This window comes from Eriocheir sinensis, chromosome 40 (genome assembly GCF_024679095.1).
Source record: "Eriocheir sinensis breed Jianghai 21 chromosome 40, ASM2467909v1, whole genome shotgun sequence".
In the NCBI taxonomy this organism is placed as follows: Eukaryota; Metazoa; Arthropoda; class Malacostraca; order Decapoda; family Varunidae; genus Eriocheir; species Eriocheir sinensis.
In genome coordinates, this window is record NC_066548.1 from 10,827,589 (window position 1) to 10,945,358 (window position 117,770).

General features: G+C 41.7%; 1 protein-coding gene and 1 long non-coding RNA gene across 2 annotated transcripts; one reads left to right on the forward strand and one right to left on the reverse strand.

The window, feature by feature from the left end:
* Positions 1-12,638: 12,638 nt before the first annotated feature.
* Positions 12,639-81,400, reverse strand: LOC127009429 (constitutive coactivator of PPAR-gamma-like protein 1). The gene is made up of 8 exons (XM_050882524.1): positions 81,246-81,400; positions 74,810-75,128; positions 69,698-69,870; positions 69,496-69,609; positions 68,616-68,762; positions 64,115-64,282; positions 45,183-45,262; positions 12,639-12,732 (listed from the first exon to the last, which is right to left on the reverse strand). Exons 2-8 carry the CDS (start codon positions 75,015-75,017, stop codon positions 12,639-12,641), a joined length of 984 nt encoding a protein of 327 aa, XP_050738481.1. The 5' UTR covers positions 75,018-75,128; positions 81,246-81,400.
* On the forward strand, positions 21,282-43,144 carry LOC127009355 (uncharacterized). Its single transcript, XR_007761888.1, has 3 exons — positions 21,282-22,678; positions 22,852-26,411; positions 41,500-43,144. It is a non-coding gene; the product is annotated as an uncharacterized LOC127009355 (long non-coding RNA).
* Positions 81,401-117,770: the final 36,370 nt, after the last annotated feature.

Genomic DNA, 117,770 nt, shown 5'->3' on the forward strand with positions numbered 1-117,770 from the left:
TATGTGACTTCCACGGTGTCCTTCCAAATGCTATAGTTAAGTCTACATTTTTATTGCTTGTTTTTGTTTTTTGTTTTGATTGCCTGACTGGGGTGTTAGCATGGGTGCAAAATTAGACAGTTCAGTTTACTTACACAAATGGTAATATACATATCACAACGTCAAAAACTAAACTGCCCATGCCATGATGGGCTGATCATCTTTCAATGAAGACTACTGGTGGTGCACACAAAACATTAAATATTATTTGCATGTACGGGAAGCAGTTCAAGGGCACAACCTACCTTTCCCGTTAAATAATGTCTTTGCAAAGAAAAAAGCAAGTGAGCAAGAGGAGTGTCAAAATCGGTTAGTGAGGTGTCTTGATACTCTCCCCTCTTAACCCATACAGCGTTCATTGTAAGTTAAGAATAAGGAGTGTGTGTATACGCTCTATTTTTGGTGTTTAGTGCTGGAGGACCGGTCCTAGCAGCAACAAGATTACCACCCCTGTCGGTCACGTAGGGGTTAAGAGGAACTTCAGATAACAGTTTAGTGAGATAGACTGCTAACCTCTGTATCCAACCTTTTCCCAGTAACACTGAAGTAAGCAACTGAATCAAACAGGTCTTCTGGGACACAAAGTGCATACCCTAAATTGCTATCACATACCCTGATGCTTAGTAAACTTCACTTTGAAAATCACTGCAAAAAGGACTGTCATCTTTAAATAACAGTAAGTGCAAATATGGTATGTCTTACCCAAACCATAACCTCTGGACGGTTGGCACAGCCCAATTAATGGGAGTTGCTTCTACTATGTCTGCAGTTCGGTATGGATTACTTTTTGTGTATGCCCATTCTCGAATCTTAACCTCAGGTACTTCAGTTGCCAGTCCTCCTGTTGAAAATAAGTAATTGATTATTAACAGACAATAAAATTTTCAGTCACTCAATATCCTATGATAAAATTATTGACATGACATATGAATGATCACAAAACATACATATTTGAATGACTTAAAAAATGCAAGTGTTCACATTTATGAGTAATTCTTTTCTATTATTTTTGTAGGTACAAAAGTTAACCTGTATAATAAGGTAAAAAATAAAATAAAATCAGTTTCATACAATACCAAACTATGACTGTACCCCTGTATTCATGGGTTTACTATGCACGGACTCACACATTCACAGATTTACCCCCAACTACACAAAATCAGCCACAAAGAATGATTCAGCCATTCACAGTGGCCATTTTCCCTCGACCGTTGTGGCTACTGGCAACTGCGGTTGCCCCAACACCTAACTGGGAGCGAAAATGAAATGATAAGTGACAACCAATTTGGTTTTCGACAAGGAAGATCAAGTGTTACAAACTTGGTCTGTTTTTACTAAAGAGCAATTGACATAAAACAGAAGAGAGATGGATGGGCCATTTGCGTTTATGAGGCATCCGGAGGTAAAGGGGCGACATCACCAAATTTGGCATTTTAAGTTAAGTGTACCATGCAATAGGCACACGCATTTTCTATGATTTCCAAAAACAGTGTAAGGTATACTGACCCTTATAACAAGAGAACTGAGGGTGTACTAGTAACACGTGCGAACAAGAATTCCTTATTATCATGTAGTCGTTGTCAGAGGTAAAGAGATGGCATCACCAGCAGCATGAGAACCAATGAGCAGCTGGTTTTCCCACGCTACCTGCTGCTCCGCCAATCACAGGTCGCACTGCCCACTAGGCAGAGCACCTGAGTTAAAGCCCGGGAAGTAAACATTGTCCTCAGGGACTCCCCGAATTATTATTATAAAAATTCAGCATTTTGGTTTAAAATGCAATGCTTCATGCCGTAGTTTAGATGAGCACTAGATTTTGAAAATCCACATACATTATGGATGTTCCAATTATCATAACCAATTTCCAAATTAGGGTATAAAATTTAAGCAATAAAATTGATTTATTTTTCAATACAAAAGAAAAAAAATTGTTCTTATTATACAGCTAGGCCATACAATTAAAATGAATACAAACAATATCTAGCTAAACTTTGAATGAGATTTACTCAAAACTAGGTTTTGGTGATGTCGCTCCTTTACCTCCGGATGCCTCATATCTGGATTTAAAAAAAGCATTTGATAAAGTACCACATAATAGATTACAATGGAAATTGGAACATAGAGGAGGAGTGGGGGGGAAGTATAAGGAACTGGATGAGAGATTACTTGATAACCAAAGAAATAAAAACGGTGGTGAGGGATGGAAAGTCAGAGTGGAGAACAGCGACGAGTGGAGTGTCACAGGGCTCGGTGCAGGCACTAATGATGTTCTATACATACATTCTTGCCAACTGACTGAACTGTTCTGAAATCTGTGTCATTATTTTTGTCTGTGACTGTACTTGACTCCAGTACATACCGTATTTAAATACAATGTAATGTCGCAGCGTAGTTGCAAAAAGCCTGCGACAAGAGTAAACAGATCGGCCTGTTGTAGTCTGATTTGCGCATGCACAGAACCTAATGGTTACTAACAAAGTTTGTTGTTAAACAGAGGATGGGCAAAAAAGTCCGACAAGATAGCATCAACACATATTTTGGTGCCATCTTGCTGGACTATTTTGGCCATCTTCTGTTTAACACTGTAATCTAATGATCTGTAGTTGTCTGCTATGTATGTTGACAATTTAAATCTTCTGTTACTATTACTAGGGAGTGTTTTTAGTGTGATATTCACTCCCTGATGAACCCTGATTGAACAATGTTGGCATCAGTTGCTGGAGAATATAGTGGTGGTGATGGATCACTAGAACAACCTTGATAATGCTAAGAAAGTTGCTAAATAAAAGTACAATTTGGGAAGAACAAATAGTAACAAAATTCTGTGAAAAATCAACCCAGATCTCCTGACTTTGAACAAAGTGTGTATATATATATATATATATATATATATATATATATATATATATATATATATATATATATATATATATATATATATATATATATATATATATATATATATATATATATATATATATATATATATATATATATATATATATATATATATATATATATATATATATATATATATAAATATATAAATATATATATATATATATATATATATATATATATATATATATAGTGGGCGCAAAAATATAGTTTACCCTATGGTTTTGTGGGGTATAAAACACGAAAATAGTTTTATAGTTTGTTATATGTCGTGGTTATTGATACAATTAGTGCTTTGTCATGTTCCTAGTTTTGAGCACCTGTTCGATCCTCTTTGGCATAGATATTGCTAAATTTTCGGTTTATGAGACGTCCATTGTCACCCACATCTTCTTCAGGGCCTCCTTCAGGGGGACGATTGATGTGGGGCGCGACTTGGCTAGGTCGTTTTTCATCTTGTTCCAGGCGTTCTCAATGGGGTTTAAGTCAGGGGAGTTACCTGGCCAGTCCAAAACCTTGATGTTTTGCTCATCAAGGAATTTTTTGACTGCTCGAGACCTGTGTGCCGGGGTCTCGTGCATGAAAAATTCCGTACCGTGAATTTGATATGCGGGGAGCAGGTGTTCCTTCAAAACATCGATGTAATTGGCTCCCTTCATGGTTACATTCTTTGGGAGGAAGTAGAGACCTCCCCTGCCAATCTTCCCACTGAAACAGGCCCATACCATTACGCTATCTGGGTGTTTAACTGTCTTGACCGTGTAGTGGGTGTCATATCTGCTCACGGTGCTGGGCCGCCTCACCAACTTTGAGCCACCCCTGACGAGCTGAAACGTGCTCTCGTCACTCCACATCACACTTTTCCATTGCTCAGGTGTCCAGTCACGGTATTTCTTGGCAAACTGCAGTCTCTTCTTCCTCATGGTGTCTGTGAGAAGCGGCTTCTTGGCAGCACGGCGGCAGGGCAGGCCTAGGTCTTTTTGCAGGCGGTGTTGTAACGTACGGACAGCGACATCTTGGAGCAGGTCTGGGTGTTTTTTCTTCAATTCTGCTGCTGTAATGGATGGATTTTGCTTCACCTCTCTCACCAACATCTTGTCAGTCCTCTCTGAAGTCTTTCTCTTGCGCCCACATCCCAGTTTGCGAGGTGGTGCCTTCCCGGTAGGCAGGGACGCAGCAGACTTTTTAAGCTTGAAGAGGGACACTCTGCTGACATTTAATTTGGCAGCAACGTGCTTCATCGGCATTCCCTGCTCTATTAGGGCAAGGGCCCGGGCCTTTTCTTCCATTGTAAGCTTCTTCCGACCCATTGTGATGCTGTGGTAGTGTTTGGTTTGGTTTTGTGTTTGGCACGTGGACGGGAAAGTGAGGGCCCGTGGAGCAGTGCATCATAAGCATGCTCTGCTTCAGCTCTGAGAGCGCACTAACTCACTCATGTGTCAGGGAGTGGTGGGTGAGGTGGAGGTGAGCACGCCATACACGCCTCCTCCCGCCACTCACATCATGGTACTTCAAATACAAAGTGGCCTTGAATTATGCGTTAACTTTATTTTTATGCTTCAGGGTAAACTTTATTTTATATATATATATATATATATATATATATATATATATATATATATATATATATATATATATATATATACATATATATATATATATATATATATATATATATATATATATATATATATATATATATATATATACACTGGTTACTCACTTAATTTTTAGCAAATGTGTATTTTGCAAAATAATTTGGCAAAATTCAATGAGAAAAGTAAGAGAACTGTATTTCATCACAATCATTATTAAAAAGCTAAATATAACATTTATAATAAAATCATGATTTGTAATTTAAAAGAATTTTTACTAAGGGGTTAAAAACATTTTTGGCATGAAAGGAAAGCTTACTTTGTCCCTCCTCCTTGGCTTTCCGGGCCATGAATGTGTGATGGTGCAGGTTGTATAGGATGGCATATACTGACTGGCGAATGGAACGGTAGAACAAGACAGCATTCGGCAGTTCTCTGTTGTTTTCATCTTCCATGCAAACACCAAATTTCACTTCTCCCTTGAAATCAGGCATCAAATTAAATTAAAATCATATTTAATAGCTGGCTTGAAACAACACACACACACACACACACACACACACACACACACACACACACACACATTTATTAATGAAAAGATTAATCAAAAGTTATCATACAGAAATTGAAAGATGAGGGAGAAATTTATGAAGCTAAGGAAATAAGAGTTTTCAACAAAGTATTTACTAATGAAACTGAGAAACAAAGATGAGCCACTGAATTACTGACCGTGTCGCTAACTAGCTTAGTAAGAAAAGTGAAAAAGTAATTAAAAAGAACTATTTAGAGAAGGAAGGTATTATAAACAGTAGACAATTAAGGTTTAGAAAAGAAGATCTTGTGTCAGTGGTAGACATTACCCAGGAAAGAGAGGGATGGGCAGATTGTACCCACCTGGACTTAAAGAAAGCCTTTGATAAAGTTCCACAAAAAGGATTGATATGGTAATTAGAAAAGACATGTGGTATGTAGGGGAAAATAATTGACTGGATGAAAGGAAAGAAGAGAAATGAGAAAAATGGTAAGAGAAAAAAAGTTAAAGTGGAGACAAGTAACAAGAGGTGTTCTCCAAGGTTTAGTATTGGCACCCATAATATTTCTAATTTATGTTAATGATATAACGGAAGGAACTGGTAGCAATATATTTGTTTACAGATGATGGAAAATTGATGGGGAAAATAACAACTCAAGAAGACTGTTTGAAGTTATAAAATCATCTAGATAAAATTTACAGGAGCAAAAAATGGGAAATGGAATCTAATGTAAAAAAAGTGTCATGTGCTGGAAATTGGGAAGAATGAAATCAGACCCACAGGACAATAAAAATTGGTTAATAAATTATTATCATAACAGAGAAGAGAGACTTGGAAGGCTGTCATACAGGATAACCTGCCACCTGAAAGTCACAACAAAATATCTGGAGAAATATATGAGTAATTAAGAAATATAAAAGGGGTGTTCCACCACTTGGACAGGGATATGATGGGTGAAGTTAATTACTTCATTGATCAGACCAGAATCGGAATACATGGAAGTATGGCAACCACCTAAAAATAAATAAATATGGGAACTAGAAAGAATACAAAGAACAGCAACAAAAATGGTTCCATAAATAAATAAATAAATTTCACTTATGAAGACATTGTGGGAAACAAATCTGACAACTTTGGAAGAAAGAAAAGTAAAAGGAGCTCTAATTACCATATATAAATTAATGAATGGTTTTGAAGAGACAGACAGACAAGCAGACAAGATCTGCTACAGTGAAACCATTTCACTGAGTCCGTTGAGGCGTTGGCTCCCATGGGTCCTTTCCACCCCTCTGCTCTGCCACACAATCTCAACACCTATTTTTCCTTTCATATGTTACCTATAGGTAACATATGAGAGGAAGATATAGGTGTTGGGAATGTGTGGCAGAGCAGAGGGGAGGAAAGGACCCGCGTGAGTCAATGCCTCAACGTACTCGGTGAAATGGTTTCACTGTAGTGACAAGAGAGCAAGGAGCAAGACAACTAAGAGGACACAGTATGTAGTTGTTGAAAGGTGCTTAAATAATATTAAGAAATTCAGTTTCTCGTATAGAGTGATAGATGTGTGGAATGGATTAAGGGAAGATAGTGTGACAACAGTGTCCAACAGTTTAAGGAAAGACTGGTAAATTATAAATATGGGACCACATGCTATTGCTCAGGCCCCGTAAACTACAACTAGGTAAATACAAACACACACACACACACACACACAAAAATAAATAAATAAATAAATAAATATAGATTAAAATAGAAAAAAAATAAATATGAGTATTTTTTTAAAAAAAGTCCCAAGGCTCTAAGGATATTCTGAATATCTACTGAAAGTATGAAATTGGAATGGTCTACAAGCGAGAATAGTAAGAATAAATAAGTCTATAGCATAAACTAAATTGGATGAGAGCTAGAAGAACATGAACTTGCCTTATCACTTTTTATTAACTACTAACTAATTAATGGGGAGCATATGCCCGGGGACATGTTACTTCACTCACACGCCGTCCATACTCCCGCTGGTCCTCCTGAACAAGCTCCCATGCAGCTGCTCTGTCTATCTCAAGTCCATCCCGCCAGGATTGGATGACTTGCCCCAGTCATGAGTTACAAAGGCGTCACCTTGGTCTCCTTCATTCAGGGTTGTCTTGTGCAGAAACAATCCTGTGAGCAGGATAGACGTCTGGAAGGCGCGCCATGTTCCCATGTAGCCGGAGTTGAAGTTCACGGCCTAAGGTGGTAACAAGCCTCGATTCAGTTTCATGGAGTAGTCGCTGGTTCGACATGAAGTCATTCCAGCGATACCCCATGATCCTGCAAAGGCACTTGCTATCAAAGGCATCGACACACCTCTCCAAGTCACTATTCAGTGTCCATGTCTCACAGTCATACAGTAAGAGAGGCAGAACAAGTGACTTATTGATTTGATTTTTTGTCCGCCTGTATAGATATCAACAACACCACATACTCGAATTGAGCGAGTCCACAACACTGTGAGCCAGGCCAATCCATCGAGAGACTTCCTGGTGAGACCCACCATTGTTATACACTATGCTCCCAAGGTATGTGAAGCTTTTGGTGAATGACATCCTCACCACATGCATGGACAGAATGAACTGTGTCATCCAGTAAGCGTCCAAATGACTGGACTTTGGTTTTGGCCCAGGAGACCTTCAGTTCCAGAGGCTTTGCCTCCTCATGCAGCACTTTGAGAGCCATCACCAGGACCTCCAGTGATTTCGAGAGGAGTATAGCATCAAAAACAAAAACAAGATATAGCAAAAACAAGATCATTAACCTTGATATCGTCAACAAATGCTCCACAACAACTTTGATCAGCAACTCTGCCTAATAACCAGTCCATGCAAGTGTTGAAAAGTGATGGAGTAAGGATGCACCCCTGCCTCACTCACAAATTAATTAAGAAGTTGGAAACTTCTCCCCTAAACTTCACAGCACTCTCAGTCTCAGAGTAAAGGCCAGTCATCAGATCAATAATCCTTGCAGAAATCCCACAGATCTGCAGAATATCCCAGAGTGCCTCACAATGCACTGAGTCAAAAGCCTTCTTGAGATCAACATAGGCTGCGAGCAACCCGTCAAAACTCATGTCGGTGTTTGATGAGGACTTGAAGTGCTTCACCTGCTGGTTGTGAACCTAGACTGGTCAGGTCTCTGAAACTTTAGCAGATGATATCGAATTCGCATCAGCAGCAGATGAGCAAGCACTTTGTCCGGCACACTGAGCAGTGTAATAACACAGTAATTGTTGCAGTCCTGTCAGTCTTCTTTCCTTTTCCAGAAGGGACAACCAGCCATCTTTTCCAATCAAGAGGAATGGCACAAGACTGTCACACAGCAGACAGCACTGCATGCAACCCATGGATCATGGCTTCACCCCCAGCTTTCAACATCTTTGCATTGATTCATTTTATTTTTTTTACGTTTCAGCCTATAGCACCAACAGGCTTTCTTGGTGGGGCCTGATGGTCGGCCGAAGCCCATTATGGCACAGCCAGAGGGAGCTGTCCTCTTGGGGCCTCTGCCCAAAGTACTCGTTCCAATGAGCCCGGTACCCATCCGCATCCGATACTATCTGCCCATCAGCCATTCGGATAGTACTTATCTGAAATGGATTTTGAAAATGGATTTTGAGTGGAGCTTCTTCAGAGCTCAAAAGGCAAGTCTAAGGTCATTTGAATTTAGACAACTCTCAACATCCTTAGAGAGATCTCTGATGTACCTCTCCTAATCCCTCCTTAGAAGGGTTATGGTTCTTTGTGACAGAGTCCTGTAATGCTCCGAGTCTCCAGTCAGCCTGGCAGCATGACTCTCCTCTATATTCTCCAGTGTTTCCCTCGAGGCAACGCCACCCCTAGACCTTGGGCGCTCTCAAATGCACTCCTTGGCAGCTCTGAGTTCACGTTTAACCCTTTCCTTGCTAAGCGCTTGCAACGAGACAATCCCCCCAGGCGCACTCAGGCACCCCAGCGGGGAAAGGGGATCTCTTTTAACCACTGTATCTCAAAACCTATTCATCACAGCTACAAAACAAAAACACCATTGGAAAGAGGAGGCCAAGATCTTTAAGATTCGGTTATGTAAGCCTCTCCTGTGAACATACAGACACGTTCAGGGGGTGTTTTTTGCTGTGAGTGTGACTGGTGCTCGCAGCGAGCTTTTAGCACCACCAGCAAGTGATGCTAGTGCTCACTTTTTTAACCTCTGTATCTCAAAAACTATTCATCACAGCTACAAAACAGGCTCCTAAAAAAGTACCAAGCACTTCAAACCAATTTGAGACTGCCACTGCATACTCGTGAGCACACACCTGGTCCCTCAGTTTCTCAAAAGGGAACCCTGGGGGGTTGCCTCTTTAGAATATTTTGGACCTGATGCGTATCCTCAGGTTTGCAATAAGTCTGTGGTCGGTAGTAAAAAACTCAACACTCTGGAAAACCCTACAGTTCTGTAGGATCCTCCAATGATTACTAACAAGGATGTGATTGATCTCCTTTGCCAGCATTGCTATACCAAGTCCAGCTTCGGGGCTCACGTCTCTTGAACCAGGAACCAGCAATTCTCAGCTTTCTGGACTTGACAAAGTTCAGGAGTGATCCATTTACATTTCTGGTGCCAGGGCCATGGGAACCAACACATAACTCGTAGCCATCTCTTTAGAAGCCAGAAACTGCATTCAAGTTGCCCAATACAATAAGTGTGTTGTGTGGCAAGCTTGGTGTAGAATATTTCTTTCTTATGTCCGAACATCTTGGAAGGGGCATACACTGCAATAAGAGATATGAAGCCCAAGGTGTGCTTTAACCTTACCAGCATCATATGCTCATCAACTAGAGTAACTCAACAACAGAGAACTGCAGTTGGCTAGAAATGGCTATGTCTACTCCCTTGCAATGACCACCATCGCTCTGGCCTGAATAGTAGTAGGTATAACCCCCACTACTGATCTCTCCATTGCCAGGTCTCTTCGTCTCAGAGAGCTCTACTTTTTCCACTCTCAGTCTCCTGAGCTCAGCTGACAGATAGGGTAGTTGCTGATCATCCGAGAGGGTCTGAACGTTCCAGGCACCCACACGGAAAGCCCGCCGGAGATTAACCCCAGGCCTGGCTCGACAAGCTCGTGTCTTGTCTGCACCACCCTGGCGGTCTCCAAGAGATGGGGGTGGGTGTGTTCAGGGCAGGGGAGCTCTCCTGTCCCGACCACACTTCTCAAAAGTACTGGATGCCATATATTTATATTGGAAGGTTCACTTTTATTATGAGTACTAACTAGATAAAGACTTAAGGCCGAATCCCACACAACACAAATGCCCCCGATCGTCCCCCGATTGAGCATGACTTGCAAAAAAATTCAAATTTTGCGGCATTCGAGTTAACATTCCCGGCGCATTCTGGGTATTCTGGGACGCTCGGGTGGCTACTGGGGCATTCAGCAGAGTTGGCCGATGTATCGGCAAAATTTTGTGCAAGCACTAAATTTTTCCCGAATGTCGGGGGCATTCGGGGAAGAAAAACGTAAAATTTTATTTGTGCGACATTCAACCAACGTTTGGGTTATTATCGGACAATGATCGTGTGATTCAGGCAATGATCGGCCATTTTGGACTCACTCGAATGTAGCCAGAATCACACGTTGTTGCCCGATCATTGCCAAATAGTAGGTTGATATTTCGGTATGCTACTCAATCCCTGTACGGCTATAGCCCAATAACAGCCTGAATCACTCGACAAACACTCGACTTTTGGTTGAATGCTCCCCAACAAACGCCCGAAATATCGTCCGCCGAGACGAACTACAGTACTGTCTCCAGGATTGCGAGATTCAAGTTTGCAATTCACTGAGTTTGCAATAGGGACCCAAAAAATTTGCTTTTTATTGAAAACTGAAATTGCAATATGACCCGAAAGGAAAAGGCTGCTAAAACCGGATTTTTTCACACCTTGTTGTGGTCCTTGACTCCCATTCTTGCTCTTACCCACCCCCTGGGCCTTTCCATTGCCCGCAGGAAGCATGGTGCGTGGGATCCGGGCAGCCAGGCGTATATGTGTGCGAGCAGCCCCGGCCATGTGCTGGGCTTGAGCAGCTGGTGGGCAGCTGATGATGGTGATGGTGATGATGAGTGTCGGCGGTGTGGCCTTTGCATCAGCGCCACCCAAACGGTATTTTCATTGGGGCCCGCATGTGTGTGGCTGTGTTTATTGTGGGCCCAGGCTCCTCAATTTGCTAATTCTTATTTTCCACATGTTGCACAGGACTTCTTTTTTTTCTTCCATCTCTTCTTTTTCAAAAAGAAGAGATGGAAGAAAAGAAAGGGATCCCGTGCAAACATGTGGAAAACAGGAATTAGCAAATTGAGAAGCCCAAACCCATAATAATCACAGCCACACACACGCGGGCCCCGATAAAAATACCGTTCAGGTGGCGCCGATGCAAAGGCCACACCGCCGACACTCATCATCACCATCACCATTATCAGCCGCCCGTCAGCTATTCAGGCCCAGCATGCGGCCAGGCTGACTGCACACATGAACTTGGCGACCCGGATGGGTGGCCAAGCACAAGATGTCGACAGTTTTCAATTTTCCCCATAAGAATAATAGTTCAAAGTTTGCGATTTCAACGTTTGCGACCCACAACGTCGACCTATTTATCACAAACTTGGAGACAGTACTGTATCTGCCTTCTTCGGGCGATAGTTGGCCGATGATTGCCTGAGTTACTTGAACATCGTCAGACAATTGCCCGAGTCACACGATTTTGGGATGGAGACCCATTTCCAGAATAGGACGAATAACAGATAAACATCCCCCGGTCTACTCGAATGCCAGCCGTGCGCACCCAGATCGTCACAAGAATTAAGTCGAATGCGGTACAATCTGCTTGAATGATGGCCTCACAGGTTTCTGGCACAAGCTTGGAGATTGTGTTGGGCGTGACTCTAAAATTATGGGCCATACTTTTGTAGGCCTCGCCTGTGGCCAGGAAATGAAGCATAATTGCAAGTCGCAGGCCAGGCTCCAGTGGCTTCCACCAGTTTGAGTCCTGCTTGATGATACGGGGGGCGATGCATTCAAGGATCTCATTGAAGAGTGGTTCGTCCATGCCCAGGTAGTTTTTGTAGGTTTGCACATCTGTTGCCTGCAGCTTCTGGAGGAGTTGGTGGTAGTGGCCATAGGTGGGTCTCTCAGGTAACCAGTCCCTCATGAACCACCTGCGTCATCTCATTGTTCGCTTCTTCTTCTTCTTGGTCTTCTTCAATAGCAGGGTGGCGAAAAGTTGTATTTTCAGGTTGTAGATGTTAAGCATGTTCAAGTGTAGTTGCTCGGTGTAGTACTCGTCGCTACAGATACAGAGACGGGACCACACGAGCGTAAGCCCAGGCCCTGTAAAACTACAACTAGGTAAATACACACACACACACACACACACACACACACACACACACACACACACAAACATAACTATATGTATGTCAAGTGTATGAATTTTTTACCTGTGTTAGAACTTGGTATATCCATGGGCACATTAACCCTTTTTGGTGCCGCTCAGATGCAGTTCTCATGACTTCATGAGGCACTGGAGGCAAAGGGAGAGGGCTGGTGTCAATCTGGGGCCCTGCCTCTTGGTTTCCTTCAACAGGGCTACTGGATTGCTGGAAAGGAGTAAATATAAACAATCACTTAGCTGATAAAAATAAACTACAAAAATACTTGTCGATCCTTGTAGACACACATATGCAACCCTTTCCTAGAAAACACATCAGTCTTAAAAATTTCTTATTTCAGTAATTCCTCTCATATTGAAAACCTTTTTTTTTTTTAAGTTCTACATTAGTGTAATTTATGATTTATATGATGTTTTATGTAGTTATTTAAATTTACTAGTAACTGATAAGAATTCATTAACACTAAAGCCTTGGTCACATGCTTTCTGAATTACCAGTCTCACTGATCACCAATTATGATATTTATAACCTTTATATTTGATCATCTTTTGAGCAAATCATTTTTTAAACATTGCACTTAAAATAATTTTATTGTACAATTTCATGTGGGACAATGTATTCTATCAATATATATGTAGTTATGAATAGCTAATTTTTAGATTACAATAATTAAAAAAAAATATATATGTAAAGGAATGTATACTGAACAAAATCCATCCCTTTTTATAGCATCACATATCTAAAGGAAGTAAACTGAAATGCAAATGATCATAATCTATGTATGATAGACAAAATCTACTATAATGTTTTTTTGGGTAAAATTTAGAAAATAACAAAATTTTATGTATAAATTTCTATTATCATGGAGCTCTGACAAATCTTACAATGACATTACAATTTTATGTTGAGAAGTGGGATTTAAAGTATTTGACTTATGGAAATTTCAGGATAATAAAAAGTGTGAGGTTGACTGTGTTATTAGCAAGGTAAAGTTTAGCTGCATGTGGTGTCTGTGTTCATCTTTGTCTCTCGGCCCTTGAGCCTGCGGTGCTTGAAAACTTGTCACCCCGGGACACAGGGTAATTATGATATCTGCACTACCACAGGTTACCTTCCCCAGAAATATTATTTATTTATTTATTTTTTATCGGCCCCAATGGGAAAATGAACAACTGAGTGAACTGGGCACACTGATTGTCCAGACTGTGGTTGGACCAGGGCCCAAAGATTTGTAGCTAAGCTCTCTAACCTCTACATCAAACATTAACATTTTCATTATAGACTTTATGAATTTTATTGTGGTTTCTTGTATGTATTATTAAGAATACTGAAGAATAAGATTAAGCAACCATAGATGAAGCAAATGTTGAACAAATATGAGTAAAAACTTAGATTTATAGTGTGTGTGTATGCATTTACCTAGTGTGTGTGTGTGTGTACAGTGGGGCCCCATAAATAGCATTCTTCTACTAGCTATTTAAAGTCTACCATTTGGCAAAAAACAGTCCCGAGTTTCATAACTAGCACCCAAAGCTGCGGAACTAGTGAAAATATTCCCATTGGCTGGGAGAACTAAATGCGGGGCCTTCCACTGTATCCAGTACAGTAGGCACTCCTATTACGTGACTATATGGGTGCCATACGAGCTTGTGTAGTAAGTATTCACGTACTAGCAATACATGTTCTTATGGGGAAAATGGTATATGGGTGGCACTGCCCTGACTGACTGACCTTTTCTATACTGGTGTCTCCCTCACTGAGTGCCACACAGCTATACCCTTGCAGCAGGACACCAAGAGGGCTCACATAAATATTTTCACCTGTACTACATTTAATGTAAACAGGACATAATGTTGTACGAAATCTTAAAATGATTTGGCAATGAGGTACTGAGGGTGTGTGGTGCCGCTGAGGGTGGTGTCAATTGTAAAGCAAGGAAGCTATGAGGTGCGCCATGTGTTTTCCACTGTGTTGTAGTGCGGTACCATTTTTTTCTTTCCCAATGCGGTACGCAGTGTGCGGTACTGCAGTAGCAGTAGTCAAAAAATGGAAAATTGGCCAGCACCACAGATGGGTCCGGGGTTGAAATGGCCGGCACCGCGCAGGTTAAAGAAGACTCGCAGTGTAGTAGTTTAGTCTGTCTATTTAGTATCTAATTTTGAACAATAACTGAAAAGTCAAAATGATTGAATCACTGATTCTGATGACTGATACTGATTGACTGATTGAGTCCGATTCACTGTAAAAAAAACATTCTGTGAGCATGCTGCGCTGCAAATGTTGTATTCGATAGTTTTCAAAGTATCACAAGAAAGTAATGCAGGATGTTTTAGTGCGGTATTTTCAGAAATTTTGCGGTAGTGCGGTACTTTTTTTGTGATGCGGTACTACCGCACTAAGTACCGCACTTTCCCACCTCTGGTTTTACAGTTAGATTAGACTGAGGCAGCGGGCGGCGGCGGTGCTGCAGATGGGATCGGCCATTAAGGGGGTCATTCCGCTGCGAGTGCCCCTGGAAGACCTCGTAAAAAAGCGGTAATTACTCGAGATATCAACAGCCTTCACTCTCTTTCTATCTCGTTCTCGTGACTGACTGGAGTGTTGGCATGGTGTGGTGATGGTGAGGCAACATGGGCGACACCACAAAGAAAAGTAGAGGTGCACCGTGCATTCTACAGTGCCCTTCCACGTGTTATTGTGTTTATTCTACATTTTCATCACTTATTTCTGTTTTCGTGTCTTGTTTCGTTTTGTTTGACTGAATGAAATGTTGGCATGGGTGTGGAATTTGATACCTCCTTCATTCCTGCCTTCACCTTGTGAACTACAGGTTCAACTCGCACACTTTGAGTTTATGGGTTATATTTTCAGGTCCTCACGTAGTAGGTATCATGTGTTGTGTGAAAATGCGTAGTGGGCGTGCCTGCTGTACCTAAACCTAAGAGCCATAGACAAAGACCTGCGTTCAGGTGACCCGTTAAGCACACAAAGTGGCTCAACTTTGTGCAGCAAGGGTAACAAGTTGCTTCAAGATGGTGGCATTAGCCAAACATCTCTCTTATTTTCTTCTTTTGACTTATATCACTTTGTATTGCTTTGTAGGGCCTCCTCCTCATGATCCTCTTATCTACTTCTTCATAAATATTGCTTTTCAGTTGTGATACTCTACTACCTGAGGGGTCATTGCACGTGGGACTACCTAACTTACTAACATGGAACATACGCCCAGGGGTGCATCACTTTACTCACTCAGCGTTTCCACACTTGATGGTCCCCCCCTGAGCAGGCCCCCATGCAGCTACCATGTCTATCCTAAGCCCCTTCCGGCAGGATCAATCAACTTGCCCCATCCGTGAGTTAAGTGGATGTTCCCTTGGTCTTCTCTACTATGGGTTGTTTCATATATGGAGTATGGAGTATGCATCTCACATGTGGGGGGCTCCACTCACACAGCTCTCTTGGACAGAGTGGAGTCTAAGGCTCTTTGTCTCATCAGCTCTCCTCCTCTTACTGATAGTCTTCTACCTCATAAATTCCGCCGCCATGTTGCCTCTCTATCTTCTATCGATATTTTCATGCTAACTGCTCTTCTGAACTTGCTAACTGCATGCCTCCCCCCTTCCCGCGGCCCCACTGCACACGACTTTCTACTCTTGCTCATCCCCTATACTATCCAAACCCCTTATGCAAGAGTTAACCAGCATCTTCATTCCTTCATCCCTTACACTGGTAAACTCTGGAACAGCCTTCCTTCGTCTGTATTTCCTCCTGCCTATGACTTGTCCTCTTTCAAGAAGAGTGTATCAAGACACCTCTCCACCCGAAATTGACCTCTCTTTTGGCCACTCTACTATTTTCTGTTGTTGGGAGCGGCAAGTAGCGGTCTTTTTTTTATACACTGTTTTTGTTGCCCCTGAGCCGGCTCTCTTGTTGTTAAAAAAAAAGAAATACAGAAACAACCCCATAAGCAGGATCGATGTCCTGGAAGTGTACCATATGCCCAAATAGCCAAAGTTGGCATTCACAAACTAAGTTGGTAATGATCCTCGATTTAATTTCATCAAATAATTGCTGGTTCAACACAAAGTCATCCCAGCGATACCCCATGATCCTGCGAAAGCACTTGGTAGCACAGGCATTGACACACCTAAGTCATTGCTCAGTGTCCATGTCTCACAACAATACAGTAAGATGGGAGCAGAAGCAACAAAGATGTTAATCTTTGTCCACTGTATAGATATTGACAATGACATATGCTGGTGCTGAGCAAGTCCATAATACCAAGGGCCAGGTCAATCCATCAAGTGACTTGCTGGTACTACCCACCATTGTTATACACTACACTACCAAGGCATGTGAAACTTTTGGTGACCTCTACCTTCTCACCCTATGTATAAATGGACTGAACTGTGTCATCTAGGAAGCCTTAAAAAGACTAGACCTTGGTTTTGGTCAAGGAGAAATTTAGTCCCACAGGCTTTGCCTCCTCATGGAGCACTTTAAGCGTCAACACCAGGACCTCCAACAATTCTGGAAGAAGTACAGAATCATCAGCAAAAACAAGGTCAGTGACCTTGATATTGCCAAAAGATGTTCTGCAACGGGTCTGATCAGAAACTTTGCCTAATAAGTACCCAGTCCATGCAAGAGTTGAAAAGTGATGAAGCAAGGATGCACTCCTGCCTGAATCAGCAGGGAAGAGGCCAGAAACACCTCCCCCACAGTTCATAGTACTCTCACTCCCAGAGTAAAGGCCAGTCGTAATGTCAATAATTTTTGCAGGAGCCCCTGTTGAAACTTGTGTTGGCATTCCACATGGATGCGAAGTGCTAGAGAATCTAGTCAATTGTTGACTAGTTGGGCATGAACCCAGATTGCTCAGGCCTCTGAAAATTTAGCAGATGAAATAAAATTCTCATCAGCAGCAGATGAGTGAGCACTTTGCCCAGCACACAAAGCAGTGTAATAGCACGGTAACTATTGCAGTCCTGTTGGTCCCCTTTCCCTTTCCAGATAGGGACAACCAACCCCCTTTTCCAATCAGGAGGAATGGCACTGGACTACCACATGGCAAGCACCATTGTATGAAACCTATGGATCATGGCTTCCCCCCGGGCTTTCAGTATCTCTGAACTGATATTACAGATCCCAGCTGTCTTTCAAACCTCAACTTCCTCACAGCCTATCTCGCCTCCGCCAGAGAGGGTGGAGTTTCATCTATTGGTGGATCAGCAGTCGCCATCTGCAACCCAGCTTGATAGAACTGTCTGCTTGGGGGCTCTGCTGTGTACAGCTGCCCAAAGTACTTGGCCCAACAAACCCAGTACCCATCTGAATCTGATACTATCTGTTGATCAACCATTCAGATAGTACTCGTCTGAGATATGGATTTGGAAAGGAGCTTCTTCAGAGCTCGTAACACAGGTCTAAAGTTGTTTGCATTCAGACACCCCTTGACACCCTCAGCAAGACCTCTGACATACTTCTCCTTATCCCTCCTCAGAAGGGTTCTGGTCTTTTGTGACAAAGTCCCTTATTGCTCTGAGTTTCCAGCCAGCCTAGTAGCATGATTCTCAGCTATACTCTCCAGTGTTCCCTTGAGGCAACTCCACTCCTAGACCTTGGACACTCTCCAGTGCACTCCTTGGCAGCTTTGAGAGTTTTACATTTAAAGGTATCCCACAATTCTCCAGGGTCCTCCAGAGTACCAAGTACCCCGAACCAATTTAAGACTGCCACTGTATACTCCCTCAGTTTCTCAAGATGGAACCCCAGAGGATTACATCTTGAGATGTTCTTGGATCTGCTGTGTATTCTCAGTTTTGCAACAAGTCTGTGGTCAGTAGCAAAAAACTCAGCACTCTGGAAAGCCATACAGTTCTGGAGGATCCTCTGAGTACTAATAAGGATGTGATCAATCTCATTTGCAACATTGCCAGCATTGCTGTAACAAGTTGCATCTCTGGACCAAGAGACAGAAATCCTTACGGCGGAATTTTCAGTGAAGCTCTTCCCTCTTCGTCGAAGCGTCGCTTAGAGAGTGTGTTTCCGTGAAGAGATATTTTCAAACCCTAGTTTCTCTTCCCCCTTCGTAACAATCTTTCCGTGTAGTGTTGGTACTACTGCAAATCAAATAAACGTTGAAAACCGAAACATTAATGCATTTTAGGTACATTTCTATAATGGAAAATATTGTGTGGCAAGTACTTATGTAAGCAGTGCTTGATACAGTGACATACACTATATATAGCAGAAAATTTACATTGATGGGTTTAATTGGTTGGTATCTGTGGCTATGTTTGCTTCGCTCTGATATCGTCCCGTTACCTGTGGGCGGAGCTTAGGAGACCTCGTTAGAATAAACTGCTTTTATTTTCTTTATTTTCCTCCTGTTCCATGAGATCTCTTTTTCCCTTCGTTATTTCTCCCTTATAAATATATTTTTAACTAGCTTTAGAGCTCCTATCAGTGGGTGGAAAATGGTATCATCTATATTGCTGAGCTTTGCTAAGCTCCACCCACAGGTGACGTCACGAGTTTGGAGATTGGCTGTGGGAAGCCCAGCACGGAGTACCACATAGCACCACATATTCATACAGACTTGTGAAACATTCGCCCGGTGGCCGAAGCCTACCTGTCAGTCCGTCACTTTTAAATTTGTCCCAGCAATCTTCATGCTTATGGTTTGAAGTGCCCGCCCTACAAATGCTTAAAAAGGAGAACTGTTGTGAATAGTTGAGTCTGAAGGGCGGGGCATGCTGGCTTGGAGGTGCGTTCCAGTGTTGGCTTAAATTATCATGGGAACCGTGAAGTCTTGAATAAACAGAAAAAAATAATGTTTCTCGCATTGTATGACTTTTTATATAAGGCCTAGAAAATTTAAATTGTTCTTATACCCAATTAATAATACAGCAACATGGAAAAATGTTGTAATAAAGCATTAAATGTGCGAAGATATTAGCGAAGAGCGGGCCTTCACCTCCTCTTCGTCAAGAGAGGAAATTAGTTCATTTCTTTCCCGCTCGCCGCTTCGCGCGCTGCATCAAAGACACTCCTCGTCACTGAGCATACCATTTGGTCCACGAAGCCTCGTTTCCTCGCGGGAAGGGGGAAGAGAATCACTGAGAATACGGCCGATAGCCTTCTGGACTTTTTTTTTTTTTTTTTTTTTTTTTTTTTTACAATGGAGACAGCTCAAGGGCACACAAAAAAGGAAACAATAAAAAAAAAATTAAAAAAAGCCCGCTACTCGCTGCTCCTAAAAAAGAATCAAAAGAGGTGGCCGAAAGAGAGGTCAGACTTACTAAATTGAGAAAAGAACTTTCTATATCACTACACATTGCTCATAGCTAGCTCACTCTGTGCCAGTAGCTGCATTAAAGTCAATTAAAAAATAAGTGTTCCACGGGGGGAGAGCACTGGTCGACTATAGAGTTGAGCTTGGCATCGAACATCTATTTCCTCTCAAGTTCATATATCTCAGTAGGGGCGTTCACTGAAACAAGAGATATAAAGCTCAAGGTATGCTTCAACTTCACTACCATCATATGCTTATCAACTGGAGTATCCCCAACAACAGAGGACTGCAGTCATCTAGAAATGGCTAGAGCAACCCCTTTGAGAAAGGCACCCTCACTCTGGCCTGACCAGTAGTAGGTATAAGCCCCACTACTGATCTCTACAGTGCCAGGTCTCCTCGACTCAGAGAGCTTCACTATATCCACTCTCAACCTCCTGGGTTTAGCTGACAGATGGGGTAGTCGCTGATTCTCTAAGAGGCTCAAAATGATCCAGGAACCCACACAGAAAGCCCGCCAGAGGTTAACCCCAGGCCTGGCTCGTCAAGTTTGTGTCTTGTCTGCACCACCCTGGCAGTCCCCAAGAAATAAGGGTGGGTGTGGTTGGTGGTGCAATGATGCTCTCCTACATCCCCCCAAACCTATCAGAATACTGAATGCCATAAAGATATCTTAAAATTTACTCTTCTACACCCCTATCTATCACTGGAATGGCTTTGTGTTGAACCAGCAACTCTTCTGTGAGACTGAATCGAGACCTGTTGCCAGCGTAGTATGTGAATGCCAACTCCAACAACATGGGCATGTGGCGCACCTCCTGGATGTCGATCCTGTTCACAGGGTTGTTTCTGTATGAGACAACCCTGAGTGGAAGAGACCAAGGGATGGCAGCTCCTGTAAATACAAGGCAGCTCCTGTAATACAAGGCAACTCCTGTAATACAAGGCAGCTCCTGTAATACAAGGCAGCTCCTGTAAATACAAGGCAGCTCCTGTAATACATGGCAGCTCCTGTAAATACAAGGCAGCTCCTGTAATACAAGGCAGCTCCTGTAATACAAGGCAGCTCCTGTAATATAAGGCAGCTCCTGTAATACAAGGCAGCTCCTGTAAATACAAGGCAGCTCCTGTAATACAAGGCAGCTCTTGTAAATACAAGGCAGCTCCTGTTGGGTAAGCAGACACACTCTCAACTTCTTGATTCAATTCATAGCATTTAATGGCCTTTCCTTATTAGTAGTTGAATTTATATAGAAATTTATTTTTTAATTTAGAGCATGGAAAAAAAAAAAAAAGCCAACTTTCCAAAGGTACCAGTCTGCTTTTACTTTTTACTATATATAGTTTGCCCTAAAACTAGCAGTTTCAGAATTGGCAAATTTTTTTCTCTTAATAGGCTATTGTTGGACACAGGGCCCCACTGTATTTATAAATAACGTAATCCCTTCATATGCTTTTTCATGCCTGGTTTTGCTTATGCAATGTTAGCACAAAAAAGTTAATTATAAAATTACCAGAATTAAAAAAAAAAAAGACATATGTTATGTTAAGCATTTACTATTTATATTAAGCATATATTAATATATGAATAAAATCAATGAATCAAAATATCAAACAGTAATAAAATCTGGATCATAACTACAAGCAGTTGCTTAGCTGATGCTTATAAACAAAGACATTGACGACAGCGATGAAGTGTCCAACATTTTCTTTCAACTTTCCGGTTGGGTAAAAACATCATATAACTAAAAATCATATATGTACTTGACTCCAGTGTATACTGCATTTACAAGTAATGTAAGGTCACAGTATGGTCACTAAACAGTAAGAAACAACAATAAACAAATAGGTCAGGTTATGTATGCTTCAGCATGAAAAAAAAAGAAATATGAAAAAAAAATAAGACGAATACTATATCAAGCATTCATCAATATTTAAATGAAATTAATAAATGAAAATATCAAATTATAATAAAAAATTAATCATAACAATGAGCAGTTGCACAGCTGAAACATGTAAACAAAGACGGTGATGGCAATGCAGCATACGCCATTTTATTTTTACCTTTCTGGGTGGGCAAAATATTATATTACTGTGAATTATATATATACTTGACCCCAGTACATACTGTATTGTGGGGCCCCATGACTAGCATTTTTCAAACTATCAATTTTAAATCAAGCGATAGGATAGAAAGTACCAAGTTTCATAACTAACGATCAAAGACGCAGACTAACGAAACTATTCTGATGGGCTGGGAGGAGTGAGTGAGCAAGTTGCACCAAGATGGCCTGAGAAGTCATTGCATGGGGAGTTGCACAGGAAGGGTAGGCACCTACATCCTGCAGTCTGTTGACCCTTTAGCCAAGCAACCTAGAACAATGCTACATGTAGGAGCTATAAAGTTTTGTCAAGATGGCAGCGTTATGAATCATTGTTTTGGGGCGTGTGCAGGTGGATGAGTTTGTAAACTGAGCAGACATGATACTAAGTGTGGGTATTGTCACCTTTTCTGCATCTTCTTACCCTCTACAAATGTTTCATTCAACTATGCTTGCTAGTTCTGGTAAAGGGTCACCTGCAAGAGCTGCTGTGAAAATATTGTGAGGGAGATGATAGGTGGGACACCATATTGGTTGTGATTAGCTGATCTACTGTTCTGGCTGACTCATCACCTCACTCATGGATCAACTGCACGCAGGTGTGTGATGTTGCCCCTGTTGCCTGGCTCAGCCCTGTTAACCCTTCATATCATAAACTGCTGCGAAATGAGAAGCATGAGATGCTGAGGGAGGCTGCTGCGCATCTGGCTGCGCAGGAAGGTGGCAATGATATTGGCGGCAGTGCGGGCTCTCAGTAAGCATTTAATGGCAACTTTTTGTTACCTTTCCCTGTAAGTAGTTATGTTTATATATAAATGTAAGTTTAGTTGATTAAAGCGATGTTTTTTCAGTCTCTTGTTATATCTAGACATGAGGCCCCACTGTATTTACACCCAAATGTAAGGTCACACTCCATCCCCTTAACAGCGTGAAACAGCAACAGACAAATACGTCTGGCACGTACAAGGCCACCAAGGTGTTGTGGATATTGATCAGAGGATGGAATCTGATGCATGCCTGGACTTCTGTTTTGTTCATCTTGAGTAAGCAATATAATGAATTTGTGAAACACTGATTTAACAACTGTCTTGGAAATTATGACAATATTTTCATTAAAAATTAAGTGTTTGAAGAAAACAAGCACATTTTTCAGCAAAAGAAAACTAGGTAGTCCGAGTAAAAGAGGGTAAAGAAGCTCTGAGAAGTAAGCATAGAATTAATGTGAATCTTGTCATGTTACCTGAAATGCAAGGCTAAATCACAACACTTCCTGTAGTATTAACAAACTTTCCATAATTCCCAACATTATTTTACACACAGAGAATGAAACAGCACATTTTGAATAAATAGAATTAGAAATGAAACATCACTATCTACAAGTATAGAAAATAACAGCTCCATATGCTGAAACAAGACATTAGAAAGGTGGAGAATGCTTTCCACCAAATTTCCAAAATATAAAATGAACAAATCAATAAATAAATTAAAAGAAGGCAAAGTGGTGCAGGCTTTTGCTTAAAAATTTGCGTGATTCAGACAAGAGGCCTAGATGGCAAACTCAATAATGACAGACAAAATGACAGCAAGTTCTTGTGCTTAGTAATGTAAGTAATTAGTCAAGGAGAGAGAATCTAAGTTATACATTTACAGTGTCATGAATGAACATACATACGCACTCTCACGCATGGTCGAATGTGCACACACGCACACACACACACACACATGCATACACACATGCACATGCACACACACACACACACACACTCACACACACACACACACACACACACACACACACACACACACGCACACTAGTTATTGTCATAAAAGCACTGAAGGCACTCACACATCTCTTTTTGGATCACTTACCTCATCCTTAATAATAAAAAGACTTAACATAATCTGAAAAAAGAAAATTGCAAAAAAAAAAAAAAAAAAAAGAGAGAAAAGAGAAATGCAAATGAGTCACAGAGGAGTTGCCAAGATTCAAATAATATATAAAAATGCATTTAAACTACAACAGTTAAATTATCATTGAACACTAAGACTTGGAAGTGAGGCACATCAAGGAGAATTTCAATATTCAATTAAAATTAATTTGCTACACTTAGCTATGAAGTATGAAATGTCAGCAAAAATTTACGAAAAATAGAGGGATTTCTTTACTGCAGAAGTTTTGAAATAAAAAAAGATATTGCATACACTGCTAAAATAAATGTGAAAAAGTCAAAGTATAAAGACAATTTTTAAACTATACTGGCGACCATACAATCTGAGGGTCCCCTCTAATTTAACAAATAATTTCACAATCAGAAATTAAGAGAAAAGACCAATACTCACTAAAGCACTTCAGCAACACAAACCAAAGAGAAGATGCACATATATATAACATCAAACATTGAAACAAATAATTTTAATACTATCAATTTAATGGCAGTTTGAAGAAGTATGAAAAATGAATTTGACAATCAAAACAACAAAAAGTTTCTAAGCTCTATTAGAAGTGGCTTTTCTATTATGTAAAATGAGGTAGCTATTATTCCCTCATACAAGTTGAATCAAATGGTTAAATGACACAAACAAGATGTATTCTGCATGCATGTATCCTGTGATAAAAGATAACTGTGTGCTTTCATAAGTGATATCTACATTCATGTAAGTCATCTTAATGCTTCTTTAAAAAGTCAGCCAATATGAAAGTAATAACATAGGTTGGACATGACATCAGTCTCTTTTTCCTCTTTCTGCTTGACTGGAAAAGGTACAAAAGACATGATAAAAATACATTTGGTTATATCTTCTCTAAATATACATGCATATAATGTACCACTTCAACTACATAATGTCAAACTGAATCATGATGAGTGTTTGTACAGTCAATTAAATTTCATCTGTCCATCCACAAGCGTGAATTTTGATAAATAGGGCACATGTGCAGTGCTAGTTTGTGACTGAGTGAAAATCAACTGTTGAGGTAAATGTTCAAGCTATTGTTTCAATGATATATTTGAATGTTTATGTAAATAAATAAATAAAAATCTCACACTTTATATAAATCCTATACATGCCACTTTGCATCGATAATATACTACACAAGCACACAAAAGACAAACTTGCATCAAACAGCATAGTCAGATCATACTCGAAGGAACATCATATCATCATCATCTGTTTAATGTCATGTTTTCACATAATCTCTTATGAGGTTAGACAGTCAGTGACACTCCCAAATTTTAAATAGTGAATCCTCAACATTTGCAGATTTGACATCCACAGTTTTAAATACCCCCAGGGGTAACCCATGGATATTATCAAGCTAAATATTGGAGTATCTGCAGGTTTTATTGAGCATTTTTGTGCCCAGCCAAAGTGCTTGTGGCTCACTACACAAATCACCATTATCTTGTGCACTTTCACCCAGAGTCTAATGGGTGAACCAAATGTAGCTGAGACTTGTAAACAATGGAGATAACTGGCCACTCACTCCATCCTTGCTCAACTCACGAGTTAGCTAACAGGCATCTGCTAGATCTTGCAGTATGCTTGTATAGCAGACTGTAGGCCTATAAATTGATAGAGTAGCAACTACTGACAGCAACGTGAGTAGTACGACAGAGTGAGCTTTGAGGGCAACTGAGGGGAAAGTGTGGGTGGGCTGGCCAAGCCCACCCACTCTTCTCCCCTCCTGCAAGTGCATGAGGACTAAGGACAGCAGTGGGGTTGGGGTGAGAGGAGAGTGTGAGCAGTCGTAAGTCACATCACTTTATTGTGGCATGAAAATGGAAACCAAATTTTAATTGCACTTTTCTAGAAACTAGGTATAAATAAATATAAAATGCCTACACTTTTATTTTTTTCATGACATTAGTAAACCTTGGGGATTTATAAATTCAACTATTAAAGAAGAAACATCTGTGATTAGATTTTTTATAGGTCATATTTTATCAGTATCATGTAAAAAAACATTTATAACTTTGAATTAAAAAAAATTTCAACTAAATAAGAAGATACTGAAAAAGTAATCACATACGTTTGTTAGGATAATAAAAAAAGTATCTTATGTGCATGTCTGAAAGAAATCAGTGTTCAAATGATAGAGCAACAAGTCAATTTATTTTCAAAAAATGGAATTTTTTTTTGTTTGATCAGCTTTAAATTATATAATAATTATGGTACTCTTATACACAAAAAAATGCTTAATCAAGACCATAGGTGCAATTTAAGGCCATGGCATACTCTTAAGAGGTATGTACAGTACTTGTATGTACTAAACACTGAGTAGGTTAACAAGGCTGACCAGGGCAGACAGGGCAATGCTTTCAGTTGACCCGTGGGTGAGGGGATGAGCCACATGGAACAGTGGATTAGCTGATCCCAACTTATATGGCATCCCACACAACAGTTTCCTCACAGTATTTCCTCACCATCTCTTAGAAGCAACCCTTTACCGGAACAACAATCATAGTTGAATTAAACATTTGTAGAAGGTAAGGAGATGGAGAAGAGTTGACACACTTATAACTACGATATCTGTTTTAAGTGTTTTGTTTATAGTCACTGCAACCCCCCCCCCCCAGAAGGTTCTGTGGTCAGCAGGTCAACTGAGCTCAAAGAATAGGTGCCTGCCCATCCTGCACAACATCCCTTGAGCAGTCTTGAAGCAACTTTTCCACTCATTCTTCCTAGCCTATGTGAATATTATCACTAGTTCTGTGGCACTGATCACAGTAGTACATAGGAATTCATGTTCTAATGGGTATGGGCAGCACTGCCCTGATTGACTGACCTCTTTTGTACTGCTGCCTCCTTCAGCCAAGCTCTCACTGTAGGACACCAAGAAGGCACACATACATATATATACATATACTATATATGACATAAACCAGACACAATGCTGTGCAAAATCTTAGAATGACATTGGCATTCTGGTGCCAAGGGTGAGATGGTGGCAGTGAGGCGTGGAGGGAGGCAGCTCTGGTAAACAAAGGAAAGTATGAGGTGTGCCAAGTGCCTTCCACAGTGCCCTTCTACATGTTATTGTGTTTACATTTTCATTACTTGTTTGTTTTTTTGTTTTGCTTTCCCTGACTGACTGACGTGGCAGTGTGGTGGGGTGATAGCAGTGAGCCAGCAAGGGCAACAACGCTTGTAAACAAAGAAAGATAAGAGGTGTGCCATGTGCCTCTGCAGTGCCCTTCCTCATATTGTTGTGTTTATTCTTCATTTTTATTGCTTGTTAGTATTCTTGTCTTGTTTTGTTTCGTTTGACTGACTGGAGTGTCGGTCTGAGTGCAGAATTTAATAGTTTAGTGCACCAGTTTCGTCTATTTTTCGTTACTTTTCAATTTTTTCACCATCATGATGAGCATTTAGTACGAGGTGGGTGTTGCCATTCCTTGTCTCCATCTTGCATAGTATGAATTCAACTCATCCACTCTGAGTTTGCGAGTTATATTTTGAGATCCTCGCAAAGTAGGCATTTCATGTAGTGTGAAGACACGTAGAGGGCGTGCCTGCTGTACACATGTAAATGGGGTCCTTGGGTTACAATGTCCTCAACCTATGACGTTTTGAGCTTACAACGCAACCCCAATAAATTATTAAGAAACCCTTGTTTCGACTTATGACAGTTGTGTCGTAATTATGAGCTTTATGCGTGAACAAGTTCACGACTGTGGCGTAAGTGTGGTCACACACATTAGTTTCTCGGGAATTTTCCACCAAAATTATCTCCTGACAATTTTCTGCCACGAAGTTTTCTTCGAGTTTGGTCACATGGAGGACTTGCATTCTGGGAAATATCAGCTAAAAAACAAAACAAACAATGGATCCAGAAGTTGCAGCGGTTGCTTTGTGGTGTTTGTTGAAGGAAAAGAATGAAATGAAAAGAAAGCACCTGTGAACTCTTGAATGGTTGGCTCGTAGACAAAGGAAGTGTGTGTGTTACAGTTTCTACCGTTAAATGCTACGAGAACTTAGCAATGACGACCAGGACACGATGAGGCAGTGGCTACGTTAGGACAAGACTCAAGTCCAAGACCTACTCAACCTGATTACTCTAACCTCATCTAGCTTCGTGGAACTCGTTGTGGTACTGGAATAAACACACGGATAGCTACTGGCCCGATCAGCTGACACGCTCTTCTTCTTGTTGTGACCACAACTTGCCGACCTCAGCACAAAAAATCCGGAGAAACTAGCTTGTATGACCGCGCCTTTAACAATGAGAGGGATGAATATATCAATACCATCAAGAGTGGTTGGCTGAGTGGTTAGCGTGCCGGCCCCATATTTGCCGCATTGTGGATGATGCGGGTTTGAATCTGCCGCTACCACCTGGGATTTTTCAGTCACCGCCGAGTGGCCTAAGACTACCCACATGCTGTCCTAAAGACCCCCTATCAACTCAGACTCTAGAAGAAGCTGTCCAAGTGAAATCAAGAATGAGTTTCGGGGGGCAGCATGAGCCAAAAATAATGGCACCACTATAAACAACTGCCTGTGCCATGACGGGCTCGGGCTGACCATCAGACCCCTAAAGAATAGCCTACCGGCGCTATAGACTATATGTAAAAAAGAAAAAAAAAAAGTGGACAGTGGAAAAATTAGACTAAAGATACTGTGGAAAACAAATTAAAGTTACAGTGTTTCCTAATAATTTGTGGATTTGATTATTCTCAGGTTATTCAAGAAAAAATGTACATGTGAAATAATCTTAAATGTGTGGCACAAATTTGAAATTCCCAATATGCATATGGCAGAAGTGCAAACAAATACTACAGGGGGCCCACACTGCTACTGGTGCTGCCTTAGTCTTTTGTTGTGGGTCATACAAAGCAGTTATCAGTGTTGCAATATTTTCATTGTCTTTTTCATGTGCCCCAGACATAGTATTGCCACATCAATGACAAATATTAAAAGAAAAGATGGCAAAGTGTCCAAGAAGAGCAGAAAATTATAGACTGACAAAAAGTTATACTGGACAAGCTATAAACACAGTGAGATTTTGCAGTTTTGGGGGAATGTCAAGATCCTAACCCCAGCAAAAAATAGGAGAACACTGTAAACAAGAAACTGATCCACGAGGGATGTGTTATAGGAAAAGATAAAGAACAGGGAAAGGAATATGAGTAAGATATAAGCTATGGGAAATGTTAACAGAGCTTGGCAATTTTCCAATCACTTCTTCAATTTGAAAATTCCACAATTGTGGAAGTGAAATTTTTGTTTGCAAATTAGCGTTTGCAACAAATTTAGGACAAATTCGTTATTGTGCATTTGAGAGTAGATGGATTTTGATATGAAAATAATGAAAAAAGGAAGAAATGGAAAGTTGTCTAACATGTAATATATATTTCAGTATCCAATAAACAAATCCAGTGATCACCTGTTGGTAATACGTACAGCGGGCTCAACCTTAGGTAGAGGGATGGAAAGGTTAGTAAGAAACATACAAATACTCTTACAGTCAAGGAGAATAGTCATGAAGTTCAAAACAAATTCTTGAACTGACCTGATGAGGTTGAAGCTGAAGGAGATCTAGAGGAAGCAAACTAAGATTACAATGGAAGCTACAATAGAAGTTTGAGGAAAGATACCAATGAATAAAAGAAGCAACCTAACAAAAGGAAAAAATGATCTCATTCAGAAGTGTAAAGATATGAAAGTAGAACTATAAGATATGAGACAGTTGGTAGAACTGACAAATCTGTCAACAGGAAAGTCAGTGATAACCAAAAATTCAACTTGGACAAGATCAAAGAAACTCTAAAGCAGGGGTTTCCACACGTATTGAGATATAATTTCAGGGGGTGCAACAAAGAATAGCTTGTGTGGACTGATTTTACTGTTTATATATTTTTTTATGTATAAATTAGAATACTAGTCAATTAATATTTCCATTTTATGCATTGAGTTAAAAGCTTATTATTCTAATTTAACTTTTTCACCTAGAGTATTTGTGGGTAGTTCAATTTCAGATTTGAAAATTAGACCATTTTCAAATGTGACTACTTTTGTATGGGACGTGAACATTAGCCAAACATATCCTCAGGGTGTTGGCATAGAAAAGGTTTGGAAACTTCTACAGAATACAAGAATAATGAAAACAACCAGAAGACTGGGCATAGGCAGAAATCAGTTGTTTTCTCTAAAAGATGCAAATGGCCATGTCACAAAAAATATGGAGGATAGATATTTGTGGGAATATTGTAGACCAAATTGTACAAAGCCAGTGTGGACAGGAGGATGGTGGTGAAGAAGTATAAAGCACTGAACCTGGAAGTTCCCAGTGCAACCATGAATGAAGTTAAGAAAGCTTTGAAAGAAATGAGCAAGGGTAAAGCAGATGGGCAAACCATACACATAAAAAAATGCATGCAGTTTTATGCTTAGTAAACTAACTGAAGTATATACACAGTGGTTGCAATCATTGATAGGAGTCAGTTGGCCAGAGGCAGGAAGTTTGGGTCCCAAAATTAGTATATTCATTGTCAATCTTTTAATCTATCATATCAATCAATCAATCAATAAGACCTTACGTTATGGTCTGCATTGCCAACCCCACCCTATGATGCCAACACTGAGGGTCCCAAACAAGTCTTCATGCAGGCACCTTTCTCATACTAAGTACATCACAGCAGGATCCTTCAACTTGATCTAGAAATAAGCTTAGAGGACACTTCCTTAACCTCTTTCACTCAAAGCTCTTTCTATACTACCCATTGAGGTGGATCGACTTCTTGGTAGTGTGCCACATGCTCATATGGTTGGAGTTAGCATCCACGGACTATGGAGATAATAGGCCTTGATCTAGTTTCATGGGGCTATTGCATTTGAAATACAATTATTCCAATGATAAACCAATATCTGTAAAGACACATTACTATTATCTATCTATATCTCCGACGCCTTGCTCCCTCGTGGGAACTTACCTCCAGGGGGTGGCCGCAGCAGAAGTGTCTCCATCTCTCCCTGTCCTGGCACTCCTTCTCAGCACATTTAATCCTGCTACTTCCAACTCTCTCGCTCCAATACTCACTCACCCTATTGATCCACTTCACAGGTGGTCTTCCCCTGACACCCTCTCCCTCAATCCTTCCCTCATACACTCTCTTCACAGATTCGTTCTCTCCCATTCTCATCATGTGTCTAAACTGTCTCAATGCGCCACGCTTCACCCACTACTCCTCCTCCTCCACTCCTTTCCCTGTCGCACCCATACCTAACCGCTCATACACGCTTTCATTACTTTCTCCATCCCATCCTGACACACAACATGCACCTATTACATAACCCATCTCCACTGCACGTATTCTCGATTGCTGTGCTGCATTTCATGTCCACGTCTCTGATGCATATGACAGAGTTGGCAGGATAATATTATTCCTTATTCCCCTTTTTACCTCCACGCTCACACTTCTTCCTTTCATAACTCTCTCCAATGCACCCACCACCTGTCTGCCCTTCACTGCTCTTTCCCTCACCTCACCTTCCATACTGCCATGCTTACATAAAAGTCCCTAAATATTCAAACTCAGTCACCTCCTCCATTCTCTCCTCCCCTAACCTTATCCTAACACTTCATTGTACCCTCTGCTCTAACCCTGTATGGCTTTGCAAAATCAATGACCTGTTTTCTAGCCTTCTCAAATACTTACTCTTTCCAGCATTCACTCTCAGCTTTCTCCTCTTACACATCCTGTCAAACTCATCCACTATCCTCTGCAGTGTCCCCTCATTCTCTGCCAACAACACTGTATCATCTGCAAACAGGCCTGCAACCAATGACTCCTCTATACCTCTCACTTTCAGCCTTGGACCAAGCTCCCCCACTCTGGCTTTCATTTCTCTCATACAACCATTCATGTACACATTAAAAAGCCATGGTTACATCACACACCCGTGTCACTCCCACACCAACACCAAAACTCTCACTCAACTCACTCTTCACGCATACAGAGGCACTCGCATCCTTATAGAAGAATCAGATTCCCTCCAGTAAATGCCCTCCCACACCATATATCCTTAGAACATCCCACAACCCCTTCCTGTCAACCCTGTCGTATGCCATCTCCAGGTCCATGAATGCAACAAACAGCTTCCTATTCTTCTCTATGCATTTTTAAACTAACATTTTGAGTGCAAATATTTGGTCAACACAACCCCTCCCTTTCCTAAAAAACCCTTGTTCATCACCTACACTTTTCTCAGTTATTTTCTTCATCATCTCATTTAAAACCCTTCCATACACTTTTCCTGTCACACTGAGTAGACTTATTCCCCTGTAACTATTACAATCACCTCTGCTCCCTTTCCCTTCACAACAATAGCCTTTCCTCAAGCCTCTTGAACCTCACCCTGTTCCCATGCTAGGTTACATATCCATAATATCCATTCCACAACTACACCTCCTCCATACTTCAGCATTTCTGCTGTTATACCATCAGCACCAGGGGCCTTTCCTACTTTTAACTTCTTCATTGTCTCCTCTATCTCACCTCTCTCCACCCTCCCCTGTGGATCTGGCCACCCTATATTGATCTTTATTCATACACTAGTCACTTCTGCTCTCCCTCCCACACTCTCATTCATTACAGTTTCAAAGTGATGCTTCCATACTTCCCTTATCTCTTCATTCCCTCTCACAAGCATCCCATCTTTCCTCTTCATGCTACAAATGTCATTCTTTTCTCCCCCCATTTTTCTTTTAACTTCTTTCCAGAATTTTCATTTTCTCCTGGTATTTTGCTGAAATTTTCCAACCAATATCCTCATCCACTCTCTCTTTACTTTCCCTAACCAATCTCTTTACCAACATCTCACTCTCCCTGTGCTTTCTCTCCCATCTCCCTCTCACCTCCTCCATCACATTTCTCTGTAACATTTTCTTGTAGTTCCTTCTTTTCTCCTCAACTGCCTCTTTTATCTCATCCGTCCATCACGCACTTCCTTTCTTTCCTTTTCCACATGACCTATACCCGACTACTTCCTCAGTTCCCCTGACCACTGAACTCTTAACCCCTTCACTCCGGCGACACCAACGTCGGCATCTGACAGGCGTCCGACAGCGTCACCGTATGGAAAGGGTTAGTCCTCTTCTAAACCTCTTAATCCTCTTCCATTTCCTCTTAATCACCTTCTAAACCTCTTAAGAGGAAATGGAAGAGGATTAAGAGGAATTTAGAGGAGAACTGCGAGGTTTAGAAGAGGATTTATCCTCTTGACCCTTTCCATACTGACACCGACGTCTGCGTCACGGATGGAAAGGGTTAAAAATCTCATAAACCTCATTCACTCCTTCACTGTGTTCTATCTGTGCTCTTGCTCTTCCAAGTATTTTCTCCACTTTCCTCCTATACATTTCCCTGTGGCCACTGTCACACCATTTCTCACTTGTTAGTTCCTTCCTACCCTTTTCCTTCTTCCCATTCCCTCTGAATTCCGTGAAGTAATCAGAGCCACCATACATTCCTCTCACAACCTTTGCATCCACTACATCCTGTCGCAACCTTGTATCCACAGCTATATAATCTATTACACTCATGTCTCCCCTTGCCCATGTATACCTGTGAATTAGTTTGAGGCAGGTGTTTGCCAAGAACAGACCCCCCTCAGCACAAACATCCACAAGGTATTGTTCATTCTCATTCACTCCATCCACACCCCATTTCCCAACCACACCACCAATCTCCCTGCTTCCAACTTTTGCATGCATATCTCCTTACACAAGAATTCTTCTTTCACTTCCAAAGTTTTTAAACACTGTCCTAAGTCCTCCCAGAATCTCTTCATCTCACTCATGCCTTTCCTTCCCTTATCATTCACTGGCACATATACACACACCCATGCATACCTAACTATCCCTATCTTCCCCGTCATCCACACTATCCTCGAATCACACCACCCATGCCCATCCACTCCCGCCCACACTCGTGGGGAGGTCAATAACCCACACCCCTGTCTCCCCCTTCCCCTCTCGACCCCTGCTGACACTACTCCCCCCTCCACACCCTCCCACAGCCTCTCCCTGCCCTCACTCCCACACCTCCCCACACCACTACCTTTCATATGTGTCTCACTCACACCTAGCACATCAATCTTTCCTTTCTGAAATTCGTTTATTATCTCCCTTCTCTTTCCTCATTCATCCCATTAACATTTATGCATGCTACCCTAGGGAGCTCCTCCCTCCTCCTCCTCCCCTTCCCAGGGCCCTTCCCAGGGGCAGATGGAGACCCCCCTCTGCCCGTAGCCACTTTTCGTCCACCCCTGGAGGGCCCACTGGCAGCAGGCAGGGTTAGCGCAGTGCTCATTCCCAGAGGGGCACAAGGCACCAGATTGTCAGGAACTACCATCACTAAATTTAAAAATGATAAAAAAGGATAAAAATACGAAAAAAGAACCCCCCCGTAAAAAAGTACCAAAGGTACCCACCTTCCCCTTTAGTTCCACCACACTAAAAAATAAAATTACTATACCGTATAACACTGCTAAAGGGAAGAAATGTGGTGTAATAACAAGGTCACCTCGTGAAGGTGGGGTAGGGCTTGGCTACCACAGGTGGAGGTTTGTTTACTACTGTTGAGTCTTTTTTTGACTATACGTAGTCAGTTTCATTTCATCAGTCCACCCACAAAGTAAGCATGAATTTTGATACATGTGGCACATGAGCTTGTAGCTCATGAGTGGTTGAAAGTTAACCCTTTCACACACCACGACGCGATTCACGTCAAAATGGAATCATCTACATCAGCTTCTGACTCGAATCGCGTCAAAAACTTTTAAAAATTCGCCAAAATTAAAGTATCTTTCAGAATCACGTCAAAATTTTTTGCGTCAAAGATACAAGCTAGACCTATAAAATAAACTAATTGTCAACTCTCTCATGCCGTTGGATTTGAAGTGATAATTGCCCATGGTTTAGTTGCCTCTCAGCAGGCAGCCCGTGAGTGCAACTGTCGTCCCTTTAAATTGTTTTTTTCAGAGTCGGTAAACTTCGCTATTAATTTGCATTTCTTGATTTTTTTCTTCTTTCACAAGGCAGAATAATCTCTTCCAAAACCAACGATATATAATAATGCCAGGTAAAAAGAATACTCGTGGGTGAAATCGATAACATGATAAAAAATTTTGCCAGACGGCTGCGAGGCCCCCTAGGAAGACCCAGACAGATGTCACAGTGGAAAGAGAAACTTATTAAATTTTTGGTGCATGAAAGGGTTAACATGTCCAATATCGTTGGCTATGTGTGATAGACATTCAAACTTTTCTTCAGTAATATATTTGAATGTTTATATACACATAGAACCCTCATACCTTCTTATATAAACCCCAACATGCCGATTCACATCAATAATATACAGTGCTGTCTCCAAGTTTGTGATAAATAGGTTGACGTTGTGGGTCGCAAACGTTGAGATCGCAAACTTTGAACCATCATTCTTATGGGGAAAATTGAAAACTGTCGACATCTTGCGCTTGGCCACCCATCCAGGTGGCCAAGCGCATGTGTGCATACAGCCCCGGCCGCGCACTGGGCCCGAGCAGCTGGCGGGCGGCTGATGATGGTGATGGTGATGATGAGTGTCGGCGGCGTGGCCTTTGCATCAGCGCCGCCTGAACGGTGTTTTTGTCAGGGCCCGTGTGTGTGTGGCTGCGTTTGCTGTGGGTTTGGGCTTCTCAATTTGCCAGTTCTTGTTTTCCACACGTTGTGCGGGACCCCTTTCTTTTCTTCCATCTCTTCTTTTAGAAAAGGAAGAAATGGAAGAAAAGAAAGAGGTCCCGCACATGTGGAAGGTGGGAATTGGCAGATTGAGGAGCCTGGGCCCACGATGGGCACAGCCACACACACACACGGGCCCCGATGAAGGTGCTGTTTGGGTGGCGCTGATGCGGGGGCTGTGCCGCCGATGCTCATCATCAGCCGCCCGTCAGCTGCTAGGGCCTGGCGCGTGGTCGGGGCTGCTCGCACACATGCGCCTGGCTGCCCGAATCCCACTCATCATGCTTCCCGCAGCCAATGGAAAGGCCCAGGGGGTGGGTAAGAGCGAGATTGGGAATCAAGGACCACAACAAGGTGTGAAAAAGCCAAGTTTTAGCAGCCTTTTCCTTTTCCTTTCGGGTCATATCACAATTTCAGTTTTCTTTAAAAATCTAATTTTTGGGGTCCCTATCACAAACTCGGTTTATCGCAAACTTGAAACTCGCAATTCTGGAGACAGTACTGTACCATACATGCACACAAAAGACAAGTTTGTATCAAACAACTAAGTCAGATTATATGTGAACGGACAATAGGCTTTAGTCTAAATGCTTAAGTAATTTCAGGTACATAAAAAGACATCTGTAGCCCGACCAATCTAAAGTGGCAACCATGAGGTAGCACCCCCACTTCACCCTTCTGTCATGATCCGATTGACCTCCTGTATCGTGCATTCTTATACACCCTTCTCTTTTCTTTTCCTCTTATTTGTACACAAAAGCTATATTTTTTATGAATGATTTGCATTTTGTTCGTGAGTAGACAGAACTTTACAACACCTTGCCACTCCCTTACCAGATTATAAGTATTATAAGTATGGCATGTAAGCTTGTTTTTTTGTGTGCTTGTATGGTTTATTATTGATGTAAATTGGCATGTTAGGGATTTATGTAAATAGGTGGGAGTTTTTTTTGTATGCATAAACATTTAAATATTATTGAAGAGAAGCTTGAATATTTATTACAACTGTAACTTTTCTCTCAATCACGAACTAAAGTCCGTTTCATTCCGTCTGTCCACTCACAAATGTAGATGTGGCACCTGCGCAATGTTCGTTCGTAATTGCGTGAAGATCAACTTTATATTTTCAGTGATATATTTGAATGTTTGGGTATACAAAAAAAACTCAAGTTATCTCATATGAACCACAAACAGAAGATTTGCATCGATAATCTACCATACAAGCACACGAAGGAACAACTTGTATAACAAACAGTATAGTCTGATCATACTCGAACGAAGTATAGCCTTTCAGATACCCATGTTTCAACTCATTCAGTTATATAAAGTGACATACGACTTTGCAAGTGTCTATACATAAGGAATTTTGATGTGTTGCATGTAAATAACACGGGTAGCCTAATATTCGAAATACCCTAGCATTGCATTCAACAGTTATTATTTACTATTTCATGTTATTTTGATTATTAACCCTCTCGTGCACCGTAAGTTTCCAATAAATTTCTGTTCCACTCACCATGCATTTCACGCCTGACCAGCCTTTTTTTTTTTTTTTTTTTTTTTTCCTGCCGAATTACTTTACATTTCCGGACATATTTTACCCTCAGATATATCATACCCCAATAAATTTGGTATCAATGGCTTCATAAAGACTTGTACTAGAACATGCGTAAATAAAAATAGAGGAAAATAAACAATACAACCTCGTTTCAAGTCTCCGTATAGAGTATTGGAGACAATAAATCCTAAGTATCAACTCTTCCCCACTCACTAGCTCAAAATTTTGTGGGTCAACTTTTTTAGCCGAATATATGTTTCGAAGTGGAATTTAGTGAGGATTCTTATGGTATCCTTATAATCCTCATACGCCTATTAGTTCCCGAGTTACACCAAGAAAACTGTATTTTTTTCCTCTCCCGTCAGAGTAGAGTAACAACTAAAAATCGCTGCACGCTCCTCATCTACGCTCCTTAGAAAGGTTGCCATATGTTAACATTAACCCCTTAAACACGAGGACGCGTATACTGCATCCTTGTGTGTCCCGTACCATATCCGAGGACGCGCTTGCTGCGTCCTGGCTTGCTTTAGCCAATATAAGAGTTATTTTTTCTCTATATTTATGCTTACATCTCAAAATTATTAATTAATTTATTTTTCATTATGTGCACCATTTAATTCTGCATGTTTTCATATATAATACATTATGATTATGTTGAGTTTATGGCTGAAAACTTGTTATATTCAATGGCGACATTTGAAATTTGGCGCGCACGGCGATCCCGGATACAGCGCGGGGCGCTGCTTTGGCCCGGCCATCGTGAGTTTCTTTGTGCACACCATTTAATTCTGCATGTTTTCATATATAATACATGATGATTATGTTGAGTTTATGGCTGAAAACTTGTTATATTCAATAGCGATATTTGAAATTTCGCATGAGCGGCGATCCCAGACATGGTGCGGGGCGCTGTTTTGGCCCAGCCGTAGTGAGTTTCTTTATGTGCACCATTTAATTCTGCATGTTTTCATATATAATACATGATGATTATGTTGAGTTTATGGCTGAAAAATTGTTATATTCAATAGCGACATTTGAAATTTGGCGCGCGCGTCAATCCTGGATACGGCACGGGGCGCTGCTTTGGCCTGGCCATAGTGAAGGGGTTAAGAAACTTGTCCTGACAAATGACACTCCCAAATTTGACAAACTTTCACCGAAAACTTAATTTTTAATCAATTTTTTAAACTTTTATGACGTGTTTCGCGTCAACGTGCGCCAGGACCTTTTTACCCTTGATGACGTGAAACGAGTCATCGTGCGCGAGAGGGTTAATCATTATTTACATGCAGTAAATTATCAAGATACACTTTATTTGCACTTGCAGAGCCAGATGTCTTTTAATATACCTGAAACGAGCTATCAATCAATGAATTTGAAAAAACATAGATCATTTGTTATTTGATACAAGCTTGTCTTTTCCTGTGCTTGTTTGTTAGATTATTGATGCAAATGACTGAGTTGTTTTTTTGTATGCATAAACATTCAAATATATTATTGAAAAATAAGCTTGAATGTCTATTACAACAGTTGATTTTCATGTATTCACGAACTAGAAATGCGCAGGTGCCACATCCATCAAAATTTCCACTTTATTGGTGGACAGATGAAATGAAAGACTATAGCAATGTGCATGTGCCACATCTATGATCATGAGAGGACAGATGAAATGAAACCACCTAAAGCGTCACCCAGCTGATGACCAAGACCAAGACTTACTGAGAGTGTGTGGTTAATCATCATACTACTATTGGATTATACTGCATGTATTATTGGTCTTACTACAACTTTTTACCACACGAACATGACTGACCACACATCACAATGTAAACAAATGACACCCTGGAGGTGGCAGCTCCCTCACCAAGACAATAGCAATGGCTGCCATAAGTGTATCCTCATTGTCTTCACAGCCCTTCAGTAATAACAACTTCATATGTTATCTGTACACTATCTATTTGCCTGGGTTAGGCCTACATGTGATGCAACATTCAGCATCCTAATGATAATGCTTTTTTGTTTTATTTTGAAATCCTTATTCCCTCCTTTGTAGGTTGGCACCACATTGGCCCTATTCTGCTCTCCTCTTACAATGAAGATACTGCATACTGTGTACCATGTATTATACTGTGTCTCATGCTAAAAAGACTTGGTTCAATCACGCTTGCTCTTGTGCTATCAAAGATAGAGAGGCAGCTCACAAAAGGTACCAAAGCCTTCACACTCCTGCTAGTCACGCTCTTTACATTTCTGCTCAGAATTGTGCAAAATCTATTCTTTAACTCACCAAAAACTCTTTCATAAATAGAAAGTGCTGCAACCTTGCTTTCTCTAATTCTTCCAGAGACTTCTGGCACCTAGCCAAAAATATCTCCTCCAATTTCACTTCATCTTTCGCTCTTCTCCTTAATCCTGACGGCAGCACTGCCGTCACATCTATCTCTAAGGCTGAATAAACTCTTCTCTCAAACTTTCTCTAAAAACTCCGCTCTGGACAATTCTGGGCATATTCCTCCTACTCATCCCACCTCTGACTCCACTATACCTGTTGTTAAGATTCTTAAGAATTATGTTTTCTATTCCCTCTCTGGCCTCAATCCTCAGTAGGCTTATGGACCTGATGAAGTGCCTCCTATTGTCCTAAAAACTGTGCTTCCGTGCTGACACCCTACCTGGTCAACATCCACCTTTCCTTCCTGCTGGAAGTACGCTTACAAACAACCTGTGCCTAAAAAGGGTGACCGTTCCAATTCTTCAAACTACTGTCCTATAGCTTTATTTTCCTGTCTTTCTACAGCTTTTTAATCAATTCTTAACCACAAGATTCATAAGCATCTATCCACTTCTGACTTTCTATCTGATCGCCGTCATGGGTTCCGCAAGGGGCATTCTACTGTGATCTATTAGCTTTCCTAACTAACTCCTGGTCATCATCTCTCAGCCATTTCAGTGAAACTTTTGCTGTTGCCCTCGACATCTCAAAAGCATTCGACAAAGTCTGGCACGAATCTTTGCTTTCTAAACTACTTTCCTATGGATTCCATCCCTCTCTCTGTACCTTCATCTCCAGTTTCCTTTCTGGCCGATCTATCTCTGCTGTGGTAGATGGTCATTGTTCTTCTCCTAAACCCATCAACGGTGGTGTTCCACAGGGCTCTGTCCTATCTCCTTCTCTCTTTTTGTTGTTCATTAATGATCTTCCCAAAACAAACTGTTCTATCCATTCTTATGCTGATGACTCTACTCTGCATTACTCAAATTCTTTCAACAGAAGACCCTCTCAACAGGAACTACATGATTCCAGGCTGGAGGCTGCAGAACGCTTAACCTCGGACGTTAATATCATTTCTGATTGGGGCAAGAAGAATCTCGTGTCCTTCACCACCTCAAAAACTCAAGTTTCTCCACCAGTCAACTTGACACTATCTTCCAAACACCTATCCCCTATTCTTCAATAATGCTCAGCTGTCACCTTCTACATTAAACATCCTTGGTCTGCCCTTAACTTAAAATCTCAACTGGAAACCTCATATCTCTTCTCTTACTAAATTAGCTTCCTCGAGGTTGGGCAGTCTGTATCGTCTCTGCCGGTTCTTTTCCTCCTCCCAGATGCTATCCATATACAGGGGCCTTATCTGCCCTCGTATGGAACATGCATCTCACTTGTGGGGGGCTCCACACCAACAGCTCTCTTGGACAGAGGGGAGTCTCAGGCTCTTCATCTCATCAACTCCCCTCCTCATACTGACAGTATGCCATGTTGCATCTCTTTCTATCTTCTATTGATATTTTCATGCTGATTGCCATGTAGCCATGTTGCATCTCTTTCTATCTTCTATTGATATTTTCATGCTGATTGCTTTTCTGAACTTGCCAACTGCATGCCTCCCCCCTTCCTGTGGCCCCACTGCACACTGTCTACGACCTGAACTCTTTCAAGAGGAGAGTATTGGGACACCTCCTGAAATTGACCTCTCTTTTGGCCACTCTTCTAAACTTTTTTATTGGGGCAGTAATTAGCTTTCTTTTTTGGCCCTTGAACTGCTTTCTTTGCTATAAAAAAAAAATATATATCTAGCTGCAAACTGGACTCTGCATTCATTTAAATCATCCAGTGAGATATACCATCAGACCCTGGGACTTTCCTTACATCTCAAGCCTCCAGTAACTTATGCACTTCTTGCATTTCTGTTTTTATGTAGTTCAACACTGAGTTTCTAGTCACTTCCTTATGTTTCACTGCGTCACTTTCCATTACATGCATCTTCATAGACCCTTTCATCTGCTCCTTTAGGGGAAGCAGTGGCTGAGTGGTTTAAGTGGCAGCGTTGAGTCCAGGACAACGCGGGTTTGTGCCCCGCCCAGTGCCAGATGCTGGGATTTTTCAGTCACCACCAACATGCTGGACATGCTGTCCAGAAGACCACCAATCAGCCCTGAATCTAGATTCTCTCTTTAACCCTTAGAGTACGGGTGGCGATATATTTCTCTGGATGCTGTGCACGGCGAATATTTAGACATTTAAAAGAGGTGGAAATGGTATCTTTCTTCTTTATAATATTTGTATATTCATCTAGTATATATGGTGGTGTAATAAAACTTCTCTCCTAATAATAATAAAAAAGTTATGACAGCCGAAAATATTACGCATTTTCTCATGGCCGTGACGCGTCGTGTGGAAGCACCCCACTCGCTCTCTCTCTCTCTCTCTCTCTCTCTCTCTCTCTCTCTCTCTCTCTCTCTCTCTCTCTCTCTCTCTCTCTCTCCCTACTTGCCCTTCCCTCCTCTGTCAATGTCACTACCATAGCAGTCATCAGAGTCACTGTCACTTTGATTCGCCCGCGCTCTACTACCGCCTGGAGCAGAGGAACTGTTTGACGCGTCACAAGACATGCCAGATGTATTCCAAACAAAAGTGGAAAATGATCTGTGGCCTTCGGTAGACCGGTCGCTGGAGACGAATGAGTGTGTACGGATGCCAGATGCCTCCACCATTCTTCTGAGTCAAGAACTGGCAGTATATTTGAAACGTAGGGAGCGTAGAGTGTGATGATTATATATATGATCCCCATACGAGTGGGGCGTGTGGTAGCGCACATATATATACAATCGCCGTAATCTAAGGGTTAAAAGAGAGGATCATTGATGCGCTCCCAGGGGCAGCATGAGCCAAGCAAGATGGCACCACTATAAACACACTTGCCTGCACCACAATGTGCTGGGGCCATCCATCAAGCCCCATCAAGAAAGCCTACCAAAGCCAAGGGTGGAAACGTCTAAAAAAAAAAATAATAATAAATAAATAAAAATAAAAACTTTGTTGATTTCTTCTTTTAGCTTCAATTTGCAAACAAAAGGTAATTAAAGAATATCCCAAAGCTAAGTAGCCAAGACAATACAGCTCTGCTAAGGTTACAAGAGAGGGCTACCTGTTTCACCAAGAACCAGCTGTGAGCTGGGATTGAACTTGCAACCTCATGGTCACAAGGTAAACACCCAACCCAATGAGCTACCTGTCAGGTTCTTCCTTGCACATGTCAACTACCACTCTTTCAAAGTATGTTTCTTCCTCTTGGCACATTCATACATATTAATTTCTATACTTTTTGTATTCTTCCTTTGTTCTATTGTTACCTCTCATTCTCATCTTGGTCCATACAGAATCCCTTCCTTTTCATGCTATCTCATACAGAACTTCTGTTGAACCAATCCTTTTTCAAGTTCCTTTTCCTTCCTATTTTTGACACATGTTTTTCTACACCTCAGCAGTGAAGGATAGTTTCTATGTTTCTGCAATATTAATAGTAGTGAAATAAATAATAAAGAAGCACTTACTGTGATGTCTATAAGATACAGCATTAGTTACTGTCATGTCCAGTGATTAGCTGGTTGGTAGACTAAAAGGTATTGAAAACCAGATGAACACTGGGCATGAGGCAACTCACTGAAGTGTGGTTGGAGCGGTACACCTGAGCTGCCCATGACACATCAGGGGTAAGGCGGTAAGGTGATGCAGCTGAACTATTGCTGGATGAGGACGATGATGACAACAGGAGAGATGCACCAGGAGAGCCTGAAGCAGTTGATCCAAGACACCCGCCACCTGTGACACCTCACACTTAACTTCTCAGACAGCAAAAATATCTTGCCAAAATCAATTTATTATAATTAATGAAAGATGCCAGATAAATAGTGGCAGATTTCCTATTTGAAACTAAAATTCTAGTTAATTAAAACTTTAAAAAATGGCTTTACATTAAAAAGTTAATTCACAGGCATATTTTGGTTTTATGAACACAACATTCACAATATCCTCTGTTAATGAAACATGCTAAATTATATTTGAATTGTTTGGATTTTTTGTTGCATTCTGATTTCTCAAAAAAAAATATTATAACCTTTGTTGGTGCATTCAACAACTGAAACCAAATCAAGCTCCACAAATGATTTAGATTTAAATAAAATACCATAAGCTTTTGTAATGAAATTTAGTTGAAAGAAAAAATAAGGAAAAAAATAAAACTACGCTGCCAGAAAATTAGCTGAATTTACATAGCTCAATATGATAAAAACATTAGAAGTAAGAGTTCTAGAAATGAAGATTATATAGCAAGACTTAACTGGTGTAATAAATTAAGCAGACAATTTTTTTCCTGCACAGCCTGATATTCAAACCAGTGTAAATAAAGCCTCTAGAATACAGGATAACCATTATTAAAGATAATTTTATGTTGCTAAATTATACATGCCTAATAAGCAAAAGATACAGTATCTTACAAGGACAATGAATTACCTTGCTCTAGTTGAATTAATGTAGAGAAAAAAGCTCAAACATTATTTCTTTATCTCATGCATTGATTAATTAAAAATATAAGCAAGTTCTAGTAAATTGTGAGTTTACTGGTTCCATGGCTACAACGCAGTTGTGATACTAACATAATATACCTGAGTCGTGGTCGTGGTCATCGAGGTCGGCTGGTTGTACTGTCAGGTCCCCTTTCTGATGCCGCTCTTCCCCCTCCTCCCTTTCCTCTTGGTGCCCTCCTTCAATAATCACTTTCACACTCCCACCTTGTGTCTCCCTCTCCCCATTATCAATATCCTCTTTAGATGGGTGTGGCTCCTCATCTTCCCCAGTCACTACAATGGTAAAGCCACCAAGACGGGACTCTAGTGCTTGTTCCAGCTGGGCAGCATCAGGAGAAAGTGAGCCACTGCCACTGCCTCCTCGACTGCTGTTCTGGGGGCTCCCAGGGCCTGTCACTTCTATTACAATTTGAGGTGGTGCCACCAGGTTGCCATTCCCGCTGCCGTTTTCCCCATTCTCCTTCTCAGGAACAACAGCCAAACCTGGGACAAGCAGACCTGACCCCCCTCCACACTTAAGGGAGGTTTCAAGTTTGCTTGGACCTTCAAACTGCTGTGGGACACTGCCTGTTATGCTTCAGTGCTAAACATGCATCATTCATACTTTACATAATATCAGAAACATTCATCTGAACTGCTCACACAACAGATGAAAAACAATATCTCAGTCATACACCATTTTCACCAGTTACTCTCATTGATTCATTCCCATGTTAAAAGTAAATACCTTCATGAAATGCTTTTCATCAAAACTCAGTTCTAAAAAGCATAAAAATACAAGTTCCTGAAACATTTTTTTCCACAAGTCACAAGGCTTAAAATAATGAATAAAAAAAAATATCCAATGAAGGTGAATAACTTCATTCTGCTTTTTCCTTACAAATGGCTGTAAAATACTGATATCGCAAAGTATAAATTTTCTTTAAGATAAAAGTACAAATGAAAAAAAGAACAGCAAAACAAACCTGCAACACTTTGCCAATAACAAAAATATAACAGAAATGGAGACATCATTATACAACAGGTCTCAACATTCTTATGATGTCAAAATCAGCTTTAAAAATAAAGCAATAGCAAGCTAAAAGAAGGCTGCAAACATCCATGTATTACCTTAGGTTCCCGTATCTCTGGTCTCTGCATGGTGTGATGATAGTAGTGTGGTGCATGTCTCGGTCCACAGTCTCTCCTCCCTAAACAAGGAAAATAAACTTTATTAATTCTAATCAATGGGTTCAGTGCCATCAAATGCAGCAGTTACTGTGGTATAAGTTAATGTGGTATGACTGTGTCTGAGAAGGCAGGAAAGTTTTAGAGAAGAAACTAGTTGGAGTAACATGCAACAGTAATGAGGAATAAATAGGGTGTAGATAGTAAGAGTCTTTAGATCAAAATTTTTGCAGTACAATAAATAAAGAAGTACAGGGATTCCTTTCTTCATTGTCCTCTATTTGCAGTTTCACTCGTCACCAATATTTTGTGGAAGCAAGCAAAAAATTTGCCGTTCTTTTGTTGTAGACCAAGGACCTAGGTTTGAGTCCCACCCGATGCATGCTGACAATTCTCAACCATTGTTGAGTGGTGGAAGATTACCCACATGCTGCCCAGATCTTCAATCAATTCTAACTTCAGCGACTTCGTTCAAGTGGAGCACTGGGAGGCAGCATGGGCCAAGCAAGAGTCATACATTAAGGCAACCACTATAAATGAAATTCACTTGCGTCACTAAGGGGTTGGGGTCTCAAGGCTTTCCTGCCAACAGTCATCAGTTCACAGTCATATAAACAAGAGTTAGTGATATACGGCTTATGGCTTATGAGACACTATGGCCTCCTCCCTCCCTTCACAACCACTGTGGCAACACAACACAAGTTCAGGCAGTTGGAAAGGAGCTAACATGAAACCCAAGGTATGGTTTCTCTAGCACAACAACTGAGGATATTTAACCTATAGAAGGTCATCCATGTAAAATTATGTAAAATCAAAGGTTACTATTTGCGGTCAATCATGTAAAGTTATGTTTGTCACTTTCAAGCTTCCTACATATTTGAAAATTCATCTAAGTATAGTACAGCAACACCTCGGTTTGCAAGTTCCTTAGTTTACAAGCGTTTTGATTTAAGAGCAAAAGTTTTCACTAAAGATGCCTTGGTTTATGAGCGGTGACTTGGTGTGCGAGAATCCAGTTTGTACAAGTCGAAGACGCAAGCGTGGGTTCCCTCAGTTCACCGCAAAACAAGAGCACTCAGAGCGGAAAACAATGGGAATGGGGTCTCAAGTTCCTGTCACACTGGACCTTTTTCCTCTAACTGCATTGGAGGTTGGTGCAACCGGCAACTCCAACTTTTCTGGGTGTGCGTTACACACGACCAAGGTTGGTTGCCCGTATCCACAACGTAAACAAACCAGTCGCTCTGTATCCACATGGCACCGTCTGCAAAGGTTTGGGCTGTTGAGGCTTGTGCTGCTGTTACTCAAATTATGGCCTTGTTGTTACAGTTGAGTAGAAGGAAGAACCGGTTGTGGGTAAGATCATGGCTTCCAAGACGGGAGGACAGTAGTGTTTGCCCAAACCGCAGTTGCTTCTAGCTCCAACAGTTGGAGGAAAATACCCAATGTGACACTGCCTTCTGCCCACATTGTACACTCACAGAGGAAGCACCAGCACACTCGTGTTCGCTTACGTTTTTGCTCTAGTGTGCGATCTTTGTGTTTTCAGCACTACGTTATTAATATTTTATTTGAATTTTGTACTAAATCATTTATATTATTCAAAGTTATACTATTATACCAGATCATATGTATCATTTATCACTGCTATTTGTTAGTAAAATTACTTTTATTTTGTATAAAATAACATGTTAAAATGATTTTACTTATTATTTTTTGGGACATGGAACAAATAACGGGATTCACATTATTTTAAATGGGTAAATTCGATTTGATTTATGAGTTTTTTGGCTTGCAAGCAAAATTTTGGAACGAATTAAACTCGTATACCGAGGTATGACTAATTACCGTATTTCCCGCCATATAAGACAAACCGGAGTATAAGACGCACCTATAATTTGGCAAGTTATATTTAGAAAAAAATTAAAACTCAACATTTTCCATGAACTTAATGTATATGCAGTATTACATTTGGCCACCTTCCTTACTATTATAACTATAGTACCGTATGTTGCTTTTTGCCCTTCTCTATGTTCAAAGTGTTCCACTGTTGGTTGAAGAGTTAGTGCTCTTACCCCAAGCAGCTGTGACTTTGAAATGGTAAGCAAAAGGGTTGGTTGGTAGATTCACTCACTACACAGTGTACTGGCGGTAACTTTCCCGGAGCTACTGAGGGAACTAGTCACACGAGGATGCTACATTCGATGGGCAATCTTGGTGTTGATCTTGGCTTTCAGGGACCATATACCTACTTTCAAGTAGAAATAAATGTTGATTAATTTCTGTCAATCAAATTTTTTAATATAGTTATTTTTACAATGAGAAACAAAAATGCATTTACAATAAACACTTTAGTCATCCATGGATAACCATTCTTTTTCTATTGCATCACACTGTTCATTACTGAAAGCAATCAAAATTTGTAACTTCGGCATATACCGCGCATGGGTAACTTTTTGGGCATTTTCCGGGAGAAAAAAGTGAGCGCTACACACAAAATACGGTATATTTCATTCTGGGGACATCTATAAACTATTGTGTCAAACGGAGGTGTTTTGGGTGTTGGTTTCGTACCAGTAACAATAACCCCTAGGCCTACCAAAACAGAACCATCGGGGAATAAGACACAGGGTGATTTTTTTACTCTTCTTTTTTGAAAAAAAGTGCGTCTTATATGGTGGGAAATACGGTATGTTCCTCAAAGTGTCTAGCATCTTATCCTATAGTTTCCTGCCATTGGGACACACAAGACCTACTGTCAACAACTGACATCTTCCATCAGTCACGATGATCAGTAACGATGTCCACCGCACACACTTGTTTGCTCAATCCCTCATAATTTGAAGACAAATTATTTTGTGGTGAAGATATTATCAACCAAGAGCACCATAGCAACATCGATATCAGTGTTGATGATACTGATGCTGACCCTGATTATGTGTTTGGTCAGCAAATAGAGAAGAGGATGAGACAGATGAGGAAGAATACTTTCCTCTTCCTGCCTCCAGTGCAGAATGGACCGTATTGGCTATCCGGCAGCACCTCGGAGAAAGTACTGTTTTGACTTAGCTCGGTTCCTTTTTTCTATTTCAGGAAAAATTAATACTGGCTGTCATTTTGAGCCACATGTCTAAATGTGGTACCTACTGATAGAAAAAAAATGTATTTACCCTTTGCTAGTAAGGTTTTAAGGTTTGCGTCTGTGTGTGGTGTGTGTGACCATTGAGGGGCGAATGTGCCGCGGGCCGCAGTCTCCTGAGCGACCCAAACAGGAAAAACACAGCTGGGAGGTTTCGTATTTTTTTCGTCCAGGGCTTTATTTTGCTTTCCAGCAGCTTAAGAATGATTTAACTTGCTATTAAATAATTGTTAGTTTAACCCTGCATTAGTCCCCTGTGGTGTTTTGCCACCCCATTTTTGCTTAAGTGGTGCTCGTAATTCCTAGTTGGCAAGTTATTTCTTTTTCTCCTTCCAAGTACTCTTCTGACTCATCGAGGGTGTATCACAGGTAGAGTGGCACAGTTGTGGCTCAGTTTTCTTGGGAGGTAGACATCGCTTTGGCCTTCTGGGGTGTTCAGTCACCCCACCAGACTAACGGAGGTATCTTTTTATGATTTATGTATTTTGCATATTATGTTAATTTTTTAATGCTGATAGTTACTATAGATATTACAAAATCACAAAAACTGGTGTATCCTGTGGGTATTTTCAAAATAAATGTGACCTAAATCAGTGTTTTTGTAATTTTTCATTAGTTTTAGTATTTATTTTATTGCATTATTTTATATTAATTTCAACCAGCTACAAGTGATTCAAACTGTTCAGCAGGGATTGTAGATATATCCTGAACCAGCAGTATGACCATATTTTACATAATGATAACGCTATAAACATTTTTGTATTGGGGTGTGTAAATACCCCAGGGGACTAACCATGTTTGGAAACACCAGCAGACTAACGCAGGGTTAAGTACCTGTAGCTATTTTGACTTCTGGTCATAAGATAAGTGATTTACAGACGCCAGAGGGTGTCTGTAAATCACTTAAGACCAGAAGTCAAAATAGCTACTAACAATTATTTAACAGCAAGTTAAATCATTCTTAAGCTGCTGGAGAGCAAAATAAATCCCTGGGCAAAATAAACGAAACCTCCCAGCTGTGTTTTTCCTGTTTGGGCCGCTCAGGAGACTACGGCCTGAGGCACATTAGCCCCTCAGTGGTCACCACAGACTTACATACTAGACTGCTCGTCCCCTATCTCCCTGTATTGTGCTGAGTGAAGCCGGCCTGGGGCCGTGGGTGTGCCCAGTTTATCCAAAACCGACTTCACACACCTCACTCTCACCCTGTTTCCTGACCCCAACATTCATTTTTAAGAAAAACTGAGACCACCATCATCTTCCTGAGAAAATTCTGCATCACACTAGCATAAAATTGCATCAATAATATAAAAATACACATATGAAAATCAAAGTTAAATGACGTACGGAGTACACATTTTCTTGCACTTATTTCCCTTCAACTCCTTAGTACTAAGCTGGTTTTCGTTGCATCACTTTTATAAGTTCAGATCCTAAATCTGCATGCTATTCTTATTCTGATGGTGTAAGGTACGTCCCGAGGTAAAAATATACATATGGTCAAAATCACCTCCGAACATAGGCCGCGCCGTGACAACGGAGTGTCAATCCGAGCATCCTGTCAATAGCCTACTGTTATAATCATATTTCATATTGCTGGCAATGATACACTATGTTTTGACCTCGTGACACCTGAAATTCTGTTGAAACAAGCAGATTTTAGAGTAAATATGGAGCACAACGGGCTTCTTTGTTTCAAAACCCATCTTTTCCCTCTCTCTCTCTCCTACTTCCTTGGAAAGTTTCGTTTAGTCGGCGCAACATCTGTGGTCATATGTCGGAGAGAGACAGGAGGGGAAGGAATTATAGGAGAAGGGAACAGATCACAGGAGACGGGACACAACCCCCGATTAATACCTGGTACCCATTCTCTGCTGGGTGGACAGAGGCGTAGGGTACCGGAAAAGCCGCCCAAATTTTTCCACTCCACCCGGGAATCGAACCCAGGCTCTCTCGGTTGTGAGCCGAGTGTGCTAACCACTGCACCACGATGCCCCCCTCCTACTTCCTTCTTTTCTCCCTCTCTCTCTTCCTTCTTTCCTTCACATGTCATGAGAAACCCATGTACATATATATGGCTACACAAACATCCCGTTAACTCTATTTACACAGGGAAAAATACCATTACAACTGTAGCACATTTCTGGCCATTACAAGTTAACAGAAGTTTATTACTGGTAAGCTGGAATCCCTCCCTACAGCCAGGGCCCGGCCTACAGAGAGAGCAGCGAGTCTGAGTAAACAAATGCAGAGGCAAATGAACACCGTCACGGCGCGACTTATGTTCGGAGGTGATTTTGACGCTATATATATTTTTACCTCAGGACGTACCCTACACCATCAGAATCAGAAAAAGCATGCAGATTTAGGATCTGGGCTTATAAAACGGCATCAGGTACACACAATAGGTAAATATTCATTCATTCATCTTTGACGATGAATGAATATTTACAGTAAACCCTCAGTTATCCGGGTGCACCGTATCCGACCTCGCCCGTATCCGGGAGTTTTCAAAAATGTGATTTTTTGTCCAAAATATATGAAAAATTGTTGTGCGCCACCAAAAGTTGTTCAAATTGCCCGTGCGATGCCTCTAAGCTCTGCCCGGGCGGCGTACCGCACCACTAAGGTAAAGAGATTCTCTTTACCTTGCGTACGGTTTCCAATAGTACGGTTTCGGTTTTATACGGATTGTCATGGAAGAATTTTTTTAGGATTTTTAAATTTCCCGCTCATCGCACCAAGTAGCCATGGCGTGAGTGGCAACACTGTTCTACCAAAACACTTGCTGAAAGCACCCCAAAGCGTTCGAGAAAGGTGTTCACCTTGCACAAGAATTCAGATTTCGGAGAAGTTACGTTTTGGGATGAGTTACATTGAGGTAGGGAGAGCATACCACGTGAATGAGAGCAGTGTTCGTTGTATCAATCATAGTGCAAAAGAAATTCTTGCCGCAGTAACTGCCAATGCTCCAAGAGTGGAAATAAAGACCGTCCTTTTACGAAGCCTCATCGTTGCTATGGTAACGGCGTCTCACTCGCAGAAAAATGACATACGCTGATCTTCCTGGTGACGTTTAACATGCACTAGCTGTCCTGGCTGACAAACTCCTTACAACAGAAGATGAAAAGGAAGCTGCAGTGGTTATGGTGGCACAGAGAGGTGGAATGCAATGGAAACACTTATATGTGTTTATTTGGGCCACCATGTTTGCTGATGACGTCATCACACCACGAAGGCGCTCCACCTCTCAAAGCCGGGAGCCAGCGGACATGCCGAGTTGGCAACTCATGCTACCGCGTCACACATTTGAGAGCACTCGGGATGTTCCAAGAGTCCCGATTCCCACTTTCAAACACAGCAAATGAGTGTTTCTAGGGGGGGCACTAATTTTATACGGATTTTTGAATAGTGCGGGGGTCCTGGGTCCCTAACCCCCGTACTATTTGAGGGACGACTGTATATATATTTATAGGTCAGGTGTACAAGCGTTAATTACCCCGTTAGGAATGACTCTTAACAGAACACCACGTCCTTGGGGCCATGGCGGGTGCTGACCAGAGCCCCACAAAGCCCCGACAATTTTTCTTACGTTGTCACTAATTATCGTTTACAAGAGACACCACAACGCCCACACATTCACTGTGGATGGGGAAAGGCTTGCCTACACTAGCGTTAGCGTAGATAATGTAATATTGCAGAAAACAAGGTAAAACATTCTTGGGGCGGCGGGGCAAGGAGTTTGACGTAACCCATAACATTTTTTTTTTTTTTTTCGTTGCTGCCTATTGCGCCAGTAGGCTTCTTCCCAGTGGGGCCTGACGGTCGGCCCAGCCCGTTCTGGCGCAGGCGAGTGTTTATAGTGGCGCCATCTTGCATTGGCTCATGCTGCCCTCCCGGAGCTCATCTTTAATCCTAGAATCTAGAGTCCGGGTTGATAGGTGGTCTTCTGGACAGCATGTGGGCAGTTTTAAGCCATTCGGCGGTGGCTGAAAGATCCCAGCTTGGTGGCAAAGGGCAGGGATTGAACTCGCGTCCTCCTGAACGCGGCGCCGTCACTCTGTCAACTCAGCCACCGCCTCCCCTACGGCAATAATACATCCTTCCTGCACTCGTTTCATATATCCACGTAAAGGGCTGATGTGGGCGTACGGATGTGAGCTTAATTAGCTCCGTTTGTGAGATAATAGGGATATGTATTCTTAGGGCGAGCGGGGCGGGGTGGCGGCGCCGCGGCTGAAATGTATCCCGTAACATATTTTTCTTTTTTACGGTTATAACATATCGTCCCTGCACTCGTTTCATATATATACATATGCACGGGCATGGAAGGCTGTCGTGGGCTTACGGGTGCGATCTTAAGTAGCTTCGTTTGTGCTGATGATATATTAAATGCGGTACGCGAAAGCTGGGTTTTCGGGTCCGTAGACTTAACCAACACCATATCCAGGTTTTTCCCATATCCGGGTGCCCTCGTGGCTCTATTAACCCGAATACCAGAGGGTTTACTATACCTATTTTGGGTTCACAGGGCCTGAGCTAAGCTCAGATAGTCCTGTCTCCTTGTCCATATTTGTTCAACCTTTCCTTCATTTGATGGACACTCCCTGCCTCCACAATCTCCCCCTTTAGACCATAGCACTCATCTACACTTCTGTATGGGAAACTGTACAGAAATGTTCCCTTTTTCAGGTAAATAGGTAAATATAAATAGGTAAATACACACACAGACACACATACATAATAATTGAAGAGTCAATAGGTTTTCTAACATCCACACCATAAGGAAAGCTAAGGATATATCACATATGTTTATACAGGTAGTCCTCGAGTTACAACATATGCGACTTATGACCACTCGCACTTATGATCAAGCCAATAATATTAGTAATACTTGGTTAAGTAATGACTTGACATTTCCAATACCCTGTTGTGGGTAGAGCAGCAGTTTGTTTACACAGTTCCTGCACTTCTTACCCCCTCCTTTTCCCCACCACTGTCCTCATGTCCAAGCCCAGCTGGGCTGAGGTAAGGCAGGAGGGGAGAACATGGGTGCGCTGGGCCAGCCCACCCATGCTTCCCCCTCAGTTGTCTGTGGAACTCAAGCTGTAAGTACTCCTCATGCTACAGTAGCTAGTCACTACTCTTCCAGTTTATAGACCTACTTATGACCAAGCCAATAATGTTAGTAATACTTGGTTAAGTAATGAATTGAAAATTCAAATATTCTGCTGCAGGTAGAGCATTAGTTTGTTTACACAGCACCTCCACGCCTCCCACCCCCACTCCACTGTTGTCGCTGGCCCAACTGGGTTTGTGTAAGGCAGATGGGGGAGGGGGAAGCATCAGTGGGCTGGCCTAGACCACATACGCTTTCCCCTCAGTTGCCTTTGAAACTCTAGCTGTAAGTATACTAGTGACGTTAGTCATTACTAGTTTAAAGGCCTACAGTCTGTTATACAAGCTTATCACTAGATCTGGCAGAAGCCAGTTGACTAGCAAAATGGCATCCACAATAACAGCCAGCCTCACAATATTCCTGTAGCAGCTCTTATAAGTGACTGTTAACTGGAAACATCAATCATGCAGCATAGGTGACACTGACTACTCATATTACTGACATGACCTTTGTTCACACTATCCCCCTGCCAATACAGCTCCCAGAACAACAACTTGGTGAAGTGTTTGGCTAACGGCACCATCATGGCAAAAATTGGTAGCTCAATATCATAATGTTGCACATTGTTGCATGGCTAAAGGATCAATCGAATGAAGGCTGAGGTGAGGTTAACGCACGAGGACAGAGCCAGGTTTAAGGGGGGGAGGATAGAAGGCATGGGAACACTGCTCTATCCTCAGCGGGACATTTGAATAATATTTTATATTACTGTATTTTTTTTTTCTTTTTTTTTTTTGTAAATTTAGACTTACAACTGGCCTGTCAGTCCTGATCACCATTGTAATCGAGGACTACCTGTACATCCGAGCAACCACAAGAGACCAGCAGAATATAATGGCAACAATGAGAAATAAATTTCCCTAAATTGAGTGTGTCTAGTGCCACTACTCTGTCAACAAGGCTCTCATAGAGTAGATTGAATCACATACCTAAGGACATGCCTGAAAACAGGGTTTGAAAGTATATAATGATCAAAATGGCACCAAAAATACACTGAGCTTCACTTGAAGAAAAAAAAATATTGGATAAATAAGGCATACATAATATGAATGATATTCGATACATTAAACAAATAATTAAAAGGGAACACAGTTTTAAGATCTCAGTTGAGACATATATCATTAAGTTTTTGAGCAATGATTTCTTGCAGCGCTTAACGAAGTAAATAATAGGGCACATGTAAGTCCTATCTCCATGACTACAGATGGACAAAATATGGTGCTATGAAATACAAGCAAGCTTTTACTTTGTTATCATAATGAAAAAAAAAAAAATGTACTTTTAACATAAGGACAAAAACAAACCTGAGGGAAATGGCTTATAACGCAGGAAGCCGTCCTTAGTGCCGTTCAAGAAGTACTGAACAGACTCCTTGAACTTGGCCACTCGTGGGTCACTCACAGAGCCAAAGACTTGTGCTCCAATCGTCAGAAGGTTATTTACATCACAACGATTCACTATGAATTTGACTACAGCACGTATGACATCTTCCTGTGGTGTCTGTTGAATAATAAAAGAGTTAAGTTATATATAAAAAAATTGTAGCCAACAATGATTTTTTTTATTTGCATGGTAAGTTATTTAATCAAATAATTTCAACAAGTAAAGTCCCCCTCACTATTATATGATGCCTCTGTTTATTAATATATATATATATATATATATATATATATATATATATATATATATATATATATATATATATATATATATATATATATATATATATATATATATACCATATTTCCCGCCATATAAGACACTTTTTTTCAAAAAAGAAGATTTGAAAAATCACCCTGCGTCTTATACGCCGATGGTTAGGTTTTGTTAGGCCTAGGGGTTATTGTTACTGGTACGAAACCAACACCCAAAACACCTCCATTTGACACAATAGTTCCCAGATGTCTCCAGGATGAAATATACTGTATTTTGCAGTTTGTAAAGCAAACTTTTTTCACTCAGAAAATGCCAAAAAGTTACCCTGCGCGGTACATGCCGAAGGTACAAATTTTGATTGATCTAATTAAATAATGAATAAAGTGATGCAATAGAAAAGGAAAGTGTGAATATGCAGGAGAGGAGGAGGAGATAACCATACAGGTCACAAGAAGAAGAAGACGCACCACACGTGGGAGCCGAGGTGCGGCGTGAACACGAAACAATACACAACACCACCGCGGCGCACCAGTCACCAGTGTGCTGGGTACCTTGACGCCAAGTTGGCGGTGATGGTTAAAGCAACTATTACACAGGAACAATATTGGTGGAGCAGGGTGCTGCCTGGCATGACTGTTCGCCGATCGTGGGGCGGACTTGGGCGGAGTAGTCTGGAGGTATTTCTGCTGTGCAGCGGCCCGGTCAGCTGACGTTTTCTGTGATACGTGTTCGAAAGAACGGATATCCGTGGATGACTAAAGTGTTTATCGTAAACGCATTTTTGTTTCTCATTGTTAAAATATCTATATTAAAACATAATGTGATTGACACAAATTAATCAACATCTATTTCTACTTGAGAGTAGGTCTACAGCCCCTGAAAGTCAAGATCAAGACCAAGATTGCCCATCGAACGTAGCATCCCCGTGTGATTAGTTCCCTAAGTAGCTCAGCAAAAGTTACCGCCAGTACACTGTGTAGTGAGTGAATCTACCAACCAACCTTTTTGTTTACCATTTCAAAGTCACAGCTGCTTGGGGTAAGAGCACTGTAATTCTTCATCCAACAGTGGAACACTTTGAACACAGAGAAGGGCACAAAGCAACATACGGTATCATATTCATAATTGTAAGTAAAGTGGCCAAATGTAATACTGCATACACATAAGTTCAGGGAAAATGTGGAGTTTTTAATTTTTTTCTAAATATGCCTTGCCAAATTATAGGTGTCATACGCCGGTGCGTCTTATATGGTGGGAAATACAGTATGTATGTATATATGTATATATATATATATATATATATATATATATATATATATATATATATATATATATATATATATATATATATATATATATATATATATATATATATATATATATATATATATATATATATATATATATATATATATATATATATATATATATATATATATATATATATATATATATATATATATATATATATATATATATATGAATATATATATATATATATATATATATATATATATATATATATATATATACATTACAGAGTTTCTTGCACTATACGGAGCGACACATCACCAAGAAGAGTGTGGGTTTGTTCTTTCAATTTCCTGGTTCTAAGGCGAGGAGTGATATCAAGCTATCATCTTAACACGTTCCTGCTTCTATAAAAAAATGTTTTGGTTTCCCTGGTTGTTTCTTAAGGAGTGTGACCGTCCCCTCTCTGCCAGCCTTAAATCAGATGATCAAGTTTCACAATGTTCTAAGCTTCAATCTTTTAAGCTTGCAAATTTCCTTATTACTGTGCCCAGCAATGTAAATATCAGAGATTCCTGGCATTGTTTTGCCACCTGTATGTTTTCCATCCATTATGGAATTCAGCAAAAATAGGCAGAAACACACAAGGATGTAGGGGAAATTTCAGGCTAAATTGTTCAAGGCCAAACTAACTGTCAACCCCTACAAGAAAGAGGGGAGGGAGAGAGACCCTACTTCCCTCATACCAGTGAGTGGAAAAAAAGATGTAAATCACCGCTGGACACATGATTAATGCCTCTTGCATTTTAACCCCGAAAGGACAGTTGGTAGGAATTCCTGGTCGGGCGGAGAGAGGCAGAAAGTCAGGGTGCGGGAATTCCTGTCTTCTGCTTTCCCACCAAGATTTGTACTTCCCAACATCTTATCTCTGCCATGCTGCAACTAAAGAACTTCTAGTTTCTTTCATCATGTACATGAAAGATTGATGGTGTAAAAGCACTATGAACTATTGGGTTTTGGTCTGAAATTGACACACAGGGCTGGCTGAAGGACGTCATCCGTGGGGCTGCGACTTGGCGGCCGTGGTCGGGCCCACGGGGTGGCTGAAGGACGCCACCCATGGGGCTGCGACTTGGCGGCCGTGGTTGGGCCCATGGGGTGGCTGAAGGACACCACCCGTGAGGCTGTGACTTGGCGGCTGTGGTCGGGCCCACAGGGTGGCTGAAGGACACCACCCGTGAGGCTGTGACTTGGCGGCTGTGGTCGGGCCCATGGGGTGGCTGAAGGACACCACCCGTGAGGCTGCGACTTGGCGGCCGTGGTTGGGCCCATGGGGTGGCTGAAGGACACCACCCGTGAGGCTGTGACTTGGCGGCCGTGGTTGGGCCCATGGGGTGGCTGAAGGACACCACCCGTGAGGCTGTGACTTGGCGGCTGTGGTCGGGCCCATGGGGTGGCTGAAGGACACCACCCGTGAGGCTGTGACTTGGCGGCCGTGGTCGGGCCCATGGGGTGGCTGAAGGACACCACCCATGGGGCTGCGACTTGGCAGCCGTGGTAGGGCCCACGGCAACGGGGTGGCTGAAGGACGCCACCCGTGGGGCTGCGGCTTGGCGGCAGTGGTCAGGCCCACGGGCTAGCTGAAGGACGCCACCCATGAGGCTGCGACTTGGCGGCCATGGTCGGGCGCACGAGATGGCTGTACGCCACCTGTGGGGCTGCGAATTGGCATAAGACCACCCGAGCCACGCCGGGCCCATGGGCTGGCGGTAACCCCACCCATGGGGCTGCGCCCTGCTGGCTGTTTGGCGCCGCCTGTAGAGCTGTGGCTTGGCTGTGGTGGTTGGGTCCACGGGTGGGCTGCAAGGCGGCACCCGCGGGGTTGTGACCTGATTGTGGCGTTGGCGTTTTGGCTCATGGGACGCCGGCACTCCTCCCAGCCGACCGTCATGTGGCAGTCACTCTTGTCTTATTTCTTCTTTCAGGTTTCTGAGCTGTGCCCCCACCCCTAGCCTCGGGCACAAGAGACACGGCCCCGTGGCGCGCTGCATCGCCCCTCCCACCACGCCGGCTCATCCGAGGTCGGGGCTGCGTCTTCACGCTTCCTGTCCCTCCTGCGGTGCCCCGGGTTCGTGTTTGCCTGGGTTCCCCTTTCCTGGTGGCCAGGCCCGGGTGCTGTCTCGCTGCTTCTTCATCGTCGCTGGCGGCTGCTTCCTTCTTCTGTGCTGGGCGCCTCTCTACCCCGGGTTTCGTGCGAAGCCCGACAGGGAGAGTGTTACCGCCGAGAGAGAGAGAGAGAGAGAGAGAGAGAGAGAGAGAGAGAGAGAGAGAGAGAAAAATACTATCGCAGCAATGTATCACTTTGAAATGTTATGACATGTTAAAATCCATCAGTCAGTGGGTTATATATTCTATTAGGTGGGGCCTTACACTCATAAACAGGCGCTCTTGTTTTTGCTCACTGTCCTGGCGCCCCTGTTTTGTTCAGTGCCATATAACCATTAGTCAGCGGTTGCATACCCCATTAGGGCGCCCTTGTTTTTGCTCACTGTCCTGGCACCCGTGTTGCTCAGTGCTCTAAGCAAGGCAATTACGAAGGGAAGAGGCAGATGGTGTCACGTATTGGCACGATACACACGTATCGCCCTTTCTGTCAGAGACTGTCCGCGAGACCTATAACACGTGTCTCCATGAGACCTGTAACATGTAAGTCACCTTGTTCTCGTTTCGCATATGTGAATATGTAATGACGGCATCCAGCGTCCTCTGTTCTGTCATTCTGTTGCCATATTATTACCATATTAGTTGACTTTGTTCTTTGTTCTAGTAGACAATAATTGTGCTCCAGGTTTTTGACCGAACAGGATCAAAATAAAGGTTCGTGTCAACGTGAGAGAGAGAGAGAGAGAGAGAGAGAGAGCGAGAGAGAGAGAGAGAGAGAGAGAGAGAGAGAGAGAGAGAGAGAGAGAGAGAGAGAGAGAGAGAGAGAGAGAGAGAGAGAGAGAGAGAGAGAGAGAGAGAGAGAGCATGATTGTGTAACATGGTTGGTTGACGTCAAGTTAAATATAGACTATTATTTGTGTATGGATAAGTTTTTCTCATTCCTGCCCCAATACTTCCTACTGTTTTCTCGTAGTGAGTTTTGATCACATCTGAGACGCTCTACAAAGAAGGCTCTACATCCTGCTACATTAAAAGTAAGGCCATGTGTAGTGCGGTGACTATGCCTAATGAACGAGCCTCCCATAACCTATTTAGCCAGTGGGGTACCTCTTTGGCCGACTCGGTAAGGAGTGGCTCTCCCGTCACGCTGGTCGCGGGTTCAATCTCAGGCAGCCGGCAAATACCCTCACCTTGTCTTGCTTAATTTCTCGTGTGTTTTGATACACAGAGGGCGTGTTGGGAAATAGAGGAAATAGAAAAATATGCTCTCGGGGCATGACAGTGGTGGCATAGTGGTGGGCATCCTCTCCTGCAGTTCTGTTGAGTTTCCCCGAAGGGGTAACAGGTAGGATGGCCCATGCTCTGAGGGTAATAGAAAATGGAAAGTGTTGGAGGTATGTTTCTATGGGGACATTGTGAAATAGTGCACCTAAATGGGTCACAATCTAAAGGTCTCAACACACAGAAATTAATCTACATAGAGGGGAAGTCGTGTAGTGCGGCGACTATGCCTGATGAACGAGCCTCCCATAACCCACTTAGCCAGTGGGGTACCTCTTTGGCCAACTCGGTAAGGAGTGGCTCTCCCGTCACGCTGGTCGTGGGTTCAATCCCAGGCAGCCGCCGAATTCCCTCACCTTGTCTTGATTAATTTCTCGTGTGTTTTGATACACACAGAGGACGTGTAGGAAAATAGAAAAAGGGTAATAAACTCCCGTGGCATGACACATGGTCAATATATAATGAATATTATACAGAGGAAGTGTGAGGGATCAAGGCGGGTGTGGAACATTTCTTCTCAGCTTCTACGGAATAAAGACAAGGAAATGTTGGTGTTTTTTCTATGAAAACCTGTACATACATCCTTAGTGCATATACTGCAGCAGTTGAATAACTAAAATCATATGTATGTGGAAGAAATAAGGCAGACAAGCTCATTTACTTCGACGACCTGGGAGCGAGAAATCCAATGTTTTAGTGGAATTGCTTACCGGCTAAGCTCTGCTCACCCCTACCCCCCATGCTTTACCCAACAGTGAAGAGCAGCCCGCTGAGTGCCACTTCATGTATTATTCCTCCAAGCCCCCACCTCATGAACCTATGATGCCCTCAAGCCTCCCCAAAAGATCTGCCAAACTTACAGGCTTGCATAATTATGCACATCAAGACAGTTTTGTTTTTTGAAAATATCAAAATGTTATTTCCCATAAATTTACCCATGAATCACTGCATGAAGACTATTTATTGGCTCTGGAACACAACACTGGTCTTCACAGGACAGTTCTCAGTATTATTCAAGAACATAACCCGTCTCACAGCAAATAACACCTTGGTGCTGTATGAAGTATTTTGTGTCCATACAACACACTGCTGTATTACTTTTCTATTGCAAATAGATGGGAGATCGAGGGGGGCGAAGCACCCCCGTTAGGTTGGTTACGGTTAGGTTTGATTAGTTTAAATTTATTCGGCATGCAGTCTGGGGCAGTGGAAATGTGTAACGCATGATGGAACATGGCAGCGGCAGGGGTGGTCCACTGCACCAGCCGGTCAAAGTCACTTACAACAAGTCAAGTCACTCTGCCTTCAAAACTGCGACCAGTACGTGCAGGGGCGGTTTGGGGCGGAGCAGCGGGATGACGTCACTTGATATCAAATACCCACCAGTTCAAGGGTGACTAAAGTTGCAGCCGGGTGTGCACTTTGGATGTGCATGCTCGCATTCTTTCACCGCGTGTTCAGACAAGCCACTGATGAAAAAATATGCCTTTTTATTGTGCTATGCGTGACTGTAATTCCAATGCCTACAAACGGCGGTGTGGGGTGTGAGGGGGGGCAGGTTGAAGTGATTGATTTAAGTTAGTCCGCCTTTCTTCATTTTCTCTATATCCCAGTTTCTACATTCTCAAATTTGGCACCAAGCAGCATCACACATAAGCCACACCTCTGCCATGTCTCCTCCCACAAAGCTGCGTATGACTTGACTTGATGTAAGTGACTTTGCCGCCAGTATTATGAGAAATACCTCCGCAGAAATAAGTCGCTCTGCTGTCCACCACGCATGCACGCTTGGGGAATACACAGCAGGAAAAACATTAATTTGCCTGGTTTTGTTCTAGTTTGTCCACTTGTGATCTTTGTGAGCAGTGAGTGAAATATGGAAAAATTAAGGTGATACTCTGGAGTTTGGGTAAAAAAATCAACTTTTCAAAAACCTAATAGAAATCTTCTTTAACTGTATAGAAATCCAGTAACACACTGCAAATGCCCCCTCCAAAAATATAAGGGTTGGTAATGGCACTAAAGCTCCATAACTGTAAGCAGGCTCACGATCCACTCCCACAAACTCTGTTACGCTTTTATTATGGGTTATTATCATGCATTTTCGTCTCTGCTTTCATATGAAATACACAAAGCACACATATGGCAACACTCAGATAGAAAGAGAAGAGATAGCCAAGCGGGGGAGGGAAAGGCAGACAGTTACTCAGCGGAGTCAGTGAGGGATTGTCATATAGGAAAGGGACCCACTGCTGGTAAAACAAAACCCCTTTCCAATGAAATGGCATTTCTGATGACCTCCAGCAGTTATGTGTACTTGAGCACTCTGACAAAGGTGCAAGGGTGTGGACCCAAGTCAAAGCAGTTGCAGACATCGGGAGTATTTCTTTTTTTTCTTTTTTCTTTTTTTCTTTTTTTTTTTGCAAGTTGGTCAACCATTCTTGCTGTGCATATCATATTGAGGTGGTCAATAACCTCCACCAAAATCATAGATTTGAGACCAAGAATACAGGAGATATGATTGCGCAAAACTTTAAATGTCCATATCTCCAAACTCTGTTTTTCGTAACTCAAAAAATTGCCGAGAAGCCACCGTAACTCATTTTAGCTTTAAATCTTGGCAACATCTTGGTGATATGGAAGTGAATGAATACTCACCCTCAGAATTCCCAGTTTGTTAAGAATAAAAGAAATATGAAGGCAAAAAGCACAGGAAGCGGGCGAAATTCTGGCACTGTGACATCATGATGAAAAGACAGAATGACATTACTTAACGAAAAGGCGGTTTGGAAAAACTGAGGGTGACCGTCGATTTATATATCTCAAACTATTTACAGCTCATTACTGAAATGGCTCAAGCTAATAATGTAGCCATTACAAGCCTTAGGGTAATAGTAACAATGAATGACATCACACATCATGATGTCATGATCTAGAACATTCATAGTCATACGAAAGAAGGAGAATGTTACTAGGTATGTAACTGTAGCGTTTCAGCCGAAAATTCGCCATACTTTATTTTTAACGATTTTTTTCCTTTTTACCGGATATCACCTAAAGAAAGTTGAACCTCTCTGCGAGCTATTTCACGGCTGCAGCGGTGGATATACAACAGGCATTGAAAAGTCAATCATTTTATTAGTGATTTAATGATTTGCGACAGAAAGTTAGCAGATTATTTCATAACACACTGAAAACTACCAGATAAAAATAGGTTCATCCAACAGTGACATTCTGGAAATTTACCCAGTTCTCTGATGAGGTTTGGGTAAACACTTCTGCCCTTCTGTCTTTTAAGCCATAATCATGCCCACAACCACTTCTCCCTTCCATTTAACTGCAGCAATAAGTCCATAACTTGGGTAACACAGCACAAGCCGCAACAGCACTTACTTTAGCAGACAACGCCAAGTGGATACAGAACGACTATATTGACTCATTAATTGAACAGCTTCAAACTTGGCAACTTGAACCTGTGCTATGCCCTATCACAAACAATACAATCAGTCACTTTCAGACTGAGACTCAAGCTGCTGTTTGTGGCATGTCCTGAAAGGGTCACTTGCTTTTTAAAAGTTCTCATGGCTGTATCCAGTAAGATATTTCTTTCATAATCTGCTATCAAAGGAAATTGGTTGTGCATGATGCAGATGTCAGAACTTTCATAAGTTTTAGAATCATTCAAGGAACTGAATGTTTATATTGAGTGTTCAGCAAGGTTCTCCACCCCAAAGGAATCTATAACCACATGATGTGGTGTTTAGGATTTTACGCCTGGCATTTTAGACAAACAATAGTTAGGGGTTTATATTTTGAGAGTTAAGAGGTTATGCTGGTAAATGCCGTAAATCTAGACAGAACAGCACTGGTCAGTAGTGTTACAAAGACACTATTCTGTTATGAAAAGCTCAAATGATGATAACAAATAAACAATGATACACAGAAACTCTGATCATGTAATATTATGAAATTTTCTAAGGACACAAAATTTGAGTGCTAAATCTAGCAATGCTTCTGACTTTCTAACTTTAATAAAAGCATAATATGTCATTTTCAAAAAGGAACAATAAGTATCCGATTGTCAAGTATGAACATCAGCCTTTTATCCTTATTACTATTTCAAGCTCCAAATTATCAGGCATACTCTTAACTCGTGTAGTATTGAATTAATTAATATGACTCAACAATTAACATCTCCCAACTTACCTGTTGCTTGTCATAGCCTGGAATCAGAGATGCATAAAAATCCTTAAGATCTATTTCTGTCAGCAAATAATTTCCCAGGAGGGCAGCCAGTAAGCAGAAGTAGTTGCGCTGAAGACCCAACCCTCGGGCCACTTCATCTAGGATAAACTCTTTGGTCTCTAGGGAACCCTGTAGTGAAAGAAACATAGGTCACTCTTAAAAAGTAAATTGTGCAGTGAATGTCTAATTGTGCAATGAAAATTACATGATTATTAGTCCCTTTACATTATAGGCTGTACAGCTAACAGAGCTGAGCACTGCAAATGCAAGCCATGGAGTGTTTTATTTTGCTCTGGATAACACTACTAACTAACTATTGGGGAGCATACACACAGGGGCGTGTCGCTTCACTCACTTGTCGCCTACATTCCTGACGAGTCTCTCGAGTATGCTCCCATGCTGCTGCCCTATCCATCTCAAGTCCTTCCTGGTAGGATCAGTCAACTTGCCTTAACCACAAGTTATGTGGGCATCCCTTTGGTTTCCTCCACTCAGGGTTGCCTTGTACAGAAACAACCCCATGAGAAGGATCGACGTCCAGGAGGTGTGCCAAGTGCCCATATAGCCAGAGTTGGCATTCATGAACTAGGCTGGTAACAGGCCTTGATTCAGTTTCACGGAGTAGTCGCTGGTTTGACATGGTCATTTCAACAATACCTCATAATCCTGTGAAGGCACTAGGTGCCAAAGGCATTGGCACGTCTCTCCAAGTCACTATTCAGCGTCCATGTCTCACATCCATACAGTTAGATAGGGAGTAAGTGACTTAGATTCAAATCTTCGTTTGTCTACATAGATATAAAAAACGGGATATACTAATGTCAAGCGAGTTCAAAACACCATGGGCAAGGCCAATCCATCAAGTGTCTTACTGATAAGACCCACCATTGTTATGGAATATGCTACAAAGGGTAGTGAAACTTTTGTTAACCTTAATATTCTCACCACATACATAAACAGACTGAACTGTCATCCAGCAACCTTCCACATGACTGGACATTGGGTTTTGGCCAAGGAGACCTTTAGTCCTAGAGGCTTTGCCTCCTCATGCAGCACTTTGAGAGCCAACACCAGGACTTCCAGCATATCTCTGAAAAGTACAGTATCATTGACCTTGATGTCGCCAACAGATGCTCCGCAACAACTTTGGCCAACGACTTGCCTAATGCTACAGGATCATATTAATATTAAACTAAAATCATTTCATAATCAAGTGGTTAAAATTTTATCCAGTTACTCATCCTCTACAATTACTGTATTTGCTGACATTGAAGATGCACCCCATTTTCAAGTGCTATATTTTGGAAAAAATAAAAATAAAAATATTATATTGATCTTTAACCCTTTCATTGCTAATCGTTCGCAGCGAGATTATCCCCCCAGGCGCACTCGGGCAGCCCAGCGGGGGGAGGGGGGGTCTTTTAAATTCTGTATCTCAAAAACACCATTGGAAAGAGGAGGCCAAGATCTATAAGATTCGGCGAACATACAGGCACGTTCAGTGAGTGACGCTAGTGCTCTCTCTTTTAACCTCTGTATCTCAAAAACTATTCATCACAGCTAAAAAGGAAAAAAAACACCATTGGAAAGAAGAGGTCAAGATCAATAAAATTCGGTTATGTAAGCCTCTCCTGCAAACATACAGGCCCGTTCAAGAAGTGACGCTAGTGCTTGCTCTTTTAACCTCTGTATCTCAAAAAATATTCATCACAACTAAAAAACAAAAACACCATTGGAAAGAGGAGGCCAAGATTTATAAGATTCAGTTATGTAAGCCTCTCCTGCAAATGTACAGGCATGTTCAAGGGAGTGTTGCCTGTGAAGATGTACATTTGTGCGTGCGCAATGGTCAGCCATATTGAGGCAACTACTGAGTAGATCTCTTGATGGAGTGCTGGCAGGGTAGTACTGCCAACTGCAAAATTTACAACTATTTGGTAAAAAAATCAGTCAGGTGATAGGTGAAGCTATGCAAAAATGCCTCTATATTGGACAACAACATCCACCAGTTACTCGTCCATAGATTTTCCACGCTAGGCTGATATGATTTTCCACCAAATTTAGTGGAAAACCCACTGAATTGGCAATGCTGTGGGGTGAGAAATAGTGTCGGAACACTTTCATACGCGGGAAATTTGAGTGCGACTGGCGCTCGCAGCAAGCATTTAGCACCACCGGCAAGTTACGTTAGCCCTCGCTGCGAGCATTTAGCGATGAAAGGGTTAACAATTTTACTAATATGTTTTACTGGTTGTCTCCTCACTTGTAGTACATGCCTACCATATACTAATGGACCAGCACCAATTGTTAACTAATGAGTTGACATTTCAAGTAATTCGCCATAGGTAAAGCAGCTATTTGTTTACACAGTCCCCACGCTTCCCCAAGGCTTTATATTTTTAGCATGAGGGGCAGAGAAAACTGAGTATTTGAGGCATTGAAGGACACCATGTTCTTCCTGCCCAATTCAGAAATGATAGTAAGGTCTGAGGTTAAGCATTCTGCAGTGTCCAGCCTAGTCCTATTATTCCTATTGGGAGGGTCTTTTGTTAAAACATGTTGAGTAATGCAGAGTGAAGTCATCGGCATAGGAGTGGATAGGACAGTTTGTTTTGGAAAGAAGACTATCAATTAACCCTCTCGTGCACCATAAGTTTCCAATAAGTTTCTGTTCCGCTCATCATACATTTCTCAGACCCCACCGGCATTATTTTGCCGCCGCGATACTCTACATTCCCAGACGTATTTTACCCTCGCATATATATTGTACCCCAATGAATTTGGTATCAATGGCTTCATAAAGACTTGTACTAAAACATGCACAAATATAAATAGAGGAATATATATATATATATATATATATATATATATATATATATATATATATATATATATATATATATATATATATATATATATATATATATATATATATATATATATATATATATATATATATATATATATATATATATATATATATATATATATATATATATATATATATATATATATATATATATATATATATATATATATATATATATATATATATATATATATATATATATATATATATATATATATATATAAACAATACAAACTTGTTTCAAGTCTCTGTATAGAGTATTGTAGACAATAAATCTGAAGTACCAACTTTTCCCCACTCGCTAGCTCGAAATTTTGTGGGCCAACTTATTTAGCCGAATATATGTTCCGAAGCGAAATCTAGTGAGGATTCTTATGGTATCCTCAAAATCCTCATACGCCTATTAGTTCCAGTTACACCAAAAAAACTGTATTTTTTCCTCTCCCGTCAGAGTAGGCTAACAAATAAAAATCGCTTAAAGGTCCTCATCTACACTCCTTAGAAAGGTTGCCATATGTTACCATTAAGAAACTTATCCCAACAAATGACGCTCCCAAATTTGACTCACTTTTACCGAAAACTAAATTTTAAATAATTTTTTTTAACTTTTATGACGCGTTTCGCGTCATCTTGCGCCAGGACCTTTTACTCTTTGATGATGTGAAACGCGTCATCGTGCGCGAGAGGGTTAACAACAGAAAGAGTGGGAGATAGGACCGAGCCCTGTGGGACATCACTGTTTACGGGAAGAACAGTGACTGTCCACCACAGGAGAGACAGATCGACCAGAAAGGAAACTGGAGATAACAGTACAGAGAGAAGGATAGAAACTGCAGGAAGGTAATTTGGAGAGCAAAGATTAATTTTGTGCCAGACTCTGTCAAAAGCTTTTGAGATGTCTAAGGCAACAGCAAAAGTTTCACCAAAACAGCTGAGAGGATGTTAAATCGGATAAAAAAGGAAAATATCGCCAGTAGAATGCTCCTTGTGGAACCCATACTGGCAATCAGAAATAAGGTCAGAAGTTGAGAGATGCTTAAGAACTTTCCTGTTAAGGACTGTTTCAAAATATTTTGAAAGACAAAAAGTAAACCTATGGGACGGTAGTTTGAGGGATTAGATGATTGTTAACCCCTTCATAACCAAGAATATCATTCTTGACTTAATAACATCCTCTAAAGGTAACCAAAAATAAAAGGGTTACCAAAATAAAATAAAATTGATTCCATGGTTTGTACATGTGTTTGTGGTGCTCAGTTCTGGTCTCCACTGTCTATGCCCATATACACAGACAATATAGTGATGCATGGTTGTGTTTGGATGCAGCAGTCTTTTGGAACACAGATCTGCATACAACGGTGTCTATCCAAGAATGAAATTTTCAGAGCATCTCTGCTGTTGGTGATTTGTCAGTCCATATGCAACACTTTAATGCCCCTTAGTTGTAAAGAAAGTAACACACATGGTACTCAAAAACAGTTAACGGTGGCATAAATGTAAACTTATCCCATTTAGGCTGGGATAAGTTTGTGATAAAAGAAGTAATAAAAATAATACCAATAAATTGTTTTAAGAGAGTCATAACAAACTTACCTTGTACGTTAGCTTGAGCTGGTGGGATGAGAAATACCGAGGAGGGTCAAATATTATATACTCAGCATCCTCAGCCATCAGACCATGGTAATTATTTTCACGGCAAAATGCTATGACTTCTTGATGATGGTCATCCATTGTGCATAACTGGAGAGACAATAAAGTAGGGAATCATTATTACCTATATGAAAGGGCAATAATTTATGCTTTAGGTTTTGTCAGATGAGATATTTAGTAAGAGTCCATTGATTCTGATAACAACAGATCTGTCATTTTGGATTAGTGATTTTTTAAAGTATTAAATGGCACTCTTCATCACCATAAATGTGTGCATAGTTGTGGGTCCCCTTAGGTCAGGCACCCAATTAAGTGCAATTGGTCCAATCAGCTTAAACCTGGCCCTACATACTGATGATAAGGAAGATGACAAAAATGAAATTCTGATGGTGCACACTCCAGAACAGCCCAACAGAAGGGATGGAAGCCAGCTGACTGTTGTATTAGGTATTGGTTGTGGATACTAGTTAGCGTGAACCTTGATTGATGTGAGAGATTTAATAGCTACTGCAAAATAGCAAGGTAAAACCCACCATACCCATCACCTTGAGATTTGACCATGAAATGACAATAACCATAATGTCGTTATTGTTCCACTACAAGTGGTGCTACAAAATTCAAAGCAAGATGATCTACAATCAACTATTTTCAAATGTTAGTTTTCTACATATTCCTAAATTAACACTATTATGTAGCTTTCTTCAATATCTTATTACCATAACAAACCTACCTACCTTTTATTCTAGAACAACTTGTGAATAATCTCTCATTTTACTGCCATATTATGTTTATATCCCGTGAAAAAATTATAAAAAAAACTTACAACTTGTATGTTCAGATGGCGTAGAGCCATGCGAAGACAGGTGCGCAGACCAACAGGTGCAACCCACCAAACCTTGGGTGGTGGTGTACCTTTCACTGTTACATGCTTTAGTACCTGTGGGGAAGCAGGGTATTGTAAATATAAATCTAATTTGCCACTGGACATATTTACATACAAATGAACATATGAAAATAATACTTACAGAATTTACATTTTTCCTAAGGGAACATTCATGCCTGGCCCATTCACCGAGCCGCTGTTGTTCAAGAGCACCATTGAAGAACACAGCTAGTTCAATGTTATTATTCTGGACTGTTTGCATGAGCACTGCTAAAAACTGCACCATACGATTCCACTGTCCTCCACACACCCAATCTGAGGAAGTAAACATTAACTTATGCCCAAGAATGCATTCAAAATGATTCAATTTCAAAAATACCTAACTTAGATTCATCATTATTTCCCATTAAGAAATCATTAGCTGTTATACAAATATTTTTAACATTAGCAACAGGTAAAATATGAGAAGTCTTACATAGACTTTGAATAGACAAGGATGAAGAAAAGAATTCTGTATGTCCTAAATAGTTATATCCACACAAGTTCACTGTCTCTGGACCAGCCTCTATTCTCTGTGGGAGTGTTATTTCTTATGAGCCAGTTGGACCCAAACAGATAGTAGCTACTGTATTTGACGGCTTATAAGACGCATGGGCTTATAAGACGCACCCCCCAATTTCGGCAGGCATTTGTAGCCTTCCCCACTATCAGGTCATTATTAAAGTTTCATATGTATTCAGATCCTTATCGAATCCCAATACTTTACATTTAAAACCCTTAATATTTGCTGGGGCCTTCCAGAATATTATTGGTCCTTCTTATAGACTCAAGGGAACTGCTTTGAGATGTAAACAAACATGGCAGAGACAACGACATTCAGAGGGGTAACGGGTTTAAAGTTTGTGCATCATATTTATTTATTATTATTCTACATCATAATTCTAGTTGTTGTAATACTCTAGTACATTTTTAAGCCTTGTGAAATTTCAAACTTGAATGTGCTTCAATGTTTGTTGAGCACGTATGTAAAGTAAGAATGTTAAAAGATATATGCAAAATGGAGAAAGCTGGCACTTGTAAATATCAAATAATAACCAATCTTCTCAATTATTCGTCAATATTATCCATGTATTGTTTGTGTTTATCTATCAAACAAAGTTGAATAGTTTTATGAAGAAGGTCTGCCTTACCTCAATGATCTCTGTCTACTAAGGAAATGAGGCGCGTCTTGCACGTGTTGTCAGGTTTGGTGTACAACTGTCCACTAGTTTGTTTAGGTACAAGCATTAAGTCACTTAATTTTCTTCCTGACTGGTGTCATTTTATAAGAAGTAGTGGTAAGTACAACTATTATACATGTTGCTTTAGAAGAGAGTTGCTGTTGTTGCTGTAAATGCGATTGCCATCTTGTTTACATTTGCAGAGAGGTTTACAGTTTAATTTAAGCGCCACGGCTGCACTAAAACTTCACTAGCCAGTGACCTAAAGCTGAATCTTGACCTTATAAGACGCAGGGTGATTTTCAGGGACATTTTTGGGGGAAAAAAAAGTGCATCTTATAAGCCGTCAAATACGGTATGTGGAATGTACAGTACCCTCCCGAGTTTCACGGTTGCTTCATTCCAAAGGTATAGCGCTAAACTCAAGGATCACAAAACTCGGGGTACTGAAAACACTATATAAGCGCTTATTTGTTCCGGCCCATGGAGAAGCTGACTTTTTTTTTTTTTTTTACAGCTAAGGAAACAACGCAAGGGCAACTAAAAAAGGTGTGAAAAAAAAAAACGCTAATCGCTGTTCCCACAAAGACAAAAGTAATAAGTGGCCAAAAGAGAGGTCAATTTCGGGAGGAGAGGTGTCTTGATACACTCCTCTTGAAAGAGTTCAAGTCAAAGGCAGGAGGAAATATAGACGAAGGAAGGCTGTTCCAGAGTTTACAAGTGTAAGGGATGAAAGAATGAAGATGCTGGTTAACTCTTGCATAAGGAGTTTGGACAGTATAGGGATGAGCATGAACAGAAAGTCGAGTGCAGCGGGGCTGCAAGAGGAGGGGAGGCATGCAGTAGGCAAGTTCAGAAGAGCAGTCAGCATGAAAATATCGATAGAAGATAGAAAGAGAGGCAACATGACGGCGGAATTTAAGAGGTAGAAGACTTTCAGTAAAAGGAGGAGAGCTGATGAGACGAAGAGCCTTAGGCCCGTACCAAGAGTCATGAAGGTCGAGCCGCGTACCTTCCCTTCGACAATGTAGGCACGGCCTCAGACCGTGCCTTCAATCCTTACCACAAGTCGCTCGGGAAGGTAAATGCACATACACACACTGCAGCCTACTTTTCACCTACCAGATATAGTGCATGCACACACATACAAACACACAGTGCTATTCATGGAGATATAATACCTCCATGGTGCTATTACAGCCATAATATTGTCCATTTCACTCCATCTGCCCACTCATGAACACAGATGTGGCACCTGCGCATTGTGAGTTTGTGATTGAGTGAAGATCATTTGAATGTTTGTGTATACAAAAAATCCTCAAACCATCGTATATGAACTGCAAACAGAAGATTTGCATCAATAATATACCATACAAGGACACAAAGAAACAACTTTGTATATCAAACAGTATAGTATGATCATTCTCGAACGATCTATAGCCTTTCAGATACTCACATTTCATCTCATTAAGGAATATAAAGTGACATACGACTCTGCAAGTGTCTATACAAAAGGAATTTTGATGTTGCATGTATAAATAACATAGGTAGCCTAATATATTTGAAATAGCCTAGCATCACATTCAACAGTTATTATTTATTATTTCATGTTTTTTTCCATTATTAATCGTTATTTGCATGCAGTAAATTATTAAGATACCCTTTGTTTGCACTTGCAGAGCCAGATGTCTTAACTGAAATGAGAAAGAATTTGAAAACCCATAGATCGTTGGAGAATGTGAGCCACGAAGGTTCCCGCCTGGCTGGTACCTCTGTGCTTTGAAGGCACGTGCTGTTGCTGTAAACAAGACAAACATATTCGCTGCAACTATAATATATGACTTTCCAATTAGGGAATATATTTTCTCAGGTTGTTTTGACTGAACTGCAACTATTTGTCACGCCAAATTTGGAAAATAAACATATTTTTCCTCGAAGGTCTGAGGGAAGACACAGGGTAGACTGTGCCTTCCCTTCGTCTCTCCCGCAGACCTTCGTTCCAAAAATTCTAGTGACTATAGGTACGCACCGTCCTTCCCTTCGATCTTCGTCGCTAAACCTTCGTGACTCTTGGTACGGGCCTTAGACTCCACTCTGTCCAGAAGAGCTGTGTGAGTGGAGCCCCCCCACATGAGATGCATACTCCATACGAGGGCGGACAAGGCTCCCGTAAATGGATAACAACTGTGCGGGGGGGAATAACTGGCAGAGACGGTACAGAATGTCCAGCCTCGAGGAAGCTGATTTAGTAAGAGAAGAGATGTGAAGTTTCCAGTTGAGATTTTGAGTTAAGGATAGACCGAGGATGCTAAGTGTTGAAGAAAGTGATAGCTGAGTGTTGTCAAAGAAAAGATCATCTCTATCCACCTCATCAAACTTATTTATCAACTTAGGCTGGGGTCACACACACGCGGTTCAGCGATACGTTTCACTGCGGATTGAATTTTGTCGGTTCCGTGCAGACTGTTACGGATAGTGGGGGATTGTGGTGGATGGCTATACGTTTCATTACGGGTAGCTATCCATGGTGAACCATATCGCTGAACCATGTATGCGTGACCCCAGCTTAAAATTAGTTGCGGTTCACTGTGTATCAAATAAGTTCAATACAGATCGACTACGTTCAATACGGATCGATTGCGCACAATACGGATTTATTGCGTATCTCTTGCAGCGCCACTGCGTTTCAATTGCGGATGCTCAGCCGTGGCGGCATGCTGCGGTATTTTTTAACATTTCAAACCAACCGCAGCCCCTCCACAGTTCCGTGCGGACTGTTACAGATAGTGGCGGATGGATAAACGTTTCATTGCAGATAGCTATCCGCAATGAACCGTATCACTGAACCGTGTATGTGTGACTCGGCCCTTATACAGCGTGATCAGATCTCCTCTCTCCCTTCTTTGTTCCAGTGTTGTCATGTCCATCTCCTTCAATCTTTCTTCATACATCATATTTGAGAGTTCTGGGACCATTTTAATTGCAATTCTCTGTATCCTTTCCATCTTTCTGATATCCTTCTTTTTGTGAGGTGACCACACAACTGCAGCATATACCAGCTTTGGTCTTATCATTGTTGTTATTATTTTCTTCATCATTTTTTTGTCCATAAAATGGAATGATACCCTTATATTTTGCATCATCCTGTAGGTTTCTCCAAACAGCTTGTTTATGTGCTTTTCTGGGGATAGTGTGTCTTGCATCTTTACTCCCAAATCTATTTCATGTACACTTTAAGTTTTCTTCTCCCATACTGCATGTTTTCCTTGGTCTTTTTTTACTTTTCTCCATTTCCATAAAATGGCACTTGTTTGTATTAAATTCCATCACCCATAACTGGCTCCATCTATATACTCTGTCCAGGTATGTGTTGTTGCGAATTTATTGTTTGCAACACACACTGGTAAGGCCAGAATCACACACCGCAACTCACCAGTGACATAACCAGATCCTTCCTCCCAAAATGTACCCCAAATACCCCTTCCCAATGGGTCCAAAGGTACAAGATACTGGTAATACTTATGGTTGGAGGGTTATCAGAACAGGTTAATCTGAAGTGTGTCAGCGCGATGTGCCGGCCTGTAGCAGTAGTAGTAATAGTGTATTGTAAAGCACCTGGCCACGTTGCTCACACGCTTGTACTGCAGCAGACTGTTCAAGCACTGAGGTCTTGCCACAGAGGCGTCTAACAGCTGACTGGTGCGCACGCGGCGGGCCAGTGCCCTTGTCTCTTACATTACATTCTAGAACATTCTTTCATCGTACAAGGAGAATTCGAATAGCAACCGCTAATTTTGGATGCTCCGCTTCACTCCCGGATTACCTTTACCTCCTGGACAACCCTTAATTCCTGTGTGTGTGTGTGTGTGTGTGTGTGTGTGTGTTTTGCTAAAATACATTATGTGAAAACAATGGGCACATAGAAATATAATGTTTAATAATCAATATTTTCTGACATTCCAGCTGATAATTTTTTAGATTTAACCCGTGTGATCCAGGAAAATATTGTCTAACGTAAAATTCTGTAGTCTTACCTGAGAAGAATCCACCATAGAGTCTGTCAAGGCAGTACTCCCCATCCACAACAAGGGTGAGAGGAACATGTCCATAAAGTCCACGTGGAGCATTGCGGTGGTTGCTGCGCCGGATTCCCACACTTTTAGCAATCTTCAGGAGGTCCACAGGAACACACGCACCTGGTACTTGGGATTCTAAGAAGCGCTGTAGATCCTGAATAGCCATTTTCAGCTTTAATTTATTTTTCTTAATATGGGTTGATAAATTTTGAATGTCAGATTTTTTTATGCAGTCTTTTCATTGTTCCTGATTACTCCATCCTCTTCATATTAACACCTAGAAAGAAAATATACTTTTAGATACCTTTAAAGCAAATATTAATGAATCCTACTTTACGAAACAATTATAGAAAATTCATAATGATAGTATTTTCCTTTCATTTATAAAACTAAGCTAAGGCCAATCACAAGCTCTTAATGTGAAGCCTCAAAATATAAAGCCATTTTAGCTTTACAGTTGTTTAAGTGAAAGGTTTTGACATTTAGGAAATATTTCAAAACATTATTAGCACAATTAAAAAAATAATGAGGAGGTATTTATTTGTGCTTCAGTAATTTTGTCAAACCAGGTACGGTTAAGTGTTAAATTTATGAAATATACTACTATCAACAAAATCTAAGGACAAAATATATATATATATATATATATATATATATATATATATATATATATATATATATATATATATATATATATATATATATATATATATATATATATATAAAATTTAGAGTACGAAATCTGGATATCCTTTCTAAAATATACTGGTTTCCTACCATACAAAGTCAATGTATATGATGATGTATATAAGAAAGTAATGCCTATGTGGTGCAAGGGTTAGCATGCCTAGCTCTGAATCCCCAGGCCAGGGTTCAAATTCCAGCCCAGTCAGTTGGTGTACAGTTCACCCAACTGTTCATCTTCCCTTTTGGGTGGTCAATAAATGGATACCTGGGGAAACCTGAGGAAGGTGAACTGTTTCCGAGCCATTTACTGAAACCAAATGAGAAGTTTGGGCAAATCAAGACTCGTAAAAAATTCATTAATGCCCCTAGATGAAGGGTATGGCAGTCAGTTGTCTATTATTGAATTAACTGTTTTACACTGTATGGCATACAATGGAATATTTTACCGTTCATGGCATCACTGACAAGAGAATTTGGTGCAATCTAGTTACAGCTGTTTCGTCTTATTTCAGTTTATCTGATTTGGGATGTGTAATCAAACAAACAACTGCATTAATGTAGGTACACTAGTCTCATTATAATTATGTGAAGATCATGTTTTCCTAAAACAATGAATGCAGAATATAATTTGATGAATGCCCACTTCATTGAGAACAGAAAGATGCATTTCCCACAATTCTGAAGCATCCTGTTGTAGTGCGGCGACAGCCTGATGAACGAGCCTCCCATAACCCACTTAGCCAGTGTGGTACCTCTTTGGCTGACTCGGTAAGGAGTGGCTCTCCCGTCACGCTGGTCGCGGGTTCAATCCCAGGCAGCCGGGGAATACCCTCACTTTGTCTTGATTAATTTCTCGTGTTATTTCGATACACGCAGAGGCCGTGTTGAGAAATAGGAAGGATGGAAAATAAGCTCGTCGGAGCATTACAGTGGTGGCATAGCAGTAGGCATCCTCTCCTGCAGTTCTGTTGAGTTTCCCCGAAGGGTTAACAGGTAGGATGGCCCATGCTCCGAGGGTAATAGAAAATGGGAAGAGTTGGAGGTATGTCTCAAAGGGACATTGTGGAGTTGTCTCAAAGGGACATTGTCAACACACAGAAATTAATCTACATAGGGGGGAAAGCCATGTAGTGCGGCGACGGCCTGATGAATGAGCCTCCCATAACCCACTTAGCCAGTGGGGTACCTCTTTGGCCGACTCGGTAAGGAGTGGCTCTCCCGTCACGCTGGTCGCGGGTTCAATCCCAGGCAGCCGGGGAATACCCTCACTTTGTCTTGATTAATTTCTCGTGTTATTTCGATACACGCAGAGGCTGTGTTGAGAAATAGGAAGGATGGAAAATAAGCTTGTCGGGGCATTACACTGTAACTATTATAGTACAGTAATGACTATCAGCAGATGTACTCTACCTTGATTTCAATTATAATCATATTTTAAATTGCTTCAATTTTTTTATAAGATCACTCCTAGAGAAAGTATACTTGCAAACCATGGCATATTTTCAATTGCTTCATTTTTTTATAAGATCAGCTCTTAACCCATTGGATGTGGATTTCCTACAAGAAGACATCACCAAGCTACAGGAGTGAAGCAATAAGTGACTGCTACAATTCAATGAAGGAAAATGTAGTCATGTACCTAGAGAGGGGAAATCCAACAAATAAATACCACACGGGAAACACTCCACTATCCACCACAGAGGCAGAGAAAGTCCTGGGAGCATATGTTACCAGGCTACCAGTGCAGGCGAAATACGTGCCAATCACAGCGGAGTATATATACTTGCAAACCATAGCAATGAAAAAATTTACAAAAATGTCACAAATGTATTATTCAAGCTCTGTGGTGCAGCTGTTAGCAAGCTTGGCTCACAACTGAGACCCCAGCTTAAATAGCTGGGTGGAGTGGAGATGGATGGGTAGTCTCCTCACATTCTTGCCTGTTACCTATCAGTCACCAGGAATGGAGTTAGGTACATTAACCACTACACAACATAGGTCTGTGATTTAATTCAGGTAGGGTTATTGATAATTCAGTTTTCCAGTGTAGATTCCAGAGGTCCTGCAATCCCTGATGTTCTAGTAACAACTGCACATGCATGGCCCAGCTCAACCAAGAGTTAGAGACAGTGTTGATCATTATAGCTGGCACTCTGAAGCTGTGCAGGCCTTACAAATGTGACTAGTTTAGTGTGTCGTGCAGTACACAGCTGAGAAATTATAAAAATATTTGGTAATCTTATTCCACTAGTTGAGAATTTTATTACTGAACAAAGTGCTGTTATTGTTGGCACTTTGTGTGTAGTGACGCTGCATGGAATGGGAAATATCTCAAGCACTGCAGACCTTATAAATGTATCTTGTTTATTTTTCATGCCTTAAACAACTGAACAGATCTGAGCCATGCAAGCGCAATTTTTACTATGAGAACCTTAGGGACGGCAGAAATGCTGGCTACCAGAAAAAACAAAAATATTCTTTTAACCCAAGCTAATCTACCCATTAGATATTATGGTTTCATGGGTATCTAGGAGAGTTTGTAGAAGTCTATGAGGATAAGGGTTCAAAATGGTGATAAGATATATATATCTGGTATATTGCACAATCTGAAATAATAGTAAAATATTGTTTGTTTCAACCATCTATTAAAGAAGTGATACCAAAGAGTGCAGATAGTAAAGCGGGGACACTTGTGACATTTTCTTGTAATCGGGGCGATGGTGGTGCACCAAGCGGCGCATACATAACATTACTCGGTGAAGGATATAATAAACAACATGACGAGCACTCAGTTCTGTGCTGCTATAAATGGCATTAATTCTCACAAGAAAAGGCCTAAACTATAGTTTTTTCAATTTACAAAGAACAAGGATCTGGATCTGGATCTGAATATATGATGCGCAGGGCACCTGTACAGGTGCATAACACGCATATTTGTTGGCTGTTGGGGGTCGGGGGAGCCGAGTGTGCAGGGGAGGGAAGTGAATCAAGTGTAATTGTTAAGTGTTGGTGTGTTGTGGTGACAAGTGATTGTGTATTTGTTTTCTGAATGAGTCTATTGTATTGCAGTCTAAAATCTGATGAGGGAGGTTGTTCCAGTCACGTATGGTGCGTGGAAAGTATGAGTGCTTGTGTGCGTCAGTGTTAGTGTGATATGTTTGGTATTTATGGATGTGTGTGTTACGAGTACGTTGACTGTTTGCATTGTGTAGGTATGTTTATATGTCAATGTCAATATGAGTGTTTGTGATCTTGTACATAAGTGTAAGTCTGTGTGCTTGTCTGCGTATGTGAAGAGGTTCCATGTTTATCTATTGTTTGATCCGTGTTGTGATGCAAGGCGTTCGAGTGTAATTGTTTGTAATGAAACTAGCCGCCTTGGTGTTGATTTGTTCTAACCTATCAATGTTTCTGTGTGTAAGGATCCCACACCATGGAGCAGTATTCCAGTGTTGGTCTCACAAGTGTATCATAAGCTATGTGTTTAATGTCAGGTGTGTAGTTTTGTAAATTCCTCCTCAGGAACCCCAGCGTTCTGTTGGCTGTGGCACTGATATGGTCGATGTGAGTGTTAAATTTCTAGTTAGTCGAGAGATGGATATACCAAGGTACTTGTGTGTGTGAACTGATTCTAAATCTGAATTGTGGAGAGTGTAAGTGTGATGGATGAGGTTGTGTGCTCTGGTGAATCTTAATAATTTGCATTTGTCTGGTCGGAAGTGCATCTGCCGGGTGCGTTCCCACTGCTCGAGGGCGTCCAAGTCGTTTTGTAGTAGTCTGCAGTCGTCACTAGTCTTTACTGCTCTAAACAGTAAACTATCGTCGGCAAATAGTCTAGTGGGGAAAGGTTAATTATGTATTTTCAGTCACAGTTCATAAAGATTACAGAGTTTGCACTGGCCAGACACCTCAGTCAATAAGCCAGCCACACCACCATCACCACCACCACCACCAGTCAGCCACCTGGACCTATAAGTGGTTATATTAATTTATTAAGAATATTATCTCTTTGTACTGCCGTATCTAAAATATAACTCATCTTTAGGCTATCTACACAAGTACTGCCTCTCTGACTTGCTATAACATACTATTCTTGTGTTACAGGTTACAAGTGCTTTATCTAGTAACATTTCTAGGCTATCTACATAGATATAACCTCTCTTATTTGCTATAAGAGGCTGCACTTGTGTTACAGCCTACAAGTGATAACAAAATGAACATATGGTGCTAGTAGTTTTAGATAAAGATACAAACCACAGTCGGAGGTGTGTCAAGTGGAGAGGTAGGTATGAGCTGTCAGTGACCAGCAACTTATATGCAGCTGTCAATGATGAGGGACACTGTTATGTATTATCAACTCATTTATTTTCTTTAAAATATTAGTAAGCTTTCCCAATTAGTGCATCGTTATGTAAATGACAGTAAAAACGCAGAGCACATCGTAACAAACCACATAAATGGTAACATTCGCCCAAAGATGGGTGTGTTGGGTGCCAGAACATACAACTGCCATCACAAGTTACGCGCTCGCCGCTTGGAGCGCCACCGCTGACCCAGTTACAGGTTTCCCATAGGGAAGCGGGTGAGTGTCCCCTCGTTACAATCTACACTCTTTGGTGATGTTATAAAATTTCAAAGACTGTAAAATGCCAGTTTTGTGAACTGAAACAGTAGGAAGCTTTCATAATTACTATGATAATTATGATGTATAAAATGGTAATTCCAAGTAGTAATAGGGCTGCATTTAGAAATCAATACATTGCAACTGCCAAACCTTACATCATGGATAGTAAACACCTATTCTAAGCAGTAGCTAAGCTCCATGAAGACCACAACTCTCATTAGAATTTTAGGGATTTTACAAGGTTGGCCTGGGAGGGTGGGAAGAGCAGGAGCCAGAACTATGTGATCCTGTGATTCAGAATTACATATATACTAAACAAATGCTTACTTAGAAATAACACATATATGGTTCCAGGACAAACATTACCCAACATGTGTGATACATCTCCAACATTTATATATAATAACATTGGGATGAGCTGCAATCTGCAAATTTATCTTCACAAAACTTTAATCAAGGTGTATCAAACTTAGGCAAGACCAGGTTAGGCTTGAAATACACTAGGCATGCAATGACCATCTAGGAACTATGGCTATTGGCTCACTTGTGTAACTCTTTATATGATTACTACATGTACGGCGAGGAACTTTATTTTTTTTGATCAAGGGTATAGGAAGAAGAGGAAATGGGTTAGTAGTGAAGGTACAGGTGGGGGAGGTGACAGCAGGAGTGTGTACAGTTGTGTGGTGTAGGTTCGTTAATTGTTCTCATGTAGTTATTGTTAATCACGCACCTTATTCGTATATTCGTATGGGGGTGTGTGTGTTGTGCCTGTCCCTCACCACCCACCTCCCTCCACACCCTCGGGCTCCTCCACTTGTTAACCTCTACCGTGGCACCCTCAGGTATCGTCTTCACACCTCATGCCTGCAGATGTCCCTGGGCCTTGTTCGCTCCCAGACTGCTACTCCACTGCTGCTCCTGACTGGTGCTGAGCGGCTGGAGGCTGCTGAGTGCTGGCTCCTGGCTGGGCGCAGGCGGCATGACCACCACCACCACCGGGGCGGGTCGATTCCTGCTGAGGACCTCCACGCTGACAGCCCCACTGACCGCCCCAGGCCGCCCCGGAGACACCTTACTCACCTCCCTGTGGCGTGAGTGTCTCCATGCTGATGAGGGTTGTCTGGATATAGTCACTTTAGCTGGTGTAGAGGGGCGGTGACGTCAGGCCACACCTAGCTGCAGAGGGCGCAGCCAGCCCGCCAATGTCAAATTTACCTAAGACCGCCTGGGATGGAGTATTCGTATTCGGTAATCGTATTCCAATACATTCGAATACCGTATTTGCGTGTATTCGTATTCGAATAATTATTGATAGAAATCAAAGTATTCTCATTCGTATTCGAATACAATTGAAAATCATTCGTATTCTGCGAATTCGTCAAAGTTTATTATCAGAAATAACAGCAGTTGTTCCTTACAACTCCATCTACCTGGGTGGACATGTAGTAATTGTCGTGTATAGTACAAGTTTATGAGCTCATTTTACTGTTGCATACATGGAATACACAATCAACTCTTGTATGTATGCATTCCATCCCTGTACGTTTTAAATTACACAAGTACGTACGCATTATTGGTGACACTTCTTGTTATTGGCATCAGCTACTGTGTAAATTGAATAACTGATTATACATGATATTGGAATATGATGTTGCTTTAAAAAAAAAAACTTATAGCGATATACTTCCTCTGTAAATAATAGCAAATGTACATAGAAGATACTATAGTTGGTAAAATAAAATAAAAAGTAAAAAAAACATTGGCCCACTTCCAGGCACTATGGTAGTGGCCGGTGCCTTACTGACCTACTTACTCAAGGCTTATTGATTTGCTGTCCGCCCACCGCCCCTTCCATTTCACCTCTCGATCGTGACGGAGCTTTAACGCTCGTGGCTTTATAGGCTTTCCGAGGCTCCCTCCTGAAAGCCGAAAGGAAGGAAGGAAATAAGAAATTAAGGGAACATAACTTGGAGGAAGGAAGGAAGGGAACAAAACGTGGAGGAAGGAAGAAGGAAGGAAAGAAGAAATTAAGGAAACAAAACTTAGAGGAAGGAAGGAAGGAAAGAAGATATTAAGGGAACAAAACTTAGAGGAAGGGAGGAAGGAAAGAAGATGATAACGGAACAAAACTTAGAGGAAGGGAGGAAGGAAAGAAGATGATAACGGAACAAAACTTAGAGGAAGGAAGAAAGAAAGAAATTAAGGAAACATAACTTAGAGGAAGGAAGGAAGGAAAGAAGATATTAAGGGAACAACACTTAGGGGAAGGAAGATATTAATGGAACAAAACTTAGAGGAAGGAAGGAAGGAAGAAATTAAAGAAACAAAACTTAGAGGAAGGAATGAAGGAAGGAAAGAAGATATTATATACTTACAGGATGGAAGGAAGGAATAAGGAAATAAAGAAGGGAACTTGTTAACTTAAAGGAAGGAAGGAAAGGAGGTTAAGGGAAAAAAACTGAAGAGGAAATTAAGGTAGGAAGGAAGGAGAAGAAAGGAAACAAAACTTAGAGGAAGGAAGGAAGGATGGGAACAAAACTTAGAGGAAGGAGGAAAGGAAGGAGGCCGGGACAGACGTGGAGAAGGAACGATGGAAGGAAGAAAACAGGAAGAAGGTATAGACGAGAGAAAGTATCGAAAAGGTGAAAGGAAGGAAGAAGAAAACCTTTTACTTAACAGGTTTAATTCCTTGTTTCTGCTCTAGTTAACTTAATATCCCATGCACATGAAACCTACCAATGCCAAACATGTTACAGTGGATTGATAGGAAATATATCTCTGCTCTTAAGCTTTTCGCCAAAAGTGAATTAAAAGACTGAAATTTATAGTACTAAAGTCTGAGCTATCCTTTAAAATCTACATGCGTGATAATCAGTATAGTTAACAAAAGGTTGGAAATGGGACTAGTGAATAGGGGAAGGATTAGTAATAGGACTGGTGGATAGGGGAAGGATTGGTATTGGGACTGGTGCAGAGGGGAAGGATTGGTAATGGGACTGGTAGATAAGGGAAGGGTTGGTTATGAGACTGGTGGATAGGGGAAGGGTTGGTAATGGGACTGGTGGAGAGGGGAAATATTTGGTAATGGGACTGGTGGATAGGGGAAGGTTGGTCATGAGATTGGTGGAGAAGGGATGGGTTGGTAATGGTACTAGTGGACAGGGGAAGGGTTGGTAATGGGACTGGTGGATAGGGGAAGGATTGGTAATGGGACTGGTGGAGAGGGGAAGGGTTGGTAATGGTCCTGGTGGAGATTGGGAGGATTGGTAATGGTACTGGTGGATAGTGGAAGGGTTGGTAATGGGACTGGTGGATAGGGGACGTATTGGGAATGGGAATGGTGGATAGGGGAAGGATTGGTAATGTGACTGGTGGATAGGGGAAAGATTATTATTGGGACTGGTGGAGAGGGGAAGTGTTGGTAATGGGACTGGTGGATAGGGGAAGGATTGGCAATGTGACTGGTGGAGAGGGGAAAGGTTGGTAATGGGACTCGTTGATAGGGAAAGGATTGGTAATGGGACTGGTGGAGAGGGGAAGGGTTGGTATTGGGACTGGTGGATATGGGAAAGGTTGGTAATTGGAGTGGTTGAGAGGGGAAGGGTTGGTAATGGGACTGGTGGATAGGCGAAGGAGTGGTAATGGGACTGGTGGATAGGGGAAGGGTTGGCAATGGGACTGGTGGATTGGGTAAGGGTTGGTAATGGGACTGTTGGAGAGGAGAAGGACTGGTAATGGGACTTTTGGAGAAGGGAAGGGTTCGTAATGGGACTGGTGGATAGGGGAAGGGATAGGGAAGGAAATGGTGGATAGCGGAAGAGACTGAGAATGGACTGGTGGATAGTGGAAGGGTTGGCGATATACACGGCGACTATAAGCCCAGGGACACAAAATATACTGCCAGATGTAATGCCATGTGAATTTGATAGGCTATTCAGAATTTTGTTGATGTCGGGCGGTCGGTGTGAATAGAGTAAGTTTAGAGAACACTGTCTCGGTGTTGTTCGAAGCTGACGTGGGGTGATGTTTTAAGCTATACAAAGACGACAACCGACCTCTATAACGCATGGCACGTCCCTAATGCTGTCTTCCTAACCACCCATGGCTTGTGTAGGTGAGCTTGTGTCTGCACCTGCTGCCCCTCCACCTGACGCGCGCTATGCCCATCATCAGCTACAAGGCGAAGGACTCGTCGAAGGAGCTGTACCTAGGTACGCAGAGGCGGGTATCGACTGTGCCGGGCGTGACCTAATACTGGGTGGCGGTAGACTATGACATGCCCGCCAGTCTGCACGCACATTCTAATCAGTACTCTTAGTAGGTGCAAATGAAGCTTAGGTTCCCCGAAATTTGAGCTGAGGAATAAAACTGAAATATTGCCACGATAAAGTTGGATTATCAGGCTTTATTCTGATAAATTTTTTTTTTTTTTAACCCTGATGAGTTTTAATGGCAATGGTGGATTTTGTTGTTGTATTTCAATCTATCTATCTATCTATCTATACCCCGCCGGTGCGCAGGGCTGTAGGGCACGTCTTCCAGGCTGGTGTTCGAATGTTGGGGCGGCAGCGCGGAGGAGAGCGTCGCGGCGCCCGTCAGCCTGTACGAGTGGCAGCCCATATGCCTCGCCCTCCATCTGCTGGCACGCAACCTAACCTTCGCCTACAGCACCATGGTGAGTCCCAAGTGTCGCAGCCTTCCCCATCACCGCCAATGGGTGTTTACTGTTTAGGTATCGGATCCTTCACAAGAGTTCACACATAACCCAGCCCAGTATTGTGGTGAAGTCACCAACAAGAACATGAGTGAAGTGGAAGTCCTACGCGTTGGCGAACACTGAGGGGTCAGGCGTCTTTCAGTAACCCCGCTTGTACTAAAGTCGCCTTTTCCTCTGAGACTCCCCAACAGTTCACCTTCCTAGCATGCTGGCGTACCTATATATAACAGCGACAGCATCATTTACCATTTCGCCATGTTTCCCTCACACTTACTATTCATTAAAGCTTGAATAATATTATGCCGTATATTCCTGTGCCCTTTTCCCTGTGCCCTGTTTCATGTGTCCCTATTTCCTGTGCCACGTTTTCCAGTGCCATTTTCCCTACACTTTTATGTGCCGCCACCTTCCTTTCTATCCCGCCAGGTGGAGCAGGTGCCTCTGAAGGTGGACGTGTCGAGGCCGTAAGACTTGAAAATCACCGAAATTACGTAAGACACGCAAATAACGTAAGACTTGACATATGTAATACAGGCGTGGGCCGCGTGGCGACGTTAAAAAGTAAGGGGAGGCCAAAATACTATGTGAGAAATGGAGGCGTATTGTCTGTGGTGTTACTAGGCGGTCTCTGCACAGAGTTATAGAGTGTAGGTTTCTGTCACTTCTGTCACCGCTGCAATCTTAAATTACTTATTCTCATCTGCGAGATTTACTTTCTGGAGGTATATTTTATTAATGTTTCCCCACAATTGTACTACGCTTTCTGTGTTCAGGAGAAAACGAGTACCCAACTATAGTTAGAACGTACCACAGACTATTCCATGTACATTTAAACCCCCAGCTAGGATAGACTATCATAATGACCAAACAGATGGACATCACAATACACAACGTACTCTGCTCACACATAGGGTAAATGAAATCAAGCAATGGAAACTTGAAAGGAATATTTTCTTAAATTATTATCAACAGGCCTATAATAACGGTGTTCTGCAGAAATAATTATGTAAACGTAAATTATTTACCGTAGGCATTTTTCTTAACATACCTCGCCCAATACTTCAGCATAATGACATGAAAACCGATGTCTAACACAATGTGCTTATCAGTGGCGTAGGAACATCTCGCCGGAAATTATTTATTATTATTATTATTATTATTATTATTATTATTATTATTATTATTATTATTATTATTATTATTATTATCATCATCAGGAGGGGGTATTGTTTTTCCGTGTGAAAAAATGAGCCGTATGTGTGTTGTTGTTTTTGTTGATTTTGTTCCTTCACGGAGGGGCCTTTGACGGCTCATCAAGAGGGTGATGACCAATGATATTCTGGAGTATATTTCCTCTACAGTCTTTAATTAGTGCTGACAGATCGCCGACCAAGATGCTCTTTCGACGATGTGTCTTTGTATGCCTTATCATACATCTCCGTATAATGTTTTGAGAACACACACACACATGCACACAAAACACTGCAACAGGGCCTAGACAAGATATGGGAATGGAGTCGTAGATGGGAAATGGAATTTAATATCAGAAAGTGTAGTGTGATGTAATTTGGAAAAAAAGTAAAGGAGAATTTTAGGTAATTATTTATTGGAAAATAAGAGCATTAAAAAAACAAAAAAAAACATCAATGGAAAAGGGCCTGGGGGTTACTGTGTCGAATAATTTGTCGCCAGAGAAACACAAACAGAATTGTAGGTGAGACATACAACCTGGTGAGAAACGTAAAAGTTGCACTTCAATATCTGGATGAGGAAATTGATTGTAACCATGATACGTCCAAGATTGTATACGCAGTAATAGTATAGTCACCGAGAACAAAGACAAATATAAGGAAAGTAGAGAAGACTCAGAGGTCAGCAACAAAGCTGGTCCAGGACTACGAGAGATTGAAGCAGTTGAACCTACCAACGCTGGAACAGAGGATGGAGAGAGCAGATCTGATTAAGGCATATAGGGTGCTGAGTGTGATGGAAAAAGTGGACAAAGAAGATCTAATAATGTGGGATACAAGAGAATCAAGAGGTCATGGAAGGAAGATGAAAAAGGAAGCCTGTAGAAGAGACAAAGAAGAATAGCAATCCACAAAGAGTGATGGATACCTGGACGGCCTGGAAAAAGATGTGGTCCATGCAAAAACGACTCATGATTTTAAGGCCGAGTTGGATAACAATAGATACGAGCGTAGCTCCTCTCCTGTAATGGAAAGCGGTGATGACCAAGATGCTCAGTGGGATGGTCCGGACATCGCATTTGTTGTACAACGTATGGGACTGAGTGCCACGAAATTTAGTGTGAATGTGCAAACTTTGTTGCCTTGGAGCACACGGGACAACCACGCCCTCAGAGCTGTTCTTTTCGATGCAAATCCGATCTTATTTATTTATTTATTTATTTATTTTTTTTTTTTTACATCTCATGCATATGTATTATTTTCAGGGTGTATCGTAAGGAGCGTGAAGCTCTCATTTCAAGAATATGGCAAGTAGCGAAATATACATTATTACGGTGACGCAGCGATGCACGGCGAAGGTATTGCCGTATAACACGATCACCAAGCTCTCGTGCTAAAAGTGGAGTTTGACCGCCCATTTATTTTTTAATAGAGTCGTGATGATTCGGCCAGTTGATTTTTTCATGATTTTTATTAATTTTATATAACTTTAAGCACCACAGGTGGTAATTGCAACAGTTATAAAAAAAGGTTAATTTGGTTGATTTATATTTAGATGTTATTGCTTGTGAGAAGAGAAGGAAACCATAATTCCAAAATTCTTGAGATATTTCATATAGGTTTCCTTTTAATTTACTTTTTCCTATAAATATTGAGAGAATACTTTTGGGATGATACAAATGTCTTCTAATAGATATAGTCTTGTTTATTAGCCAATCAAACTCAAGTTATATTAATGTTATGCCGAGTAATACGAGTGTCCGTACCATCCCACCCCCCTGGCCGAACCATCACCGCGGGTGGGGATGGCTCGGACGATTTAGAAACTTGTGTTTCATCACCTACATCTGAAAACTGGAATTGGCTACGGGTGTCATATTAACAGCCTACAGAGCCAAAGGATGAAGGAACATTTTGAGATCAACAAAATTACGCTACCTCTTTAACTTTTTTTCCTAAAAATATATTTTTTTTAAGCGGCCGAATCATCACCGCTCTCCCCTATACCACAACTAGGTAAACAAGTAGGTAAACACACACACACACACACACACACACACACATAGTGGTTAGCGCGATCGGGTCACAATCAGGAGGTCCCGGGTTCGATTCCTAGCCAGAGTGGAGACGCATGAGTAGTCTCGTTTGAACCTGTGCCCCCCGTCCACTCAGCAGTGAATAGACACTGGGTGTCACTCGGGGCTTCGCGGGTGTGTGGGTGTGACGTGAGGTTCCGAGCCAGAGAAATTTTTAGGGCTACTGGCTGCCGATCGCAAGTCCAGCACGTGATCAGACCATGGCGAATGTCTCTCTCTCTCTCTCTCTCTCTCTCTCTCTCTCACACACACACACACACACACACACACACACACACTGCTTACTTGCTTAAGGTTGTCCGTCAATTTCGACGATGATGTCACTTCAAGCCCATTTAAGTGTGTTCGGGTACATCTAGTTCTGGTGAGTTCGTCTATGGGCATACAGCACAATTCTTGATCTGCAGACGCGATTGCATAAGTCACACAGGTATTCGCCATCCTGGGCAGGCAGTTGGTGTCGTTGTGCCCTCTTTGCTTCTGATTTGTACCTTAGTTGGGTTGCGTATGCCTCAGTGCCTTCCCGACAAGAGGCTCGCCATTGTTGCCGGTCAGAGGCCATTGTCTCGAGTGCTTGCGATTGTATGTTGCACATCTTGAGGGAGGTCTTTAAGTGATCTTTGAATCGCTTGTGCTGGCCTCCTGCAGACCTGCTACTTCCTGGGATTTCACCGTATAGAACTTTTCGTGGTAGCCTATCCTCAGTCATACGGATGACATGACCTACACAGCGTAACTGTTTTTGTAGCAATAGTACTTCAAGGGGTTCGATGTTGGCGCGTTCGCGTATTTCGGTGTGTGGGATCCTGTGCCACCACTTTAATCCTAATATGCGCTGGAGGCAACTTGTGTGGAAGGATTCCAGTTCCCTTAGATGTTTCCTGTATGGAACCCAGGCCTCACAGCTATATAGAAGTATGGAAAGGCATATTGCCTTGTAAACAGTCACTTTTGTCTTGATTGTTAGGTCCCTGTTCTGGAAGACCTTATTGGTAAGTCTACCAAATGAGGCAGATGCAAGGCCAATACGTTTGTGTACCTCACTGATGAGGTCACAAGTTTCACTGAGGACAGAGCTTAGGTACGGGAAGTGGGGGACATTCTTCAGCTCTTGACTATTAATGTGGAATGTGACTGGGTCGTTGGGTGGGATTTTCATTGATAGGACCTCGGTCTTGGTGGTGTTGATGATGAGGCCAGCACGGCTGTAAGTGTCGGCTAGGAGGTCCAGGGTATGCTGCAGGAGTTCAGGTGAGGAGCTGACATAAGCAGCGTCATCAGCATACTGCAGGTCTAGGATGGTTTCTCTAGTCACTTTAGTTTTAGCTTGAAGGCGACGTAGGTTAAACAAGTTGCCGTCAAGACGATAGTTGATGGGAATGCCAGCATCTGGAGGAAGCAGGTTGGAGGCAACTCTCGTTACACTGGCAAGAAAGAGGTTGAAGATGATGGGGGCGATGACACAGCCCTGTCTGACGCCTGACTCTACCGTGAAAGGGTCAGATTTTCCTCCTGCGCTGACGGCACGCGCGTTGGCCCCGTCATGGAGGGCAGTTAAAACAGCCAGGAAGGTTGGTGGACAGCCAAATTTCTCCAAGATGTTCCAAAGAAGTGGTCTGTTCACTGTGTCAAAGGCCTTGGTCAGATCAACAAAGACCATGTAGAGAGGCTTGTGGTGTTCTCGACACTTTTCCTGCAGCTGCCTCGCGACAAAGAGCATATCGGTGGTACTGCGTTCCTTTCTGAACCCACATTGTGTTTCAGGCAAGACCTCCTCAGTGATGTACATCAGTAATCGTCTCAGCATCAGTCTCGCTAGAACTTTGCCAGCTGCCGAGAGCAGCGAGATTCCGCGGCTGTTGCCGCACACGACAATATCACCTTTCTTTTTATAGATGTTTGTGATGTCAGCATCCTTCCATTGCTGCGGTACACATTTACTTTCCCATGTGGGTGTGATGATGGCGTGAATGCAGTTTTTGATAGCATTACCTCCGTACTTCAGGATTTCTGCGGGTATGCCATCGGGTCCTACTGCCTTGTTGTTTTTAAGGCCGTCGATAGATCTGACTTCAGCATGGGTAGGGTGAGTGTCAAAGCTCCCAGATAGTTGGCAGTACGGGGAGTTCGTTGAGCAGGTTGGGGTCAGTTTGTGTATTTCTGTTGAGGAGGTCTCGGTAGTGTTCAGCCCAGCGTGTAAGGACTTACGATTTTTCTGTGTGTAAGGTGTTTCCGTCTGCACTTCTAACTGGATGAAAGGCATTTCTACTAGGCCCATATGCTGTTTTAAGGGCAGCGTAGAATTCTTGCTGATTGCCAGTGTCTGCATAGCCCTGAACTTCTTGGGCCAACTTAGTCCACCATTGGTTCTTCATGGCTCTAATCTCGCACTGTGTCTTGGATCGTAGTTCAGCAAGTTTCTTGTGAGTGACATGGGACGGTTTGTCTAGTGCAGCTTTGAAGGCTCTATTTCTCTCCTCAATCATTTTGTTGATATCTTTGGCCTGATCGTCGAACCAATCCTTGTTTCTCTTTTTGTTAGTGCCAAGGACCTTTCGAGATATATCAAGGATTTTGCTACAAGCATTTGCCCAAGTCCTGGTCAATTCTTCAGTAGTAAGGAGGACATTAGTTTCTATAGTAAGCTCGTTTTCTAGCTCCACCTGAAGTGTTGAGCGGGTATTGGCATCCTGTAGTGCGCGGATGTTAAGTCGGGCAGGCGGTGCACAGCGGCGTGCAGGAGGACGTATACTGAGGTTGAGCTTTGTTCGCACAAGTCGGTGGTCTGTTCCTCCATCTGCCCCTCGCATTGCGCGGGTGATCATGACGTCTTTGAGATCTTGCTGACGTGTGATAAACATAGTCTATGAGATGCCATTGTTTTGATCTTGGGTGCATCCAAGTTGTCTTGGATGCACACACACACACACACACACACACACACACGCACATACACACGCACACATACACCTCAATATTAAAAAGGAGAGAAAGGAAAGAGCGGTGTAATGGGGAGTGCGAAAGGGCAAAGGAGTTGAGATAAAGCATGGAGGAAAATGAGGAGAAAAGTGACAGAGAAACAGGAGAAAATATAAAGTGGCAAAAAACAGAAATGTGGAAATAAGAAGAGAGAAGGAAAAAAGTTATGTAAAGGATATTATTGACAAGAGTAAGACGGACCCTAAACTGATCTACAGATTTATTAACAAAAAAAATAAAGAATAAGGAAAGTGTAACTCCTCTAAAAGTAAATAACACATCTTATGCAGAGCCGAAAGAAATGAGATATTGATACGAAAGCTTCCAGAAAGTATTTACGAGGGAATCAATTTTTTGGAAACCACAGAGGGAAAGGAACAGCAGGGATGAGTGATATTAAGAGTGGATAAGGAAGAGACACAGGAGATGGTGAGCATGCTGGAAGAAAGGAAGGCAGAAGGCCCGGATGGCGTTTCAGGACACATCCTAAAGGAATGAAAACAACTATTGATTGAACCAATATATGACATTATCAAGTGTTCAATAACAACGGAGAAAGTCCCGATAGAGTGGAAAAGAGCTGATATAACTCCTATTCATAAAAGTTGAAGAAAAAACGAACCATTAAATTATAGATCGTTATCCTTAACAATCATCATGTAATAAAAATATGTGAAGAGTAATCAAGAAACAATGGATGGAATTTCTAGATAGTGAAGAACTATTAACTGAGAAACAATATGGCGTTAGGAGAGGACTCTCATGTGTTGAAAAATTTATTAGTTTCTACTCCCGAGTAACAGGTACATCACAAGAAAAAGATGGATGGGCAGATTGCAAATACTTGGATCTTTACAAGGCCTTTGATAAAGTCCCACAAAAAAACTCCTCATGAAAATTGGAAGACATGGGAGGTTTGAGAGGGAGAGTAAAAAGCAGGATGGAAGACCATTTGGAAATAAGAAAAATGAGAACTTTGATAAGAAATGAAAGATCGTGGTGACTCGTGGAGGCCCACAGAGTTCGGTGCTGGCACCGATTATGTTTATAATCTATATTGATGATATGCCAGGAGTAACGCGTTACATGAGTCTTTTTGTTGACAATGCAAAATTATTGAGGAGAATAAGAAACCAAAAGGATTGTGAGGAATTGCAAAAATGGCATCGACAAGATATACGAATGAAGCAAAACTTGGGAAATGAATTTAATGTGAAGAAATGCCAAGTTCTGCAAATGAGAACTGAAAAAGACCTACATACACATACAAAATGGGAGATGATATAATGGTGAAAGTAAAAGAAAAGACCCGGGGGTGATAATTCAGGATGATTTGTCACCGGAAAACATATAAAGAACAGAACTGGATATGTACTTTTATTGCTAGTTGCATACAAAAAAAAAAAAAATAACATGTATAATAAGGCGCTTAATATAGGTTGATTTATATTGTGAATTGATTATATAAAAATAGTAACTTTTTATATAGATATCTTAAAATGGTTTTAATACAAGATAGTATCATTTATAAGTTTGTTTAGTGTAATTAGATCACCTCACTCTCTTCCTTGTTCCAGTGTTAACAGCTGCATTTCCTTCAATCTTTCTTCACTGGTTAAGTCCCCCTGCTCTTGTACCATCTCGGTGGCTATTCTTTGTATTCTCTCTAGTTTGCGTGCTTTTTCTTGTGAGGAGACCAAGCCACTTCTGCATGTTCTAATTTCAGTTTAATCATTGTGGCTATTAACTTTATCAGATATATATATATATATATATATATATATATATATATATATATATATATATATATATATATATATATATATATATATATATATATATATATATATATATATATATATATATATATATATATATATATATATATATATATATATATATATATATATATATATATATATATATATATATATATATATATATATATATATATATATATATATATATATATATATATATATATATATATATATATATATATATATATATATATATATTTGGTATCAAACGAAAGCAAATTAAATGCATTATTCATAAATGGGAAGAAATATGATTGAATACTAATTTTTTTTGGAAATAACATGTATTATAAGGCGCTGAATATAGGTTGATTTATATAGTGAAATGATTATATAAAAATAGTAACTTTTTATAAAAAAATATTTTAAAATGGTTTTAATACATGATAGTCAACATATTGAAGTGATCATATATGATTTTTTATGCAGATATATTAATTTTTGTGGCGTCAGGAAGGTTTTTCGTCGCGGCGCGTGAAATGAGTCAGATTCGGGGAATGTTCGTCGCGACTTCTGGTCGAGCTCGAGCGAAAACTACTGAAGCTAGGAAGGCGTGGTTGGTGGCAAAGAAAGCTCTTTTAATACAGATCAATAATCAGAAAAAAATTGGAAAGCATTATATAAATAAAAAAAGAAGTTATAAACAAAAAACTAGGACGTGTCCAAATCGCGGCAAAAGGGCCGAAAAACAGGCTATTTTGTGACGGCTCGACGACAAACTTGGAATCGATCTACCAAAAAATCCCTCGAGTTGGTCAAACTACATTGCCAAGAGGCGCTACATGCCAAATTACAGCCTTCTAGAGGCAATAGCAATGCCACACTAGACGAAAACGGCAAAGTGTCTGAAGTTCGTCAAAATCGCTCTCGACATGGTTTACGTTTCGAGCTCTAGCGACGAAACTACTGGGAGTAGGGAAATGTTATGAACCATATTGGAAAGCACATTGGCAGGGATAAATCATTTGTTAAATAAGTTTTTTCAAATTCTCAAAATATGAGCGGGTTTCAAGGTTGGGAACTCAAAAATAGTTTTTCTCCGAGTCGGTTGTTGCGAATTTACTCGATTTTTTACCCTTTCGAGTCGGTTTTCGAGCCCGGTCGCTATTTAAATAAAATTATAGCCCTTTCACTTTGCCGTCGATTGATACCAAACTTTTCTGTAGCCCCAGAAATAAGGGAGTTATGGCGATTCGCACCAAAGTGGTTGATTTTCCAAAATTCGCGGCTTAATGACGAGGGCGTCGCAAAATCAAAAGAGTAAACCGTCCATTACTTGAGATGTCACTGAATGAATTAATAGATTTTAATTTTACAGTTAAGGAAGCAGCTCACGGGCAAAAAAAAAAAAAAAAAAATTGATAATGAGAAAAAAAGCCCACTAAACACTGTCCCTATGAACAGAGATTTCAAAGGAGTGGCCAAAAAAGAGGTCAATTTCGAGAGGAAAGATGTCTTGATACTCTCCTCTTGAAAGAGTTCAAGTTGTAAGAAAGAGGAAATACAGACGAAGGAAGATTGTTCCAGAGTTTACCAGTGAAAGAATGAAGATGTTGGTTAACTCTTGCATAGGGGATTTGGAGAGTATAGGGATGAGCTAGAGTAGAAAGTCAAGTGCAGCGGGGCCGCGGGAGGGGGAAGGCAGGCAGTTAGCAAGTTTAGAAGAGTAGTCAGCGTGAAAATATCGGTAGACGATAGAAGCAACATGGCGGCGGAATTTAAGAGGTAGAAGACTGACAGTAAGAGGAGTTGATGAGACACATGAGATGCATCCTCCATACGGTAGGCAAGGTGTGACTGAAGTTTTAAGAAAAAATTGGACGAATATGTACAGATACAAAAAAATATACTTCACGCCACATGAGTATAGCTCTGGCACTGTATACTACTGCTAGGTAAATACAATGACTACAACTAGGTATTTTTTACAGCATGGGAGGCAGCTCAAGGGCCAAAAACAACAACAAAAGAAGCAACAAACTAGACATTGGACACGCTAACGAGTGCAAACCGCCCGCTGCCAACACTCTCTGGTCGGAGTGCTCAAAATGTAAAAATATGCAATTAAGTCTTGGGCGAGGTCCTGCCCTGCTTCACCTCTCAAAACTCGTGCCAGTGGAAGGATTACTTTATTTTTGACCTCGGTGACTTTGACCTTTGACCTTGAAAATCGAACTTGTCCTGTGTGGGGCCATTAGTTGTCCACCTATGAAGTTTCAACATCCTAGCTGTAATGGTTCAAAAGTTATCGTGTTATAGACAAAACAAACAAACCAATTTACACAGCTGAAAACAATACCTTCCGCAAAATTCTTTCGGACGGTAAAAAGCCGGCTAAGACGCGGCCCCGACGAAAGAAAACAGAGCGAGAGGCCTGAAGTGAGGTCAGTTTCCGATGGAGAGGTGTCTTGATACTAGAGATGTGGCGAGAGTATCGGTATTGGCAGTATCGGCATTTATTTGTAATATCGGTATCGGTATCGGGAAGGTGAAGACATGACCGATACCCCGATAATTTTCTGGCTTATTTATTATGTGACTGAAGAAAAAAAAACATGACACTGATTAACACAGATGATTATGAATTTACATTATTACAGGCAACATTTTTATAATATCATAAAATCTATAGGGGAGACCAGGGCAATTTGTTACAATTTTAACATTTTTGCTGCCCCATGAAAAACTATACAACTAAATAAAAATCCTACTGCTGAAATTTCATAATGTCTATTACTGTAAACATTAAACAGAAACGTAGTATCTATTTTCATTTCTGGTAAATAGCAAAAATATATAGTGTTTACTCATTACTGTATGCAACTTGTCCCCATACGCGGAGCATGTTGTTACAGACCCTGGGATTACAGTGGTTGTTACAAATTTAAAATGAAGAAAGCTTTATTAGAAATACCAGTCAGCAATTCAATTAAGGTAATACAGTAAATAATTAAGTAAAGAAACATAATTTCCGATCAAATGATGAAGGGAAAACTTGTAAACAGATGAAGACTTGCCCAAGTTTAATAATGATCTATAGCAAGTGCTGATCCTTTCTCCTTCAAGGTGGGCCAGGTGCTGTCAGTCCTTTTTTATTCAACATTAGAATCACAGAGGTGGCACACATAGCAATCATCCCATTTGTGCATTCCTCATGGGACCATTCTTTGCATTCTTCACCTTGTAACAACTAACTCCAACCCGACCTCTTTTACTTTCCAACGCAATTTAGGGCATGAAATCAAATTTTCGAAAACAAAGTCTACACATAAATTAAGCAAGAAGACATCCATTTCAAATAATCACGTAAGCTTTATTGTGATAAGCTTTGTGCAAGGTGTATGAAGATTATTTTTAAAAGCGAGAATAATTACCAAAGGGGCCCAAAATCGGTTTTCTTGCCCAAGTCTGCAGAGACTTGTCCGAGGTGGCTGTAACTGATGCACAATGTAGTTGATGGTGACGTATGCGCGCACCGAAAAGCTCGGCGCCGTCCGTTGTTACACGGTGAAAAAAATTAGAGTGTATCAACCTACCCCTTTATGCAACTAGCCCGGGTCTCCCCTACTTATCTATTCTTACAGATACAGAACACTGTGGTGTTGATTCATGTCGCCTTCGCCTGTCTGGGTTTCTTCAGTACCTTGTTCCTCTGTCCATGGGTCTCTTTTTTATACCATGTTCACAGTGTACTAAAGAATATGAGTAGCTCTATTACCTCCAGCCTTTTTTCCATGCAACTTTGACTTTCAAAAGTACAGCTAGAATCAAACTAGAAAAGTATCGGTATCGGTATCAGTGTCGGCAAAATATCGGCCCTTAGTATCGGAATATCGGTATGGGCTGAGAAGTGAGTATCGATGTCGGTATAGGTATTGGCCAACATCGTGGTATCGGCACATCTCTTTTTTTTATATATATATTTTTTTTACAGCAAGGGAGACAGCTCAAGGGCTCTAAAACAAAGGGGTAAATAAAAAAAGGCCGCCAAGCGCTACTCCAACAAAAGAAAAATAGACCAAGAGGCCAAAAAACATTTTGATGATACTACTTGATACTCTGCTCTTGAAATAATTCAATTCATAGGCAGGAGGAAATACAGACGAAGGAGGGCTGTTCCAGAGTTTACCAGCGGAAGGGATAAAAGAATGAAGATGGTGGTTAACTCTTGCATATGGAAATTAGATAGACTAGGGATAAGCAAGAGTAGAAAATCGTGTGCACCGGGGCAGCGAGATGGGGGAGGGGGGGGGAATAGGCATGCAGTTAACAAGTTCAGAAGAGCAGTCACCATGAAAACATCGATAGCATACGCAAATACACGAACACTGTATGTTCTTGGTGTCTTTTTGTTAACGTTTCGCCAGCCTGTTATCAAGTGTTTATTGTGGCGCCATCTTGCTTGGCTCGTGCTGTACCCCGGAAGTTATCTTTGATCTACTTTTTAGAGAGAGAATCTAGAGATCCGGGTTGATAGGTGGTCTTCATTCGGGTAGTCTTCCACTTGGGGACTGCTGTAAATTGTCAGCTTGTGGCGGCTGGCTGAACGTGAACCCGGATCGTCCTGGCAAGCTGATCACTCAGCCACCGCCTGTGGTGTTGATACATGTCGCCTTCGCCTGTCTGGGTTTCTGCAGTACCTTGTTCTTCTGTCCATGGGTCTCTTTTTTATACCATGTTCACAGTGTACTGAAGAATATGAGTAGCTCTATTACCTCCAACCTTTTTTCCATGCAACTTTGACTCCCATAAGTACAGCTATTTCTCCTTGGTCCTTCTTTCCGTACTTTTCAATCCACCCATTCACTTCATCGCCAACCCCATTCCCATCCTCCACTGAAGGTTGCTTTTTCGGCCTGCACCATCCTTTTCCATGCCGTGGCGAGCTGGGGATCACTAGTCTGCTACATAGGGTCATCAGGACGCGAGAAATGGCCCTTCGCACGTGCAGCGAGTGTCACCGCCCATGCCCTCAGTAGGTCTGTGTACGGGGTACACTGTACGCTGACTGAAGCCTGAAGCCTGAGGCCGCTCTGAAGCCGCTGCTGACCAACTGAACGCCTGAGAGTCAGCCACGTTTCCTGAGTTGGGGGCCGCCGCCCCTGCTGACATTTTCCCTCCTGGCAGGGGCGGCGCCCCCAAGATCATCCCCAACATCAGCCCCTGAGCCTGGGACTGCCGGTCCTACCTTCCTACCGTACCCTCGGCAGGGGCGGTGTTATCTATAGTATCCTCTACAACAGCTCCTATGGCGGGGCCATCGCCCCTGCTGATTCTCCCCTCTCAGAAAAGGGAGGACAGTCCCTGCTGTAGCCCCTAGGTTGAGTAGCTGCTCTTCCCGACTTTCCCACCCATCAGGGGTGGCGCTCCCTACAGCATCCCCTGGCTGAGGTCTGTCACTTCTATCAATTCTCTCCATTGTCAGGGGCGTTACCCCTACAGTTGAAGAGGCGGTGCCCCAACAGCGGGGTCTAGGGCCGCTGCTCCTGCCGACTCTCCCCCTCCTCTTCCTTTAAATATTCTCTGAAGCACTGATTCTCCTTTTTCCCATTTATTTTACTTTTTTTTCTCTTTATATTTTTTTCCCCTAGGTATCCTTCCTGTCTTGTTTCCAAGTCCCAGTCAGGTAGAACACACCCAAGATATTAGGGCTGCTGCAGGTTCCTCCCATATGTCAGAACCTTACTTATGACGTTAATGGGCCATTAACTGAGGTACTCCTTCCAGTGGCAGAATAGCTAGTGCTAACTAATGGATGCACAGGCGATGAATAAGGGGAAGCCTCACAGATGTATGAGGTGCTGCCATAGAACTGCCTACATCATAGGACCCTTTATTGAATAGGGTGAAACCCCAAAACTTCTCACAAGAGCGGGCATGGCCCCCTGGTGGAAAATGGCCAAAGATTCCCAAATTATGGCAATCACTTTTTATGTACGGACCCTAATTCCAAGCAGCAAGGGATCAACAGGCCTCGGCTAAGAATCCTGGGTACTTAATAGACAGGGGAAATCCTATGACTTCTAGGGTATTTTTTCCGTAGAATCGATTTTTGCCTGGGCCATTTTTGTATCGTGCATAGTATAGTTAATGAGATAATTTGCATTTCTACATGAATTACTTTAAATTTCAATAAAACTCATAATACGTTTATAATGTTCTTCTTAATAGACAAAAGCGTGTTATTAGAGCTTACTATAGTCTAATCTTATCAGATTGATCATATATTAGTGCACGGTTTTGTTTTGATACAACCTATTTTGCATAAATTATTCCATTACGCGAACTTTCATTTTTCGGGTATTGAAACATGCAAAGATTAATCCTGATGTTTTTTTCAACTCATTCCCTTAAAATATGTACTCTTTGAGTTGTTCTGTATAAAGATCATATGTAGGCATGCGTTTTTTCTACTAATTTGCATGTACAAAGGTGCCTAGTTATGATCATGAAGAGGTATACTGAGTGAAAATTAAAAAATGCTCTAGGATAAATATATATCATATTTAGGCCTTATCTCCAGTGTATCTGCCTCTTTGAATGCTGTCTGGGAATTATTCTAACCCCACACAAGCCATCTGAATACAAAACCTGCCAATAAATTATGCATATCTTGAGTTAGATCATGATTAGTGTCAACTCAGCAGTTCACTTACTTACAAATGAACGCCTGAGAGTCAGCCACGTTTCCTGAGTTGGGTGCCGCCGCCCCAGCTAACATTTTCCCTCCTGGCATGGGCGGCGCCCCCAAGAGCATCCCCTACATCGGCCCCTGAGGAAACATTATGAATTTCGTGAATTTATAAAGGATGATCAGTATTTTTGAAGCTACTGTTAGTTATCATATATGTCCTTTTTGCAGATGACTAGCTTTTCTGGCTGTGGCAGCTCAGCCGTTTCTAGCTGCTCATTCTAGAGAAGGCAGCCGATGTTTGCTTTGCACAAGTCATTGGTAGAAAAGAGAAACAGACCATTGACATGGCTGACTTTAGTACAAAAGAAGAAAAGGCGGCTCTGTGGGCCAAGGTGAAGGTACCTCGAGGTGATGAGCCATACCAAGAATTAACTTGTGTAGAAGAAAGAATCAGAAACAAAACACAAAGACGTTTGTAGCTCATCCAACATATAGGCTGAAGTTCAGGGCACATTTAGAGAGAAAGCAAAAGGGGTAAGTTTTCAAAGAAGACGCACAGGTCGCAGAAGCAGATGTACTGCCTGGGGGAGATGAAAATGAGAGACAATGTAGAAGTCTTTGGTCGAGATTCTCGGAAGTCAACAAATTACATATGTTTCATCTTTAACATTAGAATACCCAAGGACAATAAGTCTTACTGACATGGTAGGCTTGGGAGATGCTCAGAGGATCGCGCATTTCGTAGACTGCACGAGGAGATGAATATAAGAAATACTCCTGGGGATAAGTACGAGGACGCTGCAAAGCAACTTAATTAACCTTCTGTTAAGTAGGCAGACATTCGACGTGTTTGCAGTAGATGTCTATATGTATACTATCACAGGACGTGTTATCTGTCCTTTTTCTAAGCCCTGTAAAAAGTAGATAGTTATAATGATTCACGATCATTAAGACTTAGGGTAGAGTGTTCCTCCCTTTTATGGTGTATCAAACATTCTGCTAAGGAAATAAATTTGTTCTACAGGCTAAAGAAAGTGCAACACAAGCCCGAAAATATTAGACTTTACCATGAAGCCAGGCAGCGAGTAACCAGTATGTCAGGCAAAGCGTAGGTATGAAGAAAATATTGCCGCCAACTTTAAAAAAATCCAAAGTTTTTATTCAATTATCTAAACAAGAGAAAGGAGACCAGAAGTGGTATTGGACCCTTAACTGACAGCGACCGGAAATTAGTAACTGAAAGCCAGCGCACTGCGAAACTGTTGAACAATTATTTTTCCTCGGTATTCAGTACTGCCAGTCTTACCACCACTACCCAAGCATCAGCGATGACAATAGTATTAAAGACAATAAAGTTATACCTTACCCAGCGTTGTAATAACTACTCATGAAATCCCTAGTGCTCTCCTATCCCTTAAAACAAATAAAAATCAAAGATCAGACAGTCTGTATCTTATAATACTTAAATAAACAAAAAAGCGAAATACTCTCCTCTCTCACATCCATAATTAATATGTCCTTGCGACAAGGCATCGTCCCTTCGAGATGGAAGATGGAACGTTAAGACGTAACACCGATTTTTAAGAATGGAAACAAAAAAAGTATCGGATAATTACAGGCCCATTAGTCTAACTTCAGTAGTAAGCTGTGCGAGAGCATAATTACTGTCATACTTGCGAGTTACTTTGAAAGTCACTCCTTAATTAAGGCTTCACAACATGGCTTCCGTAACGAGATCCTGCTTGTCGAACCTACTAACCTTATATAATGACTTCTCAGTTTATGACGTAACCAAATCACTGGACGTGCTCTATCTTGATTTTCAGAAAGAGTTTGATAAAGTTGCACTCTATAAATTACTTTTATAAAATCAAGCAACTAGGTATTGACGGTAAAGTACACCAGTGGATCGCAAATTGGTTGAGCAACAGACATCAAAGAGTGGTGATTGATGGAGTTGCCTCAGAGCGGGCGCCTGTCACTAGTGGTGTTCCTCAGGGCTCAGTTCTTGGTCCAGTGCTGTTTATAATTTACATCAACGACTTTGACGTTGGACTAAATAAAATCATTACTATATTAAATTTGCTGACGACACAAAGATTGGTGATTTTATCATTTCAGACGAAGACAGACAAAGTCTCCAAGAAGATTTGCAATTTTTTTTTTTTTTGCTTGGTCTGATAGATGGGAGGTTCTTCAAGTTGGAACAAAAAATAAAAGGATCGAGTACGAAATGCGTGGCCTGAAACTCGAAAGAGTTCAGTGTGTCAAGGACCTGGGTCTCAAAATCGCGTCACACCTCAAATTCTCACATCAATGCGTAGACCAAACAAATAAAGCGAACGGAATGCTTGATTTCATTAATGAAAACTTCTCATTCAAGAATAAGGCAGTAATGCTTCCACTGCACAATAGTTTAGTCCGACCCGACTTGGAATATGCGGTACAGTTTTGGTCTCTCCACCACGAGAAGGGCATTGCTAAATTTGAGGCTGTTCAACGTAGGGCAACAAAGATGATCTCTTTCTTGTGCATGCAACAAACCTTACAATGAAAGGCTCTCATCTCTGAACATGTTCTCTCTTGAGAAACGTCGCATTCGAGAAAATCAAAGCGAATATTTCAAAATACTCAATGGTTTTTCAAATGTGGACAAATCCAAATTGTTTATGACCGATGATACGTTTTGAACGAGAAATAACGGCACAAAACTTAACAGTAAACAAATAAATTCGCACCACCAAATTTTTCTTCACCAACGTCGTTGTGCTAGAGTGGAATGAGGTTCCACCTCCAGTGGTCCAGTGCAAAATAATTGATATATTTAAAAACAAGCTCGACTGCCAGTTCCTTCAACATAATATTCACTAAAGTAGAGAAGCAAAGTCTTGGTGCCATTTGATATAATGTAATTTCACTTAGGTTTAAGGACAGGCCACCTTGTCTGGACCATAGTGTGTGGTCTGAACATCTATGTAAATCTCTCTCTCTCTCTCTCTCTCTCTCTCTCTCTCTCTCTCTCTCTCTCTCTCTCTCTCTCTCTCTCTCTCTCTCTCTCTCTCTCTCTCTCTCTCTCTCTCTCTCTCTCTCTCTCTCTCTCTCTCTCTCTCTCTCTCTCTCTCTCTCTCTCTCTCTCTCTCTCTCTCTCTCTCTCTCATGGCTGCTTCCTAATCTATTAGGTGCTATTGTTGATATACCAGGTTATAAGATTTTTCGATGCGACAGTGGACGTGGAGGCGGTGTTTGCATTTATGTAAAGGAGGTCCTATCAGCAAGTGTGATAAACCTAAGTGTTCCCAAGCAAGCGGGTATTGAAGACGTGTGGGTAACGGAACAGTGCCGTAAGTTGCCAGCAATTATTACTGGATGCGTGCACCGACATCCTAAAACCCCCAATGATGCCTTTGATTATATACAAGATATTTTTAGGGAAATTTGCATGAAGAAGAAAGCACATTTCTATTCTTGGCGACTTTAATGATACTTTCTTGCTAGTAACAACAAGATGTCTAAGATCATAAAGAATAAAAAGTTGACTCAAATAGTTGATAAACCAGCGAGAGTTACGTCTACGTCCACAACATTATTAGATCTTGTTACTACTTACAAAAGCCGACGCCATGCTCTCTTGTGATGTTGTGCGGCAGGTAATCGCTGATCATGACCTTGTTAGTATCGCTGTAGACATTAGGAAACCTAAGAGATCACCTGTTGTCCGAACTTTTCGTCACCTCGCTGACTATACTAAAGAAACCTTTTGTTTTAAACTCTTACAGAATACTGAAAAAAATAACATGATTTTACAAACTGACGACGTAAATTAGCAAGCTGAAATTTTTAATGTAAATTTTATTAATTGTTTAAATGACTGTGCTCCCTTCGTTACAAAGACAACCAAAACCATGGATGCATGACTCCATACGAGAAGCTATGAGAATTAGAAACGACACTCGCATGTCACTGAAAAATGATAGATATAACACTGCCTTACAAGATAAATATAAACAAGAAAAGAGACGCGTCAAAGCCCTCATTGTGGAGGGTAAGGCTAATCATTATCATAATGTGATTCATGAAAATAGAAGTAATATTTAAAAAAAAACATGGAAAATCATTGGAGATAATTCCTAATCGTAAAAATATCTTTGATGACCACAGTAATGATGACGTAGTCAATAAACCTAACGAGTTTAACTTTCATTTTACAGTCGTTGGTAAGAATACGTGTAAAAGAACTCAATAAATACTCCATGGTGAAGATGTGGCCTGTCCTAATTTTGTAAATGTAAATGTGTCTCTTGGTGATAACAGCTTCAGACCTCATCCTGTGAACACTGAAACTGTTATCCTAGCAATAAAGAGTCTGAACGATACCAGATCTGTAGGCTCTGATGGTATCCCCATGAGCTTTATAAAGGATGCTCTTCATGTTGTAGCCTTTTATCTTACTTGTATTGACAATATTTCTATCGTAAAAGGAGTCGTTCCCGCAGCCTGGAAACATGCACTCGTTGTTCCCCATTTTAAAAATGGTGATGCTAATGACCCCAGTAATTTTTGACCCATCTCACTGCTACCTGTTGTCTCTAAAGTACCGGAAAAAAAGTAGTTGCTCATCAGCTCATACAGTTTTTGGAGGCTAAAAAATTGCTATCCAAATATACGCAACAATGATTTCGTCCTTAACTGTCCACAGAGACTGCTCTAACTGTCATTACAGATCAAATATTTAGTAATATGGACTCCAAGAAAGTCACCATTTTGACTCTAGGTGACCTCTCAAAAGCATTCGATAGTGTTAGCCATGAAATTCTCTTAAATAAATGTGCTAAACAATATATATTGATAACTTTTGGTTCACAAGCTACATGTATGAAAGAACACGATCTGTCCGCCTAAATGACACACTATCTAGTAAATCTCAAAGAGCCTATGGGGTTTCTCAGGGTTCAATTCTTGGCCCAATCTTTTCTATTTATGTTAATGATCTACCTGAGAAAATAAATACATGCTCTTTAATACAGTACGCTGATGATACCCAGTTTCTACATGCTGACGCTATCCATAATCTAGAGGATCTCATCTCCAAAACTGAAGATTTATTACTCAATGTAAAACAATATTTTCTAAGTAATGGGCTCTTGCTAAATAAAAAAAAAACCTCAATGTATTTTTATGGGTAATATACAAGTTTTGCCACATATTCCTCCCAACACCTTTGTAAATTGTGATGGCGACCGCATTGGCCCAAGCCCACATGTGATGCATCTCGGAGTCTGTATTGACAGATGCATACTTTTCGATGTACACATAAGTGAGCTGGGCAAAAAAAATATTGGAATACTGATGTTTATAAGCCGAGTAAGTGAAAATTTTGATAAACATTCTAGGAAAATTATTGTACAGTCTCTGGTACTCAGTCTGGTAAATTACTGCATTGTTATATGGGGCTCAACTAATAAAGCTCCAATTCATGATGTTCAAAAACTACAAAATTTTGCGGCTAAAGTGGCAATTGGGGGACCAGAAAACATGTTCATGTGACTCCTTTTTTAAAAGAATTAAAATGGTTAACAATTAGGGATAAATACATTTTCGAAAAATGCTCCACTCTTTTTAAAGCTGTGAACGGGATGTATCCAGAGGCTCTCCAACATAGGGGAAAATACAAGAAGCACAACAAGGCAGCAAAACGACCTTTATGTGCCACGAGCCAGGACAGAGGCTGGGGCCAGGGCCACCGCCGTGCTGGGGCCAAACTATGGAACACTTTGCCCTCTTGTATAACAAATTCTGGGAGTCTACATATTTTTAAGCTAAAACTAAGAAAATTGTACGTTTAGCTTATTTCAGTAGTAGTTCTTTTTAACATATCTTAAGTGACGTTTTGATTATTTTTACTCTTTTACTTTTTTTTCTCTTTTTTTATAGTTTTAGTATTGTTAGTTGTATTATATCTTATTTTATGTCTTAGATGATTTTATTGTAATCTAATAATTGCTGACCCAGCCATAATTTGTGAGAACAACCATGTTTTCATGGAAATAAAGAATTTGACTCTCTCTCTCTCTCTCTCTCTCTCTCTCTCTCTCTCTCTCTCTCTCTCTCTCTCTCTCTCTCTCTCTCTCTCTCTCTCTCTCTCTCTCTCTCTCTCTCTCTCTCTCTCTCTCTCTCTCTCTCTCTCTCTCTCTCTCTCTCTCTCTCTCTCTCTCTCTCTCTATGTGTATATATATATATATATATATATATATATATATATATATATATATATATATATATATATATATATATATATATATATATATGGAAGCTGTAAGAAAATACCGACGAATGACTTTAATGTTAACGAAATAAAGTCATAAAGAGGAGCGAAAGTATGAAAGTAAGAGATGTGTGAAGGGGATGAGACGAGTTGCTAGAACTGACAATCTATCAACAGCAGGAATATCAGTGATATCTTTACCGGTAACACGCCCAATATCGAACTCACTCAAAAGAATGAAAAAAAAGCATTAAAAAAAGGAAAGGGTGGACATTAGCAAAAAATTAGCTGCCTGCTCTGTAAAAAAAAAAAAAAAGGCAGGGTCGAGCAAAATATGGATGAGCTAGTTATAGAAAAAATCTACATCGAAATTTTTAAAGTAATCAGAATATAGACACTGAGATAAAAAATCCAAGTGTCACAGAGGATGAAGAGAAGGGAGCTTTGAAAGGCGTTTTTTTGTGTTTGTGTGTGAGTGTGGAAAAGCGGATAGGAGGTGGGGGGAATGCAAGATGGTTTATCCTTATCTGAAAATAGAACAGTGAATATTCTTAAACAACGTGTGCCGAAGAATATGTATTGACCGCTATCTTGGCCATATTCATCGGATTTTATAAGAACTGGTAACCTTGCACTGGGGGGGCTCATGATCTAGGATGAACCACCTCCTGACCGCTTTTGACACCTCAGGAGGCAGGGGTGGAGGGGAAGATGTGGATGATGTGGATGATGATGCTGGTGGCCGTTGGTGTTGATGCTGTTGCTGCTGGTGGTGGGGATGTTAGTAGTGTTGATGATGCTAACATGTTGGTGGTGTAGCTGGTATGGGTCTTGGTGTTATTCCTGGTGTTGGTGGCATTGGTGTTGGTGTTGGTACTGGTGGTAAATAATGGTGGTGGTAATAGTGTTGGTGATTGTGGTGTTGACGTGTTGGTGGTGTTCCTGGTATGGTGTTATTCTTGGTGTTTGTGTTGTTGGTATTGGTGATGGTGCTGGTGGTAAATGGTGATGGTGGTGGTAATGGCGTTGGTGATTGTGGTGGTGACGTGTTGGTGGTGTTGCTGGTAGGGATGTTGCTGTTCTAATGTTGATGATGGTGGTGAGTGGTGGTGGTGGTGGTGGCATTGGTGTTGGTGTTGGTGCTGGTGGTGAATGGTAGTGGTGGTGGCATTGATGTTGGTGCAGGTGGTGAATGGTGGTGGTGGTGGCATTGGTGTTGGTGTTGGTGCAGGTGGTGAATGGTAGTGGTGGTGGCATTGGTGTTGGTGCAGGTGGTGAATGGTGGTGGTGGTGGCATTGATGTTGGTGCTGGTGGTGAATGGAGGTGGGGGTGGCATTGGTGTTGGTGCTGGTGGTGAATGGTGGTGGTGGTGGCATTGATGTTGGTGCTGGTGGTGAATGGAGGTGGGGGTGGCATTGGTGTTGGTGCCGGTGGTGAATGGAGGTGGTGGTGGCATTGATGTTGGCGCTGGTGGTGAATGGAGGTGGGGGTGGCATTGGTGTTGGTGCCGGTGGTGAATGGAGGTGGTGGTGGCATTGATGTTGGTGCTGGTGGTGAATGGAGGTGGTGGTGGCATTGGTGTTGGTGCTGGTGGTGAATGGAGGTGGTGGTGGCATTGATGTTGGTGCTGGTGGTGAATGGAGGTGGTGGTGGCATTGATGTTGGTGCTGGTGGTGAATGGAGGTGGTGGTGGCATTGGTGTTGGTGTTGGTGCTGGTGGTGAATGGAGGTGGTGGTGGCATTGGTGTTGGTGCTGGTGGTGAATGGAGGTGGTGGTGGCATTGATGTTGGTTTTGGTGGTGAATGGTGGTGGTGGTGGCATTGGTGTTGGTGTTGGTGCTGGTGGTGAATGGAGGTGGTGGTGGCATTGATGTTGGTGCTGGTGGTGAATGGTGGTGGTGGTGGCATTGGTGTTGGTGTTGGTGCTGGTGGTGAATGGTGGTGGTGGTGGCATTGATGTTGGTGCTGGTGGTGAATGGAGGTGGTGGTGGCATTGATGTTGGTGCTGGTGGTGAATGGTGGTGGTGGTGGCATTGATGTTGGTTTTGGTGGTGAATGGTGGTGGTGGTGGCATTGGTGTTGGTGCTGGTGGTGAATGGAGGTGGTGGTGGCATTGATGTTGGTTTTGGTGGTGAATGGTGGTGGTGGTGGCATTGGTGTTGGTGTTGGTGCTGGTGGTGAATGGAGGTGGTGGTGGCATTGATGTTGGTGCTGGTGGTGAATGGTGGTGGTGGTGGCATTGATGTTGGTGCTGGTGGTGAATGGAGGTGGGGGTGGCATTGATGTTGGTGCTGGTGGTGAATGGAGGTGGTGGTGGCATTGATGTTGGCGCTGGTGGTGAATGGAGGTGGTGGTGGCATTGGTGTTGGTGTTGGTGCTGGTGGTGAATGGAGGTGGTGGTGGCATTGATGTTGGTGCTGGTGGTGAATGGAGGTGGTGGTGGCATTGATGTTGGTTTTGGTGGTGAATGGTGGTGGTGGTGGCACTGGTGTTGGTGCCGGTGGTGAATGGAGGTGGTGGTGGCATTGGTGGTGGTGCCGGTGGTGAATGGAGGTGGTGGTGGTATTGGTGTTGGTGCAGGTGGTGAATGGTGGTGGTGGTGGCATTGGTGTTGGTGCCGGTGGTGAATGGAGGTGGTGGTGGCATTGGTGTTGGTGCTGGTGGTGAATGGTGGTGGTGGTGGCATTGGTGTTGGTGCTGGTGGTGAATGGTGGTGGTGGTGGCATTGGTGTTGGTGCCGGTGGTGAATGGTGGTGGTGGTGGCATTGGTGTTGGCGGTGGTGAATGGTGGTGGTGGTGGCATTGGTGTTGGTGCTGGTGGTGGATGGTGGTGGTGGTGGCATTGGTGTTGGTGCCGGTGGTGAATGGTGGTGGTGGTGGCATTGGTGTTGGCAGTGGTGAATGGTGGTGGTGGTGGCATTGGTGTTGGTGCCGGTGGTGAATGGTGGTGGTGGTGGCATTGGTGTTGGCGGTGGTGAATGGTGGTGGTGGTGGCATTGGTGTTGGTGCAGGTGGTGGATGGTGGTGGTGGTGGCATTGGTGTTGGCGGTGGTTATCTCCGGGGTGTGACGTCATGCGGGGCTGTAGGGGTGTTCGTGAGTTATGGTCAGGGGAAAAACATCATTCATGCACTCTTCCTCTCTTTCTTTGTCTGCCACCCTCTCTCTCTCTCTCTCTCTCTCTCTCTCTCTCTCTCTCTCTCTCTCTCTCTCTCTCTCTCTCTCTCTGTATGTATGTATGTATGTATGTATGTATGCTGTATGTATGCATGTATGTATGTATGTATGTATGTATGTATGTATATATGTATGAGAGTATGTATATATGTATGTATGTATGTATGTAGTCTATATATGTATGTATGTATGTATGTATGTATGTATGTATATATGTATTAGGAATGGAGTGAATACAGGAACTGTGTATTCGAATACGAATACTTCATATTCCAACGAATACGAGTACGAATCGAAATACACTCAAATGGTTTTAATGCGGCATATTCAGAGTTGCCAGCCAGCGGGCGTTGGGTCACAGGTCCCACAAAGCTGGAGTTATTCTTTCAATTATCGTAAATTACCTGTGTTTCTCTGGGACTTGTAACAAATACACTTCAATATAAGAAGTGACACTATTTCTAATAATAATGTAGCTAATCATTCTCGTTTTATTTATTGGTAAACGAGAGAAAATATAAATGCTGTCCGGCAGCCTCTCCTCATTCAAAATCGTTCTTGCATGAAGGCCATGCGAAATCAAGCAAAAATAGGCTTTTATAAAAATTCTATTTACATTACAATATTTGCTGAGTATATGCCGTGGGTGTATCAGTGTCGCCTTCGGCGAAATTCATCAAAGACATTAGGGCGTCAGGGATCTCGACAACCCCCTCCCCCCAACAAAAGGAAGGCCGGGTGTTTGTGTCTCAGTGATATCACTGGCTTCCGCTCCCGGCATATTATACTCCGCCTTCAAAGTGACTGCTGGTTGTTGTGTGAGATGAACCAAGACCTTGGGTGGACGCCTGCCGCTACCAGGAGCGTGGGCAGTTCAAAGGTGATGGCGTTTAAGGCCAGGAGTTGTCGGTGGAGGAAAACACTACTGGACGGAAGCCAATGTCGCACACGGACAAAACACAAAGCAGGCTCGCTTTTTGCCGAGATGCCTGGCGCCCAAATGTTTTTGATAAATTTCGCCGAAGGCGACACTGATGCACCCAAAAGCAGGTACTCGGCATGTAATGTAATGTAAATAATATTTTTTAAAAGCTCATTTCTGTTTGATTTCACAGGTCTTTCATGCAAAAACCATTTTGGATGAGGAGAGGCTGCCGGACAGCATTTACATTTTCTCTCGTTTACCAATAAATAAAACAACGAGAATGATCACCTGCATTTCTATTAATAGTGTCGCTTATTATACTGAATGTAATCGCAGGGAGTAGGTAGGAAGACACCTACCAAAACGGGCGTAAGCCACTTCCGGTGAGGTATATATGGGAGGCGAGGATGCTGCTGCAAGCCCTTCAAAGACCCTTCCCGTATCCTCATTTTCCGTTTCCCCAGTCTCATCAACACCAGAGAGTAGTTCAGCATGCTCTCTAAAGACAGATCCTCTTTTTTTCCAACGCCACACTACATGCAACAGACACACAATTTCCCCAAAATGTTTTCAAATTCAGAATGGCGAATAATCACAGAGCCTCGGAGTCCCCGCCTGAGGGGGGGGGGGGGGCGTGGCACAAATTTCACCAGAGAGGACTCCCCTTAAGGCTGCAGGCTTGAGAGGTGTCTTGATAACTCCTCTGACCTCTTCTTGATCAATTTCTGCAACATTCGTGGTCTTCGTTCCAATTTCCATTCTGTGGAACACCATCTCTCCTCCACTAAACTCACCGAAACTCAGGTCTCGGAGGTTAATGACAGCAATCTCTACTCTGTTCCCTCCTACTATCTCCATCCTAAATTCAAATCCAAAGCTGGATGTTGCGTCTACGTGCGCAACCCTCAACCCGCAACCCACCCTTCAGGAACTTAACGACTCAAGGCTGGAGGCTGCAGAACGCTTAGCCTCAGACCTTACTATTATTTCCGATTGGGGCAAGAACAACCTGGTGTCCTTCAACGCCTCAAAAACACAGTTTCTCCACCTATCCACTCGACACAATCTTCCAAACAACTATCCCCTATTCTTTGACAACACCCAGCTTTCACCTTCCTCAACACTAAACATCCTCGGTCTATCCTTAACTCAAAATCTCAACTGGAAACTTCATATCTCATCTCTTACTAAATCAGCTTCCTCGAGGCTGGGCGTTCTGTACCGTCTCCGCCAGTTCTTCTCCCCTGCACAGTTGCTGTCCATATACAGGGGCCTTGTCCGCCCTCGTATGGAGTATGCATCTCATGTGTGGGGGGGCTCCACTCACACAGCTCTTCTGGACAGAGTGGAGGCTAAGGCTCTTCGTCTCATCAGCTCTCCTCCTCATACTGATAGTCTTCTACCTCTTAAATTCCGCCGCAATGTTGCCTCTCTTTCTATCTTCTATCGATATTTCCACGCTGACTGCTCTTCTGAACCTGCTAACTGCATGCCTCCCCCCCTCCCGCGGCCCCGCTGCACTCGACTTTCTACTCATGCTCATCCTTATACTGTCCAAACCCCTTATGCAAGAGTTAACCAGCATCTTCACTCTTTCATCCCTCACGCTGGTAAACTCTGGAACAATCTTCCTTCATCTGTATTTCCTCCTGCCTACGACTTGAACTCTTTCAAGAGGAGGGTATCAGGACACCTCTCCTCCCGAAACTGACCTATCTTTCGGCCACCTCTTTGGATTCTTTTTAGGAGCAGCGAGTAGCGGGCTTTTTTTTTATTAATGTTTACTTTTTTTGTGCCCTTGAACTGTCTCCTTTGCTGAAAAAAAAAAAAAAAAAAAAAAAAAAAAAAAACGACATCACTTGCTCTCGTGCCCACAACCTTGACTCTTCTGAGTTTTCCACCATCTGGCTAAGACTTCATTGTCACTCTAATACTAAATACATCTGTGCTGTTTATGTCTCACCTAACTCTACCAACTATGTAAAATTCTTTGACTATTTGAACTCTAAAGTGGAGCACATCTTGACTCACTCTACTTTCGCTGAAATCTCCATCTTAGGAGATTTCAATGTTCACCACCAGCTTTGGCTTTCATCCTCTTTCACTGAGCAGCCCGGTGAACAAGCCTACAACTTTGCTATCCTCAACGATCTAAAGCAGTTGGTTCAGCACCCTGCACGGCCAACATTCTAGACCTCTTCCTAACCTCTAACCCTTCTGCTCACTCTATTAAACTGTTCTCTCCGTTGGGCTCCTCCGATCACAATCTTATTTCGGCATTCTGTCCTATCGCTCCTGTACAGCATCAGGGCCCACCAAAGTGGTGATGCTTCTGGCATTTTGGTTTCGCTCGGTGGGACGACCTGAGGATGTACTCCTCCGATTTCCCGTGGAATGATTACTGCTTCCAGGAGAGAGACTCCTCTGTGTATGCCCAGCGCATCACAGAGGTGATTGTCTCTGGAATGGAGGCACACATTCGGGACATTCCACGTACTTTCTTTACACCTCATGCTAGAAAACCTTGGTTCAATCACGCTTGCTTTCGTGCTATCAAAGATAGAGAGGCAGCTTACAAAAGGTACCAGAGCCTTCGCACTCCTGCTAATCCTGATCTTTACATTTCCGCCCGGAATCGTGCCTAATTTATTCTTCGACTTACCAAAAACTCTTTCATTAATAGAAAATGCTGCAACCTTGCTTTTTCTAATTCTTCCCGAGACTCTGGCACTTATCCAAAAATATCTCCTCATAACAAGAATTACATGACTCCAGACTGGAGGCTGCAGAACGCTTAACCTCAGACCTTGTTCTTACTTTCAATTGGGGTAAGAGAAACCTTGTGTCCTTCAACGCCTCAAAAACCAAATTTCTCCACCTATCAACTCGACACAATCTTCCAAACACCTATCCCCTATTCTTCGACAACACTCAGCTGTCACCTTCTATACATTAAATATCCTCGGCTTATCCTTAGCTCAAAGTCTCAACTGGAAGCTTCACATCTCCTCTCTTACTAAATCAGCTTCCACGAGGTTGGGCGTTCTGTATCGTCTCCGCCAGTTCTTCTCCCCCGCACAGATGCTTTTCATTTATAGGTTTCTCGTCTGCCCTCGTATGGAGTACGCATCGCACGTGTAGGGGGGCTCCACTCACACACTTCTCTTGGAGAGAGTGGAGTCAAAGGCTCCTCGTCTCATCAGCTCTCCTCCTCTTACTGATAGTCTTCTACCTCTTAAATTCCGCCGCAATGTTGCATATCTTTCTATCTTCTATCGATGTTTTCATGCTGACTGCTCTTCTGAACTTGCTAACTGCATGCCTCCCCCCTTCTGCGGCCCCGCTGCACTCGACGTTCTACTCTAGCTCATCCCTATACTGTCCAAACCCCTCATGCAAGAGTTAACCAGCATCTCCATTCTTTCATCCCCTTCACTGGTAAACTCTGGAACAGCTTTCCTTCGTCTGTATTTCCTCCTGCCTATGACTTGACCTCTTTCAAAAGGAGTGTATCAAGACGCCTCTCCATGCGAAATTGACCTCTCTTTTGGCCACTCTTTACTTTTTGCTTTTTTGAGCAACATTTATCGGGCTTTTCTTTTTTTCTTTTTACACTTTCTTTTTGTTGCCCTTGAGTTGTTTCCTGTGCTGTAAAAAAAAAAAAAATCGTTGGAAGTCCCAGAGAAACACAGGTAATTTACGATAACTGAAAGAATAGCTCCTGCAGCTTCGTGGGCCCTGTGATCCTGTCGCTGGTGACACCTGCTAAGAATGAATATACCTCATTCGAATAGAAACACGAATACTTCTTGAAAGTATTCATGAATACTTTTCGTTGAAAATGCCTTCTTGACGTAACTGGATATAGCACTGTTCTAAAGTTATGCAATAGTAAAATGAGCTCATGAACCTGTACTATACACGACGATTACACGTCCGCCCAGGAGGCTGGAGTTTTAAGGAACAATGGCTCTTATTTCTGATTATAAATTTTGAAATATTAGTCAGATTAGTCGAAGAATACGAATACTTTTCCCTTGTATTCAAATACGAATGAGAATACTTTGATATCTATAAAAAAAATATTCGAATACTGATATGAATCCACCCAAATACGGTATTCGAATGTATTCGAAACAAATATACGGAATACGAAAACTCCATCCCTGGTATGTATGTATGTAGCGGGGAACATCTATCAAGTCAAGGAACGTTGAAAAAAAAAAAGAATACTTGAAATGTCATAATTATTACGGGTACATGGAAAGTTGTTCCAAATTTAACGACGCACGTAAAAAAAAAAAAAAAAAAAAAAAAAATTACGAATAAAAAAATATCATTAAAGATACATCACTGGAAAAGCGGGGAGATTTCTAGAATAGTTCCTGTAACGTCGTGACTGCACTCGTGAGTAACCAACGACATAACTGTGCCGCTAACACAAAGGAAAAAAAAAAGCAATAAAACTTCACTCGAGCTTTTCCTGCCAATGATGATGAGTGCTGATAGGAACCGTGTGTGTGTGTGTGTGTGTGTGTGTGTGTTGAGAGAGAGAGAGAGAGAGAGAGAGAGAGAGAGAGAGAGAGAGAGAGAGAGAGAGAGAGAGAGAGAGAGAGAGAGAGAGAGAGAGAGAGAGAGAGAGAGAGAGAGAGAGAGAGAGAGAGAGAGAGAGAGAGAGAGAGAGAGAGAGAGAGAGAGAGAGAGAGAGAGAGAGAGAGAGAGAGAGAGAGAGAGAGAGAGAGAGAGAGAGAGAGAGAGAGAGAGAGAGAGAGAGAGAGAGAGAGAGAGAGAGAGAGAGAGAGAGAGAGAGAGAGAGAGAGAGAGAGAGAGAGAGAGAGAGAGAGAGAGAGAGAGCAGTAGTCATCATCTCCTCTAGGCTCAGTACAATACAAAATCTCGCATCTTACTCACTTTGGAAAATTCCCTCGTGGACAGTGAATAACATGCACAGCCTAAAACACAACAATGAGTATCTATTCAACGGGAAATCGCTTCCTTCTCGCCGGCCTCGGGAAGTCAGAGCCAGGGGAAGGTTCGGAAATGGAGTGTTTTCTCAAGATGAAGCACAAAGAACAATTTCTCTGGTACGCATCCCGGGACGGTTGATGTCCAGCGTATCTGATTCCCAGTGACATCTCCATTTCTCAATTTTTTGTACGCAGTCTCTTTCTCCCCTTTTCTCTATCTTCTACTGCTAACGCATGAGGAATTTTGTGGTTTTTCTTCTCCCCTAATGAGTTCCGAGAATGGACAGCGGGCAGGAGTGATTTATTATTTTCCTGTTTTTCTCTACTCGACCGGACTGACAGTCAATACACTCGGGTCTTGATGATGACGCCGAGGAGGGGTTTCTTGTGTGGGACCGTCCGTAGTCGCGTAGAGAGAAATGGAGCAGCGTCCCAAAAGCTCCTCGGCTACGGTAGTTGTGCGCGAGTTTCCGTGTTTTGCTCCCACAGACGAGCAAAAATGTATAATATGAATAAATCTCGTGTGGCTCGGCGGCTGCATGAAAGACTCAGCCCGTTATTAACTTCTTGCTCTGTTGCCCATTATTAGTAAAGAACGGAAGCGCGAACAAAAACCACGGCTAATAACCGATGCTGATTATTTCAGGATTCCCAAGACATGCATATCAAGGGGAGACCGGAGAAAATTAAATAATGGTTTCTTTAACTAATGATGGGCTTCTGAACTCATTTTTCTTTCAGGTAACCGCTCATTAAAACTGTACATAGGCTAATGAGGTCATGTGCGAAGATTGTTCCAAAATTACACGGCGGAACAAAACATCGACTTTCTATCCTGGGCCGATCTGAGTCGACAAAACCCAATATCGTTCGTCGCGGCGAGGAAGTGTTTATTTTTCCTAATAACTAGTTTGCTGACTTATGTGAGAGGGGGGCGAGTTCAGCGACCCTGGCCGTTCCTTTCCGCTGTGACAGACGTGACCATGAATGCGTCTATGTCTCATCAAGGCTATATTTTTGCGACGTTCCAAAAACGAAAGGCGATGGTAAAAGTGTTCTTATTAAGAGCTGTGTGTCAGACAAACGAATAAAAAATACTTCTTTGGTTATACCATTCCTTAAAATTAATTCAGCAACGGTATCACGTATTCTCCGAAGGACAAGCTTCGCTGCGTGTGAAAAGATCAGTGTAAAAGAGGTGAGGTAAAGATGGGGGCATACGTTACAGCCGCGCGTAGCATCGGTGCTCATCTCCGTCTCGTTGGCCCTCTGAGACTGTGGTGGGGTAAGAGCCCAATACCCCCGGACGCAGGAACCGTGTAATATCCGGGTTACCACAGATTGCCATTTTCAGCTTTCCCCAGGTACTCATATATCGACCAGCCCGAAAGGGAGGATGAACAGTTGGGTGAGCTGCGCGCCGACTGCCCTGGCTGGGATTTTAAACCGGGCCCGTGGAGCCATAGATAGGCATGCTAACCCCTTCATCATGGAGGCGTGAAGTGTGGAGGCAAGGGGGAAACTGTCTTTATGGATAAGGTTAGGTAGCATTTCCTTCTTTTAACTACATTACCTTTCGACATTTACGCATATAGAGGATGAAAGCTAAAAAAAACTTCGGGGCAATGTGCATTTACATTTCATATTATTAAAGCAATCCTCAGAAGGGTTTCGGATCAGATGGAAGTGTCTCTTATTGTCCTTAAAAACTGTGCTTCTGTGCTGACACCCTGCCTTGTCATTCTCTATTGTCTCTGCCTTTCAACATTTACCTTTCCTTCCTGCTGGAAGTACTCCTACATACAGCCTGTGCCTGAGAAGGGTGACCGTTCCAACCCCTCAAACTACCATTCTATAGCTTTACTTTCTTGTCTATCTAAAGCTTTTGAATCAATCCTTAACTGGAAAATTCTTAAGCATCTATCCACTTCTGACCTTCTATCTGATCACTAGCATGGGTTCCGCACGGGGCGTTTTACTGGCTATCTTCTTGCTTTCTCAAATGACTCTTGGTTATCCTCTCTTAGCCGTTTCGGTGAAACTTTTGCTGTTGCCTTAGACATCTCAAAAGATTTTGACAAAGTACGGCACACATCTTTGCTCTCTAAACTATCCTCCAACAGATTCTATCCCTCTCTCTGTACTTTTATCTCCAGTCTCCTTTCTGGCCGATCTATCTCTGCTGTGGTGGACGGTCACTGTTCTTCTCCTAAACCTATTAAGAGGTAGAAGACTGTTAGTAAGAGGAGGGGCGAGGATGAAAGGAAGAGCCTTTAACACCACTCTGTCTAGCAGAGTTTTGTATGTGGACCCCCGCCCCCATGAAATGCATACTCCATACGAGGGCGGACAAGGCACCTGCATATAAGCATCTGTGAGGGGGAAAAGAATTGGCGGAGACGGTAAGGAACGCCAAACCTCAAGGAAGATGATTTAGCGAGAAAGTAGGTATGTAGTTTCCACTTAAGATTTTGAGTTAGGGATGGACCGAGAATGTTTAGTGTAGAAGAAGGGGACAGCTGTGTGTTATCGAAGAATAGGGGATAGGTGTTTGGAGATTGTGTGGAGTTGACAAAGAAGAAATTGAGTATTTGAGGCATTGATGGACACCAAATTCCTCCTGCCCCAATCGGAAATGATACTAAGATCTGAGGATATGCGTTCTGCTGTGTCCAGCCAAGAATCATGTAATTCCTGTTGGAAGGGTCGTCTGTTAAAAGATGTTGAGTAATGCAGAGTGGAGTTATTTGCGTAGGAGTAGACAGGACAGTTTGTTTTGGAAAAATCATTAATGAACTCCAGAAAGAGAGTGGAAAATAGAACAGAACCCTGCGGGAC

Coding starts and splice junctions, on each gene's coding strand:
- LOC127009429 (XM_050882524.1), bottom strand. CDS start 75,017: ATGGCTATTCAGGATCTACAGCGCTTCTTAGAATCCCAAGTACCAGGT. Junction 69,610..69,697: donor TTAGGAAAAATGTAAATTCT/GTAAGTATTATT, acceptor GCTTCCCCACAG/GTACTAAAGCATGTAACAGT. Junction 45,263..64,114: donor CAGGCTATGACAAGCAACAG/GTAAGTTGGGAG, acceptor TTCCTTGTTTAG/GGAGGAGAGACTGTGGACCG.